Source organism: Coptis chinensis, chromosome 5 (genome assembly GCF_015680905.1).
Source record: "Coptis chinensis isolate HL-2020 chromosome 5, ASM1568090v1, whole genome shotgun sequence".
In the NCBI taxonomy this organism is placed as follows: Eukaryota; Viridiplantae; Streptophyta; class Magnoliopsida; order Ranunculales; family Ranunculaceae; genus Coptis; species Coptis chinensis.
The window spans coordinates 13,994,927-14,137,547 of NC_141460.1; the positions used below are offsets into that span (position 1 = coordinate 13,994,927).

Genomic DNA, 142,621 nt, shown 5'->3' on the forward strand with positions numbered 1-142,621 from the left:
TTTGTGAGATTGCCTATAAGGCGAAGTTTATATATATTGAAGCTACTTGAATAGTAAGGCGTTCCCAATCATACGGAAAGAGATAAGATAAACATTATTTTAAATGCAAAACTATACTTATCGAAACATTCCCACAACATATAATCCAACTATGTTTTGAGGTCAGTTCAATGCATTTGCATCCAGTTTTTGATTTTCTGTTATTATATTTTGAGGTTAGTTCAATGCAGTTACATCCAATTTCCAATTCCCATTATTTATTTTTTGAGATCAGTTCAATGCAGTTGTATCCAGTTTCTGATTTCTTATTAATTATTCTTTTCGATTAGTTCAATACATTTGCATCCAATTTCCAATTTTCTGTTACTTGTTCTTTGAGGTCAGTTGAATACATTTGCATCTAGTTTCTGATTTTCCATTAATTATTCTGTGAGATTAGTTTAATGCATTTGCATCCAATTTTCGATTTCTGGTTTATTATTTGATAAAGTTGCATTTGCATCTAGTTTCCGATTTCCCGTTAATTATTGTTTGAGGTTAGTTCAATGAATTTACATCTAGTTTTTGATTTCCCGTTAATTATTTCTTGAGGTTAGTTCAATGCATTTGCATCTAGTTTATTTTTTGATATTAGTTCAGTGCAGTTGCATCCGGTTTCCGATTTCCCGTTAATTATTTTTTAAGATTAGTTCAACGCATTTGCATCATGTTTCCAATTTATAATTAATTTTTCTTTGAGGTTAGTTCAATGCAGTTGCATTCAGTTTTCGATTTTCCGTTAATTTAATCTTGGGTAATTTTGACTTAACCCCCCACAGATGAGTAGCGGTTTGACTAAACCCCCCATTTTTAAAATCATTTGAGTTTGCCCCCCACTCCGTCAATTTTGTGTGTGTAAATGGCGTTGGTATTTTAGCTATTGACCATTTTACCCTTATGAAATATTGCCCCCCACATTAACACGTTAAACCTAGCTTTGCGAAAACCCCCCAAACGTTGCCATTATTTAATTCTTGCACTCTCTCTCTCTCTCTCTCGTATTTTACATAATGGCCATTTTGCCATTATGAAATAGCCGTTGAGTTTTATATAAATCTCATCACCTCCTCGACCCTTTAGTCTGCAATCAACACAAATCTCATCTCATTTTTATGGTGGCACTTTAATGAGGTTAGCAACACAAATCAACCATCTCAGGTTCTATTATTACACTTAATCTTCTTCCTGACCTTCTTCTTCTTCTGCTTCTTCTTCTTCTTCTTCATTAACTGTTTACTTAAACATTGGGGGGTTTATGCAAATAACATATTGCGTTTGGGGGGTTTACACTAACTAATATTAAACCTCAACCTTAATTTGTTTTGTTCTGTTTTCAGATTGCAATGTCATCATCAAAAGCAATCAACTATGGGTCTTGTTTTGTTTGTGGGGATGCAGGGCACTGGAAGGTTGATTGTCGTTGGCTTGATTATCCCTGTGTTTTAGGATGTCCAGATACTATGAGGGTTCGCTGGAGTGGGCAAGAACACACTAAAGGATTGAGATTCCTCAGATGTAATAGTGCACCAAGATGCAACGGTTACAAATGGATAGATGTACCAACTAAAGCAAAAGGGAAGGTTGTGGAAGTGGAAGTAGAAAGGAATGAAGTGAAGAACAAAGAGAAGTCTAAAGAGGAGGGGAAACTTAAGTTGTGTATTGATGGTGTTATTAAGATGAATATTGAAGGCAATGTGTCTGATGTAACTGAACTTGTGAGGAAATTAGCATTTTAATGTAATGGACATATTCAAGTCTATATTTAATTCTGACATAGTGTTCAAGTCTACATTTAAGTCTGACATGTTAATATGATAAAAAATGCATAACAACAAACATGCCTTAAAATGATCAAAACACAGCACTTAAGTCATTGAAGTCTTACAACAAATCCATAACACAACACTTAAGCATACATAACACTTCTCTAACACTTAATAGAATAACAAATCAAGTACATTTTACATAGCACTTGACTCAGTCCGACACAACAAATCAAGTACATTTTACACAAATCATTAAGTCTTACAAAGAAATCATTGAAGTCTTACACATAACACTTAAGTTAACCTCAGTCTTACAACAAATCCATAACACAACACTTACAAAACCCCATAAAAACATAGCATTAATGTAGTCAAGACTCTGCCTGTGAAGAAGCTTGAGAGGATGTTGTACCCTTCCTGGACCTCTTTCTTGGAGGTGGCATTGGTGGCATTGTAGGTATGTTCAGGGCTGGCCTCAATGGAGCAACACTTTCTTGAGTTTGAATAGGTTCAGACTGGCTAGGTTGTGGACCTTGTGAACTTCCAAATAAAAGTTCAGATAGATGGTCTTGATTAGAAACATTTCCCCCCCTCCTCCTACCCCTAGCACCTCCTCTGCCTCTGCCTCTTCCACCCCCATCCTCACTTGCAGTCCCCTCTTGGCTCCCATCTGTAGCATTTCTCCCCCTACCCCTACTCCTGCTTCTACCACCTCTACTTCCTCTCCCACTTGCAGGCAGTTGACTCCCATCTTCACTTGCAGTCACTTGGCTCTCATCCTCACCACTTGTACCCCTACCCCTACCTCTAACACCTCTGCCTCTACCTCTTGCTGGCAAATCACCTTCAACAACTTCACTCCCATATTCACTTGTGGGCAGTTGGCTCTCATCCTCACCACTTGTACCCCTACCCCTACCACCTCTGCCTCTACCACCTCTGCCTCTACCTCTTGCTGGCAAATCACCTTCAGCAACTTGACTCCCATCTTGTGCATTGATTGGTCTGAGAAGAAAGGGGTTTGGGAGTGGCCTTGTTCTTGGTCTCCCAGGCCTTCCTCTTCCTCTATGAGATTCTCTGGCAGCAGCTGCAATGGCAGTGGCTTCTGCATTGACATTATCTCCCACCTGACCTCCTTGACAACCTCTGGCATTATGCCCATAAACTTGGCACCTTGAACACCTTACTTCGTTAGATTCATCTGCACCTCTTCTTCTATTCACCCTTGGCCTGCCAGGCTGTCTTTGTCTGATTGGTGGATAGATATACTCTTCTTGAGTAGGCTGTTACAAACACACTACTATCAGATAACATACTACAACTATAATACCAAACATGAAATGGAGTGCAACTTTACTTACAATAGGCCATTCATCTTCATGCAAGTAAGGTACAATGTGACCAGCACAAGCTCTTTTGTAAGTTGCTGCAGAGAAATAAGGGCTACAATACCTAAAACAACACAAATGGAGGTATAATGATTCACAGAAAGACAGAAATGATTCACATAAATGACTCACAGAAAGAAGAAGATAGAAATGACCCCTTCACAGAAAGACAGACAAAAATGATTCACAAAAAAGACATAAATGATTCCACAGTATAGCAGAAATTATTCACAAAAATTATTCATAGAAAGACAGGACATAAATGATTTTTAAAATGGGGGGTTTAGTCAAAACGCTATCCAACTTTGGGGGGTTTAGTCAAAACGCTACCAAACTTTGGGGGGTTAAGTCAAAATTCCCTTTAACAGAAAGACAGAAAGACAGGACAGAAAGGATTCACATAAAGACAGAAATGATTCACAGAAAGAGAAATTCAATGATCTTACTCAATCCATTGTTGCCTCCTTGGTTTAATGACAGCTACAACATGAAGGCAAGGAATGCCAGTGACTTGCCATTCATGACAATCACATGTGTGTCTCTTTAAGTCCACATTCCACCATTTTCCAGTAAAGACATTAGTCACTAAAAATGTGCCTTCAATTGCTGAACCACTCACATTCAAATTTCCAATTTTGCTGCTAAGGTCAATAATAATATCCTTAACCCTTGGCACTAAATCATTATCATTCCATAGCTCACATTTCTCTTTCCTGTCATATAATAACTTCATTTGCAAGATCATCACTTGTGAAATCATTTTGACAATGGGTTTGTCCCTAGCCATCAATATATGACTATTCCATGCTTCTGAAAAGTTGTTAGACAAATGATCAGACTTACACACTTCATCAAAGTATGATCTTGCCCACAACCTTGGGTCTTCACCCATCAGATAGTCTTTTGCTCCACTGTCAAGCTTTTCCAGCTCATCCATCAGTTTTGTAAACTCGACTCTCGAATATGTTTTGGCAAGGACTCCAGGCTTCAAGCTCAACTCCTCTGTACTTAGTTTTCATGTTCTTGACCATGTGTGCGAAACAATACCTCCGGGTTACAACCGGGGGAAAATAGGTTGTAAATGCGAACCACAATCCTTTTCTTCTTTTGTCGAGATAATAGTCAACTTCGAGGGGTGCCTATTTAAGTGTGGTGCCATATTCTCTAGAAAATCAGTCCATGTCTCTCAGTATTTTCAGCAATACACAAATAAAAAGCAACAGGAACAATCCATTGTTACCATCCAATGCAATAATAGATAGGCGGACACCTCCATGCTTTCCGCTCAAGAAACAACCATCGAAGTCCTATCATAGGCCTACAAACCTTACACAAAACCATCTAGACTAGCCTTGAATGCAATACACACACAGTCATAAAACTATGGAAATTTTCATGTCTAGAGTGCTTTGCAACACTTCCCTGGGGTTAGCTTGCAAAGTCCCTACACAACTCGTAATTTTGCATAAGAAGTATCATAACAACCATGGATCTTCTCCATTGCCATGTTCTTTGCATGCCAAGCTTGCCAATACTTAATCCTAACCTGATACTTATCCATCATTTCCACCATAACATCATTAGGTGTGTATACCCTATAATGAAGCCTCATTTCTTTCTCAAGTCTGGTTGCTATCCAGACTGCATTTGCCATTAGATTCTTGTCTTCCCTATCAGACTCACATGTATGTGTGTTCACCAACTGCCTACACTTCATTGTATGTTTATTTGGTAACACCCTCACATAAATCATCCAGGGACGACCATCAGCATTTCCATTTCCATTCAATCTTATTACTATCATTTCTTGTGTATTCAAAGAACAAACTTATTACTAATAGCATAAAGTCCGACATAATCCCTACACTCATACCTATCCTTCCAAAGATCTTTATGACCTCCAACTTCAAAGATTTTGGAACCCCAACCACTCCTTCATCAGTTGGTATGTTGTATGTTTTCTCCAAGATCTCATTTATCCTACCAACATCCCTTTCATCTACAACATTATCATTTCCTCTCAAGTTTTCTTCAACCAACTGTTCTTCTTCACTATCACTCTCTACTGCATCAGGTATGTATTCTTCATCTGATGAGAACTCACTATGGTAAGCCTCTTCTGCATCAATTTGATCCACATTTAATCAACCCCCTTCTGTATGTGCTCCACTAGTTTGGGTTTCATCTACATATGAAATTAAAACCAATCTAATTAATATACCATTATCAGTGGTCACATTAGCAGTACCAGCAGCATGGTCATCCACTCCAAAGTTTAGAAAATCCAAGTTGAAGTAGTCATCAACAACTTCATCTAATGAATAAGGGGTAATGAGATATGTAAGAAGAATAAATGAAAAATAAGCTCAGAAGTAAACCCAATAAATGAAGATGTACCTGCAACTTGAGAAGAAGAGGCTTGGGAAGTATAGTTTGCCTTACTTTTCTTTTGACTCTGTTTAGAGTTGCTTTGGAACTTAGAGCTTTCTGGTCTTCCTTCAGTAGACCAACTAGTTTGGGTTTCCACCTCACCCAAATGGTCCCCTCCAAGTGATTCACCACTTAAAGTCTGGGGCTGAGACCCACTACCATCAATATTGTACTCTAAAAGTTTTCTACCCTTACATGAACCACTTGTTAAGTCCACAATCCTATTAACTTCTTCCACAGTTGGCCACTCATCGAGATCAAATTCAATCCCCTTCTTGTATTGTTTCCCTCCTACAATTACAACATCATCGTCACTTACTTCTTCCTCATCGTCACTTACTTCTTCCTCATCAGCACTACTACTCGACAATTCCTCAACCTCAGTAATTTTCACATACAAATTAGTGTATCCACTTCTATCGACTTTTGCATAAACCCACATATACTTCAAATCATCATCGAAACTAGTCGCCTTAGATTTCCTCGGTCATTCCAATTAATCTCCAATATAGGGTTACAGTTCGCAGGTCAACATGTTTTTGATCCACTCAACTAATTCTGCCATGTTTGCCTTCTCGCCATCAACTAACTCTCTCAGATTAGTTCATGCCCACCCATATACACATTACTTAACACCATCCCTAGTAGCTTCTCTCCATTCACCATTAATATGCAATCTAAGAACTCGATACCTTAAAGCAGCCATTTTCTCTGAAACTACAACATACAACAAAATGAGAATTCCCCTTACAAGTAATCAACCTAAACCCTAAAACAAAAGGGTAGAAACACACAACAGAGAGAGAGAGAGAGAGAGAGAGAGAGGAGAGAGAGAGAGACTGTGTGTACAAAAAATGAAACAAAAATGTAATCTCCACATACAGAGATCGAGAGAATCAAGAGAGAGAGAGAGAGAGAGAAGAGAGAGAGAGAGAGAGAGAGAGAGAGAGAGTTAGATTAGGGCAATATTTGGGTGGTTTTCCCAAATGGGTATTACGTTTTAATGTGGCGGGAAACCCAACATAAGGGCAAAATGGCCATTATGTAAAATACGAGAGAGAGAGTGCAAGAATTAAATAATGGCAACGTTTGGGGGGTTTTCGCAAAGCTAGGTTTAACGTGTTAATGTGGGGGGCAATATTTCATAAGGGTAAAATGGTCAATAGCTAAAATACCAACGTCTGTTACACACAAAATTGACGGAGTGGGGGGCAAACTCAAATGATTTTAAAAATGGGGGGTTTAGTCAAACCGCTACTCATCTGTGGGGGGTTAAGTCAAAATTACCCTTTAATCTTTGAGGGCTAGCTCAATGCATTTTGCATCCAGTTTCCGATTTTATGACAATTATTTTTTTATGTTAGTTTGATATATTTGCATCCAAGTTTTGATTTTTCGTTAATTATTTTTTGAGGTTAGTTTAATGCAGTTGTATCCATATTCCAATTTTCTATTAATTACTTTTTAAGATTACTTTAATGCTTGCATTTGCATTCAGTTTCCGATTTTCCGTTAAATATTATTTGAGGTTAGTTCAATGCATTTGCATCTAGTTTTCAGTTCCACATTAATTGTTTTTTGACGTTAGTTTCATTCAGTATTATATTTAAAAAAAATATTTGTCATTATTGCTTTGCCGTTTTTTTTTTTTTTTTTTTTTTTTTTTTTCATTTTATATTATATATTTTATGATGTTATTTTTTGTATAATTGTTTTTAACTATGTTTCGAGGCCGTGTTAAGGATATATTTGAAATAAGTCAGTATTTTATCATAGACACTAAAATTGTATGATTTGTAATAGGGAATTAGTTTATACAAATCACCTATTTTTTAGCAATTTTTTTTTATTTGATCAAATATATAAGAATTGGAACACTAAAAGTGTTTGATTCGTAATATGAAATTACCTTTTACAAATCACATATTTTTTAGCAATTTTTTTTTATTTGATCAAATATATAAGAATTGGAAATATACTCAAACTCTATAAATATAAGAATTAGAAATACACTCAAACTCTCCAAAGATGTTCCATGTATGTGGGATTGTAGGTTATTAGAAAAAACTATCTTTCATATTAGAGTGTCACATAGGAGAGAGAAAAAACTAACTCTCATATTAAAGTGCCACGTAGGAGAGAGAGAAAATCTTCCATTAGAGGTCTCTGCTTTAGTATATAGACAAGGTTTTAGACCCAGCTATATGGCCGGAATCATTTCTAAAATTCACATCCTTTAAATTTTCGTGAGAAATTCAATAAATGATAATTATTAACATAAGTTTTTGGAGTTGATTGAGCAATATTTTCTTATTGGAGTCGTATAAAATTTTCTTGTCAGATGTTGATTGACTTATTAGAGTTAGGGGTACCAACGGGTCGGTTTTGGGTCGGGTTTTAACAGTTTCGGTTTGGGTTTTACTATTTGCGATTCCATCGGTTTTGGTTCTAAACGGTTTTAGTATGAGAATTATAGAACCCAACCCAAAACCATCAAAACCTACGGTTTTTTTTTATCGGTTTCGGTTATAATTCGGGTCTTTATTATTTATTATGATTATTAAACAATTTCAATCATTTAAACACTAAAACTTGTTTTTATTTTTATTTTTTTCTTTTCTTACATGATAATATTTTATGTATAATTAGTGATGTATCGACAATCATATTTACATCAATCTATAAACATATATCAATCATATACGTTAAAACATTTACCATTCATGCATGTGATAATTTCAAGCTTTGATATAGAAATTAAAATAATTAAATATCTAACCCCAAAAATTTGATTTTTTTTTACGTGCATACACATATATTTGTTTCCTCTCGATCGTGTACACGTGCAATCACATATATTTGTTATCTTGATATATTTTACGTACATACACATATATTTGTACACCCGTATTAACTCGCATTATATTTTAAATCGAACATGCGAGTACATGCGTCTTACAATTACATCTCATCACTAATTTTTAACATAAATACTACATATTGGTTTATAATAAGTGCGTGTACCACACTATATCAAGCATGTGTATCATATTTAAATATACATGTGCATAAGTTAATAAATATAAAATGCGGTTCTATCGGTTTCGGTTCTCAACGGTTTTAGTATGAAAATTATAGAACCCAATCCAAAACCATCAAAACCCACGGTTTTTTATCGGTTTCAGTTCTAATTCGGGTCTTTATTATTTATTATGATTATTAAACAATTTCAATCATTTAAACACTAAAACTTGTTTTTATTTTTATTTTTTTCTTTTCTTACATGATAATATTTTATGTATAATTAGTGATGTATCAACAATCATATTTACATCAATCTATGAACATATATCAATCATACACGTTAAAATATTTACTATTCATGCATGTGATAATTTCAAGCTTTAATATATAAATTAAAATAATCAAATATCTAACCCCAAAAATTTGTTTTTTTTTACATGCATACACATATATTTGTACACGTGTATTAACTCGCATTTTATTTTAAATTGAACATACGAGTACATACGTCTTACAATTACATCTCATCACTAATTTTTAACATGAACACTACATATTGGTTTATAATAAGTGTGTGTACCACAATATATCAAGCATGTGTATCCAATTTAAATATACATGTGCATAAGTTAATAAATATAAAATATATTAGTTAGTTCAGAATATACACGTTGACATTATTATTAACATCTATGATACACTTGTTTAACGTATTGTTATAAAATATACATTTAACAACACATTCACTATTATGCTATATATATTTAATAAACTTTTACACATAAAAAACATATTTTATATTATAATGTATTAGTTTGATTATCTTAAATGTAATATAATACTAAATTTTATATATCGAAATCATACTAATTGGTTCCGGTTTCGGTTCGGGTACCCATGGGTTTTTTGCTATTCAGTTCTTTATCGGTTCAGTTCTTAATGACCCGTTTTAAATGAGTCTAACTTTTTAAGACCCATAACCCGAATATTCGGTTTCGATTCCGGGTAATCGGGTATCCATTGGCACCCATAATTAGAGTTTTGTTGCATTAGGAAACTTATTAAGATTAAGAGTTCATGTTGTATTATGAAACTTCTTATGATTACCTAGGAAAGAAATTGTCCATATAAGATGTACTCTGCTTTAATATAAAGAGAGGTGATAGTAGATAGCAAAAACCCAACACGACACTTAGTCGGTGAAACATTGGAGAGAATGGATATGAACGTTGTGGAGCCTAGATCATTCTTCAAATATTCTAAGTCTGTGAAAGAAACAATAATGTCATTTTCAAACTATTAAAAGCTAGCTAAAAATATTTCATTAGAATAGTACTATAAAGAGGGGTGACAACGATTCAATGACTACAAGAGACGTACATGAGAGTTGAGACATTGAGAATTTGAGATAGAAACTCCTGTAGTCCTTTCAGAACTCAGAAGCATCCAATTTTCAGTTCAATTGTGAATATGGGACTAAGGCGCTAAGCACTAATTTTCCCGCTTGAGCCCACACGGCAAATAATCACATTGGATGTTTTTCATTCTTTCTTACTTCTTTTGACACTCATATGATCGACCTGCCTATTCCACTTCTTTAAAACCCATAATCTGTTCTCATATTTCTCCAAGAAATTAGAAAGAGAGAGAAGTGAAAAAAGAGAAAGGAAGAGATTCTTGGAAACTCGTCATGGCACAACACTATGTCTCACTTCTCTTTTTATTCTTCACTTTCACCTTTACTTGCTCAATGGCGGCCAAAATGGTCCCTGCAGTTTTTGTGTTTGGAGACTCATTGGTAGATGTTGGCAACAACAATTATCTTACTCTCTCCATTGCAAAAGCAAATTTTCCCCATAATGGTGTAGATTTTCCTGGTAAAAAAGCAACTGGAAGGTTCAGTAATGGAAGGAATGCAGCAGATTTCTTAGGTGCATAGCTATATTAATCATTACATTTTGCATTATTAACATTTTCATATGGCCAGAGGTCCAGTATAGAGCTATCTAGCTCATCTTTTCTGTTTTTTGTACTTTGTGACTAGTGACTGACTGACTGGCCGGTTACTGCTACTGGAGCGTAGTGTGACCAAAACCCGCCAACACAATCTCTTATACAATTAAGTAGAGAGATTTGTTTTTTTTTTCTCTCTCCATTAAAGTATTAAACAAGTACAGACAATTTAGATAGTTGTGGACATTATATAAAGACATAAATACATTATATACATTCATGTATTTCGAAACAATGAAGGTCATGCATGCTGTTTTTACGTTAAAGAGTTTTTCTTTCATTTCTATTTTTCTGTTTAAATGCAGTTAAGATCGAAATTATTTTTATCTCTGAATGAAAATTACAATATTTTGCAGCTGAGAAACTTGGCTTACCCTCCTCACCCCCTTATCTGTCCCTAACATCTGCTTCCAATAATTCCAATGCGTTCCTTGGTGGTGTAAGCTTCGCTTCTGGTGGAGCTCGAATCTTAGATCCCACTGACAGCCTTTTCGTAAGCAGTTCTTTTTCATTTGCTTTAACAAAGAAAATATTATTGGTTAGGGAGAAAAATTAAATAGAAATACACTAAAAATATATTCAGTCTTGTTTAGTTAGTAGTAACTCTATCTGTTTATATTCCAGAAACAATCCATTCACCTCAGCAAGCAGGTGGAGTACTACGCAACGGTATATGCTAATCTGGTTGAGCAACTAGGAACCGTTGAAGCACAAAAGTACTTCTCTAAGTCACTCTATGCCATTGTCATCGGCGGCAATGATATCCTTAAATACTTTGGAGCATCAGATGTCCAGCCCAAAAGCACTACTCCTCAGGAGTTAGTAGACTCTATGACACTCATGATGACTGGATATTTGAAGGTAATAAAAGGCATCTGATTCACATATATTTTTCCTTCTATGAAACAAAGGCGTTGTCGGATAAGTATTCCTTGAATTTTTACAGTTTAGTGTCTTATCATATTGAAATTTTTAGCATAACATAGGTGTATAGTATTCTCAATGCTTATTAATGATCCTGCACCATTTTTATATTAGAAAGAAGACCCAGTATTTTTTTTATTTTCATTATATTTTTCAGAGGCTCTATAACCTTGGAGCGCGTAAATTTCTCGTGGTGGGCATTCCGGCGGTAGGATGTTGTCCATTTCAGAGAAATCAAAACAAAACAGGGGGTGGTTGCAAAGAGGAATCAAATTACTGGTGTAATAAATACAATGAGGGTGCTAAGTCTATGTTGCAGGCAATGAAAACTGAGTTCAAAGACATTAACTATGCCTTTTCTGACTCTTACAATATCTTGCTCAACTTCATTCAAAAGCCTGCTAATTATGGTACAACTTCTTTTGCTCTGCTTTGTTAAAAAGTTAAAAGAGAGTCATAAACGAAGTCTTTCCTCACTTTTCTGGGTTTCCGTTTAACAGGATTTACTGAAGTGAAAGCGGCTTGTTGTGGACTAGGAAACCTTAATGCTGATGTTCCTTGCAGCCCCATATCACAGTACTGTCCCAAAAGGACAGATCATGTGTTCTGGGATCTCTTCCATCCAACAGAAGCAACTGTTAAAATCTTTATAGATACAATTTTCGACGGTTCTCAACCGTACGTGTCCCCAGTCAATGTGAGACAGCTAGTTGCTCTGTGATCCGAGGGTCCAAAAAAGGATATTCATCACAAACGAAGATTGCTCACAGTTCATCTTAAAGCACGATATATTTAACGACATAGACAAAGCGATTGTCACTTTAAACTGATGATGATGATGATGATATATATATATATATATATATATATATATATATATATATATATATATATATATATATCATCATCATCAGTTTAAAGTGACAATCGCTTTGTCTATGTCGCTGAAGTTACCACATTGTCAAATGGACCATCCTTTGATAGTCTAAAGCCTAAGTAAACCCATAGCCTCATATACAACTCAAGTCAAGCATATAAGTAGTGTCACTGAACCATTTCACATCCAGAAAAGACGTGTCACTTACCAAAACCTTTCTCGTTAATCCTGTATCTCTAGTGTAAATATAGGATTTGTCTCAAACTTGTATACTTAGAATCACCCAATGAACTGCTTCAGTGAATCATATGGCTTTTATAATTTGAATCATATGGCTTTTATAATTTGAATACGTATGTCATTGTACCACAAACTTGTACAGAATTTATAAACACTAGTTGGTATCTACGCTTGAAAGAATCTCCTTCGTCTTCCCACTCTTCTTACTAACATTCCTTGCTCTCAATTTGACATAAACGCCACTAATTTCGACACTAAATGCAGGGAAAGACCAGGGACTAAATCGAAACTTCACATCTGAAATTCTAACTAGCTTGTTCGAAGCAAAAACATGAAGAGCAGTCCACGTACGTTATTATTTATTAATAATGGTTTGAGAAGAGAAACATTGAGCTTGAGATTCTTTGTAGTTCCATGTGAACGGAGTAATCCTAGTTTTAGTTCTAAGTTTAGTTCTGTCTCTAACCACGGTTTTATTAGTGTAACTAATTTTTATCGAATCATCGAGAACATTTTTTTTTTTTTTTTTTAAATTTTTTTTATTTATTTTTTTTTTTTATTTTTTTTGAAGGTTTGAGGATTAGTACTGGTTTCATTTGAGATAGGGAAGGGAGAAATTTGAAGAGTTATATATTGTTGTTGACTTTTTTACTGAACTCAGTGGGGGACTTCTATGAGTTTAAGAGCATTTGCAATGCAGGTGAATAAGAGGGGTTTGTAACTATAGTCACCAGTTTTGTTGGAAAATGGCTGTACAATGTAGAGGTGAAAAACTGGTGATTTTAGTTCCTAGTTGATTTGAAACCTTTCACCGAGATAGTGGCTGACTTGTTAACTTCTGACGGGATGTTGGATTCCGTCTCGTGTGTTTTTTTCGATTTTTTTTTCGGACGGAATGTTTCATTCCATCTCGCGTGTTTTTTCGATTTTTTTTCGGTTTTTTTTAACTTCAGACAAAATACCGGACGAGATGTTAAATTCCATCTGGATCAAAAAGCCTCCAGACGGAATCTAACATCCCATCCGAGATATTTTATTTACTTTTGCATTGCACAGCTTCACCTTGTTTTTCACCAAAACGGTGAAAGGAGGGTGAATAAGTGTTGAGGTTGCGGTGATAAGGGGGGGATTATTTTCACTTGCATTGGGAATGCTCTAAGTGACTATTAAGGACAAATCCGGGGAAAAAGTAACTCTAGCTCATAACTATATATTTTTTTTAATCACAAAGGACCGGATATATGAAAGATCAAGTATACCCCTGTCGTGAAATAATAAACAGTTTGGCCCAACCGAAACAACACGGTGTATATAGTATGAACAATCTTATTCTGGGCATACCTAAACATAATATATGATCAGTAATAACACCTATTGGAGTATGAACAATCATTGTTCACGCCTATTGGAATATGAATATCCCAAGTTAGAGGAACTTTGCGTGTTCAAAAACATACTCTTTGATTGTTTGATTTTAATTATGTCTTGTCTTTTCAACACGCATAATTGCCTTAACCTAAGGCCAAACTAGTGGGATTTAATTGCCCACTATAGTAAACGGGCGTTGTATGATTGATTGCTACGCAATACCAAATTAAAAATAAAATCAACCAACTAGAGCCAAAAATATAGTCACGCTCCTCCAAAAGAAAAAAACATAGCCACGTCCATATAGCAGAGATTAAATACCTCTCCCAGTGGAACATTGCCCCTCTCACTCCTCTCCCTCCAATTTTATTATGAGTGAGACCTCCTAGTTAAGTCTCAAACAGGGCTATTGTTCAAATATGCATACCATAAAAAATCTTTTTGCAAATTCCAACATTCTAAAACAAATTTATACTAATTGAGCATACATTTCTTTACACATCTCTAAAGTGATTACCCAATGTAGCTACTAAAGACAAAACTTCTAATTTGTTATTCATAGTAGTGGGTGTGAGCAGAATATAACGAAGTGTGAGGTATCAGGAGGAAAACAAAGTCCAAACCTGTAAAGAAATCCAAAAATACATCTATATTATACCTTATAATGCCGAAAACAAACCCAAAAAAGATTAACAAAAGGAAATCTCAGCAAGACGCCCACATACCCCAAAACAAGTCCGTATAAACCACAGTTGCGATAAAATCACCAAACAGACAATATAAAAACCCACCCTATTGATGAAATAGAAAAGATAGATCTCACATTCTCTTCTATCACAAGGATTTGTCGCTGACCTGCAAATTTTGAGAGAGTCGTATTTGAGAGACAAAGTTTTTTCTCTTATTTCTTTTAGGGTTTCAAAAAGTTCGTTTTTTTGTTATGTTGGATTTCACGCTTTTTAGATTGGCTGATTAATAATAATAATTATCAAGTAAGATTTTGTTTTCTCCTTTTTAATTTTGTTTTTATTTGTATGTTGTTGGCGGCATGATACTTTTAGCTTGGACATAATCTATACCACCATTTACCATTAGTTCAATTCCTTGTGTCATAATTAACTAATACAATATTATTTGCTTTTGTGCAGCTCATTGCTCCCCAAATTAAAAATATATCCTTTGAGTGATCTGTTTTTATTTATTTACTTGTGTTTTAATAGATCATTATTACAAACACTAGTTTTTCTTTTTAAGACTAGAGTAAGATCTAGCTAATCGGTTCGTTGTTTTGTTTTTGTTTGTTTTCCCGATTGCTTAAGTAGTATTATGTTTCATTTGGATTCTAAACTGCAAGGGATTAACCAAATATTTTACAAAATCCTGTATGTGTTTTCAAAATATATGAAGTATAATTTCATTAACATATAAAGAGACCAATTTGCAAAAAAAGTAGCAAGAACCCAACATAACACACATATAGCCCAACTATATTAATTGAATTACTTATCCAAGGTAAATTACAATACAAGGAATAATACAAAAGTATCAAGAGTTCTTTTGAAGAAAACACCCTCCACCAATTTTCAGCCATCATATCCATGTCGCATTTGGTTAGGAGGATTACATTGGAGTGAGAATGAGCATTTATTGTAGACCTAATCACAAATTGTACATACTGATCACAAATTGTACATACTGAAAGCATAAAAGGAGAATTTGATGTTTAATATTTTAGTGAGAGATGTCGAACACGTTCAAACAAGAGGAAGAGAAATCAAGTTAGATTCAAATAGTTTGGAGAGAGGAGGATTATTTTTTTTTTGGGTTTTTGTTTATACTACTTTAAAATTACAGTACAATAAATCTAATTACTAAAAAAAAAAAATGTGTTAATGGACAAGTCCAATAAACAAACCCAAATTCCAATGGGTTTTAATTGGGCCTTGGTGAGCTTCTAATGGGTCAAATATGAAGACTTTATCTCGAAACAATATTTTGATATTATTTCATGCTAAAATACAGGTTCTGTTGAAATTTTAACGTTGACTGCCGAAACCAGTAAAAACATTAAAATACAATCATTTCATATTTAATAAACACATAATTGACCAAAATGAATTATTTCTACGAGGTTTATATCACAGTCTTGGGTGTTTATCATAATCCATCAATATCTAGATTGGTTCAATTAAATAGTTTGCAAGCATATATAATCAAAATCAGTTTAAGCGAAGATTGAAGCAGTACAAGTCTAGATCGGAACGACATAAGGAAGTTTCCAAATTCATAGGAGGAGTAAACACATGGAAGTCAAGTGTAAGTACGATGTTAATGTTTTTCATCAACTAGGATGTCAATTAGCATATATCATCATGGAGCCGCTAAAAGTCAAATAAGTTATCAAGCTGAAGACGTTCTTTGGAATGACCGCGTTCCAAAATCTCAATTTTAAGGGAGGCTGTTGGAATTACTAAATTGAGATTTAGTACTCGTTGCTAGATTTCAAATTAAGAAAGGTTGTTGGAATTAATAATTTGATATCTATCTAATTTGGTTAAATTAGAATTAGAGGTTTATTAATTATAAATAGGAGTGAGTAACAAGTATGAGTTGGTATTAGGAAACCAAGTTGATATTGTTAATATTATAATTGAGTTGGTAAGTTTCTAATTAGTAGCTTAGTAAGAATTAATAATTGGATAAACTATATGTGTGTGTGTGTGTGTCACTGTCTAGACATTAGCAAGAAGAAATGAGAGAATAACAAGCGAGATGTATTGTAGAAAGTATGAAGTGGTAAGTTTTTTGTTCTATAAGTTTTATATAAGTGGTTGTATTGATTTAATAAAATTAATTTAATTAAAGTTTGTTATCTACGCATATTATTCAATTTTGTGTGTTTGAATCAAAATTTTAGATTTTACAATAATATAATAAAAGAAAATAAGTTTTAATATGCAAACATATATTTTAGTATTACGAAACGATTTCGATATTTTGAGATTGAACAATAGATTACATCAAGTCATCTTTTTCTCTTTCAAAACAACCTTAACAACTTTTGAATTTCTTATAGATTAAGAAGACCATTTTCATTAGAAAACACTTCATAAAATATGGGAATTGGGATAGTTTGACTGATTGCCTCCTGGTCTTCTATTTGTGTCAGAGTTAGCAATTCGTAATGCAACAAAAATTCGATATGGAAAGTATTCGAATAAAATTCGAGTTTCGATAAGAATTCATTTTTTCAATTTGGATTAAAAAAAATGGAAACGACAAAAGTTCAGTTGCGTAAGTAATTCGAGTATAATACGTAGCTAAAAATAAAAACAATACGAGAAATTTTGACAACAAACTCATTAGACTTATAGTGAAAATACGATAAATTCGCAAATTGCTATAGCTAGGAAATCAATGCAGGGGTTAATTATTCGAGAATTAATGATTCTTTGTCAAATTAACAAATGATTCATAGTATCATTGAAAAGTACAACCTTTTTAAATGTTTTCCAAATTAAACGATAAATTCACGAATTCGTCCAATTTATAACTATGATCTGTGCTATGAACTTATGAAGTGCCTACTCATTTGTTGAGGCCCAAAGTTATGCAAATTATCCAATGAATGGTGCGCGAGTTCACCACGTTCCCAAAATAAATTATGGCCCTTCATTTGCCACATAAATAGTCAACGGTCAAATATAAAGAACAAATGGACCAAATGGAAAACTGTGATTTGTCCTATAAACTTTCCAATACCAAATATATCCCTCAACTTTATCAGCATCAGACACTCCAACGAGCAATTCCGTCATTCACCAATACCCAAAACTCAAAATTCTATCATAATCTAGACGAACGAATATGATTTGCCCCCGAACTTGACGAAAACCACCCACGCTAACAAAACTGATGTGTCTAATAAAAAGGACAAATTCGCAACTCCACTTTCCCAATACCAAAACTATCCCTCAGTCTAATCATTTAACAAGGTGCAAATTCGTCATTCCACAAACCGCCTCTCTTTTTCTCTCTATTTTTACTATTGATTTCCATTCCCAATCTCAAACACCTGCGTCACCAATTCAGCCACCCTCTCATTTCATCATCAAAAATCATGGCAACAACAAATCTACTCCGCCGAACAATTACCCGTTACTCAAACTCGCTACGCCACCACCAAATCCGTCTCTATGCATCAGAAACCCCCAATGAAAACCTAAAAACATTCTCAATCTACCGATGGAACCCAGACAACAGCTCAAAACCCCAACTCCAAGACTACCAAGTCGATTTAAAAAACTGTGGGCCAATGGTCTTAGACGCACTAATTAAAATAAAAAACGAAATCGACCCAACACTAACATTCCGTCGTTCATGTCGAGAAGGTATATGTGGGTCGTGTGCAATGAACATAGATGGGTGTAATGGGTTAGCCTGTTTGACTAAAATAGAAACGGATGATATGAAAACGGCGTCGATGATAACACCACTGCCACATATGTTTGTTATTAAAGATTTGGTTGTGGACATGACCCAATTTTATAACCAGTATAAGAGTATTGAACCTTGGTTGAAAAGGAAAACGGAAGGGAGTGAGACTGGTAAGGAGATTTTGCAGAGTAAGAAAGATAGGGCCAAATTGGATGGGATGTATGAGTGTATTTTGTGTGCTTGTTGTACTACTTCTTGTCCTAGTTATTGGTGGAATCCTGAAAAGTATCTTGGACCTGCTGCTCTGCTTCATGCTCACAGGTATTGTTTTTTTTTTTTTTTTATTTGGGATTCTTGAAATTATGTTTTTGTAGAATAGGTTTGTTCTTGTAAATAGTTTTTATGTGATACTTCTATGCAAGTTGGTCCAAACCCAAGTCCTCCTAGTTCCAGTATGCGTGTCAGTGATGTGCGGTATTGGATGTAGCACAGCTTGCCTGAGAGCTGTTTGTGGGACCAAATATGAGTAGATAATGTTTTAGAGGGCATTTAGAATTATTACAAACCTGTTGCAATTAGCGTCTCTTTGTCGCAAGAAGAAATTCGCTTATGGAACGATGCACTTAACCACTTGAAGCATTGTGTATCTTGCGGCACAGGAGATGGGCATACACATCTGTGCAATGCCCAGGTAGCACACTTTTGGCCAAATAGACCAAGAAGTAGTAGTTAACACGTCAATGTAAGCCAGAGCTGAACCCAGGCGTTAAAGTTCCTCTGCATTTGTTCTTAGTTTGATGTTAATACTGCTTAAGTGATGGGTAATGCTTGATTGATCTTTTAATATCAAATATAAACTCAACTAAGGCCTTGAAATGTTGGAATAAGTTATATTTGGGACACTGAGTTTTCTCTGAGTCCCCACGTCTTCAGCAGGTGTAGTAGTAAATATTTTCCTCCAAAATCCTGCCGTGGAATTCATAAGAATAAAAGGGAAAACGTAGCTTCTTATAAATTGTTATCAAGATGAATTGTAATATGAGAATTTGCTCAAATAATGAATTACTAATTCTGTTTTTATTAGAACTTTTTATGGTTTTTCTATTTTCACTATGCGATAATTTTTGGATTACTAGATAGCTGTGATAAGCTAGTTTTAAGAACAAAATATGGATCACAATTTAGAATGGACATAAATAGGAAGTGGGATTAGGTAGTTTGAACACAAATTATTAACACAGTAGTGTCCCTCTTATTTAAGTGCTTTGAAATGTTGTGTCGGACTGTGTTCCCGTGTCAGACACATACCTCGCGTCAAGGACAGATTGTTTACTGTTCATTATTTGTATGTATTGATTATTTTTCCTGCTCTTCTATCATCTTTTTTGTCGTGGCAATATGATAAATTTGTGACGCAACTTTTACGTTGGATGCGACACTAAATTCATTTTAAGAGGGAGACATATTCTCTATTACACGGGTACTTCATATTCTGCGCCGTGTTGGCGTGCCCGACATGGACACACGACTCAGATACGACACCAACACTTCTAGATGAAGAGGTGGATCAGTGGATGATAATGTATCTTAAATAAGCCCAAAGAATTGAAATTCTGTAACTTCTTTTCTATAACCTTCTTGTCATATAGTCTTTTTAATTAAAAAAATGTTAAATTAAATTGAATATTACCTGTGTCCACAAATCTGATTTTTTAGACCATACCATGTCCGACTCTTGGTGTCCAAATCGAATACTCGTACCCGTACCCATGCAACACATGATATTCCCTATTGTGGTTTTGTTACATGTTTTGACGTTGTTCAAAACCAAGTACTTAGAATTGGAAGCATGTAGCAAGATACTAGATTAGTAGTTTAGTTGTTGGAATCAAGAACAGTCTTCCAAGTTCTCAATAGTTTTACTAATGAAGTGCAAATAGGTTGATGTCAGGTTATTCGTTGGTATACTGGCCACGCATGTGGGTATTGGGCCTCATGGTCTTAGACAAGTTCTTCCAATAAATAAAAGGAGCAACAGGGATGATATCAGATTCCAGAGTGGGTATATTAATATTGCCTGGAATCAACTTTGTACTGTATTAATGCGATTGAACATAAAAATGTATACTGCTTGTGTTAGTTGTCCAAAGCGATCAAACACTTATTAGTTGAATGGTATTTTACTTCTTGTCAAATATCTTTTTAAAGTTTCAAAAGCTTTGCCTTGTTAAAAATCATTTAACTCATGAAGTTTCAGATCGCTTTCAACAATTAACAAAAATGTCGTACATTTTTATGTTTAATCATATGCTGTAGGACTTTGATTCTCTGCAAAGTTGTTACACACACTTTGGAACCTGAAATTATTCCTTCTCCTCCTTTTCTCTATTGGTAAAACTTATGCTAATCTAACCTCTAAAATCCCTGCCCCACCAACCTAGTCTCTACTGTCCTTTCTTGTTCTGTGATATCTGCTCACTATAGCTATTTGATTCTAAGGACAATAGAGAATAGGGATGTTCGTATTGGGAGGAGAAAATAAGATTTTTGGTACCTTTATTATAAAATTTATGTAAAGTTGTTACATGGAAAGAGCAATGAGTAGAAAATGGTTTAGAGGGTGTTTAAGAGTATTATAACCCATAAAGGTTGAAATCTATGTATCTTGGACATTTTACATTCCTTATATTCTTAAAAAAATCTGTGTCTGAGTGTTTGACACGCGGACACACTAACACTTGTGTTGGACACACGGACACATTATGCATTTACAATTTCAAACTAGGGTTTCTTTTTAAACCCTAAAAGACTATGAACATAATCTATTAACATAGTTACAACTCCATGATATGCCACTTTCATAGTAATTTATGTGTAAGGAAGCGTTTGGTTAGGTCTTGACTCTTGAGCCCAAAAATTAGTTGTGCAAATAAAGAATAGTTTTAGTTTTCTTTTTAAGTTTTTTAGTTAGATGTGTCCCGATGTCCTACTTCATATAGGCAGCTGTGTTGGATGCAGACACGCATACCCATGTCGATGTGACTTAGGTTGAAGTCAGCCTCTACTTCTCTATGCATGGTCCAAGCTTCGATTGGCTCCTAAAGAATTGAACTGTTTAAGACGCAGGACCTAGGCATACTCCAATGTCAGTCTCTAGGTGTCCTGCTTTTGTCTGCAGAGACAATGAACGGCCAGTTAACACTTATAGGCAAGCTACTCCAGAACTCAAGACCTCCTAAATCCAGCACATCTTTGAGTCATTTGTTGTATTAAAGCTGTTTTTGGGACCAAAAATAAGTAGAGAATGTTTTAGAGGGCATTTAGAATTATTACGAACCCAAAAAAAAGTATTGCAATTAGTGTCTTTGGCTCAAGTAGCGGTTCACATATAAGACAATTTACTCAACCACTTAAAGCATTGTATATCTCAAGGTGCAGGAGGTGGGAATAAACCTTTCTGCTGTGCCTAGGTGGCACACTTTTGGCAAGATAGACCAAGAAGCAGTATTTAATACATTAAAGTAAGCCAGAACTGAACCCAGGACCTCAAATTTTCACTTGTCAGAATGTCAGCTATTTGATAAATGGGATCAAGCCCAGACCCAGGCATTCGGTTGGGTTTAGATAGAAGGGAAGGTTTAGCTTCTCTCTCTCATCCATTTGGTGCTTTTATATTGAAAACTTACAATTTTCTGGTCAACCTATTACCCTATCATGGCCCCTCCCCCTTGTTCGATTCTTTTCTGTATACTCTCTGACAGATACAAGGGCAAGTTTGGCTCTTTCTCATTTTTCATTCTTTATATTGAAACTTTACAATTATATTTATGTCAGCCTTAGCTGGCCTCCCCCTGCTTTTGATTTTCTATCTGTAATCTGCATGACAGTCTTCCACCATCTTTGTCTGTAGACTTGTCTTGTTTTGGAAAGAATGATTTCATGATGTGTAACTATCCTTGTGCTTCCTTTCCGCTCATACCTCAGTGGAATTTATCGATATTCCAGTACTTTTCTGCAGTTCTTTCTCTGAAAAGTGCTCCTTTGTCTCGTGAAACTAAACAAAATCTATATACATCACAATGTAACCTTGCAATTCAGACTATCATCTCTGACATAATGCAAATCTGGATTTAGTGATCTTGAATGACCTTTAGAGCAAATGCGTTTCCTAGCAACAAGTATACTTGGGTCCACTGGCTTGGCTGTGCTCCACCCTTTGGTTTGTATCGCTGGAACCATTATTCTTTTTCCAATACCTTTTATGGTGTCATATATGAACTCTTTTTTGTACCAAGTATACGTGAGTTTCTTAGGTGCTTATCTTGTTTTCTTGAAGTATATGGTTTCTAGCACAGTTGAGCGCAGTTAAATCAAATGTTGGTGCACTGTTCAATCATTTGGCTATATTCCCCAAGACCATGTTGTTGCAATTAAAACTGGTGAATTTACCTTGGAATTAAGGATGCCATTTTCTGTCAACACTGACTATATAATATCTCTATATGTTGAGAATCTTTTATTTCTTTAGACCAGTATGATATTTCTTGTTTTTGGTTTACCGAATTTTATGTTCTTGGAGTTCTCAATGGCTATAAATGTCAAACTGAGTTTATTTTTCCTTTCTCATGACAGTAAAACTGATAAAATAATATTATTCTGGAAGAATAGGTTCTTTTCCCATCACTTATTGCGAATTAAAAATAGAGATGTGCTCTTTTTAGTGTCGTGGTTTTCATAATATTGCATTAACCTATAATGATCTATTAATATACAGTGATTTGACAGTCACCATAGTTATGGTCTTGGATCTCCTCACTGTTATTGTTGTGATTTGCATTTAATTACATCAAGGTATGTACAGTTGTAAAATCTTCTTTTTAATGTTGGTGAGTGCAGGTGGATCAGTGACAGTCGTGATGAGTACACAACAGAGCGTTTGGATGCAATTAACGACGAGTTTAAGTTGTATCGCTGCCACACAATATTGAATTGTGCACGTGCCTGCCCTAAAGGGTTAAATCCTGGTAAGCAGATTCAAGCCATCAAAACTAAAGAAATGATGAGTGCCTGAAAGCTTGAGTCCTGAAGAAGAGGATGACTGGATTTGGTGTGTAGAGTTGGGGCTCTTCTTGCATTTGTGATCTGAGAAAAATGAAAACTAATAATTTGTTACGGGCTTTGGCCTGATTTTACATACTTACTGTATTATGTCATGCGTTTGAAGCTTAACATGTACGGGCTTTGGCCTGATTTTACATACTTATTGTATTATGTCATGCGTTTGAAGCTTAACATGTGAACTTAAATAAAATGTTCATTGTACTGCATTGGATATATCTTTGTTAGTGCACCCTTTTGTCAGGTTGATGTACACTGTTCAAAATGTAATAACTCAGATGGGTTAGTTCTGATATGCTCGGATCTGGAATTGGAATACTTGAGCAGTTTGAAATGCCTGATAATAATGATGCCAATAAGGACAATATCATTTCTTGTTGCGTAATTCAACTGGCAAATATGCCCAAGCCTCGCTTCATACAATATGTTTTTGCCCCTATTGTTTGGTCTTCTCGCATCAGTTCCTAAAGAACACCTATTGTCCTGATTTCCTCACTGTTACTGCTTGTAAGATCTCCCTTTTATGTTGGCGAATGGAGGTGAATCAGTGACACTCAGAGATGAGTACACAAAGGAGCGTTTGGATGCAATAGACCACGAGTGTAAGCTCTATCACTGTCACACGATATTATATTGTGCACATTCCCGCCCTGAAAGGTCTAGTCCTGGAAAGTAGATTAAGGGTTAGTCATGGAATTAGGGCGACTCCCCATTTTCAGAAATATTAGGGATACGACCCCCCATTACCCATCAACATAAAAATGCAGCTTTATTCTGAACCTAAACCAGTAAACCAAGCATCATCATTTCGTGCTTCTTTTTCAGCAGCAGTAATTCTTTGTTAAAGGAAATATTTGCTGAACATAGATACAACTTTTTGGGTTTGGTCAATATAACAGCTGTTGGCAAAACCCTACAACAACTAAAAAGTTGGTATAGCAAAAGCATTATGCCCTTATGAACACTTTTGCAGGTCACCTCCTTCACTGCTCGCTGATTTAGAGCTTGAAGTAAAGAAAGTATCTGCTCCTCAGAAGAGGAGAAACTCAACTAGGGTGGGTTAAAAAGCTACAGACAACCCAACCTTAGCACTCTTCAAGATTGACATCATGTTGACTGCTCCAGAAACGGTGAGAAGAGACTTTGGTCCCCATTTGCATTCACGTTGTATGGCGGCTCTCACCTTACCAAAGTTATCTACACAAGCTTTGACCATAGTGAAGGGATCCAGTTTACGTTGAACACCTACCGTCACGTTGCTCATATGGGTTGATGGGCTTAGAGCAAACTCATAACCCAAAGCTGTATAGGTTGAGCAATTTATTAGGTGGTAGATGGAAGCTGTAAGTGTGACATCCTTGGCATTCCTGATTAAACAGCAAACTAGATTATACTCTGCATATAACATTGACAAAAAGTCTAAAACCTTGCAAAAGTGGGAAAAAAACACTCACAAATTCAAGGAGGTAATGTATCTGGGGCAGAAAGTGCGCAACCCGAACTTGCACTCCGTCAATTTCAAAGTTGCAGTGTTGATGGACACATTAGTTCCTACAGACAAATCATCTTCTCCGAACATACATGAGAAGCCAACAACTGGATTTGCAATCAACCCAATACTTGAGCTGATTCCCACAAATTCAGTCTGGTACTGGAGTTCCATCTGTAACAAAAACACTAGACAATAAATAAAGTTTCTAACAATTGATTTCTACAAGTACAGTGTCAAAGAATGGTCCATTTAAGAGTAATGGTCAACATAATAATGGTGAGATAATATTATCAGCATAGCAGAGTTTATCTAGTTTAAGCATCCACCTTACATATTAACGAAAGAACAGGAGATGTGATTACATGGAGTAAACACAGTAAAGTGGGCGACTGCTACCCTGCCTAGCATGGAGTAAAGTGGCGCGGGAAATGTTTGCCTAGGGAGAGGGTCATGTTGATATTCAAAGTATGTTGATCAAACAATTTTTAAAACTACGCCAAGGAAGGACAATTATATGGCCCACAATTCCAAGAAGGAAGCGTGGAACTATTCTTCAATTTTGAGATTTAGACTGACAGAGTGAAGGATTTGATTTTTAAGAAAAGAGCAAAAAAGTCTGATTTCGGTATTTAGGAGAAAAACAAAATTCTCAACTATGCAATTTTGCGGGGTGAAAATGAAGCTCTAATATGACTGTCATTGTCAATTATAACAGAATCAAGAAAATTTTAAAATATTTTGAAAAGAGTAAGACAACTAGGGTTCTCATAAAAAAACCAAAAGCACAACATTTTGATCCAGAAAGGATAACAGTCTAGGGCCTAAGCCTTATTTAAAACTAAAGAGGAATTAACTAAAAAAATACATAGTTAACATGGCACCTGCACCTCAAAAATTGGCACAAAATAAACTAAAGAAGATGAAAAGAGATAGACGGTTTTGGCGTGGGCATGGGCACCAGGAGATGGCGTCACAATGACGCCACTCCACATACCCTGAAGGCATGAGCGCTACAGAGGCATTTGCACTGGAATTGCTGCTGGAAGACATGGGACACCAAGAGTGATACAGTTGGAGTCCATTTCTCCAAAAGTTAGCATATATATGTATCTAAGCATGCCAAAAAACAAACAAAAAAAGAGTACAAAATTTCCAACAGTAAAGTTCAGCTAAAGATCAACATAACAACAACGTTACTCACTTTGCCGGATTCCCGGTCAGGATAAAAGAAATCAAAAACTGTCTTCATCCCAGGTGCATGTTCAATTTTCATGGATGCAGAAGTCTGGCAAAAACACAACAAAAATATTAACCAACATTTTCAATCATCATAAACATTGCAATTTCAACAACTGATTTACAATTTGATCGAACTTCAGGGTAAAACACAAGTTTCATGATTACATTTGCTTCATTTGTGTTTGTTTATTTGTTCAATCATTCAATTAGTTCGCTCAATCACAATTACTATGTAACAAACGACAGACAAATTGCGAGTAATTAACAAAATGCACACAAAACATCCTCAAGTTTATATATATCTCTGCTAGCCAACTTTAATGGCTGCTTATTGTCCTTTCTAAATAGAAGTTCACCATCATCTTCAATTTATCTGTCTTTTCCTGGTGAATTTTTGCAATAACCAATCTAAAGGATAATCTAGAAAACACTAACTAGATATAACGATTTACTATCTGAAAACATATTGTACGGTGGGGAACGAAGAAAATCTGCTTTTTTTAGCACTACACTAAAGCATGCCATACGAAGGTACACAAATTGAAATAAGCTGAACTCCACAATAACAAACCTATTGCCAGCAGATCTTATGGTTTCCAAGATTACAAACCTATATTTTAACCACCCTCGTAACTCAACAAGCAACTATGGAAGCAGTGAAAAGAAAAGGAACAAAACCTCAAAATCGCACAAGATACAAGATTTAACAATAGAAAATCCAAGCCGCCGTCAGTGTGCAATTCTAACAAGGAACATAAAAAAAAAGTGCTGAAGTTAAAAAATTAATATGGCCTACCTTGGAATCGATACCGGCTTTTACATCACTAATAATCTCGCTCTTCAGGAGGGTTTTAGAGTCAGCCACAAAAGAATCACATATTCTTCTTCCGGAATGTGTGATAGCCTGCAGTATTGATTGATTAAAGTGTGAGAAGTGAAGATTTCCATAACCATTACTTACAGAGAAGTAGTCCAGGAGACTAAATTCGAGAAAATATCAAGGACAAGAATATTCATTCTCTCGATTCAAAAGATGATTACATGCCGTTGTATTTAGCCACTTACAAAGTTACAAGATAATAATGGCTAAATAGAAGCAAACCAACACTCACTCCTACCGACCTACGACTACTCTACCAAATGTGTTATACATGCAACAGAATTGAGCCTTATGATAAACTGGTTGGAAATTTTCATATAGTAGTCATGGAATGTACAATCACGCGGGTGTTGATTCACTAGGTCGCCCCAATGTCACACTGAATACTACTACCTCACAAGTGTCACACTGAAAAGAGCACCAAGCAAACAGGTGAAATAAGTAGTTCATTCAACATTTTAACAAGTCCAATTTCAAATACCCACAAAAAAAGAAATCATGAATTCATCAGAAAAATTGAATGTGCAAAAAGATACCCATTTGGTCATGCAAGATAGTTGTAACTTGTAAGTCTAAATTAGTAACTATTAAATAATGTAATAAATAAGAAGCAAATGGTGATATAACTTACTCCATACGAAACGTGGTTGGAGAAGGTGCAATTTAGGCCAGTATGGAAATCCTTGTATAACAAATCTATGGAAATACGGAATAAACAAATTATTTACATAATAAATTCAAAAGAATTTTCATGGGAAGTAAGTGGACCAATGAACTTACCTCTGACTTCCTTGTCAATATTTGCATAAAGACCTCGAACTTGCACCATGGTTCAGAGCTGACTGAAAACACAATGACCAACTAGCTAGGGCTTATTCAAACAAACGGTAAAGAGTAGTTGTATTTTTTTCAATCTCTACAGAAAAATATGCTATTGGGCCAAGGCCCAGCGTCCGGCAGTGAACAACTCCACTCTTTGGCGCCAAAATCATCACAGAGTACAAATATATAGACCCTACTTCCAGGCGCCATCTCTTGTAATTTAATAACTGATAGTTCATAGACATATAATTATATAAAGCAAGTTGTAGAAATTCATAGACAAGAAAGCAATACAGACTTGATAAAAACAATCATGCCCTCCTAAACCATCAATTACGAAGGCCAAGCTATGTAAAATCTCCTTCAATGGAGGAACCGAAGTATAAGAAACTTTCAACTTTCGCCACTGAAATGGAAATTAAGCAGGTGGGCAAGGCTTCACCTTGGTGATATTAAACTCCATCAACAACTATCTTGTGAGAGGTTATGTTGTTCTACACGCAGCTAAGCATTCCCAAATTAAACAGTTCATGGTCCATCAGGTTAGTGGGAATACGCCTACTGCGCAGCACAAAACAGAGAAGTGATCACTGAGCCTGCCGTAGGTATCTCTCCAGCAGCATTAGTAGGTGATCGCCCTGTGTTTTGAGAACACTATCCTATGTATCTACCGCGACATCAAGTATCTGTATAAGCATGTACTGGAACACTCTCCTTATGTCAGTGTTTTGCCTGAGCTTGCAACAAGGATGGTATTGGACAGTAAACCCTTTGTGAAGTGGTGGCCTTTTAAAGATGAAGATAACGAGTCTTGAGGCTTATTTATTTGTAGAATCACATTCTCATGTTGGTGAACTCAAGGCTCGACGGTACCAGGGAAGAAGGTGAAATGGAATTCACCCCGGCTGTGTCAAGCAAAAAGCAGGCCAAGAGGACTAGTGGGTGGAAGTGTAAGCATATTCTTAAACTTAAACTAATGATCTTGAATAGGAACTCACCAATATCATAACAATAATGAATCAATGATTAAATGTAAATAGACATACCTTAATCCATAGTTTTAGATGAATGGAACATGTAGAACGGCGAAGGAAAACTTGTTTCTCACCCTAAGCCTTTTATTCTGTCCACAATGTACACTAGATTTACTGCTATGCAGAGAGAGAGAGAGAGTATGGCGAAGAAGAAGTAGAAGTAGAGAAAGGGTACAGGGGGAGGTATATAGACAGACAGAAATGAAGTGAATATTAGGGAGGCTTTTGGAGACCACCTCAAGAGTTCACTCACACTCACGGATTTGTTGGAGTTATCCCTCACATGAGGAGAGAAAACAGAGCTGGAGAGAAACGGGCGAATTCGGCGTTGGAAATGTCGAGCCTACCTTTCGGATGAAGCGACTTCGGCTCGAGTTCCAAGAGAATAGGGCGACCAGCTCATAGAGGGCGACCAGCCTCGATCTCCATTACATTGGCCTTGGCGCTCGGCCAGTCTAATTTTCGTGTGGGCTTTGCTTCAAGATTCTCGCGAAATTTGGTTTTTGGAGATAAAACCAAAAATCAAGGTTTTGGAAAACCAACCAAACCAAACAAGTCAGAAGGATTGGAATCCAGACTAAAACAAAGAGAGAGAACCTTTACAGAGATACAACCCTGTAAAGAGATAATAGTGATCTAGTAAGATGAGAGACTGTAAGGAGAGATTGTAATCTTCCTTCCCACTTTATTAAGAACTGGCTCTTGTGGAAGTAGACATCATTGGCCGAACCACGGTAAATCTTTGTGTTGTGGTTTGTTTCTACTGCTTTACATTATTATCTGTTGTTAATAGTTGTTTAGCGAGTTGGGCATGTTAGTATAGGTTGTAGTTGATATTTAGATTTTGTCCGGAGTTGAATTGTGTTCAAATATAAGTTATCTGTGTAGTGGGGGGAATCGATTGGTATTGGTGTAATCCCCAACAAGTGGTATCAGAGCCTTGGTTAGAATAGCCTAGGGTGTTATCCGAATCTTGGTCAGAAGGTGTTTGACGAAATTCCTGAGAGAAGATTTGAGGTTAAATAACTTGTAGATATGGACCATTCCGTGAACACTCGTATGATAAATTTGAATAGGAAGAACTACACCATCTGGAAAGCCAAGATGGAAGACTTGCTATACTGCAAGGACTTGACACTTCCCATTGAGAATGAGGGAGTAAAACCGAAAAAGGCCGATGAAATTTGAGTGGAAAAAGCTTGACAGAAAAGCGATTGGATACATTCGACAGTAGATTGACGACAGTGTCTTTCACCATGTGTCCCAAGAGACTACAGCCTTCAGTCTGTGGAAGAAACTCGAAGACCTATATGAAAGGAAGTCGGGTGGAAACAAAGTGCTAGTCGTTAAGAAGTTTGCGGACCACGGCACAAAAAGAAGGTTCTTCAATGTCTGAGCATCTTAATGAAGTACAGAGTATCATCAATCAGATGCATTTGATGAAGATCGATTTGGGAGACGAAGTTGAGGCTTTGTTTCTATTAGGCTTTCTTCCCGAAAGTTGGGAGACATTAGCAGTTTCTACATGGAGCGACCAAGGATGGAATTGTTACCATGGAGATGGCTACCATGTCTGTTGAATGAAGAGACTAGAAGGAGTGCAAGAAGCGGCTCCTCTCACTCGAGGTCCTTTCACGGAGAAACGGGGAGAGGTCAAAACAGAAAACCATCTCGCTCTAGAGGTGATGACGGAAATAAATCTAGGGGGTGAAGCTAGAACTCCTAAGGCGAGAGGGCAATGTTACTATTGTGCCACCAAAGGCCACTTCGGATATGAGTCGCGAACAACAAGAGGGATGAGAAGAATAACCGTGTACATGAAGACATGGTGCGGAGGGAACGGAAACACAGTGCAGATATACTTCCGCACTAGTCGAGGACCTAGTGGGAATTGTGTCGGATTGTGGTGTGTCTTTGCCTCTTAGTACCTCATGTCGATACTGAGTGGGTGATAGATACATGAGCATCCTATCCGCCACACCGCATTGTGGATTCTTCACTACCTACGGTATGGTGAATATGGTAAAGTGAGGATGGGTAACAGTGGAGTCTCGAAGATTATAGGCATTGGAGATGTTCATGTAGAAACCAATGTCGGCTACACCTTGACACTCAAGGATGTAAGACATGTTCCTGACATACGGTTAAGCCTAATTTCGGCTGGGAAATTAGATGACGATGGCTTTGTAAACTCGTTTGGTAACGGGGTATGGAAACTGAGCAGAGGTTCCATTGTAGCAGCCAGGGGAAAGAAAACTTGCTCTCTTTACAAAACACATGCTAGTTTGTGTAAAGCAGAAGCGAATGCGGCAGAAGAAGAAGCTTCATCTGAACTGTGGCACAAGAGACTGTGTCATGTTTCGACCCCCACCTACGTGGCGAACTTCCATTGGTAGGAATCTCCACTTTATTCGTTTAATCGACAGGGCTAATGCCCAATTTGCAATACCATGGATCAATGTACATGCCCATTAACTCATGTGTCTAAGGCTGAACCTTAACCACATGGCTTGCCACTAATGTACATTGATTTATGTCCAGATTCATTTCTTATCAAAGAGATAATTATCAGTTGAAAGTTATAGTCTATCACAATTACTCAAGCTACAAGATTACTTGAGATACAAGGACTCTCTACTCTACCTATATAAATACCAAACTATTTTTCATTCAGAACTACGTTCTTGAGACTTGATCCCATTGATAATTTGGGTATGTAGGCAACCGCAAGGTCTGATCTCATCATTCTCCCGATCACCATCATTTTTCTAATTACTTTTCTACGTTCTTCGTCTCTTTCATCAACACTTAGTGTTTTGATCATATTTGGTCGAAACATAATTGGCGCCGTTTGCGGTTCTTATACTACACCTTCGATCCGTTCGCGAAAGTTATGGCGCGATACCGAAGAGCTCAAGGTCCCGATGTGATTCTTGACGATCATCACGAACATGATGGTCAAGGACAACTTGGCGGCGGACAAAGATAATACCTTCTAATATTGTCGTTCCACCAATACCAAATTATTCAAATGAGGTTATTGCCTCGACGATTCTCTAGTATCGATCGCGGATAATGTAAGTCATATGTCTCGAGAAGCACTTCTTCAAAAGTTAAAGATTGTCCATAAAACGAATAATTACTACAAAGTCCATCTTAAACGACGCTCCACTCCACTCGCCGATGATGTTGTATCTGTCACACCACAACGTCCCACACGCCAACGGCATAATAGTGTATGGGATCGTTTAAGTGGTGAGGATGAGATTCGCGATATTCGAACGACCATCAACGAGTTAAGAGTAATGGGCTTACGAATTCCCGACCTCCGTAGAAATCTCCACCCACTTGGTCACGCGTTCTCGGTAGGCAAGGTCTCGCTAATAATCGCCCGACCGCACCCCATCCTAAATTATCGGCGGCAGTCCCAGAGGAATTCGAGTGGCGAAATAATAATGATCGCACTCATGATCGGAACTATCAGTTCTACTGTGGTTCTTATTCAAAACCGACGATCACGTTCTACAAAAGTTATGACGAATACTAGAAGAGCTTAAGGTCTCGATGCAATTGCTGACGATCATCGCGAACATGATGTTGTCGTCTAATATTATTTGTTAGTAAGACTCTTATATCAACTGAATAGAGGCATTCTTGCATTGAAAAAATTGTGTTGGCCTTGTTTCATGCTGTTAGACGTCTTCAGCTTCTTTCAAGGAAGGAATAGTCGAAGTTTATACTGATCAAATATCCGCTGCGCAAGTTTTTTCGCAATATCTACGGATCGAGTCGCAGAATGGAAAAGTTACCTTAGCGTTTACAACATTGTCTCTGACACTCATACAATTAAACAGAGACAAACTTTGGTTTCGCTAATGACTGATTTTCTTATTGATGATATTCCTATGTCGAAAGCATTACTCGATGAGGAAAACATAGATCTCTAATTGTCATTACCTCCCGGGGGCGATGACTTGAAATATTTATCGGATATATCAGCTACTTGCTAGATTTACACCGATAGTTCGCATAATAAGTCTGCCTCCGGTCTTGTTTGTGTCATCTTGAAGCTGAATGAAGACATAATTGAGAGGTCTCTACATTGGGGATTTGACACGTCAAATAATATGGCCGAGTCCGAAACTGTCATTTGTGGTATACGCACAACTCTTCAGTTGGGGGCGACTAAGTTACGATTAATTATTCTAAGCTAGTCGTTAGCCAATTTGAATGATAATATGCGGCTCGCAATGATAGAATGGACGTTTATTTAGACTTCGTTCAACGAATTGCATGAAATTTTACATCTATCATTACTATACAGTATCCGCGTTATGATGTAAGGCATCCTGATTCTATCGCATACTTATCCGTGGAAAATCAAGTCGTCACTGTTATGACAACACTAGATTAACCACTTATGCTGTAAGATGATTCCAACGAGCTTGGCACTGATAATGTCTCGGTATCTACCGACGACGATCATGCAGCTGACGATGCTTAGGAATTCCTGATGACTAAAAAACTCTATCACAGCAGCACAAGTCTCAATCATATCCTTCGTTGTTTGGGCAGAACGAACAATTTACTAGGTCTCGAAGGAATTCATTCAGGACTATGTGAACACCACTCTCGGGGGAGAAGTCTCGCTCACATAGCAATGACCCAATGGTATTGGTGGCCATACATGCCAAAGGATGTTAAGCGTTTGTCCGAGAAGTGCGTGCCTTGTCAAACACATGATATATGATATGGGTCAACTTTCCGCGACGAAGCGTCATCCAATCCATAAACCTTGGTCATTTGTGAAATGGGGCCTTGACATTGTTAGTTTATTTCCGGGCCCCGACGGCGGTTTAGTTTAAACAAATTCGCAACAAATTATTTTACTAAATGAGCGGCAAAATTAACAAGTTGAACGAAAAACCGGACAAAAATTTGTTAGTCTGTTTCCAGTTCAATTGTTTCTTTTCTGTTATTATCTTTGCACTTTTCAAGATTTGGTGATCAATACAGTCTTTCTTTCACTTCAGTTATAATGGTATAATTATGTTTCCATCGCAACATTATTATCGCTACAACATAATCTGACGAAGTTACCGCGTTTAGCTTTGTCAGTCTAAGTTGAACGCTGTTACGCTCACTTAGTTCGTTACTATCGCTACGACAAAATCTGACGAAATTACCACATTTAATTTCGTCAGTCTAAGTTGAATGCTTTTATGCTCGCTTAGTCGTTATTATCGTTACGACAAAATCTGACGAAGTTACCGCGTTTAGCTTCGTCAGTCTAAGTTTGAACGCTTTTACGCTCGCTTAGTTCGTTACTATCGCTACGACATAATCTGACGAAGTTACCGCGTTTAGCTTCGTCAGTCTAAGTTGAACGCTGTTACGCTCACTTAGTTCGTTACTATCGCTACGACAAAATCGAGGAAATTACCACGCGTTTAATTTCGATGGAGTCCTAAATTGAACGCTTTTACGCGGGTCGTTATTATCGTTCACGACAAAATCGGACGAAGTTACTTTAGCGTTTAACCGTCGATCTAAGTTTGAACGCTTTTACGCCGCTTTTTAGTTCGTTACTATCGCTACGACATAATCTGACGAAGTTACCGCGTTTAGCTTCGTCAGTCTAAGTTGAACGCTGTTACGCTCACTTAGTTTGTTACTATCGCTACGACAAAATCTGACGAAATTATCACATTTAATTTCGTCGATCTAAGTTGAACGCTTTTACGCCGCTTAGTCGTTATTATCGTTCACGACAAAATCGGCGGTTACCGCGTTTAGCCGTCGATCTAAGTTTGAACGCTTTTTTCCGCTTAGTCGCGTACTATCGCTCGACAAAAAATCGGCGAAATTACTACGTTTAATTTCGTCGGTCTAAGATGAAGCACGCTTTTACGCCGCTTTAGTCAGTACTACTATCGCCCGATAAAATCGGCAAAATTACCACGTTTAATTTAAAATCGGGTCTAAGTTGAACGCTTTTACGCCGGCTTAGTCGTTACTATCGCTCCGACAAAATCGGACGAAATTACCACGCGTTTAATTTGGCGGTCTAAGTTGAATCTTTATTACGCTTCGCTTAGTCGTATTATCGCTACGACAAAATCGACGAACTTACCACATTTAATTTAGATGGATCCTAAATTGAACGATTTTACGCTTGCTTAGTCGGTTACTTGCGCTATGTCAACATCTGATGAAGTTACCCCATTTCGTTTCGTCAGTTCTGCGTCGGAGCATTTTTTCGCTTACTCTAATTTTACCAAGTTAAGTTAGCATTGGGGGTTTTTTTCTCTACATGGGGGCGTCTCGTTCTATTTCATTTCAACTACATAAATCAACAACATTGTCAGTTTTCCACAGGTATGTTATCTGTCACAACAACAACATTCAATAGCAAACGCATACTTTATTTTTATTTATTTTTCATCAAAAGAAGGTTTAGCTCTATGGTATTACATTCACACAATTACCTAATCAATTGCCTGTATCAATTATCTTCACGATTCGCCGATTAAATCTTCGTTTTCTTCTTCGAAATCTACATTCGCTTCGCTTAGCACTTTCGGTTAACTATCTTCCGCATTCATTATTTTTTCTAAGGCATTGTGCCGCTCTTTCTCAACGAAACTTTTCATCAGTTTCATTATTTTTTCTAAGGCATTGGACCGATATTTCTGAGAGACACTTTTCGTCGATTTTTCTAAGCAAAAATTTTCTCTGACTTCTTTATTTATTCTACGGCATTGCGGCGCGATCACCTTGAGCAAAACCTTTCTTCAGCTTCTTTATATTTTCTAAGGCATTGAGATTCTTCCACTCGAAATTTTTCGTCAATATTTTTTGCTCGTAATTCCTCCGTTTCAATCTGCGACAAAACTACAAATCTTTTCATCAGTCTTTCAGACTTAACCAAAGTTTTAAGATAACTGATAAAAAATACTAACATACCTGCTTAATGCTGTCGGCAATCATTGACACCGCTTAAAGTATTTTTCAAGTTCATTCACGGTGAACGACATTTTTTCTTTAGCCATTGCTTTTCGAATAGTCACCCCGACATTCTCTATCATTCTTTCCTTTACAATCCGGTTCTTTTATTTTTCTCGCTCGCGCGCAAGCCCTTTTTTTTCTAAGGCATTAATGTGCTGATCTTTCTACGAGAAATTTTCCGAGCGAAATTTTTTGACAGTTTCATTATTTTTTCTAAGGCATTGAGCCGATTTTTCCGAGCGAATTGAACTTTTTGACAGCTTCATTATTTTTTCTAAAGCATTAAGCCGATCTTTTCGAGCGAAACTTTTCGAGTGAAACTTTCCGACAGCTTCATTATTCTTTATAAGGCGTAGAGAATCATTCTGATAGTTTCATTATTTTTTCTAAGGCATCGAGACAATCTTTCTACACCAATCATTCCAACAGCTTTATTGTTTTTTTTCTAAGGCATTGAGTTCATCTTCCGGAGGTAAACTTTTCTTCAGCTTCTTTCGTTTTTTTTTTTTTTTTTTTTTTTTAAAGCATTGCACTTTTTAATTTCCGCTCGAAACTTTTCTTCCCAAACTCTCATAATTCCGCCGTTTCAACCTGCCACACAACGTTACGAACAACTCTATAGACAGTTACTTTCAATTTGCGTCGCGACCTCCTTTCGTAAAAACATTGCGTTGGATCTGCCGCCACCTTCGTGTACACCAAAAAGAAAATTAAGACTGTCTATCAGTATTTTTTAGAGTTAGACACAGTTAATAAACAATACAGTAACCTACTTTCAGGTTGTCTTGCGGTTTCACTTCGACACTTACTCATTTTTCCATTTCATTATTGTGTGGTTTCGCTTCGACACTTCCTTGTTTTTCCGTTTCATTACTGTGTTTTTCTTGATTAGTACTTGGCCACTTCTTTGAGCGTTTCGATCATTTGTTTTGACTTATGTGTTCTATTTTGCTTCAATCCACTACACATTCTTTGCGGCTTTGAGGTCCGGCTATGTGATAATAATGGTTTTTGTTGCTCCAACTTCACGTTCTCATTCACCATCTGTTCTTCCTGCCAAGTCAACGTTCATATATTAAAGAAAAGCAAAGCAAAGCAAAGACAAAAGATTAAACGCTAGAAGTTCATTAAGTCTAATTTTTCCAAGTTTACGATATTCAATTCAAGATACTCCAAACTAACACCTACACTTTGTTGAATTAATACCTTGTCTATCCTAAGTCCTCTTTCTACTTTTTTATTAAGTTGCTCATTAGCATGCATCTCAACCATAGGCTCAGGCGCTTTGTTACCTAGAAATCACGTTAATTTTATTAAGTAAGCCATTTTTTCCATCGGCAGTCTTGCACTTGTACAATTCCTCCCATTGTATTAAAAAAAAAAAAAAAAAAAGACCTTTTTACATTGGTACTTAACGAATACACTACCACGCCACTAGTGCCTCATTGCTACGGTTTTGCAGCAAGTTCCAATTCTTAATTTCAACTACCTCTTACTTGTTATACATACCTTTTCATTATCTCATGAAATCATCTTCACCACTTTGCAGCGACCAATTCGAACATTGAATTTTCGGATATACCAACGCTAATAATTCTTGCGCACCAAATCTCCTATAAATTCATATTGTAAACGATTATCTTTTTCTACCTTCGTCTCAACATCACTTATATCATATTTTTTCGATCTAGTTTTACATAGCTAGTTGGACTCTTATCTAATCCGAATTCTTATCTAATCCGAATTCTTATCTAATCCAAAATTGGCATACAGTTTTAGTGGCTAAAGTCTTCACCTTCGAATCCAATTCGTATTTAACTTCATTTTCTTCCTATTATTACTAAACTGCCCCTACGTATAATTTTCAACGGTATAATCCAAGTATCGCTATTCCGCTGCCACGCGTCGTCGAATTCAAATTTCGTATTGTTACGTGACGCGTTCGGTACAGTTTTCGCCAATCGAATTTTTTTGCAATTTTATTTTTGTGCATATTTTATTTTTTTCTGTGCCTTTTCGGCCATCTTTTATTTAAATACATTGCGTCCCGTATACGTTAGTATTGACATTATTTCGTTCCCGATAATTCACGATTTTATTATTTTTTTTCTTTTTTCGACAGTCAATTTTCCAATTATTTCTTTTCACACGACACTTCGTTATACATTCCGCTCATTTTTCTTTCTTCTTTGCCATATGAACTTTGTTCGCATGCCAAAGAGGGGGCGGTGTTTCGACCCCCACCTACGTGGCGAACTTCCATTGGTAGGAATCTCCACTTTATTCGTTTAATCGACAGGGCTAATGCCCAATTTGCAATACCATGGATCAATGTACATGCCCATTAACTCATGTGTCTAAGGCTGAACCTTAACCACATGGCTTGCCACTAATGTACATTGATTTATGTCCAGATTCATTTCTTATCAAAGAGATAATTATCAGTTGAAAGTTATAGTCTATCACAATTACTCAAGCTACAAGATTACTTGAGATACAAGGACTCTCTACTCTACCTATATAAATACCAAACTATTTTTCATTCAGAACTACGTTCTTGAGACTTGATCCCATTGATAATTTGGGTACGTAGGCAACCGCAAGGTACAGTCTCATCATTCTCCCGATCACCATCATTTTTCTAATTACTTTTCTACGTTCTTCGTCTCTTTCATCAACACTTAGTGTTTTGATCATATTTGGTCGAAACATGTCACATGGGCATAAAAGGGATGGAAGTTCTTGCTAAGCAAAAGGCCATGCCAGACATTAAAGGTACACATTTAAATACATGTACTCACTGTATGGTAGGAAAGCAACACAGGGTGTCTTTCCAAAGATTCCCGTCTCACGAAAAGGACAACGTCCTTGAGCTAGTGCACCTGGACTTATGTGGTCCTATGAGAGTGAAGTCCCACCGGGAGCCGTGCTACTTCTTGACATTCATTGATGATCGTCCAAGAAAGATATGGGCCTATAGTCCGAAGACCAAGGATGAAGTACTTGGCGTGTTTGAGAAATTCCACGACATGGTGGAAAGAGAGACCGGAAGTTGTTGAAGTGTATTAAGCTCCGGATAATGGGGGTGAGTACATTGGGCCATTTGAAGAGTATTGCCGTGAGTCATGGGATTTGTCATGAGCGGGCCGTTCCCAAGACACCGCAATGTAATGGAATAGCGAGAGAATGAACTGCGTACCATTGTAGAGGGATGAGATGCATGCTATCTCACTCTAAGCTACCTAGAAGCTCTTGGGTAGAAGCAATGCGTCTGTACCGTGCATGTGATCAACTGTCACCGAAGAAAGCCTCCGAATAGTGACTATCCGGAGAGAGTATGGGTCGGCGAGATGTTGATTATGGATACTTGAGGGTATTTGGGTGCGGGGCATTTGTGCATATTCCGAAGGATGAGAGATCCAAGCTTGATGACAAAGCCAAGCGATTGCATTTTTCTCGGGTTATGGAGATGAAAAGTTTGGTTACAAACTCTATGATCCGATTAACAAGAAGATAATCCGAAGTCGAGATGTTGTGTTCTTAGAAGACCAAACCATAGCAAACTTTGAGGAGGGTGAAAGCTACGGGCTTTCACAAATGATCTTGTTGATTCGAAACCGGAAGTTCCTACCGTGGAACGTCGGAAAGGCATTGAGAATCTGAGAGAACCATGAGTTTGAAGCTCATGATGAGAATCCTATTGCTCATGATGGGATAGAACCTATTGGTATAGAAGATGCGGATGAGATGCATGAACCACCACCGAGCAAAGCAAGTGCAACCTCCCGAGGCACCGGAGATGGGGCAAGGAGGTCCGTGACAGGAGGGAGAATAGCTTCAACCGGTATCCACCACATACGTTACATGCTACTATCGGATGGTGGAGAACCTATGTACTATCAAGAGGCACTTGAAGGTACGACAAAAAGAAAAGTGGTTGAAGGCCATGCATGACGAGATGGATTCTTTGCATAAGAATCACACTTATGAAGTTAGTTGAGAAACCCACGAGGAGAAAAGTTCTCAAGAATAAGTGGATATACAAAGTCAAGCATGAGGAGAACAATCCTCACCCAAGGCATAAAGCTCGCCTTGTTGTGAAGGGATTCGGTCAAAGAAAAGGGATTGACTTTGATGAGATTTTCTCTCCTGTAGTAAAGATGACTTCTATCCGGGTGGTATTGGGTATGGCCGCAAGTATGAACCTAGAGGTTGAGCAGCTAGATGTTAAGACAGCTTTTCTTCATGGAGACCTTGAAGAAGATGTCTACATGGACCACCCGAGGGTTTGAGGTCAAAGGCAAGGAGCACCTAGTATGCAAGGCGATAAAGAGCTTTGTATGGGTTGAAGCAAGCACCGAGACGATTGGTACATAAAGTTTGACTCCTTTATGGCAAAGCAAGGATACAAGAAGTCCGCTTCCGATCATTGTGTGTTTGTTCGAGATTTCGGATGGGGATTTCATAGTGCTATTCTTTGTATGTGGATGATATGTTGATAGTTGGCCCAAACATCAACAAGATATCAAAGCGAAGAAAAAGACTTGAGTAAGTCCTTTAAGATGAAAGATTTGGGTCAAGCAAAGCGGATACTTGGGATCACGGATCACTTTCGTGACAAAAAGAGTGGGAAGTTGTGGCTTTCTCAAGAAAGCTACATTAAGAAGGTGTTGAAGAGATTCAACATGGATCAAGCGAAAAGCCGGTCGGTTATCCGCTTGGTGGCCAGTTCGCATGACCAAAGAGATGTGTCCTAAGGGTGAGCATGAGCGAGTCGATGGAAAAGATTCCTTATGCATCCGCATGGGGCGGTTTGATGTATGCCATGGTGTGTACTAGACCGGATATTGCTTTTCGCCGTTGGGGTTGTAAGCGATTTACATCAAATCCGGGTAAAGAACATTGGGAAGGTGTTAAGTGGATATTGAGATATCTCAAAGGCACTTCCAAATCATGTTTGTGCTTTGGTGGAAGTAAGCCCTTACTTGAAGGCTACACCGATCTGGACATGGCGGTGATGTTGACTCGATGAAGTCCACCTCCGGTTATCCGGTTACTTTTGCGGGGAGCGGTTTCTTGGCAATCTAAGTTGCAAAAGTGTGTTGCCCTCTCCACTACTGAAGTTTGTGTATATTGCAGCCACCGAAAGTGTTGCAAAAGAGTTGCTATGGATGAAGAGGTTCTTCACGAACTAGGGCTAAAAGCAGAAACAGTTTGTAGTTCTATGTGACAGTCAGAGCGCCATTCACTTGAGCAAGAATCCGAGTTTTCATTCTAGATCCAAGCACATACACGTGCGTTATCATTGGATTAGAGAAGTACTCGAGGACAAGCATTTGTGTATCAAGAAGATCCATACCGACAAGAACGGGTCGGATATGATGACCAAAGTCTTACCGAAAGGTAAGTTTGATGTTTGTTGTGCTATTGCCGGAATGGCAGCACACTCCTCCTGTTGATTTGGGAATTGCATGGAGGAAGTCCCTCACTGTTCGGGAGGGGGAGATTGTTGGAGTTATCCCTCACATGAGGAGAGAAAATAGAGCTGGAGAGAAACGGGCGAATTCGGCGTTGAAATGTCGAGCGCCAGCCAAGGATGGTCTTGCGACTTCGGCGCTCGAGTTCCATAGAATAGGGCGACCAGCTCATAGAGGCGACCGTGCTCGATCTCCATTACATTGAAGGCCAAGGCAAAGAGGCCTTCCTTCCTTTCCAGTCTAATTTTCGTGGGGCTTTGCTTCTGATACCCTTGAAATTTGGTTTTTGGAGATAAAACCAAAAATCAAGGTTTTGGAAAACCAACCAAACCAAACAAGTCAGAAGGATTGGAATCCAGACTAAAACAAAGAGAGAGAACCTTTACAGAGATACAACCCTGTAAAGAGATAAGAGTGATCTAGTAAGGTGAGAGACTGTAAGGAGAGATTGTAATCTTCCTTCCCACTTTATTAAGAACTGGCTCTTGTGGAAGTAGGCATCATTGGCCGAACCACGGTAAATCTTTGTGTTTTGGTTTGCTTCTACTGCTTTACATTATTATCTGTTGTTAATAGTTGTTTAGCGAGTTGGGCATGTTAGTATAGGTTGTAGTTGATATTTAGATTTTGTCCGGAGTTGAATTGTGTTCAAATACAAGTTATCTGTGTAGTGGGGGGAATCGATTGGTATTGGTGTAATCCCCAACAGGATTAAACCACCCCCTCACCCCACACATACTTTTTATTCTTTATAAAACTAGTATACTGCGTGGCAGTGAAGGGAGTGAGCGGAGCTGCGGAGAGAGAGAGAGAGTTGGGTGATGCGGGGGGAGAGAGATGGGTGAATGAAAAAGGTATTTGGGCGAAAAAAAAATAAAAGAGAAGATGAGGACAGATAGACAGAAACCAACCAAGTTGGTTTTTATCTCGCATAGCCCCCCCTTCTCCCAAAATCATTCGCTCCGCTCACTTGATTATTTTGCTTACGTACAAAAAAAAAATTAAAAAAAAAAAAAATGACACCTTTTATTCTTTATAAAATTATTCTGCTTACGTACAAAAAAAAAAATAATAACAAAAAAAAAAAATGTCACTATTGTTTTTATTATTGGTTTCTCTCAATATATCAATGTCATAACTCTCCTAGCATCACCACTAATATGGAATTTAACATGGTATCAGATAGTCAGGTTCAAATTAAAGTTAAGTGGTATGCTATGAGATGAATCTCTCAAAATCAATATCCAAAAAAAACAACAATCAACAATCAAAATCATTTTTTTTTATTCAATTTTCAGTATTCAATTCAAGTCAAGTTTCAATCTTTCTCACAAAAAAAAGTTCTTCTATCTCGATTCAAATTTCAATCTTTTTCTGGATGGATTTACTGTTCACCGGCATTGTTCACCGGTACTGTTCATCGTACTGTTCATGGTACTGTTCGTTCATAACTACTATTCACCAATACTGTTCATCGCTACTGTTTATAACTACTATTCATCGTTACTGTTCATGGTACTGCTCATCGTCATGTTCAAGGCACTTTTCAAGGTTCCGCAATCTCTCGTCTCATTATTCTCCATGCTTCGAAGTTAGTATTCAAGGTTTCCCAATCTCTCTGTCTCATTATTCTCCATGGTTCGAAAGCCAGGTAATCTCTCTGTCTCTGTATTGATCAAGGTGCAGACGCACTCAAGATTGTCTTCGTACAGGCGTGCACGCCCTCTTCAGTATTCAAAGTACGTCTAGTGGAAGGCGCGCACGCACTCGGTTTCAACCTTTTGCTAGGGCCGCCCGCGCTCTGGGTTGTTCGTCTCTGTATCTCAAGTCCAGTTTTCCGTATTATTCAGCAGTTTCTCCTCGTCTCAACTAATATGATTTGGTAGAATTCCTGATTATTGGTTGGTTGATAAGTTATTTCGTTTGTAAGTGTTTGACTCCCTTTCATGTCATGGTTATGAGTTTTATGGTGTTTCATCGGCTTTCTGTTTTAGCCTTCTTATTGAGGAGTTTCTCATATACTGCTGTCGTTGATGGTTCAGCTTTTCAGGTTTTGATTCCTTTTATGCCTCAGTGGTGACAGGTACTCAGTATTAATCTCTCAGTTGCAGTCACATCATCACTGCCTTATTCAATTTTCATCAATCTCTCAGGTTATAGTCACATCATCACTGTACTATTCAAATTCATCTCTCAGGTTGCAGTCATCAAACAGGTGTTCTATTTCCAGTTTGTGCCTGTGGTACAACTTCAGCATTCAGGTTAGGCCATTGTCTACACCAACAGTTTCATTTTCCAGAACATCTCGTCTCAACAGTTGTTTGAGTTCTTCAACTAAAGACTACGAAAGGGGGAGCTGTATTCTTATCTTTTCTTTCTGCCATTCAAGCTGTAATTTGCATAGTTTGCGGCAATACAGCTTGAGGGGGAGTATTAGAATATGTCTTATATGTAAAGTCTCACGTTTCTATAAGTATGGACATCCATATTCACACCCAAGGTAGGTTAGTATAAATATGTAACTCTGGGTAGAGAACACTCAATCACTCTAACCCTAATCAATCTCTCTCTCTCTCTCTCTCTCAATCAATCTCTATTTTTCTCCATTGTTCTTATTCTTGGTTTCTCTCAATATATCAATGTCACAACTCTCCTAGCATTACCACTAACATGGAATTTAATAATTGTTGAGCTGAAAATTGCAATGGAGGATGGTTTTAGGGATACTTGTTGTATGATGTAAAGGTTTGTATTGAGGGAGGTAAGAGCGTTGAACTTCATGGACAATGATGAGGTCATATTTAGAACATTGAATCATGTTCACATGTTTGAGATGGTTTAGTAGTAGCAGTAAGCGGCAAGGTGCATTACGTGGTGGTGTTACCTATGTTAGAATAGTTGTATGAAATAGCAACTAGAGTAGAACAGAAGAAACAGTAGACGAACAGTGAACAACCAAGGCATCAATAAGACTGCCCTTAAGGAAAGATTTCGCCCCTTCCAGTGGTGCAGAAAGGCTACAATGACGTCTTCTCCTCACAGGATTCAATGGTTACAGAAGGCTGGTTTTGCACTAATCAGACTTCTCTCTAGAACGGCATAACAACTCTCTCTGGCGGCTGACAATAAGAAGAGAAGGAGAAGCTAGGGTTTGGTTTGTGTGAGATCTATTTCTGTAAGTATATGTGATGGTTCACATAGTCCTGGTTATATAGAGAGTCACAGTCAGTTTCTAGAAACAGAATAGGAAACCTAGTGGAAACAGAAATCCGAAACTTGCTCCAAAAGCAAAACAAGTTTAGGCAATATGGGACTATCTTCCAAGCATAAAAGTGGAGAGAACACTCAATGTTCTCCACCTCCACTTTGCTCACTCTTAAATAGATTGAAATACAACAAAGAGATTCCAACAATCCCCCACTATTTCAAAATACTTATAGTCCCCCACTATTTTGAAATAGGATATTACAAAAGAAAAGGTTTACGAAATGCCGTAGAGAAACGAAATTGCAATGCCTAAGATACTGGTGCCTTTCGGGCTTGAACCAGTCATAGGGTAACATGTATTTTCTCACGTGAAAGAGGTAAATTAAAAAATCTTTGAACCAACTTTCCTTGTAGTGAAATAGATGGCATGCACCCACATTGCTTTTTCATTATATGCTAGTTCTGCGGTGTTGCTCTTTTTGGCCCTACGCTGCCTGTGTTCCATGAATGCTCTAGAGTACTTGCCCGAATACTCATAAGAACCGACCCAGTTCTACATTCACATAGGTGTATTTTCATCAGGTGTACATTGCAATTTAAATACACCACCTCGTTATAATATGGGCTATGAAATCCATTAAGAGTTAAAGAACTCATCCTTACTCACTGCAATTCTAGTTATACAATATATATTATAGTACCATCTCGTCATAGGGTGGGACATCTCATAAATAAATAAGACGATAGTACTGCAGAATGACGAAATGACTTGTTTTCCCCTTTGAACCTGCTTCATAAGGTCTCCAATCACATAGGTAGGGTTGTCGTTAGTGTCGCTCTATGTATGGGCATAAGTCTCATCCCCCTCGATGTATAACCACTTGCCTCCAAAAAGTGGTGTGGCCAGACATGTGGCCAAACTAAGTCCAACCTAACATAATCTCTAGCAGCTGCTTGAATAGGTTATATCTCAAACTTATATGTATTATTTTCGCATTGCACATATATCTTTATGTTTTAGCTATTGCAATGAGACAGTTGCAAAACATATACACATCAGGAGGATGTTTAGAGCTAATGAGAAAATTTGTCAAGAGGTTGTTAACCTTCTTAGTATCATCACATGCCTTTTCTAAGGCGATTAACTTAGATGATATCCAAGACACTCAATTTCCACCAAGGGTAAACACATAAACACTATTGGATCCAGTTTATAACACATTATCCTTCCAACAATGATGGGAAATCTACTAAACATAAGTTCATAATCAATGACTCCACTATAGTACTTAGATAATCTGACAATATACATCCAATTAATGTTCCTTATAAGAACAATGGGTTATCAACTCAGATTGCCATAAATGTAGGCAATGTCATGTCTCACATATATAATCCATCAAGTATAATAGTCTACCAATGATATTGACATATTTAGTATGAGAAAACACAAGTAGATTATTTTTCATAAGATGGATATCTGCCACAAGAAGTGTTGACACAGTCTTACTAACGTAATACCCATACTTTTTAATGAAAATATTTATACTAAGTGCTAAAACAACATAATGAGACCAATATGAGTTATAAGTCTTATATTCACCAGTCATTCAATTTTGTAGTGCCCAAAATTCCCCTATACCATTCGCCCGGTCTGGTTTAAGGTACGCTGTGAGCTTCAACCATATTCAAACGGCAATATCTTGACAACTAAATATAGCAGTTATAGAAATTAGTTTAACAACATAATGAACTATATATCATTTCCAATGACAGTCAATTATGTGTTTCAAATAGGAATTTATCTGTCTCATACACATTCTCAATGCTAACACTCATGATATTAAATTATCTAAACAAAGAGAGATTAACAAATATGTCTTGCTTTACTCTAAAGAAAGTACACATCTTTATCAACAACGGTACTTTGACATCCATACGACACCAATATGGTGTTGAATTGCTCATGCCATTTATAGGCGCTTGAATAAACTCAAACAAAGATTTAACTAAATTGTATACATTAAACTCATCGCCTGGTACTACTTGGTATTGTAGTTCCTCACAACTACTCAATTAGAGTCTTTAGGATTATGAAGAAGAAATTCTAGTTACATGAGCAAGGTTCTAAAATAGTATAAATCTTTTCTCTAAGTGAAACCCCTTGGCTATTATTATTAGCCTTGTATTTTGCAATACAACTATCACGTTTTAGTTTTCTCTTGAAGATCCAATTCAACCTATAGATCCCCCAATAGGTAGATTAACTACCTCCCTTTAATGATTTGTGTAAATCAAAAGTCCAGTTTAGAGGAGTTATAACCTTAAAAAATGTCACCTTCTCATAGACAGACAACTTCCTTATAGGTTAATGAATCGTCCTCAAGAAACATATAAACGTCATCACCATGAATGACGGATATACTCACTAATAGTCTTCCAAATTTCTTGTTCATAAATTATAGGATTATCTTATGTGAGACAATCCACACACTTGTACATCACCTTGGCTATTTATTCATAGTCATAGAAAGATAATATCTATTAAGACAATCTACAAGTGTTACATCTCATTGTCTAAAATAGTCACTGGAGGATATTGTCTAAGAAGACAATCCATAACCTTACATCTCCTTGACTAAAATAGGTTTAGGAGGATATTGATTGTTTCTCATATTGTTTCCTCTCGTAGACAACGATGCTCATTACTTAATAATATATGACATGGTTAAGCTTCATGCCAATGTTAAAAAATGCATTTATGCCAAACATGGTTAATATCATATCATAGGTTTAGAAAAAGTAAACTTTAATTGTACCCTTCACAACAAAAGATATACGATATTAAGCAAATCTAGCCACTGAATATGCAAAACAACTGAGGACTCCACCTCCTATTCTTACATGAGCTCAAGTAAGATAGAATACCCTATCAACAAGACCTCAAGTATTACCACAACATCTAATGGCTCAACTAACCCATTATTGTCTTCAACTATAAAATATTTACCAATAAATTATCATCAAGTTCAAAGTAAATCCACGATGATTAATATCCAAATAAGCTAGCATGCTACAAAACCTTAACGTACATATGCTATATTAGATATAAGCTACAATAGTTACTTCATCTAACATGTATTTTCACAACATTACAATTATAACAATCGTCTAACAATACGTACACTCAATAGAGATAAACAATTATGCATTGAATACATTATAATTACTACCCAAGATTTGAGTGTAGTTGATATTAACTATCTTAAGGTCTCTCTTAGACCATCTACATACATCTACATGTACAAAGAAAATTAATATCAAACTACTTCTAGTCAAACCAATTAATATCTTAGTGATAAACACGTATAATATGTTGACTAGGCTATTAAAGAAGTTTAAGCTTAGGGATTTCCTTCCTAAGAATAAAAACTAACATGCAACTCAAAACAAGAATATCATCATATAATCAAACCAAAAGAATTGCAAAGAGTGAAAGAATATGATACCTAACCGATTGAAAAACTGGATTACCATACTTTTCTCTTTCTAGAAAAACAGTTCAAAAGAACGTAACACTGAACCAGCTCAGGACGAATTAGGGTATCAAGCCTTATACCACTGGAAAGCTCTTTGTATCAGCTATCCAACACAAGAAGTGGATTGCAAAACCGAGCTCTAAGCTGAAGTTATAGTAGTTTCCGTAATGAGTGATGCAGCTGTCAAAAAGACGAACTTTAACGTTTTTCTTGATAGAAATCTCATATTTGACTCACACAAACGTAGGAGAAAGGTCTACAACCATATAGGGTTTGATAAATCACAAAAGATCAATAAATATTTAATTTTTAATTGGTTTCCCTAACAAAAACGAAATTATTAGAAAATTTCTAAAGTCATAACCTAATAACACAAACAATAATTCAAAGTAAAAGACTTATCTTTTGATTGTCGTATTAAGCACTCTCTTTTGTTCTACTACGAAAATCTTTCATTAAGATTGTTAGAATAGTTGTATGAAACAACAACTAGAGTAGAACAGAAGGAACAGCAGACGAACAGTGAACAACCAAGGCACCAATAAGACTGTTCTTAAGGAAAGATTCCGCCCCTTTCACTGGTGCAGAAATGCTACAATGACGTCTTCTCCTCATAGGATTCAAACGGTTACAGAAGGCTGGTTTTGCACTAATCAGACTTCTCTCTAGAACGGTGTAATAACTCTCTCTGAAGGCTGACAGTAAGAAGAGAAGGAGAAGCTAGGGTTTGGTTTGTGCGAGATCTGTTTCTGTAAGTATATGTGACGTGGTTCACACAGTCCTGGTTATATAGAGAGTCACAGTCGGTTTCCAGAAACAGAATAGGAAACCTATTGGAAACAGAAATTCGAAACTTGCTCCAAAAGCAAAACAAGTTTAGGCAATATGGGACTATCTTCCAAGCATAAAAGTGGAGAGAACACTCAATGTTCTCTACCTCCACTTTGCTCACTCTTAAATAGATTGAAATACAGGAAAGATATTCCAACAACCTATTCCACTAGGAACCGCGGATTTTTTGCTACACCATATTCATGCATTTACGATCCATCCATGTGATGGTATTGATGTTGAAAGTAAACCTAATTCGTTACTTCCATTTACGTAAATCAATGTAGAAGAGTATTGATCGATATAATTTCATAATAAAGTCATTCAGTCTGAATGCGTGCTATGCTGATACTTGGACAGTTGATTGCTATTGTAATGCCAAGGACGATGATGGGGAGAGGATGGTGGACTGTGATATCTGCGAGGTGTGGCAACACACAAGGTGTATTTATATTGGAGAGATGGAAACCATGCCGCTGTTGTTTCCTATGTTGTAGCTGCATGCAGCTCTTCCCTTACGGCACCATCAACTGAGTATGCCTTGGACATGAAGTATAGCGTCACATGATGTATATCCATTGCCTTGAGTTTTCTGTCGCTTCTGTGGTGTTGCATATCGAACACTAGCAGCTGTTGGAGGTAGATATTCATTGTACGTATACGCCCTACGACAACAAGCTAGGTGAGACCAGATAATCATGAGTTTTCGTTTTTCTGTTTTCCTTTTTTGCTGTTCTCTGGGAAACCTATTCTTAAATTTTTTTGTTAAGGGTACACTTTTGTTAATTCATGTTTGACACGATATAAGAAAAACCACATATAATATGTCAAAAGTAGATACAGATCATTTCAGCATTCTGTGTCGGGACACAAATGATATATTCAGTTGTTGACGTTAATTAGTATATATTCTGAATGGAGGATAAGATAGTATGTTTATTTTCCACTGTTGAAAAGAATTTTGTAGAGACTCATGGTTGGCTGGTTGCAAACTTGCAACTGCGGAATGCATTCATGATACTGCGTTGGATATATCTTTGTCGATAGGTTAATTATGTTCTGCCCAGAAGATATAGATTATGGGATTAGAATTCCTGGGCATGTAATCATTACGAAAAACGATTAAAAAGAGTATCGAACTTTACAAGTTTTGATAATATGAGGACTAAACTTTTTTTTTCGGTCAAATTGGAGACCAAACTTTTTAATTTTTGCAATGTAGGGACTATTTACACATGTAGTCTAAATTGCTCACACGGTATTTCATAATTCACAAGTTACATATATTGTTATACACTTTTTTATCAAAGTATATCCATGCTACAACTTTATGACCATAGAAATTAATTCCAATTGTAAAACACCGTATGAGAAATTTAGATGTCATATTACACATGTCCCCACATTGTAAAAATTGAAAAGTTTGGTCCCAATGTGACCGGAAAAAAAAATTTAGTTCTCATATTTTCAAAACTTGTTAAGTTCAATACCCTTTTTTGTCTTTTTTCGTAATCATTATTGATATCCGAAATTCTGAGTTGCCTGATAATGATGCCAAGGACAATGGTTGACACATGGTTGGCTAATTCAACTTGCAAATGTGCCTAGCAGCCTAGGCCTCTTTTTTGTAAGTGGCCTCATCACTTTGCCGTGTATTGATATCGTTGCTTGTTTCATTGCTTGTTTTAGTTTTTTGGTCTGGTATATCCGTAAAAGTCGGTATTCTGAGCCTTGGTTCAGTTGATTGGGATTAGGGAAGATAAGAGAGTACAATGTATCCGCATTCTGAAAATTGGAGGTGTGAAAACTGATACCAGGTCCAACATCTGACAACTTTCTTTACCTGGATGGCTGGGTCGTTTTTCATTTTTCATTTTTCATTTTTCCTTTGGCTTGATAATCAAGTTCATTATATTAGAAACATTTCATGTAAACTTACAAATTTACAATTAATTCAAATGATCCCAATAAAATAAAATAACAGTTAATAATCAACAATTAATGACAAATTAAAAGTTTATGATTAAATGCGATTGTTAGAAATTTTGATAACATCTTCTTAATAACGAGATGGTTACTTAGTGAGGAACCATGAATGCAGAAACAGAACCGTACCATTCAGTGCCTACTCTTTTGATGAGAAGATTTCAGACACCATGAAGATAAATATGAGGGAGTTCCTCTCCAGTCCAAGTTTACAACTGGTAAGGACAGAGAGGACTCTTCAGTCGTAATCTCCGTTTGTCGTCGGTATGGTATCTGAATTCCTCTCTGTGAAAATGGAGTGATTAAGGCAGGTATGTTACATCACAAATTCACAATCATCAATTACTTGTTACTCCTTGCTTCTACTATTTATATAGTCAATGTTCTTAACACACATTTTTCTCCTTAACACTAAAATCCACAAGATAGTCTGCCGATTAGGCAGGTCACGGCTAACCCCACCCTGCGGTCATTAAAATGAAAAATAAGATTAAAAAACTAATAATAAGTATCAAGCAATAGTTAATTTTTGTATCTACTGCGTAGTTCAAAGGACAACTGCGCATAGAAGGCCTGTTCTCGTATAAGAAGTTAAGGTGACCAAAGTGGGCTCATACCCAATTTTGTTTGTCAACTTGTGAGTAATATGGCGTAGCCTTGTTAGTGGACAAGCACCAAATGACCAATAACCAACTTGGAATTCAAGGTTCCACACTTCCACCCCACGTTTGGCAGTCGTGTGAATCGTGATAGATACTATGTGGAATGCTTGACGTACATGTTATTAGTGGCCTGATACATTCTTTAATACCCAAAAAGAAAATGTTAGTGATTATTTTAGGACATCTAATTATACTGATTTATCTTGAGGAACAAAGACATGTAAAATTAGAGATTTTGAATGATCATTAAAACTAGATCATAAAGTCATGCACCTGAAAAACTTAAAAGATGCAAGGAAAGATTAGTGTTATTTTTACGTATAGACAGGGGCAGACCCAGTGTTTGAGGAGGGGTATTCACTAGTCTTATACTCTTATCAATATTTAACTTTATATTACTAGCTAGAAGCCGGTAGTTTCTATGCAAGAAGGAGAACACAAACACAAGGAGTACTTAGTTAATGATCATCAGTCTCCACCATAGCATAAAACATATACTAGTTTAGTCTAAGAATAAGGCAGGAAAAGTCGAAAGAGTTAATTAAGTAATCACATTAATTACTACAAATACATCCGTAAAAAATGAAGAAATTTCATAGTCTTGTTTCCGGTTTTATGCCTACACAAGATTTCAAACTCAAACGTACATTAATCAATGGAAGCTTAGCTCGACAAATAGGACATGTTGTGCTGTGCCAGAAGACTTCACCCACTTAGATATACGTTCTCTGTGAAACATGTGTTGGCATTGTGGGAGAATCCACTTCTCTTTTGTGAGAACATCCAAAAAAAATTCTGCATTCGATCAGATGGTTTGTTTGTTTGTTTTTTTTTTTTTTTTTTTTTTGGCACTAAAGAAAATTTTTGGTTGTTGAATTTCTGACTTGAATACCCTCTTCGAAACTCTTGGGTTCGTCCCTGCGTATAGATATGTATACATCCTCTAAGAGCTGCAAGCCAAGTAATTCACTCCGAGTTGTTCTGGGTTTGGGACCTCTGGGTAGCGTTCTGGTCACGAAAACACATTAAAAGTAACGCTAACAAATTGTGCATGATATGATACATTAATTTTGTCAATAATTATTCAGAATTCCTTTTCGAGTAGTATTTTCACTATTTTGGTGGTGTAAACATGTACCAAGTTCTGGCCTCAACCTCAGCTTAAAAGTACTTTGGTTTGTAAAGAAAACAAGCACTACCAGTTGGTCATTCGTTTTTATCCTTCTTGGTAATTCAAGGTTTTTAGCTGGATCAATCCCGATTGTCCAAAGCTGACCTTTTCTTTATGCACCATTTTTTCCAAAATTGTTTCTCATTGTAATTTTATATGCATGTCCAGCGAGCTCTTTTTTCTTTAAAATGACAAAAACCAGTTTGTTACAATCAGACTCTTTGCCAACAGTATGCACTTGATAACACGAGAACCAAAATGTAAATTCCAATTCAACCAAGAAAGAACGTACATGGAAGAGCTTCATGGAAAACGTGAAAGAATTGGATATTTATATATTCACGTTCTAAATCTTAAACCAAGTGATAGGATCATAGGATTCTCTAATCTAATTCTCTTTCTCCTCTTTGAAAAATTAGTTAAGTTAGGCATCAATTAGTCCAACATTCTTCGATTTAAAAAAAAAATCAATTTTGTTAATTAGTTGAGACGACAGTATTCAAATTGCTTCGTTCATCAGACGTTGAGTGGTTGATTTGTTAATAGTTGTTGAACTTCTTTTCCGTAGTTAGAGACTTTGAGGGACTTATTAACTTGTTCCATGGTCTAGACTTAACGTCAATGACATTGACCGATAATGTTTCAAAACCCAAACATTGTTCAAAGTGCATACAGAAGCGCTATTCATCTCAAAGGGTACTGCTATTTTGTGGCAGTAGTCCTATATGGGAAATATTTGCATTTGGGTAAATGCCCGATTCCGCCATGATAAATACACATTGTGTTCCAAGTGGCCATGTCATATTATTTTGACATTTTCAATGGGTTTTATATTTTTTAACCCTTTCTCTAAAAACAATAAAACTTCTCTTTCCTCCTACAACACTCTCTCTCCTTTCAAATTGTTGTCCCCTCATGATTTCCATGATTTGATGTGTACAAGAATAGCAATGGCACGATTTTATAGAGATCGACCACAGTGAGATGAGCGATTGAAATTACCTTAACTTTTGAAATTAATAATTGCATTTTCGTCTGATTCATTTTAGATATATGGTCGAGATTGGTTTTTGATTAGGCGACCCCTTTTGGTTATTGCAATTTAAATTTTTTGAATGTTTGAACATAAATAATACGATAATCATTCATCAAAAACATAAATAAATTAATATCAACAAGAAACAAAACAGATTGCGAAAGAAAGAAATAGTCATTCTTGTTCATTCTTTAATGATCATTTTTCAAAAGAAAACAGAACATTGAAAAGCAGAAAACAGAAAGAAAGAACATTAGTCACCCTCTTCATTGCCCTCATCCTTGTCATCTACACGGCAAACGTGAAAATACGTACCATCCCAATTTCGTGCATGATTTTTTAAGGGAACCACGATTTCTTTTATGCATTTTGTCCAGTGACATACGATAGTGAAGAGGGTGACTAATGTTCTTTCTTTCTGTTTTCTGCTTTTCAATGTTTTTGTTTTCTTTTGAAGAATGAACAAGAATGACCATTTCTTTCTTTATGTTTTGTTCCTTGTTGATATTTTTTTTTTGTTTTTAATGAATGATTATCATACTATTTCTGTTCAAACATTCAAGTTTTTCAAATTACAATAACCAAAAGGGGTCGTATAACCAAAAACCAATCTCAACCATGTATCTAAAATGAATCAGACGAAAATACAATTATTAATTTCAAAAGTTAAGATAATCTCAATCGCTTATCTCACTGTGGTCGATCTCTATAAAATCGTGCGGTTGCTATCCTTTACACATCAAATCATGGGAATCACGAGGGGACAACAATTTCAAATAAGAGAGTGTTGCAGGAGGAGAGAGAAATTTTATTATTTTTAGAGTAAGGAAAATAGTCAAAAACTCATTGAAAAGATCAAAATAAAATGCGTGGCCCGTTGGAACACAATGTGTATTTATCATGCCCGAATTAGGCATTTACCCGCATTTTTACTGTCTAAATACGATAATTGATTAAGACTCATTATAAGCACAAATTTTATTACTTATCATAAGCATGGGAAAAAGCGTGAGACAAATGAGACAAAATCGATTGTCATTCACTCATTTGTATGAGAAGTTAATTAAGCGCGTCCCACTTATTAATTCATAGTGATCGATACACCTTTATGCATGAAAAAAGATACTGATATGGGTATGTCAAGGCTTTTCAAGGCTTGTTAGCTGTTATTCGAGGCATGATGCAGTGGACTGATTATGCATGGCAGCTATGTAGTATTCTTTTGATACATATTTAATTTGAAACTGTGACCAGGCTATGACCAGAAAAACAGAATGGTTGAAAATACTCGTTAAGCAACATAAGAAGATTGTGAGTGAAAACACAAGACTCTTGGACCATATTCTTCTAGATCTTTGGGGCTAACAATTTGAAAACAGATTCTTTTCCGTTAAGTTCTAGGAAAAAGAGAGAAATCAAAGATTAAAAGTTAATTAAAAGTCAAATGAGTTAGTAATTTGACACATGGAATGGAAATACACCAAATTTAGTGGTTTTATATATATATATATATAAGATGTTCTCCCTTGGTTATCAAGTACAGCTAGCTACCCATATTTTATTTGAGGGTTGGTGCTTTTGTTTAAATAGCCCTCTCTGTCTCTCATTCATTCTGCAGGTTCGAATAATTGTACGTACAAGAAGCATGCCAAACCATGGGGTGCAGTTGCATGTGAGAGAGCAAGTTCCGAACATCTCTAGAGCATCAGTGTTATTGTTTTTGCTGATTGCCAAGTGCGCGTTTGGGGGAGTTCAATTGCAGATACAAGACCAACATGTATTAACTCCTCCATTCATCTTCTATTCCTCTTCCATTTATGTTGTTCCATGAATATATATGCTCATACGTTGCCGACTTCGTGCGCTAGTATATATCTTCATCAGCATGTTAGGTTTGAGTGGTACGTGAATATTGTTTCTGAATTTCATCCAACATGAACTATACTTAATTAATTGGTTTCAGTTTTCCAAATTCAGTTACTATTTGAGATTATCATGCATGTAACCTCAGGGTATCTATAAATTGGTAAAAATCACATGTTAGTAATGTTACTGCTGAAATCCATATGGGCCCAAATAGTTAACAGATTTTCAAAATATCTTTCAAAAATGATTTACTCCTCGCCAGAAGCTAGATTAACCAAAACTTTAGAATTTCCCGTGATTTATTCAAATACATATATACCTAGCTAGCTAACAAGCATCTGCAATTCTGCATGCCCTCAAGACATCCCAGAGGGAACGATGTTTATTAGCGAGTCAGGAGTCACACGATATTTGGTACAAATTGTGCTCAAAGAGACACGAAAACAACAAGGATATGTCGGCTGACTCTCGAAAACTCCTAATATTAATTACAAAAAATCCTAAGACATATTAAATAAATTTTTAATCAAGAGCTTCTATCTCTTCTCCTCATGGAGAGAGCTGCAAGTTAGAATCCCACCAAGTGTGGATTTTTTACTTGTGTAATTATGTGATGGGCATCAGTGAGTTTTCGGACTAGAGACGTGGTGTTGCTACGATGGGTGGACCGAGAAGCGAAAGCAAATCTTCATAGACAAGGTGGAGACAGTTGGGCCTACTCAAAATAGAGGCGGTTGGGTTTATTCAAAATGGCGCCTCGGTGAGAGCCTTTCAGATTAGGTTTCTTTCGAGGTTGATGTGCTAGGGTCTTTCAATGTAACCAATGTGGGTTTGTCTTAACTCTCTATATTTTTCAAAAAAAAAAAACTTTTAATCAAAACGCTTGAGGTTTCAAGAGTCAAGACTCGTGAGTTTAAATAAATAGCCTAACCAATAGACTGACTCCTGAAAACTGACTTTCTGACTTATTACAATTGATTTGAATCGAGATGCACGACCGTACCAATTTAGAGAGTATGAACAGGGAGTCAGAGCTAGTAGAAATGTTCATGGAATTTCTTCTGCTGACAATCTATGCAAAGAGGTTGTTGGATTTTTACCTGAATTTACGAGGACTTCTCTACCACTCCACATATGCAAATGTATTGGTGGGGAGGACTTGGCGATGGGGAGCGGTTGGTTTCATTGTCAATTAGGTGGACTTTTGTTGGGTTGGTTAACTAAAGACTGAGTCAAAGCACACAATTGTGACTTGTGAGGGCCCTATGACACTATGATCTAATCCTGCATAAAACTGATAAAAGTTCACATAGCGGAATTGTTGGTACTTTGGTCAGCTAACCAGCTTATTGGTGTACAAATTGGCATACCTTATGAAGTTTTTGTTGAATTTTGAACACAGTTCAAAACTTCAAATGACACAGTGAAGGACATTCCAAAATACATGGGTAGTTCTTTTTGAAATTATAGACTTTATTACTACATCATAGAATTTAAGATGAATTTGAGATTTCCATATAAATGATGGAATAATTTTATATCAAAAATACGTTCCTTTGCTCCAAGAAGTTGTCCTTAATGCAATTTAGTTTTAACATTAATATCTGTATATATTTTGAAGGTGGTGATGGACAATGGCCTGGTCCAAGTAACACTATCGAAGCCGGAGGGAATAGTCACGGGAATAAGATACAATGGGATCAACAATTTGCTCGAAATGCAAAATCCTGAAGATGAAAGAGGGTACGTGCTCTTGGTCCTTTTGGCTTTTTAATATGTAAGTTGCGGCCTACAATGGTGGATACAAATTTGGAGAATTAATTAAGTAGTGGTATGATTTTATTTTCTAGATACTGGGATATCTCTTGGAACGAGCCAGGAATGCCCGGAAAGTTTGATATGTAAGCTGTTGTTACGTTGTTGATGCTTCTTCTTCTTTTTTATTTGTTGCTACTGATATGATAACGCAAAAGCTAGTGGAATATGATATTGATAGAAGTTATTTTGGTTTCGATCATGCAGAATAAAAGGGAGGAAATTTAGAATTATAATGCAAAATGAAAGTCAGGCGGAGGTTTCTTTCACAAGAACATGGAGTCCCTCGCAACAAGGCTCTCTCGTTCCCCTGAATATTGACAAAAGGTTAACTTTTGTTTCCTACGCATATTAGGGTAAACTCAATTAACTTAAAAGCCATATTATATATTAATATATACTAGTAGGGCCTGGACCTGAACTCAACCCGACCCAAACCAGAATAGGCCGGGTTCAGGTTGATTTTCATATCGGTTTTTAAATTCGAGTTGGATTTGAATTCGGGTCTGTTGGGTTTGCATACAAGTTTTCGGCTTTTTAAAATTTTTAGTGTTATCCGATCTGGTCTATTGGGTTCGGGTTGAACTTTTCGGTTTGGTTTAAGTTTGGATTCGTGTTCGAATATGGTAAAACTATTCGGATTCGGGTTTGACCATATCCAATCCGTTCCTGCCCTATATTACTATTATTACTATATATTAGCTATGAGCACGTGGATACCCACATATATTTTTTTTGTTTTTTCTCTTCTGATTTTTTTTTAGTGGGACCCATAGGAGTTTAAAAAAAGAGAAATATAAAAGTGTCAGACACCGTGACTGCTAAACGGCTTGCTCGGGCTGAGACACACACACACACACACACACACACACACACACACACACACACACACACATATATATATATATATATATATATATTAGTATTTGCCTGTGATATACGACACAAATACACGCGCCTTCGGCATCTCCCGACACGCATCCGCCCTCCGTACGGTACATATATGTGCGCCGGCTTGGCTACCGACACACATCCGCCCCGGATGGCATCAGATATCGCGCCTTTGGATCCATCCACTTCTACTCATGTTTTCAGAGCCCAACGGTCCATGAAAGTTCAGCCCAAAAACAGTTCATGCCTTTTTTTGTGTGGGGTGGGTGAGGTGAGAATTTTTTTTAAACTCACCCCAAAAAACTTATTAACTCACCCCAGAAAAACAATCTAGTGGCTATGGTGAGAGGGTGACACGACCAAATATCACCTTATGAGATGGAATTTGTCGTCCCACTCCTCCCTTCTTTGTTATATAATATAATATAATATATAGTTACATTCTTATGCGCATATTATAGTCACATTTTCGACATACAAATGAATTAAGGACTGATTTTTTGTAGAAATGATTTCCATACCATGAAAATCATTCTTACAAAAAATTATAATATTTAGATATGTCTAACCATGTAAAAATTAGTGTTCATTTTTGAACTTTTCATCTAACGGTTCAATTTTTTTTTTAGCGTGTTCTCTATGGCGGGAAGATCATATTTACAAAAATTCAACCCTTAATTCACTGTTAAATCTACAATTTTGTTTGGATTTCATATAATCTTAATATATATATATAGAGGGATAGAACCACATTCATTTTAGCCACATTCTAACTACTTTGTAAATGAATCCATACTACATAAATATAATAACCTTACGAAAAATCGAAAATAAATAGTCCCAATTTTTTTTGCAGATTCATAATGCTTCAAGGTTCTCATGGTTTCTACTCGTACTCTATATATGAGCATTTGGAAGGATGGCCAGATTTTGACCTTGGTGTAACCAGGCTCACTTTCAAGCTTAGGAAAGACATGTAAGACTTAAACTTCAATACTTCATATACTGATAAGAAAACAAAAAATCATATAGCAGTATTATGACATATTGGCATAGTACATAATTGGGTCAAATCAGCTCAAATTGAAATCAACATTTAAACCTCTACCGAACATATAATTTGATGTGATTGTTGGTGTTTGAAATGCAAGGTTTCGATACATGGCCGTGGATGAGAGGCGACAAAGACGCATGCCATTGCCAGATGATCGTATGTCAAGAAGAAGCCAAATCCTAGCATACCCTGAAGCAGTCCGTATTGTAAAACCAACTGAAACACAATTCCAAGGGGAGGTAATTAATTAGAGTGATCCAGGTGTCCTCCCCAGGCCACATTTATTATCTTTGACATCAATAGTTCTATCTCATAATTAATCAAAAATTTTATTTCGCATTTTGACTGTCGTGATGGACATTGACTTGTGCAGGTGGATGACAAGTATCAATATTCGAGCGATAGTGAAGACATCAAGGTTCATGGGTGGACGAGCACCAAGCCGCTGGTAGGCTTTTGGCACATCACGCCGAGCTATGAATTCCGATCAGGAGGGCCTTTTAAGCAGGAACTCACCTCTCATGTTGGTCCTACAACTCTCACTGTAAGTATATTTCCAAATCTCCTACAATCCCATACACTAAAAAATCCACTAGTGTTCAATCAAACATACCAAATTACCAAGCTTGTGTGAAAAATAGAAAATATCCATGTTGCCCGTCTAGAATGCAACACCGAGAAACTGAATTAAACAAAAGCCACCCCACTTTTTATATCCAAGTCCAACGTTGGTCATATATAGTAGTAGATTCTAGAAAGCTAGAAAAGGGCTAGCCCGACCTTTGATTGGACTCAATAATCTCAAAATAGCCCAACTATTACTAGACTTTGGTCAATTACCCAGTTGGGCTTTCTTTGGCAATTCTGAATAACAGGCTTTCTATGTTCAGGTGTTTATCAGTCCCCATTACATGGGACAAGAAGGCATCCCAAAATTCAGAAATGGAGAAGCTTGGAAAAAAGTTTTCGGCCCAGTTTTCGTATACCTTAATTCGGGTCCTCCAGGAACAAAGAGGAAAACACTTTGGAAGGATGCAGATAACCAGGTTGATTTTACCATAATTTGGTTGATTTTTGTCAACATGAAGTGGCCTTAGCCCATCTTGATTTTAACTTAGTTCAGCTATGTAACGGTGACATTTTTTGTTTGTAGATGAGGCGTGAAGTGCAAAATTGGCCATATAGTTTTCCACTTTCAAATGATTTTCCTAAGTCTGAACAAAGAGGTTTGGTCTATGGAAGATTACTCGTCCGAGACAGGTTTTTCTCTCTTCACATACACTGTGCTCACATGCAAAATTTGATATGTTCTTTCTTTTCAAAATTCGTCTCGAATAAGAGAACAAAAAAAGAGCATTTCATATAATCTTAATATGGAATTTTGCTATGGATGGTTTCTTTAGGTACATCAACAAATTAGATATGCCTGCAGGCTCAGCTCATGTTGGGCTCGCTTTACCAGGAGAAGTTGGATCTTGGCAGACCGAAGGCAAGGTTGTGTACTGCAACTTAAGTACTCGTACTCCTTATATGTGCATGAGTATTAGATTATTCATTGACCAAGTTTTTTCAAAGTTAATTATAATTAAATAGAATATACATAACTTTATATTGAATTACAGGGTTACCAGTTCTGGACTAAGTCCGACACCAATGGGCTTTTCACCGTTAAGAATATACGACCTGGAATCTACAATCTCTACGCATCTGTCCCTGGTTTCATAGGGGACTACAAGTATGATAAAATTATCACAATCAGACCAGGTAATGTTCAAGCAAAAATAACTTGGGTCACAAGAAATATGAATGAACTACCATATCAAGAGGCAATATAGTGCATTGGACATGGCAAATGAAAATTAAAGCCGCAAGGCAATTTCACGCTAACAAATTCATATGCCCTGCCTGTTGTATGCTAAAATTGTAGTTTAAAAGCGTTACAGCATATAATGGAGGTAGTCAATTAACATTTCCGAATTCTGAAACAGGAGACAATATTGACTTGGGTGATTTAATTTATACACCACCTAGAACTGGTCCAACTCTGTGGGAGATTGGATATCCTGATCGTACAGCTATCGAATTTTTCATCCCTGAACCTAATCCTCATTTTGTGAATCCACTCTACTTGCAGCACGACAGGTGACTTCTTGTTGCCATATACATAAGAGAACAAATAAACTACTTTATAAGCTTTTGTTAAAGGTTAACATCTAATCTTCCTGAACTTGGACTTTGGACAGGTTTAGACAATATGGATTGTGGGAGGAGTATAGCAGGTTATACCCTAATGAAGATCTTACTTACACGATTAACGCTAGTGATTATCGGAAAGATTGGTTCTTTGCACAAGTTACACGGTGGGGATTTGTTTGTTCTTTGCATTCAAGGCATTATAGATTCATGTTCATGAACTTATGCTAATTGCAACCATTACTCAAATTGCAGGATAACAGAAGACAATTCCTATGACGCTACTACCTGGAAGATAAGATTTAATATTCACAATGTAGGCCAAAACGCTACTTACACGTTAAGATTGGCGCTTGCTTCTGCCGCATTTGCCGAGTTGCAAGTAAGTACCTAGTAGTTAGCTAGTGTGTCTTCACTTTTGTAAATCGCTACCCACTTTCCCAGTATACATTTCCGAGACCTTCTACCTGGGCGCAAAATTTGTTAATAGGTATCGTCTTTTAAAATTACAAATAAATCTTAATAAAAACTTCGAAAATCCGTTTTAAAAGAACAAAAAAAAAATGCTATGAAGCGTATGGGTGGTTATAGATAAAGAATGTGAGTGGAAAAAATACATGTGACTTCATTTTTATTTGTTCAACTTATACTAATCAAATGCCACTATCTGGATGAAGGTAAGGTTCAACGATTTGAATATGAACCGCCCTCACTTCACAACAGGGTTAATAGGAAGGGATAATGCGATTGCTAGACACGGTATTCATGGGATGTATTGGCTGTTTAACGTTGATGTAAAGAGTGATTGGCTCGTTGAAGGGGGAAATGTCATTTTTCTCACACAAGCGAGGAATTCAGGCCCTTTCGTAGGGGTCATGTATGATTACATCCGTTTTGAAGGGTCCCCTGCTTCCAGTTAGTTTGGATGAGAAAAACTAAATTCTTTACGGCCATATTCAATATTCTTTGTTTTTCTATGGGCCATATATTTGTACAAGCAATTATTTTTTGCAAATTTTGCATTTATAATTTTTTAGTAGTTCAGTACTTTTTTAGGTAAAGTTGTAGTTCAGTACTCAAACATTGTAAAGTGATTCAAATTATCCAATTCATATACTGATTCTTCACTAATAAAATCATTGATACTTCTCAACATCCCCATTCACTCTCACTTTCTACATGTTTCTCATTTTCTCTATCTCCTATGATCATATCAGTTTAGCAATCTGCTTCCTCGATGTAATTTATCTGTAACAACCTTGGACAAAAACTTATATGAGTTTAGATGATCAATGCAATTGTTATGATTGGTAATTTATTTTGGCTTGAATAATATGTTAAATGATTCTATAAATGACGCTGATTCTTATAATCGAACATGGGTCTAGTATGATTCTCCAATATGGTTATGTATTACATTTAAGATTATTTCTGTGGAAGATTTACAATATTGGATACTTGGTTAGGTTCTCCATATTACCAACAAAGTTCGTAATGTGAATACAGCATATATAAAAGTTCCTGGGAACAGAGAAACAAATTCAACTACAAAGAAGCTAATCAAACAAGAACATACTAGTTTTCTTTCATGTGAAGTGATGATTAAACCACAGGTAGTAGCTTTTGTATTGGTTTTGGTGGTCTTTAATCAGGTAACAAACGCTGTTGTTGAAGCAAGGACGACTCAACCCTTCATCCTCAAGTCTCAAGACTTTGAACCACCCCCTTATGTCACTGTATCAGGTGAAGAAAACCAAACCAACTTACATCCTGTATTGAACTTGTTTTAAACAATCAAAACACCCTTTGCATGCTGTTTTCCTAGTTGCATTTGATAAGTCCACTGATTTCGTGTTGATGCTTGTAAATTTCTGTCTTCTACAAATATTGTAGGTTGCAACAACAACTGTGATGGAGCCTGTTGTTTTTGTGATATTAAGAAGCATCCACCACTTTGTGTCAAATGCTGCCAGGAAGAGCGTTGACTGGCAACAGGAAAGTATGTATGAAGCGTCTCCAGTTTTATAATTTCATTTTAAGAACTTCTCCAAACTAATTTTGACGTCTTAAGGTACATGAATTTGGGAAGAAAAAGTAACTAGTGATGTTTAATGCTGTGCAAAATATGTGGGACCTTTCATTAAGGAAAGTGTTCAAGGTTCAGTATTATTAGGCAACTAACCATCGTTCCATGCACTTACATGGCCATCTTCTCAACAAAGAAAGAAGGATGCAGCACTACATACTGTTTATAATAGAATAAAAGCGCGACAAAATGATAACCGCACAACAATAATAAGAAACAGAGTTGTTGTCCTGCATGCAGGTCAAGGTGTGTCTAAAGCCATGTTGGCTTTCAACCTCTCGCTGAAGAAACTGGATCGTATCAGAGGCAGATTACTGTAAATTTGTGTTTCCGGCCATGTATACATGCATCGTGATCGATCATCTCTAGTTAATTTTAACATTTGAATTCGAAGTAGCTGATTATGTATGATAGTCAGACATTTAACAATGACACGTACGTTTTTACTTCTGCAGTCCAAACTCCAAACAGGCTCTCAATAACCGACCTCGCCATTCACTCTCGATCTTTGAATTAAACATTTTCGGATAGCGGATTTGAAAGATATTTGCACATATACTGTGCTATCAATATCCGTTACAGCGGTCGATTAATCGCGTATTGCTTATAAACCATTAGTTTTTACCGATTTTTTTAACTTTTCTCCCGAACCAATTTAACCACCGAATTTATCGATTAATTGGGCACAAAGACTAATTTCTCACTAAACTGAGAAAAAAAATTATTGAAAATATCGGTTCTCTACCCAAAAAAATACGGTAAATTAATGAATTTATTTATTTTTCCTTCTTTAACGAAAGTTAAATATACAAATTATTGTATTATGATATAGGATTACTAGCCCCTCTTTCTTACCATAATTTCTTCTTTTGTGCTAAGATTTTTATTTTCAAATTAGAATTATTATTTATTATAATTTTGAAGTATTTAGTATTTTCTATTTAGAGATTAATTAGTTTTAGAAGTGTAGGTTAGATATAGAAATTAAAGTTTTTTGATTATCAAGTATGACTTATCTATATAAGGAGGTCATTGTAGTTTAGTAGGGGAATTGAATTGTCAATTATCAAACTATCGAATCTCCAAAACCTAATATATTTTTATCTTTTAACTTCTACAATTCTTTTATATCGGTTCTCTACCCAAAAAAATACGGTAAATTAATGAATTTATTTATTTTTCCTTCTTTAACGAAAGTTAAATATACAAATTATTGTATTATGATATAGGATTACTAGCCCCTCTTTCTTACCATAATTTCTTCTTTTGTGCTAAGATTTTTATTTTCAAATTAGAATTATTATTTATTATAATTTTGAAGTATTTAGTATTTTCTATTTAGAGATTAATTAGTTTTAGAAGTGTAGGTTAGATATAGAAATTAAAGTTTTTTGATTATCAAGTATGACTTATCTATATAAGGAGGTCATTGTAGTTTAGTAGGGGAATTGAATTGTCAATTATCAAACTATCGAATCTCCAAAACCTAATATATTTTTATCTTTTAACTTCTACAATTCTTTTATTCAATATTTTTCCTCCTTAAATCAATTCCCTTTTGAAGATATCCGCATCTTTTATTCTAAATCTCGTTTATTCCGCATCATATTATATCTCTAATATATATTATTGCTTATCTCTTCTTCTATTCCTTTAAATATTTAATTTAATTTTTGTGTTTGATATTAATTGAGTTAGTTAGATGTGATTATGAGAATTTGATATTTTTTTGTTGTATCTCGCATCGCTATTTAAAAATATTTGATATAATTATACTATTATATATTTTGAAAATATCAAATATATACATCAATTGATTAAATCATTGATTAATTACTGATTAACCGATTAATCGGCATATCGCTCTTGGACTGATTAGTTATAAAAACCAATTTTAACTGTTTAGCACATATATAACTAACTTGTGTGGTAGACTGGTACTTACTTTTTGAGCTTTGAGTCAAGACTTGAAATTATTTGGAGGTAACAACTAACAACAATAAGTCAATAATTATGAAATCAGATGCCATGGATTGGACCTCGGGCTGTGTGATCTTAGCCCACAACCTCCATACAGCGTATTAATGCAACCTTGTTGTAACAAATTGTATGTACAAACCCAGGATTTCGGTCCAAGTTCAATGGCTTTTTGAATGACTTTACACCTTTAAATCGTCTGACCTCTATATCTCAATTCTCTCCCATAGTCCTATCAAGTATTTTGATTACGCGCGTACTCCAATTTTGGGTTGTGAATATTAATAAGGGCCCACTGAAACAATCAATGGTTTTCGGCTTTTCGCCCACATGAATTTACTACTTACTTATATGCATCAACTGGATTGATGGTCTGATGCCATCCTTACCCCTTAAATAGAGAGTTAATTCACCCTTAATTCTATTCCATTGTATTTGATTTATGAGGGCCACTAAAACTTAGCACTATCTGCTTTAACAGTTCCCTATCGTTTTCACTAAACTGAGTCTGACCACAAGGTGTTACAAAGTACATGGTGAGAGTATCTTTTGAAAGGGATTGTGGGGGAGACTTGCTTATAAATTTGTATATATATGGAAGAGTTATCTGGAAAATCTTATCTAGAGTTGGCTTTTTATAATCCTCCTATTCATGGAAAGAAGCAAGGAAGTGATACTAGTACTAGTTAGTGCATGTTGAACTCATGTTGAATAGCCAGCCAAATACATTTCCCATGCCTGCCATTTATTACAAAAGTATGCATGATAAGTTGATAACCATTTGAAGATTTGATTGAATAAATAAAACTTTAAAGCTGGCACTTCCCAATTCCGATAGAAGCCAAGAAAATATATAATGAAGGAAAAGACACAAATCAAGAAAGAAGTTGTTTAAACTATTTAACTGCTGGGTGTACAGGATTAAGATTCTTTCTATTTGAATGCAAAGTTTACAGAATATAACGGACACAGTGATCCTCTGAAGAGGGAGAGAAAGAGAGAAAATGGCTTCTTGGAACTCCACTCCACTTGAAGTTGCTTACCAAGTATTGGGTTGGATTGCATTTCTCTCATGGTCATTCAGTTTCTACCCACAAGTCATCTTAAACTACAGAAGAAAAAGGTACACTTCTTTCGAACTTGAAACTTTATCATTGCATGTTTTATGTTTTCATTAGAGTTTCTCATTGGGTAATGTTTGTTTTCTTTAATGTAGTGTTGTGGGATTGAATTTCGACTTCTTGGTTCTGAACTTGACAAAGCACTCCTCTTATCTTATCTACAATGTGTCTCTCTTCTTTAGTCCTGTTGTTCAGAAGCAGTATCGACACAAGTATGGAGATAAGGAGGTTTGTTTGATAGGATTTATATTATAGGCATGTGTTTTGTTTTGTTTTGCAAATTATTATTTGAGTTGATCTGTTTTATGTGTGTGTGTGTAAACTCTGCTGTGAGGTCATGAAAATTGACGTCGAAGCTTATAAGTATCTTGATTTTACATATAATATAATCTCGAACTTGAGCAATGGAACGTTCTGCATTGCAAATCGTGGTTTTGTGATACTGAGAGACCCCGAGGTGGGGGGCAATTGGGTAACGTACAAATATTCCTGTTTGTCTCTTTTGTACGTGTACATGAGCTTTTGGCAATTCTTGCATTGTTCGTATTTGGGTTTAAGTTCACGTTCATAATAGTTAAGTAACTCGCCTGTTTTTGTTCTGTTCTTTGCAACAATTGTGAAACTGGAAGACTTGGATCATTCTTTGGTCACTACAGCAAACTACAGCAACCATTGTGCTAGATACATGGTGGGATCTTTTGAGTTTGAAGTACACATTGTAGAGATTTAAATGGATGAGTTTGTGTAGTGGAAACCATGTGTAGGAGAACACGTCGCCTCTTAAGCAGATAGTTCTGAGTGGGAGATATATATATATATAGGTATCCCAGACTTATAAAATTACATTAGGAGTGTATAAGTACTTGAGTTTTTTATGAACTTCAAAGTGTAGGTTAATGGGTGTTACTGTATAATGTGTCTCCAAAACTCTGAAGTCTGAACCATAAACGTATCATACGAACTTCAAGCATCATGACCAGTGGTCTTTGTACTTTTGCAGTTGTTACTGTATAACGTGTCTCCAAAACTCTGAAGTCCAAACCATAAACGTATAATAAGAACTTCAAGCATCATGACTACTTTTGCAGTTAATCTGTGAGTTAGGGAAAACAAAAGCCACTGTCTATAGCTTATATAAGGACTCCCCAATGATAGACTAAAGAGAATAAGAGTACACTAGAATGTACTTGCTTGGTTTTAAGTTGCTCTGTCATGAAAGTAATCTGTTTCTCTTCAGTCGAAGCCACTATTGGACAATCGTCGTCCTTGTGCTTCATAAATTAATATGACCATGAGTAGTATATAGGACATCAGAGGAGATTTCATAAGTATTATAAATAATGTTAAAAAAAGTGCTCCTGTTAGAAATAAGGATGTTAGCTTGAATAATATTTTCTAGTAAATCTTTAAAACTTTCCATTAGGCCACTTGTGCATTAATCAGGTTGTGAGAAACGTGAACAATTGGCTTACAAAATAAAAACTGTTTCAGTAGTAGCGTGAATTCTACCATGGATATAGGACATCTTACGAGATAATGCCATCTGCAACTTTTTATTTTTTATTTTTTATGCTTTCCTATAACTCATTGTGATCATGGACTTGATTAATGTGCAGATGATCCCGGTTGCTGCTAATGATGTAGCCTTTTCAACACATGCTGTTCTTTTAACTGCATTTACCTTGTTCCAAGTTATTATATACGAAGTAAGCGAGTCTGTCTGCAGCAAAGTAATGACCTTACATTTTGTGGACAAGTGGACAACAGAGTCTTATCTTACATTGTATGTGTTTAATTGTTCCCTACAGCGTGGAAATCAAAAAGTGTCAAAGATCTGTACAGCGATCACTGTGGGTGTTTGGCTTTCTGCTATAGTTTGTGTATTTGTAGCTATCCCAAAACATTCATGGCTCTGGATAATCACTGTCTTCAGGTAAGTTTTATTGTTTGCATTTTCTTTTGGTTTCACTACAATGAATTTGTTTGAGCTTTATACAACACATTTGAGACTTGAGAGGGTGCATGTCTGTACATGTTGGTGAATAGAGATTATCCAGCATAATTGGAGGGACTTCCTCATATGAGGGTTTATATTCAAATGCAGCTTTATCTTAGAATAGTTAATTCTTCCAGATCGATTTTATTTCAGGTTCCTTAGTCCTTTCCAGTATACATCATTGTGGGTTTTCCCTTCGAAGCGAGTTGTGATATGTGGTTAGAGTTTGTTGCGAAACTTCTTGACTAGGTACATACCCTTTCCCTGTGGCTTGTGCTGAGTGCTGACCTAAATAATAGCTCCTATAGGCTATATCTAGTTCATGTTTCCCACTGGTGTTGAGTTCTGTGAAATTATTGGCAGGCCTATAGGAGATACTGGGGTTGTATTAGGCCTGGAATACTTCTTCTATTGCAATTGTGGATGTGTGGTATGATCATTGTCTAATTTAAATCTTGTTCATCGATCCAAAAATAAATAGTTTCATTAGAGGATGTGAGGAGCCTTACCACTAAGCAAAGCCATCTGAATAAAAAACATGCTTGGAAAACACTAATTTCTAACTCCAAGTTTCTAGACTTTCCAGTTAATTAAAGATTTGATTTGTTCGTACGAAAATGATTTACTGTACAGCCAGGAACCATCCTCCATGACTCAATGACTGTAGATATAAGTAAAACATAATCATATATTTTCCTTGATCAGTATTTTTATCTAGTGAGACGAGGAGTAATACTTTAAGGAATACATCTAGAATTTGTCTTAAAGCTTTATAGAGGTTTCATGATCTTAGTTGATTCTTAACCTTCATGTTTTTTCCCTGACACAGCACAATTCAAGTCATTATGACAGTGATCAAGTACATTCCTCAGGTTGGATTCACATCCTTTTGTACTTGCATATGTTCTGTAATGTGTACTATAATTTTTTTTTTTGGTTATTATTACTTATCTTACATACTTCATACTTCCTGCATAGTTTTTGTTTATATACCTCGTCTGTCAGAGTGAAGACTTATAGCAGGCCAAATAGGTGAACTGATCTGTAAAGCCTTCAAAGCTTTGCGTTCTTTTTGTTATTTCTTTTGGACTAAAGAGTATTATTGCATTGTCTTACTTCAGTTTGAGATGGCTAAGAGTATTACTAAGTAGTACTTTGAAATATGAAAAACAGTAGTCGTTCTTGATGTAACTGATCAACATAGGAAGTCAGGTATACCCTTTATTTTGTATGATTGTGAAGTTTATCTGTATTACTAGGTAAGTGAAATTGTATAAAAAGCAAAGAAAAAACTGCACAAGATTAGGATAGCTCATAGCTAATCCATTTGACAAACGTCAACTAAATCTCAAATAGCGGCCATATGGAACCTCCCATTTATATAACCATAGGGGTTTCTCTTTAAGTACAAGAGTTTCATCTTCTTCTAAGTCAGCACCATGTTCGGAAGCCAAATTGCTTCCCTCGAAATATGTGACAAGTGGAGTGAGTATAATTTAGATGTACATCTCTTCCACCTGTTGTGCAACTGCCAGGGAATACTACCAGTTTTGAAGGCTGTCACTGCAGCAGCAGAGTCAGATTCTACCCAAAGATTCATCCAACTCTTGCTAACTGCAAGCTCAACACTCTCTAAGATAGCCCAGCATTCAGCTGTATAGCTGTCTGCAACACCAGTACCCTTGCTAAGAACTAGTATAAACTCTTCATTCTGGTCCTATAAAAAGCTCCTAATTAAGCCAACTTGCCCGGGGTTGCCGCTCGATGTGCCATCCGTATTAATTTTGATCTGAGACCAGAATTCATGAATTCATAGTCACAGTCCTAAGCCAGCTTGGAAGTTTATCTGTACAAAGTATGATACTATAGCATGAATTCATCTACTCTTGGGAATAAATCACCTTATCACAGTCCTCCACTGATCTTGGTAAAATTACTCGAACACAATTGGTTTCAATGGTTTGAACCAAACATGGCTCATTGTTAGTCAAGTACCAAAAACTCGTGTGCTAGCTAAATCATAAACAACATATGACTGAAATGAAGCCGCTTAAAGTATTAAGCAACAGAAGCAAAATGGATGTTAGTATTTTTATTATGCAGCTACCAAACTAGCTAGTAAACTTAAGTACTCTCAGACCTCTATTTTTCCTTCAGTATTGTATGTGTTTAGTATCAGTTCGTAGTTCAATTAAACAAGTTATTTTCTTCTTGCTCCTTGCGATTTTCAATTTATACCAAGCATGGTCTAGACCTCCTGTACTTTTCCATGAATTCCTAGATCTTACGAATTCCTCTGCAGTACTTGATTGACAATTTTTTTGCTGATTTAAATTGAAAATTTTCCGTCACTAAATAATTCGCATCTCTTGTGGATAAAAAAGAAGAATAGTTTGGATTTTGGATTGATCTAAATAAAATGCTTAAATTGTATAGAGAAGCAATTCTAATATTGTCCTGAATGGAGTTCCTTGTAGCTATGACTTTTAATTTTCTGAGAGTGGTAATGAACATCTTAAGGTATCTTAAAATACCCTTTCCTAAAATTTATGCTACTATTTCTAGCCGGGGTAAGTAAGAGTGTTTCATCACGTTAACTGCCAGTATAATATATACATCTTTTGTCATGATCAACTCCTGAACTTGCGGCAACATAAAATGTTTAGGACAAAGTTATCTCAATATAGACATTGATGGTGATATCATATCAAAGAAATCACAACTCAGATAATGAAATTCCTAATACTCTCAGAGAGGATTTGTTATCTTGAAACTTCTTTGAATGGATGTTATTCTCTTTTTCCCACCATTATCTGTTGTATTAATGCAGTACATATTAACTTAGGTTGTCATGAACTTCCGGCGAAAAAGCACACAGGGATGGAGCATTGGCAACATCTTACTTGACTTACTTGGAGGCATGACAAACTATGGACAGATGGCAATGCAGTCTATAGATCAGGGTTTGTTATTATCTCTTCTCTTAACAAAGGGTTGTACCGTTAAGAGTTCTTCTGACATTCATGATATGAATCCTAATTTTGTGCAGGCTCTTGGGTGAACTTCTATGGGAACATTGGAAAAACCCTGCTTTCCTTGGTATGTTTTGATGTCATATTTTTGCGCACGTCTGGTAAAACAGCTATTTTTATCTCATCAGCAAGTCTCTAGTCATTGAGTGTTGATCGTATAACTTTTATCATGCCTTATTCTTGGGTACCCTTTATTCTTTCTATCATCTACACTTTATAAATGGTTGAACGACTTCGTGATATACATATTGTTGGCCCTGATAAACACACACACTTTCACATTTTACCTTTAGTAATAGGCAATGATCAAGTTTTTATGTGTTGCTTTATACAATGTCAATAAAAGTACCTAATATGGCTCATTGAGGAAGGTGTATGACCATGATCGGGCAACCATTAAACTGAAATAGGACTGGAAAAATATCAACGAGAGGGAGTTATAGATTAGCTTGAGCTGAAAACGTAATTGCATGAGAATGTATGTCCGTTCACCGGTCCCTGCCTATATATGCTTCAAAACACTTTATGTTGCAGAAAAACGCACATCGGTTGCCCAAAATGCATTGAGTCAATTTTGAGAATTGTCGTTAACAACATTTGATGCTTTCTAGTATTGCCATATAAGTTGAGTTGTGAACAAAGATGTTCTGTTCCTATGATCCTGTCGATAAAAATGTATGAACTTCCAGTGGTAGGCATTCTACACATATAACGTTTGGAGAAGGAGGCATGACCGAGGACCTAATAGTTAGGATTTTCTTTTTATATCCAAGGATTTTCTGCTAATTATGCAATCTTTTTTGCAGGCATCTATTTTCTTCGACCTTCTTTTCATATTCCAACATTATGTGCTATATCCTTCCAATTCCAAGAACACAAAGATTGCCTCAAAAGTTGATGCAGGTACTCAACCTTCTCAATCCGAAAATGTTTGAAATTTGTCCTGGTTTAGCATTCTTCTCCAGGATAAGCTAGGTTCTACGTAATGTTAAAATTGTAAGCAAGTAAATTGTAATAATGACTGAGTGTTTCACTATATTCATGTTGTTACATAGTTGGATACATTTTGAGCAGTTTTTTCATATCGTAATTCAAGAAAGTAATGGTTAAAACCAGATTTAGCCCTTAGCACTCCAGATTTAGCCACCTTTATTACGACGGTGGTTATTAGTTTGAGAAAGGGCTGAGCTTTCAACCTTGAGCCTTGTATGATCTGGAATTATGAGAAAAACGACTGTTTGAGGAAATGGTCGTTATATAGAGCTCAAAGTGAAAAAAGATTGTTTTGCATCTACTGGGATTTTCAACATATTCCCATGTCAAGTGAGCCAGTGAAGCAGTGGCTAACTATCAAGATTAAATAAAAGTCCTCAAGATGGTTGATTCTGTTTTTAACTTCACACAGCCCTTCCCTTTGTACCAGCTGGTCTTTTTAGAGGTAGGGAGCTGGGGGACAAGATAGTAGGGAATGTGAAGACTTAAATTTGAGAGACATTAAAAGAGAAGCTATGTATTCTTGTGATAGTGTTACTGACACATTGACACTTCCGCACTCTTTGAATTGTGAATTGTGTTACTCTGCATTAAAATTCTAACCAACTCCCAACTTTCCCATGAAGTTCACCACACCTTCACCGTTTCCATATTTAGTTGAACAGCAACTGCTCTTCTTTAACACCCAACCTAACATTTTTCGCTGGTCAGTAAAGAAGCAGACAAGTTATTAATAGAAATAGTACACATGATAGATGGCGATTCTAGAGGACACGTTTAATGCTGTGTGTTTAAAACTAATGCCTCAGTGCCTCACTTTCCTTGTTTTCTTAACCCTTTGATCACTTAAGTGTAAGAGCATTGTGGCAGTGAAGTATTTGTTGTATTTGCATCTTGGTTCATAGATATTTCAGCGGTGGAACACCTACCAACACATACAAAGACATTGATGATCTTAGAATTAGTCATCCTATACAGGCCAATAAGTTACTACACTTCCTAAAGTACAAAATGCGGCATAAGGGAGAATTCACAACAAACTCTTTGCACAATTGCACTGAACGTACATTTGGTTAATAAAAGGTGTACGTATAGCAAGTAAGTCTTGTGTAAAATGAGTAGAATGTTTTTTGGATCGAAAAATTAATCTAAAGATGTTTGAAAAGAAATTCTGTTCTCCATTTGCAAGGTGTACACTTTACTGCCAAGCAATATACAATGATTCTCATCGAGATCATCTTCTTCGTAAACCTAATGTGATCTATGATCTATATCATGCGCCTAATAAACAATATAATGGGGTAGAAGAAATTGTGTCCAACACTCTAACAGCTCTGTACTCTGTTATATTTCTCACAGAAGAGTAGAAGTCATTAAATTTACTTTTGTTGTTAGGTAATCCTAATGCTTTTATGTCAAATATATGTGGCTGGACACAAGTGTGTGGAAATAAATCTCCCAACTTAATGCATGATGGTACACATTCATCCATTTGTTGACTTTGGAGAACAAGGAAAGAGGGGAGAAAAATTCAAATGGACGGCAAATGAGTCCTGATTCACAAGGTCCCACCCTGTTTAAAGACATGTATATAAATAAAGATCATAGCAACCCTCATAAGTTCCATACCATGGCGTCCAAGACATCCTTCTCATCCAAAATTACTCTCACCACCATAGCCATTCTACTCATCTTTCCATGTTCTTCATCTACTCCTACAGTTCCTCCAAACACAGCCAACTCAAGGCCACCTCATTTCTCAAAAATGTATGCATTTGGAGACTCATACACTGATACCGGTAACACTAAATCAAACCTTCCCTATGGCATGACATTCTTTCACCACCCTTCAAACCGCCTATCAGATGGACGCCTTGTTATAGACTTTGTTGCCGAAACTCTTTCACTTCCCTACTTACCACCATACCTTGATCAAAAGAATCATAACACAACACATGGCGTCAATTTTGCTGTTTCTGGAGCCACAGCTATAGATCATGATTTCTATGTTAAAAACAATATTACACTTGCTGGTTTTACACCTCAGTCTATAAAGAATGAACTTGTGTGGTTCAGCAACTTCATGGAGATCAATGGTTGTGGAGGGAGGAATAGGAAGATGTTGAGTGATAAGTGTAGAGCACTAACTGATGATGCATTGTTTTGGGTTGGTCAGATTGGTGCGAATGACTACTTGTATGCCCTTGGTTCTTCCGTGTCCAGTGCCACGGTTCAAGATCTCTCTGTCAAGAGTGTTACTGGGGTTTTACAGGTACTTAAAAGTTTAGTGCAACTTGCAAAGCTTTTTAACTTAACTTCTGCCTTATAATGGTAGAATATTTTTGGAAGAATTGCTACTTTATTTATTAAGAAGATTCATTTTCTTCTCCTTGTAGGCATTACTGAAGATGGGTGCAAAATACATTGTAGTCCAAGGCTTGCCAATGACAGGATGCTTGTCCCTGACCTTGACTATAGCTCCCACCAATGATAGAGACGAGTTTGGTTGTGTTGCGAGCTCAAACAAACAAAGCTACAGTCATAATCTCCTTCTACAATCCGTGCTGCAAGATCTCAGAAAGCAATATCCTCATGCTGTTATCTCTTACGCCGATCACTGGAATGCCTACCGAGCAATCATGAAGAACCAACAAGGATATGGTTTCAAGGAGTCCTTCAAGGCTTGCTGCGGATCAAATATCGGACCCTACAATTTTGAAGCCTTTGCATTTTGTGGTTCACCTAGGGCATCCCAGCCTTGTCCTAATCCTTCCCAATTTATGATTTGGGATGGTGTCCACCTGACTGAATCTATGTACAAGGCAGTCGCCGACTTGTTTCTCCACCGTGGATACCTAAATCCGTCTTTTGACGCCTTGCTAAGAAGCAAAATGAGTGTAGATTGAGAAGGCATTGTTGCACATACCTCAGTTTAGTACTTAGAACTGATATAGTCTCTCTAGTGTCAGGCGGCAACTTTATATTGTTGAGTTAGTTGTGCTAGTCGTTTGGACATGTTGGATCTTAAAATGAAGCTGCTGGTTTTGATGTAAACTGCAAAACAGGGAAAGATGGTCTATGTGTCACAGTACATAACAAATAAGGAAGCATTCACAAAGCTATCCTATCCACATTGGGGATCACTTGGGCAGCATGTTCTAGATACCATGAAAGAAGCTATCCAGGGATCGAGTAGACAAATTTTTAAATATTTCAAGTCAGAAGGGGTCTAAGTTTCTAATCTGTTTTAAATTAAGTTCCCAGTAAGATTTTCCACCACTTAACATGCCCCTTGGCATTTGAAGATAGAAAAATCCATCAATCTGCTGCGACTGGAACCACTCCTTGAACAAAGTATCACAAGATAACAAATTAATCCTGAATTTTTGAACTCACAGCCCAAACAGGCATACACAATATAGAACTAAAGCATCAAAAAACATCACGCACATGGTAAATAATGAACCAAACTTGAATAAAACTTTCCTCCCAATTCTTCATGCCCAGAGTACACCATCACTCTTACGTGGTCTACGTTCAACATTTCAGAAACCATTGATAACACTTTTCTACGAGTTATACATTTAGAAATGATGTGTACCAGGTTCTTATGGGCAGGACAAGACATGAGCAACAAAATGTGCCAAGCTAACTATAATATTCAAGTGTCCCAAGAAATTGAAAAACATGGGAGGCCCATCACTAATCTAACTGACTGGAACATATCAGTGGTATGTGGTCTGGTATACAACATAGCAGCAAGGGAAGACAATATATGGGTTGTGAGGGAGTGATATTCACAGCCAGGAATATCAAGCACGTTCTCAGCATGGTGGAAATACCACACCGACCTCTAACTTACTTTGCTGACCTATGTCACTAGATCGCATCCACAAACTATGAGATCGCTCTAGAACAGTTCGTATTATTACACAGATCGTTCTATACAGGGCCGGCTCAACCCCCAGCAAAATAGGCAGCTGCTTAGGGCCCCGCAGCCTAAGGGGCCCCAATATAATTCAGCCCAATACTTTCTTTTCAGCCTACAATCGTTTTTCTGGCCCTTATTTAAGGGTTAGATAACGTACATTGGAATCTATGAAATAACGTTAGATAACCATTTGTTTCCCTCGCTTTCTCCAACGTTTCTCTTGCGTTCTCTGACCAAAAAAATTCCTCGCATCCATTGGCATTTGAACTTTGCCTAGGGCCCCTGATTGTCTTGAGCCGCCCCTGGTTCTATATCATGGCTCATCATACCTTCTAGAAGCGATCATGTATAAAACTACACATATGTAAATTACTGCCGCAAGCTACTGACCACAGCCGCAAGCTACTAACTCATGCTATTAATCCCCATCATTACAGCAGACCTATTAGCACAGTTCTCACACGACTCAGCAATCTCCACCCTACATTTGTACTGATCCTTACACATGTTGGGTGAAGATTCACTTTCATTGCCTATAAATACTCCCCATATGAACTACGCCAGACTTGATTCTTCTCTCCTTCTAGAATCGAGAGCAAGATACATAGGCAGTTCGCTCATTAACAAACTAGGTCTTTCCTAAATTCAATCCCATTCTCCTTCCTCCCTTGTATGTAAAGGAAGACTAAAACACACCTTTACATTGGCGCCGTCTGTGGGGAGGTACGTTACTTAATAACAAGAAGCAAGAACGAAGCAGAGAGCAGAATATCAACAATGGCAGAAAACTAACCTAAAGACTCTTGGGGCAGTGAGATTTTTTCTGCAAAGCGAAGCAACAAAATGGCGATTCAATGATAGCCAGCGTGGTTTTTGTATAACCGCCCCTCCAGTTTCCAAAGCGTTATGATTACATTCTAGCCCTAGCCGCACACGACTTCCAACAAGCTGTCTTGTCTTTTCAAATCCCAAAAAAATGGGGCGGCACGTTTTCTCTGCAACTGCTCAGATTTGCTCATGTGCAATACACGTGCCAAATGTTATTACACATCCGATCACCAGATAGCACGAATCGATCTTCATAGTTCGCTGGGTATTTCCACTTCCACCAGTTTGTCTCTTTGTGCATGCTCCACACGCGCTACTGTGTTCTCTCAGCAGATCGCTTCACTGAGCGGCACAACCTACTGAGAGTGGGGTTGTGTGAGGGAGTGATATTCTCCGCTAGGAATATCAAGCACGTGCTCAGCATGGTGGAAATACCATACCGACCTTTGACTTACTTTGTCGACCTATGTCACTAGATCGCATCCACAAACTACAAGATCGCTCTAAAACAGTTTGTATCATTGCACATATCGTTCTATATCATGACTCATCATACCTTCTAGAAGCGATCATGTATAAAACTACACGTATGCAAATCACTGCCGCCAGCTACTGACCACAGCTGCAAGCTACTAACCCCCATCATTACAGCAGACCTACTAGCACAGTTCTCACACGACTCAACAATTTCCACCCTATATTTGTATTGATTCTTATACGTGTTGGGTGAAGATTCACTTTCATCGCCTATAGATACTCCCCATATGAACTACGCCAGACTTGATTCTTCTCTCTTCCCAGAATCGAAAGTAAAATACGTAGGCAGTTCGCTCATCAACGAACTCGGTCATTCCCAAATTCAATCCTTACATGGGTCAATTTGATCTGGAAAGAAAAACAGTTCGGGTCTACGGAATTCCGACAGGGATGCTACTGGGCATATATGGAGGAAAATTCTAGAATGAAGAGAGCATGCAATAAGTATGATTAAACTGTGTACTAAAGATAGATGGCTCCAAGACAATCTTCTGGCGTGACCCTTGGATGCAGGACAAACCTTTAAAGAGCACAATCCCTCCTCGTCTCAGGCAAACGTCAGGCCTGAAGACTAACGATAAAGGTAGCAGGCTCATAACTAATAGTTGTGAACTTAGATGACAAAGGCAGCAGGCCTTTATAAAGGAACAGTCACTGAAACCTAAGTGTAACATCCAAGAACTTTGAAAGCAATACTAGCACCCACTATGTATTGGATTTGGCAAGAAAGAAACAATACACAAAATGCTAGAACAAAGAAAGTCAATCGTTCAACAGTTCAAGCACAGAACATGAGCAGAACAGGGCAACATGCACACTTCCAAAATAACACATGATCTGTAATTGGGAACCCCCAGACCCAAGTGAACCCACCAAGGTTCCGCATGAATATGAGCTGACCATTCTTATGAGAAAAGTTGCTGATGTCAGCAGCCGAAGTCAGCAAATATATATGGTAAAATCTCCCACCAAACAAAAGGACAAAAAGAGGTATGGTCATCAAAGTCATATGTAATTACTTTGCAAAAAAACATACTACTCCTGGTAATGCACTTTAATGACTTGTTCACTCTCTTCAAAAACAGCTTTCTCAAATGCAAACAAGAGGTGAAGTGAACTAGTGAAGAAGCCCCGTTGAAAAAACAGAGTGTGTTTATTGGTTTTATTAGAGAGTGAAATGGAGTTTGAAGCTTGTGAAGAATGTTCTAAAACATGTTTGTTGATACATGGCAACAAAAACCCATTACCCATTGTTTCTTCTTTCTTCAAAATCATGGTTGGTGACAACTTTTCAGCTTCCCTGGTATAAAAATCTCTCCTTTTCTTGTCAATTTTGTTGGGCTGTTGCTTCATTATCCTTATTGTTGATGTTTACATCTTTCTGCATGGTTTGATTTTGTTCAAAGTCATGCTTGTTTGCTTTACTTTACCCCTTTTGTTCACTCTACTTATATATGTTTACATGCATTTTACATTTTGAAACAAATGTGGCTTAAGTTTTGGTTTAGTTTTTACCTCATTGTGAGTTTTCTGACTAGGGGGTTCTGCCTTTGTGTACTATCTTTCTGTTGGATACCACAAAAAGTTATATTCTTTACTTGAATTCTATGTTTCTAACCTACATCATAAAGTGTGAGGATATTCTTGGTGAAGACCACCTTATCATGAATGTAGTCCAATTTATCATAGGCTTCATTTCGGTCCTTGTTATTCTTAACATTGTAATAGTATATGCCGTGAAAGATTTGACGTATGTTAGGATTAAATTTAAAGTAGGATTTGAGAACTTTATGTTGTTTTTGAGCTCAGTTAATGCTATCGTCGAGTATAAAAGCTGATTAAGAGAGAGGCACATTATTGTGTAGGTCCTATATATGTAGATTCGCTGTTTTACTGATTTTTCTGATTGCATAATTTTTAACTCGTTGGTGAATGAGCGTAATTTTTTCTGATTGCATGATTTTTTCAACTCATTTGTGTTTTTGTGCTTTTGGTTGATCCAATACGGCTAGTCGACGAATGAGCTTAATATCGTAGTTTTCAATTTTATCCATTGGCATTCATTACTGTCTTTAGTACCACATATCCCTTTCATTTGTTAATTGAGTGAAGAATTCTGTATTATGTGGCTCATTATTCTACCTGATCGATTTTACTTGTTGAGACATAAGCGGTGTTGTAGTCTAATTCTTCAGTTTTCTTATCTTCTCAACTGCCTGTTCATTGTTTTGACAAAATTGTAGGCCGTACCTCCTAGGTTTGTTCCGACAATCAAGTCTCTGGTTGATCAAAAAGTTGATCTTGAAGATTCAAAGGGACAACGTTGGGAGGTACATGTTTGTTGGCTGGGTGGCCGCCTTGTCTTCCAACAAGGATGGCGTCAATTCGCATCAGATCATTCTCTAGAGATTGGAGACTTTCTGGTTTTCAATTATTTCATAGGATCACATTTTGTGGTTCAGATTTACTGCAAAAGTGGTTGTGAGAAGTTTACCCAACAAAGTGGTGTCTGCATGGGAAGAAATTCTAGTACTGAAATGTCATTTGGCCATCAGAATTCAGATGATAAAAGTTCAACTCCAGAAGAATTCCCACCCCTGATAGTTGAAAAGGGTACAATTAATGAACAGGGTTCCTGCTCTTCTGTTCATTCTGGTTCCAACATTGATGTGCTTCAAAGTAATCACAAAGTCTTATCAGATGTTGAGAAAATTCTCATGTCCACAGAAGAAACAAATCCTTGTGATCATAGCACTGTAATGAATGAACCTGTGTTGTCTAATGACTGCAATAATGAAGTGCCATTTTACATGATTGAGAGAGAGTTGATAGACGTAGAAGAGGCAAACAGAAGCTGTCTTTTTGACTTATCTAACTTTGAAAGGGTTGCAGATAGATCAGTTGTTGACAAAATGGATGAAGGGCCACTGATTTTGGAAAAGGAAAGTTCTCCTAAATCTAAACCTGTACAATCACAAACCAGACAGGAAACACATTATATTGAAGAACAGTGCAACATAATTGAAAGTGTATCGATGGACAGAGAAAGAGCATATAGAGGATCTGCTCTTGATATGTCTGACTTTGAAGTGGCGGGGAGAAGATGCCATGCTCAAGTTACAGACAGAGTACCGTTCTTCAAAGTCTCCAAGGAAAGGTCTCCTCCTGATGCTAATCCTGTACAGCTACAAACCAGACTGGGAATACATCATATTGAAGAACAGTTCAAAATCACCAAGAGCGAATCAATGGACAGAGAAAGAGCATGTAGAGGTTCTGCCCTTAATATTTCCGAATTCGAAGTTCCGTTGGGAAGGTGCCATGCTCAAGTTACAGAGAGAGTACCGTTATTCAAAGTCTCCGAGGAAAGTTCTCCCCCTTTTGTTGCTAAACCTGTACAGCTACAAACCAGACTGGGAATACATCATATTGAAGAACAGTCCAAAATAACGGAAAGCGAATCAATGGAGAGACAAAGAGCTTGTAGAGGATCTGCCCTTAATATTTCCGAATTTGAAGTTCCATTGAGAATGTGCCATGCTCAAGTTACAGAGAGAGTACCGTTATTCAAAGTCTCCGAGGAAAGTTCTCCCCCATTTGATGCCAAACCTGTACAGCTACTAACCAGACTGGGAATACATCATAATGGAGAACAGTGCAAAATAACCGAAAGCGAATCAATGGAGAGAGAAAGAGCATGTAGAGGATCTGCCCTTAATGTTTCCGACTTCGAAGTGCCCGAGAGAAGATGCCATACTCAAGTTACAGATAGAGTACCGCTCTTCGAAGTCTCCAAGGGGAGTTGTACCTCCCAGCAACCCGAGAGAGCACATGATTCTACGAAGGAAGTACCAATATTGAAAGATAAAGGTAGTATGACCTACTTGCGATCCCAAACCACAATTACTACAGAATGGACTGGAAATCCTATGGGGAATGCGGAGACATATGGAACCTTGAGAAGATTTCATCTTCCTGAAAACAGGACTTCTATGTTCTCAGGTTGGAAACTTCCTTAATTTCGTGCCGTCTTTTCTGACCTATCTGTTTCTTGAATGTAGTGTGATTATTAATATCTTAATTCAATAATTACTTGGTGATTCATTATAGGAAAGGATTCGACATCCGAAATGAAGCATAATGTCTTTGCCAGAACCAGTGGAAATACTACAAAGGCTGTCAAAGATATGCCAGGGTGTGGCAATGATCAATCCATGAAAGCAAGAAATTGTCTACCTGGTTTGTTTGTCTTTGTTCTTACTTCCTTCAATATATTTCTATGTCTTTCATAATGGTGCCCATCATCATTTTTTGTGTTTTTGTTTTCTTGATACATCTGCACCAAACTATTAAAACAAATATATTTTTTGAAAATAACAGTGGAAAAGCGGAAGAGAGTTAAAGAAGAATATTCTGGAAAGGTTGATGAAAATCAAGGTCAGTTTTTTATTCAAGTGTATTATTATTTGTTTGTGATTTCTCGATATATCTGCACCAGATCTATTATTCATCTCTATTTGGAAAAATAACAGGGAAAAAGCTGAAGGCGATTAAAGAAGAGCTTATGGAGAGCGTTGAAGAACAGCGAGGTAAGTTATTTTGTTATTTTCTCCTTTTTTCTTTTGTTGGAGGGCAGAACATCTTTGATCTTTCTATGCTATACTAACCAGTTTTCCAATATTGATAGTGGTATAATTAGATTTTTTTTTAAAGAATTAATAGAAAGATTGGGGGATTTTGAGAAGGAAGAATATGAAGAAGAAAGTGCTAAACTCACTTTTTTTTGTGACGGACAGGCATTAGAATTTCGGGCCCCTAATCCCAAAAGACCTCCTAACGGTCGGTCAATAATAGGTTATCCTGGGTTTAGGTGTTCAGTTTTTACAGATGGATTACAATGAATTAAATAGAAGATGGGTGGACTTGGGAGGTTGTTCTCAAGGTCATGGGTTCGATTCCACCTTCACCGGGTTATAAAAGGATTTAATGGGGTTAGGAAATAAAAGTTCTGGCTATCTAAAGGAAGAAAAAGAAATGGAGTTATGTACAGTAGTAAGAAAAGCAGTTTATATTATCATAGTACTTCAAAAGAAAAATCTTAAAGTTATGACACTCTATAATAGGAATCTAGGAATTGAAAGAGTACTCGTATCTGTCTTCATACCTGTAGTGTATGAACATGAAGCTTATTCATCTGCTTCATATTTTTTTCATGTTATGTATGGGTAACAGTAGACATCAAAAGCCAAGTCAAATAAGTCCCACTCTAGCATCCTACTTATGTTCATATGATGAAACCTTTTGTAGTCCATCAAGTATGTACTTTTAGTCGAGTTCACCATTCCCATTGACACTCCCCAGAACATATACTGCTTAGAACCTTTGCCAACAACACTGACTTTCAGTTTCATCAATGCTTACAAATTTGGCAACATGTTCTAGGCTTACAAATTTGGCAACACTGAAATTGTCGGTGATGAAATGGGTTAGCACATTTCAAAAGTGAGTTAACTATCTTCTTTTTTACGGTAAGCATAGTTGTGTGTGTTTGTGTACATGTGCATGAAATTCGTGTAGATATTATTGTCTTTCCTAGCTAGGGCATGAGCCACTTTGTCACAACTTCTGTTAGCAAAAACTACTGTAAGAAAATAAAAATATGCTATGTTACGTTAACACGCCATATTTCACAAATATCCGTGTCGGATACGTATCCACGCGTCTGTGTCGAACACGAGACACGACACACAACACACACACATTGTATGTGATATACCTGAATTTTGGTATTTCATTGTGTCGGACAATTTGTATTCGTGTCGGATACAGATACACTTTCCCATGTTAATGTAACTTAGAAAATATGTTAGCAATACCTTCTGCATCTTTAAGCATAGTCTGAGATATCCAACCAAAGTTATACATGGATCAACTTCAAAAAGCTGTGGGCCCTTGGACATCTATTTGAGTTAGAACTTTCCCATGGGGTGTTAATGCCCACTGGATGGCACATTTGGTGCCTCTACATTCACCTTCTGCATCTCTTTTGCGAGCCTTGTGTGTACCTGTGGCTAAGAAGGTTTCGTTGTCAAATGTGTACTGAAGGTAGAGAAAGGGCCTCTCCACCTATCACCAATCAGTTTTAAGTTGGATGCTCATAATGTTTAACATGGTATTAGAGAAGCTATTGTGGTTGGTCCAAATGGGATCGTTGCTCATGCAGTCACTTGGTCGTTATGGCTTGATCGAAATCGCAGAATTTTTGATGACCAGTCTAGGGATGTTCAGCAGCTCATGGTTAAATGCAAGTTACTTATGTCGGATTGGGTGTCGTACTTACAACACTATTATTGGAAGATCTTGTATTTAGATGGGATGCCGTGGTGGAGGCTTAGCTTTTGTATGCTTGTAATTTTGTAGTGTGAATCTCTCACACTACGTCACTATTATTAATAGAATATTGTTTTGCTGATAGAAAATAAATAAAAATGGGATCGTTTACTGCATGCCCGCCCAAGTGTTCTCCACTTGTTAGGCCCAAGTAATGACACAAATGAGGTGGCGTGTTGAGATGTTTGTTATAGTCTCACCTAGGATATGTGAAGCCTTGCAGTATAGTTTAAATGTTCTTGAGCTTCTCCACTTATCACCAATTGGTTTTAAGTTGGATGCTCATAATATATAACAGGTGGCATAATAGTAAGGACAGTGAAGTCTAAGAAAGGTGGAATTCATTGTCTAGTGTTGGTAGTGGCACTACAATGGGTGGATATGGTTAGAGTCTCAAAAAGTAAGGATGAATACAACAACCAATGAATCGTAAAAGTTAACAATATGAAATGGTTATAGAGAAGCTGAATTATGTAAGAGAGAGAGAGTTTTTTTTTTTTTTTTTTTTTTTTTGAACAGTAAAATGAGAACTTATATTAATATAGAAAAACTATTACACGAAGGATGAAATATCCTACAAATACAAAAAAAACAAAAAGAGAGAGATAGTGGATGTTTTCTTTTCTTTTTTTTTGATTGGCAAACCTGTTTTAAATGAGATCAGTAACTCTTTGATGCTGGCGGGGTTCGAGCCCCAGACTTGTGGTATCATCACCAAAAGATTTTACCGACTTTGCTAGTCGGCACTTCTTTCTATTGTTTATATTATTTGACTTATTAATTAATCATATTTGGTCATTTAAGTTGATTTTATGGCTTCGTTTCTCTTATTTGCCATGGTGATGATACCAAAACTTATTTATATTGCTTTCCGTATCCCCCTCCCCAAAGGGTTCACTGGTTGTTAGCTTATATAAGTTAATATATTATTTTTTGGGGTGTACTTGGTTTAAATATTTTTTGTGCTAATTGTTGAATTAAAGACCTATCGTATGAACTCTATTCTCATATTCACAGGTCCTAAATGAATATCTTGTTGCCATAAGGAACAAGTAATGCGTGTGCCTGTGCTCCCTTCTATATATAGCTTTCTCTGATCTGTTTGTCTCTCTTTCTCAGTTAAACCATGCTTAAAGGGGAAAAAGCCGGTAGTTAAGGTTGAGCTTGAGGAGGAGGTGTATCCTAGTAAAAAGGTTCAAGGACAAGCTAACAAGGTGGTGAAATTGGAAAGCGTAGACTCCATTTTTCCCTCGCCTCTCTGCTGCTCAGTATATGCAGTTAGTCAGTTCTTTCTGGTGAGTTCTTTCAATTCGTTGTTAGGCTTCTTTCATTCTCGTATTTTTCTCATTCGGGGCTACTGAAATTTAAGTAAACAAGTACTCAATTACGGTTTGAATATGCATGGGATGGATATATCATAATATCCGGCAATTCTTTTATCTTTTGGAGCAAACGAAGTTACAAATGCATGGAGCACTGTTTTCGTCTAGAATATTCTCATTGTTTTTAGTAAAAGTGGCCAGATTTATTGAATTGAATCATGAACTTCACCAAATTGTATGATGATTATCAGAAAAGGACGAGTAAATATCTCAAATGTTTCCAACCGTTGATTCTTTCTAGTTGCAGTCTTTCACCAATCCGTTTGTCTTTCCTTTGACATTTTCTCACCTTTCTGGTACACTTGAACAGGAGTTTCCAGGAAGCCTGTCAGAATATTTTTGGAGGGGGAAACACAAAATGGAAAGAAAAATAGTTTTGCTTCGTGATCGAGACAGGAGAATGTGGCCTGTACTCTATCATCTTAGATTTGGCCATGGTGAAATAGCGTCGGGATGGAGAGCTGTATTCCAGGCGAACCGCATTCAAGAAGGAGACCGGTGTGACTTTGAAATTGAAGATGAGTCAGAAAGCATATTTCATATACGCATTGTCAGGAAGTAGAGCACACAATATGTGCGATATTGCTTTTTTGGTTATGACTAGTTACCTAGATTTGTAAGAATAACTTATTTTTAGGTTATGACTAGTTACCTAGATTTGTAAGAATAACTTATTTGTCTATGTATTTTTCTTCTTCCACAAAGTATGATGCTAGTTTAAGAGACTTGGAATCAATTTAGGGAATCACTGTGAACTATTATGTGGTTTATAATTGTATCAAATTAATGCATATCGATTAGAGTTAATGACTCTGCACACTGCCAGTTATGTGTGCCACTAATCACCTCTACTATATATAGAATCTAAATATCTGATGCGAGACCAAATAAATTGCACTCTAAAATATTCCACTGTCTAGATCAGAGCAATAATTCTGAAGAATTCACATAAGGAGGTCCATCAACATGAATCTTTAGAATGCTGGTGCACAGTGCACTGGTGCAGCCAGACGCACAGAATAGTGTGGGTACCGAACCAGTAACCAGCAACCTTGGGGCTCGTGTCTTCACCTAGTGTCAGGATGCACGTGCACAACCTCACTCTCCTCAGGTGTAACTCACGTGTTGGTAACTGTTTCTTTCAGTTGGAATCTTCTGTTGGCAACTTTTACAGTGGTTGTCACTCTCGTTTCTATCCAATCTCCAAACCTGGCCGGCTTTAAGCTGAAAACACTTTCCTTGGATGATGCATAACAACGTTCAGTTTCTTTTGGGTATATTTTCTTCCTTTTCTTCTGGACTTTCATAATGTTTATCAAAAGTTTTAGTCTTTGTAGCTCAATTAGCTTATTTCTTGCTTTGGGAGTCTTTCATTTTTCTTTAAAAACTTTCTTTGGTAAATTTTAATGATACTTGTCTTTTCCCATTATGTAAAGAGAGGGAGGTCGACTAAAAAGTAGGATTGGACATATTAGTTATAAATTTCTTATGCATATAACTATAGCATTGTAGCCTTCACATTAGCAAAATGCTAAAAAAAAAAACTGCTGTTGTGACCTGTTAGGCTGAATTGGGAAATATGGGGCATGAAGAAATTGAGCCCGTTAATTTTGAAAATGCGGTCGAAAGGAAAGATTTTAAAGTAGTTTACTGATAAGGAGGTTTTCATTGTTTGTAATCCAATGTATTGTAGTTGTTGTGTATTGAGAGCAATGAGTTCAATGCCAGAAATCTGTTTCTTGTGTTGTTGTGTTGGGTATCCGATTGAGGAGTCAAAGAGAGGAAGTTTGGGTAAATGTTCTCGAATGCTCAAACTACTGCGAAGTGAGGTGGAAGTCAAATGGTTATGGAGGCTGAGAAGAAAATGAACCAGCTACAAGCGGAGCATGTTTATGTGAATGGGCATCAGTTAAGTCGAGAGGAACTCAGTTTATTGCAAGGCTGTGCAAATCCTCCACCAAAGCTAAAACCAGGGTGCTACTGGTATGATAAAGATTCTGGTCTTTGGGGAAAGGTGTCGGATCCATAAGAAGGATTTTCTCCTGTTTCTTGTTGTAGTTACTGCTATGGGACCTGATAATATTTTACTTAACATTGTCAGGAAGGACAGAAGTTCTCACAAGTTCATTACTGCCCACCTTAATGTTGGGGGTCTTATCATGCAAAATGCTAGTAAGGAAAACACAAAGGGTTATGTAAATAATGTTAGGAACCACAACCCAAATATACATACTCTTTACCAATTACCAACAACAGTACAAACCTTTCTATCAAATGTACTTGTACCAAGTACGAAAATGTCAATCCGAGCCTAGTGAAGATTCATTATGTCCTTAAGACAGATTTTCCCCCTTACGGTGCTTCAAGGTTGGATGGGAAAAACGTGTGCACAACATGTCAACTACGAGTGTTTGACTGAACTTGGATAGGCTTTAACTTATTCTTGGAAGTTGGAAGACAACGGATTATGCCATTTTACAGTATTTTGGTAATGAAAATATTCTTTCAAGTTTTCTTTGGTGTTGTTTTTACTGTGGTGCATTACTTTCTTTGCTGTAAGATAGGGGGCAGCAAAATTATGTTTGGTAGTTTTGATCCCATTAAGAGTGAGTTGATTTCCTGTTGTTGTGTCTCTAAGCTTTGTTCCACTGTGTGACTTCTCTTTGAAAAGGTTCTTACTGTATTTAACTAATATGTACCAGCCTCGGTATTGCTTTGGTAAAGATAACAGGTGATACACTGTACAATAAACATTCTTTTCATGGTTTATTTTGCTTTTACGTAAATGGAATGGTACTAGTTCACTTCTGTTGTATTTTTCATCTTGCATCTTATGCAGATGGGTTCTTTGCTGCTTTCTTCTTCTCTTCAAACATTTCCCAAACGGTTTCGCTTCGGACAAGGATCAACTCCAAACCTACCGTTAGTCCGACAATTCTTTCCCTCCAATAACTCATCTTCCCCATTTCCATCAAAATCAATCACTCTAACAACCAAAAACTGTAAAGGGTTGTTATGCAACTCATCTATGGCTGAAGAATCAGTTGAGAAACTGAAGCCGGGTGTGCAGATATATGAAAGCGAGGAAGATCTCTCAGTTTCTCTAGCAAAATACACTGCTGATTTGTCGCAGAAATTCGTGAAAGAGAGGGGAGCTTTCACTGTGGTTTTATCTGGTGGTTCTCTCATCAAATCTCTCAGGTCCAATCTCAAGATCTTAATTCTTGTTCTTTGAATTCTATTTTGTTTGTTCTTGTAAAAATTATTGGATAGCTGGTTTATTAGTTATCATTTTTCAATTTTTGTAATTGGAATCTCAGGAAAATGGTTGAATCTCCATACCTTGATTCAGTTGATTGGGGGCAGTGGCATGTCTTTTGGGTTGATGAGAGAGTTGTTCGGAAGGATCATATTGATAGTAACTATAATCTCGCGTATGATGGATTTCTGTCGAAGGTAATGAATATGTTTTAAAGCTTAGGAACTGCTTCCATGGTTTTTAAATTATTTAATGCATTTACTATTCAATGTTAGTGTAACTATATGTTTTATCTGCTAGTTATTATCATTATGAACAGAAAGGAGGAGCCGTATGAGTGAAAATCTCATGTAAGGAAAAAATTCTTTACGTGATTTTTTTTTTTTTTTTTTTAGGATAAGATAGATTGCTTATATCTTTTGTTGAATACGGGAAGAAGAAAGAAAGACGAATGTTGGAGAAGAAGAGAGAAAATCAGTACTTCCTTAATTGATTTTGGCCCCTCACATACGTATGTATAAAAATAATAGGGTTAAGCACATATTGGATTGATTAATGTTTTTGACGTTCTTCACGACATTAGGTTAGAGAGTGGGAGGAAGAGATCCTTTCTGTTATCAGGGATTTTGAAAGGTGGGGCAAACTCTCGGTGTTGATGAGTTCCTGTCTTCCTGAGTGCACATTACAGGTGTTGTTGGGTCACACGGAGTAATGGAGATTTTGAAATAAATTCTGTTATTGTTTATGATATTGAATAGAAGAAGAAAAAAGAAAGACGAGAAGATGGAGAAGAAGAGAGAAAACAGAATACGGCCTTGGTTGATTTCGGCCCTGTCACACATATATAAAATAAAGGTTTGATGTCCTCGGCAAATGTCCCATAAATTAAAGAAATCTTACCTGCAGTAAGTTTTTTCTCCTATCAAATCAACCATGTCAAAAGGTTATGACTTTCTGGGCCTCCTAGCATTATATCAAATATTTTTGTTGGAAGGCAAGGAAGAAGGTGAGGCGGATTCAAACACCTTGCAGGCTGTGATGCTAGTAGCGGGTCCTGTGGCACAGGTGGGGGAATGGGGATGACGTAAATTTGGTAAGAAGGTTGAGTGAGGTGGGCAAATAACTACTTGTCTATAGTCGTGACTCGAATGACCAATTGACATGATAGCGAAGGAGAAGTGGGGGGGCAGAGGAGGGTAGGTTGGGTCAGACGTGGTTGGTTTAATTGGACAGATGTGTTTGGGAGGAGACAGGCTGAAACATCTCTCTTGTGATCCGGAGGAGATGGGCGAACGATCTCAAGATATGTTGGGCATTTGGGCAGTGTGTTATCACCTCTATCACAAGCCAAAGAAAGTGGGCTCCGCAGGTAAGAAGGAGTCCAGCGTTTGGGGGGAGAGGGGAGTGGAAGGAAGGGGACCGTTGGGGTCTTTGTGTTGGTGGTAGAGTGGTTGCCACCACCATGGGGATGTTTGCTCTGTTTCTGCCTTTTCTTTTCAGTTTTTCTGCTTTGGAGGGGGTGTGTTGGGTTTGGGGTGTTTGCCTCTTTGGTACTTGTGTTACAGCTTTGGCTGCTATCTTGGTGTTGATGTAATCTCCTAATTATACCAATGATTAAATTTTATCCTTAAAAAAGGAAAATTAAAAGAAGGATTCAATCAAGGTCTGTTGTTTTTGCGGGGGTGAGGCAAACCTTCAATGAAGCTCTCATTGCATACTGGATTGCATGTCGGATGATGCAACACTGATGTCCAATAATACAGAAGCAAAGTTTATCAGTAAATGGTACCATTCTAGAGAGGTTGATCTTCAGTCTTGTACCATCAACCAACAAAATTCTATGTAATCACAGCGTTAACTAACAAACATGAACATTTAACCATTTCTCATTCAAATTTTTATGGGGAATTCGCCTGAAACTGTTACCTTCTTATGAATTCTTGGTTTCTTTGCGTTGTGAGCATTAATTAAACTTGTTAATTCGTATTCGGCTCTATTGACAGGATCAAAAAACGTGTGTCCAGAGTTTTGGTGTTGCAGAACTCAAGTGAAATTCGTAGAATGGGTCTTTATGGTTTCGTTTTATACTTTATTCTATACATAAGCGTTTTTTGGGCTGAACTTCGTTCTCAATCTGTTTTGCCTTGAAGTTCAAAATTCCCACCCAAGTACCCAACCTTCTTAAACTGTGTATTCAACTGTAACTGTGTTTATTAAAACCATTCATTCTATTTTTGTTCTTATTAATAGTATGTTTCACCTTTACAGGTCCCAGTTCCTCCTGGTCATGTCTATGCTATGAATGATGCACTCCCTGCTGAGGGTGCTGCTGATGATTATGAAACTCGTCTAAAGCAATTGGTTAAAACAAAGGTGTTAGACTTTAAACCAGCTAGTGAGTTCCCAAGATTTGATCTGATTTTGTTGGGGATGGGTCCAGATGGTCATGTGGCATCTCTTTTCCCTGGTCATAATCTTCTCAATGAGAATCAACGGTGGGTTACATTTGTTAAGGATTCACCTAAACCTCCTCCAGAGAGAATAACTTTTACTTTCCCGGTGATCAACTCGGCCTCAAATATTGCAGTGGTGGCTGCTGGAGCTGGTAAATCTGATGTAGTCCGTAGAGCTCTGGGGAGCAAGACAACTTCTGATTTGCTGCCTGTTGAAATGGTTTCACCTGAAGATGGGGAAGCAACTTGGTTTTTGGACAAACATGCGGCTTCAAAGCTGTAGCATACCCACTAAAAGTCACAGATAAAAGAAATAGTGCTGCGGTATCTTGGTTAACAATTATAACTCTCTGACTGTCTCTACTTGAAATATTTGGTTTAGCCCAAGTCATGTTTTTTTTTTTTTTTTTGGTTAAACCACATTATATATATATAAATATGCACTAAAGTGCGTCAGGCATCTGAATATTACATGTTATAAGTTCCTCCTGCAATAGTCCTAGTAACCAAGTGGGTGCTTCCATCTCCCAAAAACAGTCTCTGAGATGATGAGCACTAGTCGCTAACAGATGGGCGACCTTATTACATGATCTATCTACATGTGTTACACTTAGGGAATCAAAAGAGGAGATGTAGTACTGTGCATCTATAATTATATTAGCGGCTATCCTCCCGATGTTAGTAGCCTGGTGATTCCAAAAGTCAGCAACTGTTTTGCAATCCGTTTCAATGATAATCTTGTTGTAGCCTAAAAACATACCCATTGGATGGCGATTTGAGCCCTTGGCTCTCTCCCTCCTCGGCGTTTCTTCCACATGCTCTCTGTACCTTTGCTAAGAAAATTCCATTGTCATCTCGCATAACATAACCAATACCAACAGGTTTAATTTCCGAATAAAAAGCTATATCCATATTAATCTTGACAAAGGATGATGGTGGAGCAAGCCAAGTTTTGGTTATAGGTAAATGGGTGGACGGTTGTGCTGGTTGTGTTAGCTTTTTATGATGTTTCCCTAGGTGTTGAGAAGTGAGGTGGTTTGCTGTCTTGGCTATATCAATAGGTAAAGAAATAGTTTTTCCCGTGAAAATGTGGGCACATCTTTCTTTCCAAATGGTCCAGTAGGTATACAGGCATGTTAATTTCCACTCCTCTACCTCCACCCCAAGTCATGCTTGACAATTTTGTAATAATGCTTTTTTTTTTAATAAAGAAAATGAAGTTGGATGCGCTTAAAGTTCTGCAGCTGAAAAGTCTATATGTATGATGAGTTTTATCCCCGTCTGCAACTGATTTTTCATTTTAATTTCTCTGTCAAAAACTATTGGCAGGGAAGAAATTTGTAGCGGTTGAATTTTTGCACCCTACTTGTTCATATTTAATTCCTAACGCACGTTTATCAAACTATTAGTTGCATAAATAGACTACTTCTCAAGTTCTCAATGTCTTTTAAGTTAATTGCTATGTAGTTGCAGGAAGTGCACCTACTAAGGGGCCATTTGTTTTTGCCTCTTATAAGACATTGATGTCTTATAACCTCTTATAAGATGTGGCCCAGTGATTTTTGACATTTTTTTTTTTGTTTTTCCTTTATAAAGGCATTCTACTAGAAATGTCTTATAAGAGGCATGATTTCTGTAAGTACCAAAATTGGATCTACTACAATTTTGTAAGTCTTGTAAGTTGGAAAAAGACACAAACGCCCTAAACACACTACCCTTTGCCCTCGTTCTCTTCTGCCTTCTCTAAAAACTCATTTCTTCCCAACCCAAGCCGCAACACCCATTGCCTCAATTTCTGCTCCACCGTACGCGCGCTGGTGCTGCTCCACCGTGCGCTCACTGCTGCTGCTCCACCGTGCGCTCGCTGCTGCTGCTGCTGCCACCAATCACGAGCTCATTTCTATTGTTGCTGCCACCGTAAGTATCTCTAGATCACCACTTGTTTTCTTTTCGTGGTGTTAAGATTAATTTCAACAATCCTATCGAGGTAGTGAATGATAAGATTGGGTTTTGGTTAATTTCTATCAGCTATCTTAATATATGATAAGATTCATTTCTGTCTGTGAAGATCATTTTGCACACGGTAGTGAAGAACACTTCAGCTGTTACCTTAATATATGTCAGCCCTCAGTGGTTCGGTTAAAGCTTAAACTTCATAGTGACGTTGGAAAGCACTGGTTTTCATCTGAAAATGAAATCAGCCCACAATTATCATTTTGCTTTTGTAGATGGCTGGATTTGACAAATAGAAATATATTTTGTTGCTAGTTTCTTGATCCTATTATGATATTTGAAATAGTATGAGTTTATCCACTTCATTTATATCCACTTCAGTGAAGTTGGGTTTTGGTTCTTTTTGGAAATGGTAATTTGGGTATTGTTTATTTGATGTGTATTGAAGATAAATAATTGTTGGCTTGCCTTGAATGTGTCCTGTAAGTTTCCGCAATTGTTGGCTTGCATTGGTGTACTCATTTTCCTGCATTCTGTTATCCAGTCATAGACATTTTTTTAACAGGGAGAAACAACAATATTTTGGTATCCAGTCATAGCCTGCAACATTTTACTGATATAAACAGACAATAGCTTTGTAGCTTCAGCATCATTTTAACTTGAGAAGTCCCTGATGAACTGCTTGTTTATCCTAAGTGCCTTTACTCTTGTGGATGTGTAATTGCTTAGAGAGAAGATTCTTAAAAGTGGAGTCTGCTCATTGTGCAAGCAAACACATTGCCAAGTGTCTTGTCAACATAAGCTGCCACCAATGTGTCTTTTGTACTCCTCAGCATACTGAGAAGCTCCTGCAACCTAATATTTGCTAGTCATCCTCACTCAAGTGACAAGGCTGGAGCCAGCATGCCGGTCTGCTAGAGCTATTTGTTCATGGAAATGTCAGTGACTAGATTGTGAAACGCGGGCAGCCTCAGATTTCTTAACAAATTGTTTATTAAAGTAGGCACATGCCGGCATTAAGATTTTAATTTATAGTGGCATATATAAATTTTAGGGAAGACAATAGGTTGGACTTGTACGTAAGATCCAAGTTGGTATAATATTCCAGTTGGATTTACGATTTGTATCAATATATTCCTAATATAATATGCTGAATAATTTAATTGGATTGATATGTAAATCCAGTACATAATGAAAATGCCTGATAAGTTGATTTGTGTAGTAATGGTGTTGAATTTTTTTAGCAAGCCGTGATTAATAAATTAACCTTTTTTGGATTCAAATTTATAAGGCAGTCTAAATTTGGTTTCTACTTTCTATAGATACAAGTATAGTGTAAAAGAGGTGTTGGGCTGGCTGGGACGAGCTTAACAAAAATACCAACATGAGCCCTATTCCGGTGGCTCGGTTATGCTTATAAACTAATGCTTATAAATAAGCAGTTATTTCGTTTATGCATTATTATTTAGATTTTCTAAGTGCTGAAATAATCTAATGAACTGTTTTTCTTTTTTGTTTTTTTTTAAGGTACTTGCTTGTTTACATTAGAACATATATATCATGGCTAATAATGTCGACAATAATGACCGAGGGCAATAATCGGGTAGTAATCTTGAGAGTAGCGCGGCCAAGGTTCACCATGTATTTACCAATGTCCCTGGATTAGCTCAAGCTTTCCTAGACTTGTGTTTGGAAGAAGTTACGAAAGAGGTTACCAAGGTTCATCCCTAAAACCTATTAGTTTGGAAAACGCGTAAAGGGATACCTTGAATGATAAGTTTAAGTTAAACCTTGAGCAAAAGGCTTTCAAAAATAGGTGGGATGCGCAGAAAAAGAAGTATGTGGCTTGGAGGAATTGTGTTGGCAAGAGTGGTGGAGGAATCAATTTTGCACTTGGGAGTATTAATTGGCCAGAAGAAGTTTGGGCTGATGTTCTTCAGGCAAGTGCTATTATATTGCATAATTTGTTTTGTAGTAATTCAAATTTGTTTTTATTTTTATGTTAATTATGTTATTGAATTATTTTGTTTGGTCCAAATTAATATAGAGGAACCCGACTGCAATAATCTATAAGAAGAAGCCTCTGAGTAATGCAGAAGAGTTGTACAAGTTGTTTGAGGGCACTTTGGCGACGGGGGATGCTGCTTATGCTACTGGGGAGGTTGGGTTGCCAGATGATCATGTAGTGATTGATGACGATGATTCAAATATGGTGAATGATGATACCATTCCAATTCCAGACCCAGATGTGGAGGTAACTGATTCTTATTGGGATAATGTACACATCAATATACTCCTCTGTTAGCGACAACCTAGCACCCCCACTTTGAACAAGGTGGAACTAGTAGTGTTGCTAGTGATGGTTCAAAAAAGAGAGAAAGAAGGTAGTTGATGAAGAGGAATCGATGGTGTGCAAGAGTTAATTGGTGTAGTGAAGAATCTAGTGACACATATGGAGCTTGAAAGGATTGAAGTGAAGAAGAACATGGAGTCCTATTCTATGTCTATATGCATGGGTATTCAATTATCTAAAAGAAAATGAGCGGATGACTATGGATGTGTATATGGGTGCAATGGTGAAACTTGCTGCAAATAAGGAGTTTAGGAAAGCCTTAGTTGAATTGGAGGATATGGAGGATAAGAAGATTTTTCTCACGCGGGATTGGTTAGCATGGGGGTTTAACTTGGTGGGGATGTTTTAAAACATACTTTCGGCCTACTTTTTTTATTATGTTGTAATGTGATACTTAATTAGCTATGCATATGACAATGCATTATCATTTAAGTGGTTATGAAATCTACTTTTTTTATTATGTTGTAATGTGATATTTAATTAGTTATGCATATGACAATGCATTATCATTTAAGTGGTTATGAAATTAGACGTGAATTGGTACTATGTAATGGTATGCAAAGCAGGGTTATATTTGTCAAATAACCATCTATAAGATGTTGTATGTTTGTTTTTTCTTTTTCTGCAAGTGCTTATAAGAGGAACTTAAAATAAAAAACAAACCAGTTTATAAGACCCACTTATAAGACCCTCTTATAAGACCATGTCTTATAAGACCCTCTTATAACTTAAACCAAAAAAACAAATAGGCCCTAACATAATCACATGTATTCGGTTGGAAATTTTGACAAATTGGGCTGCTCACACTCACCTAACATAATCATTTCGTCACTTTTCATTGGAAAATTCGACATGTGTTGTTGGTAAGATTAGTAGGACTCATAAGCCCGCCAACATATACTCGGCCCAAGCCCGACTCGATAATGAAGAACATTTGGCCCATTCTTCAGTTGAAAAGCACGTGCTAGGTAGGACCCACTGGAGTGAATCTCACGTGTGGAACAGTAAAGCCCCAACACAACATTCCAAAATTCTGTCTACACACTTTTTGAAGTTGAGAGTTTGTCCAAGTTGTGAACTAAAGTACAAATCCCACTCATCCAACCTGTCCCAAAAACAAAAAAGTGTACCTCATTATATATAGATTCCTCTCACAACTCCACACACCAAACTTTTACCCATCCCCAAAACTAAAACAAAAAAAATCGAACCCAGATCCAACCCAAAATGAGAATTTAACGACACTCAAAAAAAATATGAAGGGTCTATTACGAAAAATGATTCCCATACCACAAACCCATTCAATCCCAGACGAGGAGGAAGAGGGAGAATACTCATTTGCAACTGAATATGTGGGCCCACCAGTGAATTACGAGCTACTACCAAAAGCAGTTCCAATTGACATGAAAAAAATCCCCACCGCAACAATATCTTCTTCTGGTAACACTAATTTATTAACTGTAGTTCAACCAATAGAGAAACGTCAAATTATTGATTTACCCTCACCCAAGTCAGTTATTACTAGTGGAGTGGAGGGAGATGATGGTAATTGTAGGTTATTATTAAGTGGGATTAGTAGTTCTAGTTCATTAGGTTTTTCTAATAGTTTACATGACCAGTCTTGTGAATTTTCAGAAGTTATTGATAGTTCCGGCGCGTTAGAAGAATTAGAATCTAGTAGAGTTAGTTCTAGCTCTGAAAGATTAGGATTAGGATTAGGATTAGGATTAGGATTAGGATTAGGGGTATGTAATAATACTAGTATTGGTGACGAACAGTCTTGTGAGATTGGAAGGCTTGTTGATAATTTGGATTGTTTAGAAGAGTGTAAAGAGAGTTTGGACTATGGGGTTACTACGCAAGATTGGGGTTCGGACGAGTTGGCATTGGGGTTTTGTAAGGTTGAGGATTTTGGTAATGTATCTGAACGACATTTTAAGAAGACTGCGATTGTGACTTTCCGTGATGTGGAATCAAGAAGTGTGGGTCATGAGGATGTTAGTAGTGTTGTTGATGAGGAGAGTGTGAGTGAAGGGAAGGAAGTTGAAGTGAAAGGAAAGAAGGGGTCGTGTTATAGGTGCTTAAAGGGGAGTAGGTTTACGGATAAGGAAGTTTGCATTGTTTGTAATGCAAAGTATTGTAGTTCTTGTGTTTTGAGAGCAATGGGTTCAATGCCGGAAGGAAGGAAATGTGTTCCTTGTATTGGGTATCCTATTGATGAGTCAAAGAGAGGAAGTTTGGGTAAATGTTCTCGAATGCTGAAACGGTTGCTTAGTGAGTTGGAAATTGGGCAGATAATGGAAGCGGAGAAGTTATGCGAAGCGAATCAGTTGCAGGCGGAGAATATTTATGTTAATGGTCTTCAATTATGTCAAGACGAGTTGAATTTACTGCAAGGCTGTGCGAACCCTCCATCAAAGTTAAAACCAGGACGATACTGGTATGATAAAGTATCTGGTCTTTGGGGAAAGGTGAATGCAAGATCCATAGTGATTGTTTTTTGTTTAATTTTTTAGTGTTACTGTATAGTCACGGTGCCTGATAATTGTAGCTAAAATTTTCAGGAAGGACAGAAGCCCTACAAAGTTGTTAGTGCCCACCTGAATGTTGGTGGTCCTATCTTGCCCAATGCTAGTAATGGAAACACACAGGTTTTTGTAAACAACAGGGAAATTACAAAGGTGGAGCTACGGATGCTTCAGGTTTTGTGTCTCCACACAGTTGGTTTTCCTTAAAATGTTCATACAGTGTACTTTTAAAATTCACTTGAACAATTTATCTATTTTTACTACAGTTGGCTGGTGTCCAGTGTGCTGGGAACCCTCACTTTTGGGTGAATGAAGACGGATCATATCAGGAAGAAGGACAGAAGAATATAAAAGGGAATCTGTGGAGCAAGGTATGCTCTGCATGAGGAAGTGGATCCTTTTATCTGCTTCTGCTTTCTTCACCAGACGTATTTATGTTTTCTTTGTGTTGTTCAGGCTGGAATGAAGTTGGTTTGTTCAGTTTTGTCGCTGCCATATCCTTCTAAGGTTGCAAATGCTAATGGAGACGAGGTGAATGATGTGCTTGGTAGAGCTCTCCCTGACTACCTTGACAAGCGAACACTTCAGAAGATTTTGTTGGTTGGATACAAGGGCTCTGGGACCAGTACTATATTTAAACAGGTATTACCTAGTATGAGCAAACCCTTTAGCTTTACAGCTTTACTCATTTCTCTCGATTTTCCAGCTATTAATTTAAAAATAATATCAAATAGTGTCCCTTCTAAATGCTATTTAAGAGTGTTTTTTCTTTTTTCAGTTGTATCCTTTTTCTTTTCCTTAGGTAGTTTGTATACCTTATGACCTTATCCTTATTTTTTTTTCATCGTTCAACTTGTGATCATTCTTCTCTTTTATGAAATGCCTGGATCGTCTTGGGAGGAAGAAACACACTGGAATTCTGAGACACTTCACTGAAATAATTTTTTTTTCTAGCTCTACTTCTTAAGTCTTAGGAGGAATGTATTGCTAATCCATAGAACTAATGAATAATACTAGTATCGCTACTCAAGTTTTGCTACACTAGAGAAGTTTGTACTGCATGAATTTCTGCTAACTTAAAGAAGCTGATTCAGTAAGTCACACGCTTATTTCAGGCGAAGATTTTGTATAAAGCTATCCCTTTCTCAAATGACGAGCGTGAGAATATCAAGTTGGTGATTCAGACTAATGTATATCATTATCTGGGTATACTCCTTGAGGGGCGTGAACGTTTTGAAGATGAAAGTTTAAGTCAAATGAAGCAAAGGCAACTTCTCGATGAATCTGGTGCTATTGGTATGATTTCTACTAGCATGTCGGTTATAATTTTAGTTTCGTCCTCTCTATGTGTGTGGGTATGTATTTGTGTGTCCTTTAAACAGATCGAACATTGTAAAGGATAACCTGCAAGGTTCGCCAGTTAAGTTTGCTGGCTGTTATTACACCAGGGCAATTCTAGGTTAATATCTGTACATTTTAATTTATATTTTAAGACCTAAGAACTTTCAGGTCAGTTTAAACGACCATTACTGTCAGTTACAAATCTTTTTTGGTGCACGTGCCTCCACCATTAGTGAGACAGTGAGACCAAAAGGCCTATAGTGGTTTTATAACTTCAAATGGTGTTCTATTATAAGTACCCTACTGTTATAATGGAGAAACAAATAACTTTCATATTTTTGATAGGCATGGTTATAAGCTTATAATTGATAATAGCAACAGTTGTAAATTTCAAAACGTACATATGGTTCCCTAAACACCTATTCGGCTATTCATAAAAGGAAGAAAACAAAAAACAGAAAGAGGATGGAATCATGAATATAGAAATAACAAGGATAAAAGGATGTTAAAAAGTGATACTTGAAACTTCGTATTTTTTCTCTTTATCCAAAGTTTTCCGATCGAAAAAAAAGAAAAAAAATGTTACCTAAGGTTGATTATTGCACACTCTGTTATAACATTGGGTTGCTAAAACTTAAGGACCTACATTTATAGAATCTTTTGTGAAACTTAAAAAAAAGCTTGTACCTGGGATTCTGTGAAATTGATGAAGTATTATTTTTTTATAGATTTAAAAAAAACAAAAAAAACATCATCAATTTCAGCGGTACTAATTGGTGAATATAATCTACTAATTAAAGCGCCTAATGTCTTACATGTATTAAGTGTATTAGAGCTTCCTTAAACAAAACTTATATGTAAATTAGATAAACTTTTGGAGGGGCATTGTGGATGAATGGAACGAGTTTGTCCTAGGTATCACCTATACACCTGACACGGCGAGTTTATTTCCATTTGGAAAGACATTTTGGTAGGAAAAGTAACACTGAAATAGCAATTTAGTGACATATTTGTGTTGGCCACGAACAAAAAAGCATTGATGTAGGGGGAACAAAAAGTGGGTTGGAAGGTGACCATAAATAGAGGTTTAATGGATTGAGAAATTGATTCCTATGAGTCACTTTTTCTACAATTTATCAAGAGGGAAAAATGTCTGAGGAGGCAGATAGAAGGAATTGAGTGTCAAACAATAAAGAAGAGTTCTCGGTGTGGTCTTTCTACCATGTTTTGGCTAGAGAGTATGCTTTGCACAATCTAGAAGGCGGAGGGATATCATAAATCTCCTTACAAGAAAATATGGATGGATTTGATTATCTTTAAAGTGGCTTTCTTTTGTTGGCTTCTGTCTTGGAGAGTTAAAGTCATTGACTTATGGAGCTCCACTATGTTTTCGCACTTTGCAAAGTGAGGAGAATGTGGATCATCTCCTACTTACTTGTGCCTTTTTGAAGGATATTTGGTAAATTTTCTTCTAATATCAAAGAAGCACTATGTAAAACTTGTACCGCTACGCTTTCTAACAAGACTTTATGGATTGTGGAATGCTGCCTTAGAGCTATTGTTTGAAACTTGTGGAAGGAGAGGAACACATGGATATATGAGCAACTAAAAAAAGACATTCACAAAGTAGTGAAAGGGATAAATGAGGAGTTAAATAATTGGGTATGTGCTAATCATGTTTCAAAGGGTTGACCTATAAAGACTTAATTTATGATTGGGATACCCTTGTACTATAAAAGGGCTTGTAACCGAGTAAAGGGGATTTTCTTGAGCATTGCGTAGCTCCTTGCTATGTAGCCTATTACTTTTAATACTATAATATCATATTCATGAATTGAATTGAATTGAATTTTGGCGAAAGAAAATTGTTGATTAGATAAGTTCATTCGTTTGTGCTTATTGTTTACGAACAAGGTGGTACAGATCTATGGGTTGTGGTGCAATCCAGGTTTCTAATGTTGTGACAGACCATGTCGAAACCCACATTCAATGAAATCCCTGTGTCTGTAATTTTAAGGTTTTTTGTTGTGTTTTTTGGAAAACGTTTTGGGGTTAAGGCAGACCCTAGCTGTATTGCCTGTATTCAGTAGACCAATGCGTGAAGCTTACTGCTTAGGATCCTCCTTAAGAGTATGATCAGTGTTGTAGAAATCGGTAAAAACCGCGAGTTGACTCTAGAGTTAACTCGAACCGCATAGAAAGTGAGTCGACTCGTTGGCAAAACCGGAAATTGTCAAAACTGCATTAAATGGCATGCAGTTTGTCTAAAAGTCGGAAATCTTGATTTTAAACTTAAACCTTAAGGTTTGTATGTGATAATTTAAATGGAGAGAGAGATCTGGAGGCTGCCTCTTCTAGATCTAAATGAGTAGATAGGGTTTAGTTAAATATATGGGTTAAACAATGAAAGGTGCAAATAAACATTAACTGGAAGACCCAAATTCTAAATTTACCCGTGAGTCGGTAGGGTTTTCTTGCTTAACTTTCGGTCTTCTACTAAAAAACTGTGCGGCCCCTAGTCAACTCCCATATTCATTATACTACTTGAAAATGAAAAAAAGGAATAAAAAAGCATGCCCTTTATTCTCTTTGCCCTTATAGAAATCTTCACTTAGCAGTTAGTCATTTTCAACTCATGCAAGGCAAAGAGAAAGTTTCTGGTTCTCTTCTTTCCCTCTTCTAAACGTCTACAATATACAACCAAACTTAGTTATAGGTTTCTAAGCTTGCATAGGTTTCTAATCATACATATATTATTTGAAGTCTAAAATACTTAGAGAAAAAATCTTACAATTTATGATCCAGCTTAAGATTTAATCTAACTCTTAAACTCTACGGTTTAAGGTACGATTTATGATACTACAACATTGAGTGTGATGATTAGAGAGGTTCAGTTACAATGAAAGTAGCTTTCCCTCATGGAGGTTCATTTGACTTGCCACCTAATCCACACACACCAGATTATGAGTAGATTATGAGTGATAAAATACGTATACATCAATTTAACCCCAATGGTTTGCTTTTTTTCCCAATTCATATTACATCACCATGCGGCTGAAGAGTTGTCATACGGCAAGTCTTTTGCTGCATTAATTTAAATATGTATTCTTAATGGCGATATCGTAAATAATGTAATGTATTTCACTTGCAACCACGATAAGTCTCTAGCCACATGGTGGGCAAAAATGACCAACACTCGGAAGTCACTCACCTGGTCATATTTGAGGATGAAGTAAGGGGTGAGTGGAGGTTTTTGAGAGATGAGTGGACCGTTAGGGACTTAGAGGTGTCTCCAAAAATGGTCCACTTTATTTGACTTATGAATGAACCATTTGGGATGCTCTTAGGGTAATTATAGGTTACTATTGAGTGGAATTAGTACTTCTAGTTCATTAGGATTTTTAGTAGTTTGCATGATCAGTCTTGTGATTTTCCTGAAGTTATTGATACTTCTAGTGCCTTGGTTATTCTGAATGATCTTGAATGTTTGCACGAATTGTCTAGTCAGAGTTAGTAGTAGCGAGTTAGTAGTAGCTCTGAAAGATTAGGATTAGAATTAGAATTATGGTTAGGTACTTCTAGCAATAATATTGATCAATCTCGTGTGATCAGTAGATTGGATTGTTTAGAGGAGTGTAAAGAAAGCTTGGATTATTAAAAGAGGGGACTCCTCAAAATTGGGTGGGGGTGTCGATTAGGGGTGGAATTTGAGCCGAGTAGCTTGGGCTCGGCTCGGGCTTGGTTTGTTTAAGCTCGGCTCAAGCTCGTTCATTTAACTAAATGAGCCAAGCTTGAGCCTATATTATAGCTCGCTTAATAAATGAGTAGGATGAAGCTCGGTTCGATAAGCTCAAATACCATCATCACAGTGTAAAATAGCCGAGCTACTTGGGCTTGGCTCGGGCTCTTTCATATAATATATGAGCCAAGTTTGAGCCTATATTAAAGCTTGTTTAAATAAACGAGCTGAGCCTATATTAAAGCTTGTTTAAATAAACGAGCTGAGCCTAGTGAAGCTCGGCTCGATTAGCTCGAATTCCACCCCTATAGTGTCGATTGAGTCGGGATTGAGCTCGAAAGCATTGCCATAGGAGGAATTTTCATGGAAGCTTGAGGATTGCGGTAATGTATCCGAACGACATGTTAAAAAAACTGTGGTTGTGACTTTACATGATATTGAATCGAGAAGTATTGGTCACGAGGAATTTAGTCTTGTAGAGGAGAAAAGTATGAGTGAAGGGAAGGAAGTTGAACTGAAAGGAAAGAAGTTGTGTTACTGGTGCTCAAAAGGAAATAGGTTTACTGCCAAGGAAGTTTGCATTCTTTGCAATGCAAAGCGTTGAGATGTTTAGTATGGTCTCGCATGAATGTTTAAAGCCTCACAATATAGTTTAAATGATCTTGGGCCTCTCCACTCTTCACCAATTGGTTTTGAGTTGGATGCTCCAATGTTTAAGAGTCAAATACAATAATAGCCTTGGCCCCAGAAGGCCCGTTTTCTTCACGTAACGCAGGTATGTTGCCCAAGAGTTTGGCTCAATTAACGCCTTGTGTGAGGGGGGTGTGTTGATATGTTTATTATATTCCCACATGGGATGTTTAAAGCATTACAATATAGTTTAATTGTACCCGGGCTTCTCCACTCATCACCAATTGGTTGAGTTGGATGCTCCAATGTTTAGGACAAAGTGTTGCAGTTATTGTGTTCTGAGAGCAATGGGTTCAATGCCAGATGGAACGAAATGTGTTCCTTGTATTATTAGAGTAGAATGGTCATTCAACTTATGTACTAGCAAAGGCATATAAAGTCCTGCATCAGTAAGGAAATTTCCATGTGGCATATGTGCCATAAATTGTTGGTGCTGTATTTTTCTTTAGCCCTAGAAAATGATTACTTTTCCAGCATATGTACTGTGGAGCTTTTTTTTTCCGCTAAGTCAGCAGTTTTAGTTTTATAAATGAAAAGAGTGGGGAGAGAGAGTATACAAACAGACTGTGTAGTCTAGGGAAGTGCTTTATTTAGTTGCTTTTCCGAGTGTTCAAAAACTCAAATTATTGCCAAGCTAACTTGACACTACAAGAGTGATCTTAGTCAGTAGAACTATAGTAGTTAGTATCAGCCTATCAGGTAATTCCCACCTTCTAAGGACTTCAACTAACTCAACTGTCGGTGTACTAGCTTTATGCCTAGCTGCTCCATCTGCTACCATGTTGTTGCTTCTGTTTTGATTTGCCTTTTTCCTTGCTGCTTTAATTTTTCTAAACCTCTCACATTCCAAAAAGTAATCTTCATCGGGTTGAAGATTATGCCGTACCTTGTGAGGAACCACTTTCTTGTGTTTGCTTTTAATTGTTTTGAGCATCTCTTGTAATGTTGAAGATCTTTCTCCTTCAACTTGAGGTGTCCATTTCTTACTAATTTGTTGTGCTTCACTTATGATTTGTACTCGAGATTTAGTTTCATAAACCACTGTCACTCCAAATCCACTTGAATCTGCTTCCCTTCCCTCTTGGATAGTCAACACTTTAACAAATGGAGTTGGGGTTAACCATATTCTGTGGAGAAGAACACCGTTGTTTTTTTTTGTTACATAGCTAAAGATGGTTTTAAGGACCAGAAACATCAAATGTTATATATTTTCTGCTTAATACTTGTGCTTATCGATAAGGACAACTTATTTGCTTCTTATCATGTGAAGCACGTCATTATATGCATGATATCTAGCAAATCATTTTTTTTTCTCATTTTTAATTAGATATTTTCCCTAGCAGAGATTATTGAGCAAGAGTTTATTTTACTGATGCATTGCTTATGTTATGGAACAATGAGAGTCTAAAAGCAAAATCTTGTAAACAACAGGGGTTCCAGGCGAAGGAGACAGTAAAACTATCTACTCCATTAGCCCAAGGCTGAAATCATTCTCTGATTGGCTTCTCAAAGTCATGTTATCAGGCAATTTGGAAGCCATTTTCCCAGCAGCTACTCGTGAATATGCACCATTAGTTGAGGAATTGTGGAAGAATGCTGCCATTAAGGCCACATTTGATCGAAGAACTGAGCTACAAATGCTTCCTGGAATTGCAAGTTACTTCTTAGAGCGGGTAATATTCCACTAGATGATACCCACACACACACACACACACACACTCTCTCTCTGTTTTAGCTTCTTAAAGAAGGGATTTTTTTTCCCTTTGATCTTTAAAGTAATAATTTATTAATAAGCACTGATCAAAGAGTTGGCATCCCACAACATGCATGAGAGAGGGACTCATACTTTAAGAGGGAAAACTTACAAAAAGATACAGCCATAGAATAAATAAAAAAAAATAGCAGAATGTGCTCCTCACTTGGCATTAGTGGCTTGATGAACCGCACCCTCGGTGGATGCCCGCCCAGTTGAAAAGTCACTCATGAAATTGATGCATTTTTTTCACCAGAACTTGGGTAATGTCACAGAAGCAAAATTGTCCTTTTCCAGCTTATCCATATTTTGGGTACAATCCTTGAAAATACCCAAATTATCATTCGGTAGTTTCCATATGAGCCAGCAGGCAACCTAGGGCATAGCTTCCTAAAGCACTGTGTTTGTGCTTGGTGAAGATGGAAAGACCTCCTGCATGTTGCTTGTTTTGGACTTTTGGTTATAGTCATCGTTGAAATTACCTAGTTTTCTTTCAGTGATTATGGCCCAAGGACAAAGCCCAATAATAATTTCGCCCCAAGTCCACCTTGATTTTTAATTTCGAATTTAAGGAAAACCGGGCAGATGTCATCACACGTCATCGTTTTTTACTTATAATTTCGGCTCAAGGACAAACCGAGCTGACGTCATCATATGTAAATTCAAATTTACATATGAAAATGTAAATTTACATAGTATTTTACATATGAAAATTTAAATTTGCATTGCTGACGTCAGCCCGTGTTATTGGTCTTAAGGCGAAATTAAAATTCAAGTGGACTTTTGGTGAATTTTTTTGGAAAATTGGGCTGTCGGCCCAGTTACTTTGTTTTTTCTTTCACCATAGTTGGTTGTTTGAGGGCCTCTATTTTCTTTTCAAGTGGATCTTTTTGTCCTCTACATGGTTTTTAAGGATCGTTTGCAAATCATCCAAAGCCCATATATAGAGATCACGCAACTTTCCTACATCGAGACATCCATTTCTAGGGTTCATATACAAACCCAAGTCACCAAGTATTGCATATGTGGAGTATGATGCGTACACAGGAAACAGCTGAGTTACCATAAAAAAATAAACACTCATCTTTCAGGTTTGTACACAACTTATTCAAGGACCCTAGATAGTGATTACAGACCGTACCAGCAATAAGACGTTAAGACAAGGTCAACTGGCATCTACCATTGAGTTTTTGGTTGATTTATGGTCAATATGATGTGCTATCATAGACAAGTACTGTATCCTGCCTATATCTTACATGATATATGTCCATAGTCGCTCCATTACATGCTTCATATAAGGGCATTTAGAGCTTTCGTAATCATCATTTGAACAAAAAAACCGCTTACCATAATCTTAAGAAGTTTTCAAAAGATTTGAATTTAAAAGAACTGAAAAAATTTGCAAATAAAAAATAAGAAAAGAAATAACGCATCAATGGCTAACAAGTACCAACTATAGTAAATTTTTAGTATTCAATATTAATGTGGTACTGCAAAGACCGCTGTGATCACCTAAAGTGAGTTATTATACCTGCATGCTATTGTGTTACCATTCTAAACACCTTGGTTGCTATTAAATTCAACCATCATCTAGTAGTCCCTAGCTTCTGCCACATTTATATTCTTGGCCGTGTGGAGAGAAGTTGCATTGCTTACTGAATCACTTTAAAGCTATCTAGGGCAAGGATCCCTGATTTAGAAGAATTTTGACAGTATTGATTAAATTGTTAAATCCCATTGGCATTTTCAAAATCTAGAATATAGTTGGACCCTTTTAGTTTGAATTTGGCATTATCCCTATTCCTGTCTTGAGTTGTGACTCTGAAACAGTTATAGAGTGAGGTGACGACGAGCCTTCTAGGGGCGCACGTGGAATTATGGATCTAGTGTTGATGTATTTTGTAATTTTCCTTTTCACATCTTCATTATTTGAAATTTGGTCGGTTTGTTACTGCAAGTTGTCTGGAAGCTTAAATGTGTTCTCTCTGCAGGTTGCTGATATATCAAGGACGGACTACGAGCCATCCAATTCGGACATCTTATTTGCTGAGGGTATCACTTCATCCAATGGCCTCTCATGCGTTGACTTCTCTTTCCCACAGTCGACAAATGATGGCATCATTGATGCCGCTGATCAGAATGAGTCATTTCTTAGGTTGGTGCGCATATTCTACTGAAGTCAAATTCCTATGCTGCTAGAATTCACTCGAATAGAACTCACAAAAAGAAAACGTTCACCTTGATAGTAATTAGGTTGTCATGGTATCCCCATCCTTCCCTTAATCCCATGTGAATGGGGTGGGCCACATCATTTCTCGTTTCCCAAACTTTTCTGTTACAAGCCATCTTACCCATAGCGGTTAAGTATTCAGTAATCGAGTCTCATTAAAAATGAATAAATGAAAGGAAAAAAAAAGGGTGAGGGACGTGAGCTTGTGCATGCATTGAGAATGTTAATTGAACAAGTTAGGTTAAGTCTTGTGGTTAGTACAAACATGTAAACTTATCTACTATTCTACTGTGTGCAAGCATGTGTGGGAGTAGTAAGTGCGTCTAATGGACTTCGTGGAAAAGAGTTTACCCTAGTCGCCATGCAAAGTGAGGTACCACCAGAAGATATCTGAGACCCTTGATGAATCTATCTGGATACCTTTTTTTTTTTTTCCAATAATACAAAATAGTCCAGCGGTTCTGGATAATGGTTGGGTACTTTGGTGCTATATTCATCCTCTAAGGACAAGTTTTTCGGTCACTAACAAGCCATTTTTGGCTTTCCAAACCTTGATTTGCTTCATATGATTGGTACAGCTCAGTGCCTAGCTGAAACTACTGCTCTGTGTCAGAAAATGGAGAAGATTAGAGGAGTCACTAATTTATGAGAACTGAATCTATATGCCAGGGGCGAGTGGATGACATTTTTATTTTCTTCTTCATTTTTTTGGCCGATAAAACAATATTTTTTATTCCAAGTTACATGGACACCATTTTCTAAAAATAATCGGATTCCGATACGTGTCCACTTATCTGTGTCGGATATGACAGATGCACATATTGTTTGTATATACCTCAGTTTTTTGTATTTCGCCGTGCTGGACACTTCGTATCCGTGTCAGACAAGGATAAACTTACCCATTTTTTTGCTAAGTCAGCAGGATTAATTATATATAAATAAAAGAGAGGGAGGAGACTACAAGAGTGATCTTAGTCAGTGAATCTATAATAGCTAGTATCATGCAATTCCCATCTTCTGACAGTGAGGACTTCCTTCTACTATTTCAGCTGTCGTGGTTGGTGCAGTAGCTGCATCTACTGCAATGTTGTTACAGCTTTGCTCTGCCTTTGTTCCATCTAGGACCCCTTCCTACTGCTTTGTTTAAGATTGCGTCGTAACTGGTGCTCTGGAAGCACCAACAACCACTTTCTTCTTTTAGCTTTTAATTGATCTGAGCATCTCTTGTAGTGTTCGAGATTTTACACCTTCAACTTGATCTGCCCATTTCTTACTTGTATGTTGTGCTTTATTTATGACTTGTACTTGAGATTGAGTTTCATATACCGCTTCCACTCCATCTCCATTTGAATCTGCTTCCCTTTCCTGTTCTTGGGTGATCAGCACTTCAAAGTTGTTAACAACTGTCATAGGAGTACTAGGACTTCTGGTAGGAGTATTGTTAACATTGTCTTGAATAAGGATAACCGTAACCGTGTCAATGTAACTTAGATTTTATTAAAAAAGTGTCATAGAAAATGTCACACTAGAATCCATATTTCAGTCATACTACATCACTTTGATTTGTCCTAGTATGTGTTGAACCGTCATAGGAGTACTAGAACTTCTGGTAGGAGTATTGTTAACATTGTCTTGAATAAGGATAAACATATCCGTGTCAATGTAACTTACATTTTATTAAAAAAGTGTCTTAGAAAATGTCACACTAGAATCCATATTTCAATCATACTACATCACTTTGACTTGTCCTAGTATGTGTTGATTTTGAATATCCTTGACATCTGATTGCTTTGTCCTTGCAGGTACCAACTCATCAGAGTACATGCTAGAGGTCTCGGAGAAAGTTGCAAGTGGCTAGAGATGTTTGAAGATGTGCGTGCTGTTATCTTCTGTGTTTCCTTGAGTGATTATGATGAACTCTGTGATAATGGAAATGGTGCTGGGACAAACAAAATGTTGGCGAGTAGGACTCTGTTTGAGAACATCATCACCCATCCCATCTTTGAACAGATGGACTTTCTCCTTATACTAAACAAATTTGATCTGTTTGAGAAAAAGATTGAACAGATCCCACTCAATCAATGTGAATGGTTTAATGACTTCAATCCTTTGACGAGCCGTTATCGCTCCAACAAGAGTGCTAACAGTACATCGCTGGCACAGCAAGCCTTTCACTACATTGCTGTCAAGTTCAAGAGACATTTCTCTTCTATCACTGGACGTAAGCTTTATGTATCACTGGTGAATGGATTGGAGCACGGAACTGTTGATGAAGCTCTAAGATATGCAAGGGAGATTCTGAAATGGGATGAAGAGAGAGCCTACTTCAGCTCCAGCGAATTCTCTATCTACAGCACTGAGGCAAGCACCTCTGTCTGATGTCTAATGTAATGCTTGTAAATATATCATTTTTTGTTGTTTATTTTTTCTGTGTACTTGAAAGCATCGTGTTAACCTGTTTCATCAACTTTGTTTCTTTTTCTTGTACACGTGTAAAGTATACGAAAAGAATTGATTACTATCGATTTTTATGCAAGGATCTAACTTCTTGGTGTTGATCTATTTCGTGTACTGCCATTCTTCATCCCATGCTAGGTACAGAGCCAGCTCCACCTTTGGTAATCTTCTAACCCAAATGCACATAATACTTCAATCATCATTTATCCTTTCTGTGACTTTTTGAAAGTCATAAAAAGTTTGCGTAGATGGTTTTTTCTTTGTCTGTTGAAGTTTGACATTTCTTTGTCATACAAATGTTATCAACGGAACGATGTGCGTTAGTAATACATTTTGATGTACTAGGGACCCAGACAACCTCCAGTCCGCTTCTTGGGATAAAGAAGACAAATAAATTAACGTATTTAAAATGAAATGAAGAAGCAAAAAACTCTCATTTAGTTCTAAGGAAAAAAAACAGTATTCTTAAGCCCAGTCATGCAACATGGTGGAACTGTAGAAGTAATCTTGCGTTCTGTGTTTCGTGTACCACATTCTCTATGCTCTTAAATCCTAATATAAGTAACAATGCAAACCGATGAAGTGCTCAATGTGAAAGCCTACGAGAGTGCTTTCCCTTCAATATGGTTCTTTGGTTTGAGCTCCGACCAGTAAATCTCTCACTTCTGTTACCGATGGAGTCAAAGTTCAGAGCCAAGGGAACCATTTGTTTTCCTCCTTCTAGTATTCGAAGGACCTAGGAAGTCAAAATTGAAATAACAATATTAGAAGGGGTGTGCCAATGTCGGACGATAATTCTTGAAGACAAGTGAATTGAGAACAAATATTAGATTGACAACTAAAACATTACTGAAAGGGGCAAGGTAATAGACCTTAGACATGGGAGGTCTAGAGGCAGGTTCTCTACGGAGACATAAAAAGGCAGCACTTGCCATGGCTTGTAGTTGGTGTGAGCAGCACTGTAGTTCGTCTGGGTCCAAGCATGGATCCACTAATTTAAGGTTAATTACCTGGGTTTGGCCTTGTTGTTCTAGTTCCAATAGAAGGTGGTTCCATTCAGCTGGGAACTGCCGCTTATTATGGAGGGCTATAGCAGCTGTCTTTCTTCCAGTGATCAGCTCTTTAAGCACCAGTCCAAATGCATAAATATCAGCTTTTTCCGTAATATTTTCATCCTCCATATTCTCCGGCGGAAGATACCTGCATGCGTGATTGTTTTATTATAGGGACCCTTTATTATATCCTTACTGTAAACTGGTAAGTAGTAGTACTGTTCAAAATCAAATCTTTCATCTATATTAGTTTCTAGGATTTTTATAATCAATTTGATTGCAGAGGGGGATCGTGGGGATTGGATTAGCAGAGAAGTAATTGATAAGATTGGTGGAAAAATCTTACCTTAAAGCTCTGCCATTACGTTGCTCTGCTCGTAGATCGTGTTCAGATTGCCACTTAGTGACTCCAAAATCTCCAACCTAAGAGATACACCAAATGATTATCGAGGTCATACCCTATAATCAAGTTGTGTTAGAGGATTATGCTTTTCTAGTTCCATAGAGCTATTATGAAACACTGTCAACAGATGTGACTTTCTTCTCACAACTTCTAATGCCAAAACAGATGTGAGAATATGTACCTGCGGTTCAAAATCATGTGTGAGGAGAATATTGTTAGGTCGCACGTCTCTATGTACAATGCATCCCACCCTACAATCTTCATGAAGATATCGTAAACCTCGTGCTGTGCCAATTGCTATCTTTACCCGTGAGTCCCAATCTAAAGTGTTTCTCCTCCTTCCTAGAAGACACATACAGTTATAAGCTGCATACAGACATGATACGCTGGACAAATACTATGCACATTTACACAATACGAGTTGATGAGATTACCGTACAAGTGGAAGTCTAGTGAGCCATTGCACACGTACTCGTATACGAGTAATCTCTTTTCACCTTCTACACAGAATCCAATCAGCATCACGACATTCCTGTGCTGCGCACAGCTCAAAATGCCCACCTCCCTGCAGAACTCAGCATCCCCTAAAGAGCCTGCTACATTCAAGTGTTTCACTGCCACAACTTGGCCATCTCTCAGTACTCCTCGATGAACAGATCCTAAACCGCTTTCTGCCAAGCTATTTGCCTTCGAAAATCTGTCTGTGGCCTCCTCAAGTTCTCTGTAGTCAAACCATCTTGGTGGTTTTCCAAATACTGGGGCCCTATTTTGACACAGTGAGCATAAAGGGGGAGGAGCTGGAGAACTTCTGTTTAAAGACACTACATCTCTTACATTAGAGTTGAAAACATGGTCCATCTGATTGGTTCGGTGTAACCATACTGGTTGGATCTTCACTTGTTGATCGATTTGAACAAACTTTTCAAGTAGGGTTCTAGATGTGGCATCTGGACTGACTTTATTTACTTTGTCAATGTGGTTTTGAGGAATCCAATAGACATTCCCTTGGATGCATTTCCGTGATGATGTTGGTTTTACGATGAGATGACCCCCTCCTACATCTGAGTCAAATGATTTAAACGAGTCATTGGAATTTCCTTCCTCGTGTATTGGTTTTGCCTTTTCTTTTTTGTGTCCCTCAAAGAGTGGGTTCTGTTCGCACACAAAGAATGGAGATGACTCAGCATCAGAACTTGATATGGAGGTGTCTTCAGTGGTAGTTCTTGTGAAAGGAGTTTTTACATCTTCAGGGCTACTAACAGGGGTCGAATGCTTGATCGTGCTATCTAAAGAATCTTCGATGTTGAATTCCCATATTGAAGGAGAAGATAAAGGTTGGAGATCGTTTGAGCTTCCCAGGTTTACTCTTAGAACTTTAGCTTGTGAACGTTTCATGACCACAATGTTGCAGTGGAGTTCCTCCAAGCAATGCTTCTCCTCCTCCTTCAATTGTCTGTGAAATACAAGAGAAGCAACATGATTGAACAATTCTATTCGACTTGGAAACTAGTTATATTACGGCTTATTCACCATCAAAGAACTTTGAGGCAACGCAAATTAAGATGTTTTAGACTTCGGCTCTCAACTTATCAAGTAACCTCTGTAGGTAACCCAAAAACTGCAGTGAGCTGAAATTTTACTTTATTACGAAAGAAAAAGAGGAAAAGTGTTACACTGTATATCATTACATGAAGAGATGGTTGAGGAAGTGGAAGGGCGAGAATGCCGAATCCAGGTTGGAAGTAGTTATTGAGCAAGTTACTGCTCTGAGTGTATTCAGTTTCGGAAATGGGATTTGGTAAATATGTCGTCCATTTCTTGTATTAGTGCAGCTTAAACATCACTAACTTGGATACAAAACGTATCGGGGAAATGGGATTCTAGGGACTCATGGAAACTTGACTAATAAATAAACTCAGGATGCTTGACATAATTATATATATTATGACTAAAATTATCGTAAATTTTGTCCAGAAAACCAAAAGTTTATGCCAATTTAGTTTCACTGATATTCGTATTTTACATTATGTTTAGAAGTCCTGAAATAAGCTGTGCAGGACTAGTGGTGATAAGCATATTGAGGAGATCATATTCAGAACGAAACAGTGGAATCTAAAGGATGTGGAAACTTTCCTAGAACCCCAGCAATAGGTTATTGTATGGGTCGCTTCGAAACATTATGTAAATCGAAATATTTATTATTTTGTATGTATATATTCTAGGAAAGAGCTTGTTGTTTATGTTATTTGCTGCGTTGTTTGTGCCTGCGGAAGTCATTTTATTCCATCCCAATCACTATAATGACGTGAAAACACTAGTTACACTACAAAGATCTAACTATAAGTTGTGGATCTCATCATTTCCTAGTATGAGATTTATGAAACAAAAAGGAAACTTGTTTATGTACTTGTCCAATACAACCCAGTTGGCTCCAGCTTTCTTAGATTCAGCTGCGACCACGCCAGCTGGTGATCCTGACACCACCTTAATCCTGACCCCAACCTACAAGCACCAATACCCTTCTTTCATCAGTATCTTAAACATAATCGAACCTGGCTGTCAGTAGAACTCATTTTGATCTCTTATAATTATGAAGATGTAACTCTCAGAAATAAATCAAATAATACATGTGTAGTTATGTTTGCTAAACTATGCACCTTTTAAAACCAAGATAATAATCTATCTCTAAGAAAATTGCAATCGAAAGCGTCAAATTACTATGGAACACCAACCAAGAGAATACGAAAATAGTGACCAAAGTTCCAATAGTCCTTTGTGCAGATAATCCAACCTCGTTTTGTGGACATTGTAAACATATAGTGTTAACGCCAAACAAGAGGGGAGCAATTGCAGTGGCAGAAGGAGCCTTTTAACTTTTAAGTATCAACAACGACCTAATTAAGTTTCAGATCAGATCAACTCGAGCATTAATCTATGTAATTCACATCTGACATCATTCTCAAGACCTCTTATCGAGAATGAAATACGTCCAATAATTCAAAATCACTGACACTTCACTGAAGAGGTTGGAATCCCAATATAGATATTCATTGACTTGAAAACAGTTAAAAAAAAAGCACATATTCTCATTGGTCCAATCATTCTTGGTAAAGTGTAAATAACCTGTGAGGAGTAAAAATGTACCTGGTTTTGGTCATGAAACTGAAGCACCATCTGAGAACAAGATTCAGAAATTTGATATATTTGGTCAGGAGGGGATCTCTCCCTGTGTTTGCTCGCGCAATCTGCACCAAATTTAGGAAAGTTCCATCGTCTCCTACCTATTATAATTTAGATTATATCCCATACATTACAAAGCAAAGTAGAACATAGAATCAGTAATTGTCCTATTACTAAATATACCTTACCTGATTTGCCATCGTCGGATAATACAGCGAGCAATGTTATGCAATCGCCTGGGCGAACGATATGAGTGAGAGCCCAAGCTAATGCCGTTTTCGACATCTCTTTCTTCTCTGCTCTGACTGCGACGACAACCTTATCTCTGGTGGTGCGTTCGGCATATTGGCTTCCATTAGGAATTCTTTCAGCGGTATGGCCCGAAGTTGATCGTATTTCGGGTACCATTGGATTTGTTAGAGGTAGTGGTCACCTGAAAAAGTATAGAAGTTCAATGAAATATACTCTGAAGTCTAACTACTTGTTTGAAACGTTATGCAAAGGGGCATGAAGCCATGTTCTACTCCAGTTATGGAGGTCTTAATTGACCTTGATAATATCAGTGTGTCATATTATATTAGGCTAAATTTCAAGTAGACTAATATGTCCCTGAAATTGAATAGGGGGACCAAAACTCTACTATAGCTTTTAACTGCTGCATTATAGAATTTGTTCATACACATGATATCATTTTTTGGGTGTAGTATCATTTTTTGGGTGTAGTATCATTTGAAAGTAGGATATCCTTTGAAGGCATATAACATCTTTTTACAGCCTTGTCCTGATTTCCTTTTTTTCCTCATCAATTTCCTAGTATAATGTGCCCTGTGCTGAGAACATGCCTTGAGAGGAGGTAGTTACTACTTACTACCCTATTAATGTGGAACCCCATCAGTCCATCACCCCGTAGATCTGTAACTCCTAAAAAAAACGAAATGATTGTGCAAATAAATGACTACAACTGCTAAAATCAAATAAACAGCGATCCATGGACCATGAGGGAAAAGACTTCGGTCCTCAGCGCTTAAGACCGAAGTGCGTCCAAAGCGCACACATTAGAGTTTTTTTATTTTTTTAAAAAATTTAATGAAGACTTTTTTGGTGAAGTTGTTGAGGACCGAAGCTTTTCCCGACCATGAGATTCACATATTAAAAAGAGCGTTGCTGCGAGAAGTTTTATGTACGTATATGTGAAGAGAACGCTGTTACAGTAAGAGCCCTGAAACATGTATAAGTGATTAAGTTCTACCAAAGAATCGATCTCCTTGATATTGGGTCATTAAATATGGTTGATACTTTATGAAATGCGCGGAGTATCAGGAATCGCAGCCTGAGAAGCTATTTCTATAGTTGCGTCTAAATGTTTATTTGAACTCACTCTATTTGTGTGAGATAGGATGTGGTCTGAAATAGAAAAAAAAAAACATTGATATCAATTATAAAATATAATAGGATGATGAACACGAATTCTCCAGTTATCCAATTTGGATAGCCCGGCATTTGTCATGTCTTCAACTTTTTTTTTGGATAGAAATCTTTAACTTCAACTAAACATGCAGTTGATGGTAGATTAACTGTTGGCTGTGGGGGTGCTTTAGTCAGTCTAGAAGAGAACGTCTATTCAACTAATGATCAATGTGTCGAATTCTCAATAATAGAACTTGCTTTTCATAACGTTTAGATGCATGACAATAATACAAGAGATGACCTGTTTTGGTGGGTACTGTTTGGTCGGCCCTGTCTTTAGCTACTATCACATTCCACCATTAATATATACACATGCCAAACCTACATAACATATTGTTTAATCATGACGTTTCAACTTTTCGTTGGCGCCATGGAAGCTCACAGAATCACATAATATCTTCACATTATAATCATCCAATCAAACAAAGTATGAGACAGCATAATTCAAAGAATGAAAAGGAAAAGTGTGCCTATTGAATGCACAAGTTTTGTTCCGGTTAAATGCCGTGTTAAACAATCCCCAGTCTCCAAAACTATAAAATAGATCCATTTCATTATTAAAAATACAAGTAACTGCGCGCAAGTTATTGCTCTGCAGATATAATAGCAAGCACTTTTCATCTCTAGTAAACATAGTGGCGGTAAATTAATGATTTTGTGTGACAATGGAGTATAGTTTAGACTTTACAGTATGGTTACCCATGCTAGTGAAACTGGGAAAGGATAAGATAAAATGAGAGATGATGTTCACCCATGTGCATGTTCGACGTTTCAACTTTTTGTTGGCGTCTTGGAAACTCACATAATCACATAATTAATATCTTAACATCATAATCATCCAATCAAACAAAGTAGGAGACAACATAATTCAAGGAATAATGAAAAGGAAAAGTGTGCCACCTGAATGCACAAGTTTTGTTGATAAATCGTTTAAATGCCGTGTTAAACAATCCCCAGTCTCCAAAACTAAGGAAAATAGATCCATTTCGTTATTAAAAATACAGATATCCCTAATCAAGTTATTGTTATGCAAATATAATAGCAAGCACTTTTCATTTCTAGTAACCATAGTGGCGGTCAATGATTTCTTGTGACAATGAAGTATAGTTTAGACTTTAGATTATGCTTACCCATTCTAGTGAAACTGTGAAAGGATAAGAGGAAATGAGAGATGATGTTCCCCAGGGGCGGATCTATTTTGTTATTAAAATAGATCTATTTCGTTATTAAAAATAGGCTTAAATACAGAAATATGCAACGTACTTAGGTCCTATTAACATTTGTATCAACATAAATTTTTTTTCCACAAACGTATCAATGTACTATACCCGATTTCACAAAAATAGTAATCTTGTTAGCATCCGTCAATTAAGTGATGATGTGTCCGTTTTTTTTTTCAATTTCGTTTTATTTGTATTTTCCACTCGGTATACCACCTCAGCCGAAACTGAGCCATATAACCCATTTTAATCATCTCTTTCACCCATTTTCAAACCCATTTACATATAGACCCATTTACCAAAAAAAAATTCTTATACCATTTCTTTTTCACATGTTGATAGAGTGAAAGGTGAAGAGTGAAAGAGGGAAGCACTTCATGAAGGGAGTTTTTTTATTCATGTAAGCGAGGGTATGAAATATATTTAGCTGATAGTGCCTCTATTGCGTATCCTGAGTCAGGGAAGGAAGGCTATCATCCCTTGTTTGGTTAATGCAAGTCGTTTCTGTCAGTAGAGCAAGTTTCAGCATCAGCAACAGTTTCTTCAGTTGTTGATTCTGAGTCTAATCGCTTTAGCTTCTTCTCTTTAGCTGATCTTTACTCCATTTGTTTATCCCACTCCTTGATAGTGTAGTGTATAGTCAAGTTCTCCTCTGTTGGACATCCTGTGTTCTAAATCACTTGGCTACTCTCTTTCAGATCCTGTCAAAACACTAGTTTGCTTCCCCAATAGCCTCTAATACAAGGTTGTGCCAAACCCAAACGGAACCTGATAGATTCAATTCCGTAACGTCAACTCGCTGGTGCGCTACTACTGCTTCAAAGCCTACTTTCTCTCCTTCACCATATGAAGCTAATGCTAATGCATCATACCATTCTTCCAGGCAATCTGCTGGTAAAGAGTAAAAGATCATCAATTGATTTTATCTGTGATCCCATCATAATTACAACATTGTGCCATAAAAAAGATGCTTCAGTGATCATGATCGTGATCTTAAATTGGACCATTAAATTTGCTCTGAAAAGAAACTTCTTTAACTATAACAACTTTATTGTTTGCCATGTGTAGCATGACTATCAATGGTTGGGTATTCATGATATTAGTTGGGTTCAATGCCACTCTATCAACATGTGAAAAAGAAACAATATAAGAATTTTGTTTGGTAAATGGGTGAAAAAGATGATGAAAACGGGTTATATGGGTCAGTTTCAACTGAGGTGGTAGAAATGCTGAGGTGGTATGCCGAGTGGAAAATACAAATAAAACGAAATTGAAAAAAATGGACACATCATCACTTAACTGACGGATGCTAACAGATTGCTATTTTTGTGAAATCGGGAATAGTACATTGATACGTTTGTAAAAACAAATTATATGTTTATACAAGTGTTAATAGGACGCTTTTAGGGGAGACTGGGAGTGAGATAACTTAAGTTTGGTTTTTCTGATCCAGTGCTCTTTTCATTACCTAGAATAGGAAAAAAACCATCTCAACCAACATTCTTATCCTAAACCTCCTTCTTTTTCTTTCTACTATTGGTAAAATCCTCCACTGATTACAGTGAGAGTTCTTTAGTGAAAGCAATCTTCATTTCCACTATTTGGTAAAATCCTCCATTGTTAACAGTGTGAGTTCATTAGTGGAAGCAAACATCTTCCTCCTGTCCACTAAAACAGCTAAGAGAGATGGCTTCTACTTCATCCTCTCCTGTCATGTCCTGGAGCTCTTTGTTCCAAAATGGTGGTGCTGCTGATACAAATGTCCAACTTGAATGGTTTGAGGCTGAAGAGATAGATGGAATCACAGAAATTCCAGACTCCATAGTTGAAGAAGGTAAGAACATATGGAAAGACCATCTTGTTGGGTTCTTTATAGATAGAAGACTCCCGTTTCCCTTGGTAAAAAGACATTTGGATTCAGCATGGAAAACAAAAGCCTCTTACATTATATCCACAGACAAACAACTGTTTTATTTCAAGTTCTCCAATGACGAAGATAGGAGTATGGTTCTCGATAGTGGACCAATTTTCATAGCAGGGAGAATCTTCATTGTAATGCCATGGTCTGAAGAAGTAGAATCACAAAGGGAAAACATTTCATCTCTTCCCATTTGGGTAAAGCTTACAAACATCCCTAAGCAACTTTGGTCGAAGAAAGGTCTAAGCTTTATTGCTAGCAGATTAGGAAAGCCACATTGCTGTGATGCGGCTACTCTCAAGATGCAAAGACTTGACTTTGCAAGGGTCTGTGTAGTAGTCTCGAGCACCTCAAAGTATCCTAAAAGTCTAAACTTTAAACTGAGAAATGGTAAAGAGTTGAAGATTGGAGTGGAGTATACTTGGATACCCCCCACATGTTCTCACTGTGTAAAGTTTGGACATAACACTAATAAATGTCCACACAAACCAGTGAATGCAAGACCTCAAATTCAAGCCACAATCACTGCTATTCCCCCAGTGTTGACAAGCAATGAGATCCCAGTCAATGTAACCAGACAAGAGGTGACTCCACCACAGACTTGTAATGCTACCAGTAACGCACCTGAAGCGATTGAGAATATGAACCCTGCGACCACAATCATTGGAACCATACAAGTGAATCAGCCGCAAGCTAGTAATACCACTAGTAATACCCCTCAAGTCGTCCAGAACAGTCACCCTGCAGCTGCTGTTGAATGTAGTAATAGATTTGGTAGCCTTGAAACAATTTCAGAGATTTTGCCAGATACTACTGCTGAAGAGACAACACCACCTACAGAAAACGAGATACCTTTCTGTAGAGAACATGGTATGTACCAACTTTTGGTTGAAGAAGGCAATGATGTGGAGGACGACATCTCGGAAGGAGAAGCAGAGATTTTTGGGGACCAAATCCAAAAAACTAGCATTAGTAACCCAACTGATGCTACTTTGAAACCAACACAACCCCCAAAAAGCAAAAACAACAAGAAGTATTCACCTCCAATAGCTCATTACAAGAAGAAGTATGTCTCACAGAGCCAAAAGGGGAAGGACACCCCACCTAGCACTGAGCGGATTGTCAGAGGGAAGCCCAATGGACGGGGCAGGGGTAATCAATAACCTGTCTTCATCTATCTATGACGAACTTTTGTGTGTGGAACATTAGAGGTCTTAATAACCCTACAAAAGCAAAGGAAGTTAGGTTGTTTAGAGAAGCTAATAAGATTAGTCTCATGGGCTTACTTGAAACTAAAGTTAAGCAGGATAAATATGATTTTTTGAGCAAGTTATGCTGGCCTTCGTGGAAATCTATACATAACTATAGAAGCAACATCTCTGGTAGAATATGGGTTGCTTGGGATGACAGTGTTGTTAATATTGAAAAGTTTCATGAAACTTCACAGTTGATGCACTGTAAGGTTTTTTTCCTTCATAATCTTAGCAGCCTCATATTAACTGTGATTTATGCAAGCAATGAACCTGATGACAGAGCCCTTTTGTGGCATGATCTTTGTTCTTTGAGCAGAAACATTAAATCCCCATGGTGTGTGTTAGGGGATTTCAATAATGTCTTATACTCTTTTGAGAGAATAGGCTGTGAACCAGTGCACCCCAAAGAAACTGAACCCTTTGCTGCATGCCTCACCTCTACTGGTCTATATGATATTAAAGCTACAGATTGTTTCTACACTTGGACAAACTATAGTGATGCTTCTTCTAGGAGATGGTCCAAGATAGATAGATGCCTTATAAACTGTGAATGGAGTTCCTCGTTTCCCAATTCACAAGCTGAGTTTCTCACCCAAGGCCCATCAGATCACTCACCCATTCTTCTATCCATCCTTGATCTTTGAGAGAAGCAAACCACCACCCTAGATTCTCAGTAATTCATGGTCCTTACACCCAGAGTTTGAACCAATCCTTCTAAGCTGTTGGAGCACACCTCTGCAAGGTAATCCTAGTTTCATTCTTTCAAAGAAACTCAAGATCTTAAAAGGTTCACTAAAAGGCTGGGCAAAGGTACATTTCTCTGATTTCAAAAGGAAGAAAGAAGCGATTTAACCCGAACTCAATCTGTTCAACTACAACCGCAAAGTAAACCACTGGATCCAACACTATGTGCTTTAGAAGCGAGAGCTAGGGCACAACCGAGCTTACTCATTGAGATGGAAGCAATGGACCTTGCACAAAAACCGATTGTGATTGGATGCTAATGGGTGGCAGATGCAATGAATACTTTTACAACTCTATAAAGGAGAAGAAGGGTCGGAGTTCAATCCGGCACATCACCGATGATCAAGAAAATAGGATTGAAGGACAACAACCGGTTTAGAGGCCTTTATCGATTCTATACCGAGTTGCTAGGATCTCCCTCAACCGCTTATTGTGCGGCTGAATTAATAGAAGGGATTGAAGTCGAAATGTCATAGACTATGTCACCGCTGAAGAAATTACAAAGGAAATTAGTGGAGCTGAAATCCGAAATGCTATGTTTTCCATAGAAGACAACAAAGCTCCGGGGTTGATGGTTTTAATGCTTTCTTCTATAAGAAGTCTTGGGCTATAGTTGGTGCCGATGTGATTAAAGCGTGAATTTCATGTTCACTACAAAGCATATACATAAAGGTACCAATTCTACCATCTTGTGCCTTATTCCTAAGAAACCTAATGCCTCAAAAATAGGGGACTTTAGACCAATTTCATGCTGTAATGTCATTTATAAATGTGTGGCTAAGATTCTTACTTGCGAATGAGCTCCTTTTATTTCATCTTTGGTTTCCTTGAATCAATCTGCTTTCATCCCCGGAAGAGCAATACAAGACAACCTCCTTCTAGCTCATGAGCTCATTCGAGGGTATAAATGAAGTCATGGTACAAAAATGATGTGCTATTAAGGTGGATCTCACAAAGGCTTATGACTGCATTAGTTGGCAAGCACTTGAACTTATGCTCAACAAGTTCAAATTTCCTAGCTTGTTTGTGGATTGGCTCAAGATGTGTTATATGACTCCCACTTTTTCAGTTCTTGTCAATGGCACCCCTTATGGCTATTTTGAAGGAAAAAGAGGGTTGAGACAGGGTGACCCAATATCACCCTACCTCTTTGCTCTAGTCATGGAGGTGCTAGGCGGTCTTTTGCAAAAGAGTGCACACTCTAGAGGCATTAAATTCCACTCGAAAATGCAGAAACTCTCTATAGTACATCTCGCCCGGCGATGATGTAATGGTTTTCTCAAAAGGTGAGGTGGACTCTATTCGGCTATCAAAGATGTTCTCTCCTCGTTTACTAGTGCTACAGGACTGGATATAAATGTTAGTAAAACCACATTGCTAGCAGGGAGCATGAGTGATGCAGGAGGCAAAGCACTGGCAGACTTACTTGGTGTTGCAATCATAAAGCCTCCCATAAAGTATTTGGGGCTCCCATTGACCTCTACAAGGCTTGGAATTAGGGAATGTCTACCCTTGGTGGAGAAGTTAACTTCCAGAATTTCTAACTGGAAGAACAGGACACTCTCTTATGCAGGGAGACTCCAATTGGTACAATCAGTACTATCATCTTTTCACACATATTGGGCACAATCCTTCATACTCCCCAAAACTGTGTTGAAACATGTCTCTAGAGTTTGCAACAAATTCCTATGGGCTGGTCCAACTCTTAGAAGGAAGACGATCATGCTTTGCGCAGTGAAATCCTTAGACTCAACAAAGATGAAGGAGGCCTTGGTATCATTGATGCCAAAGTTTGGAATAGAGTTGCATCTTGTGGACTCATATACAGTGGGCGAAGTAAGGAAGACTCTCTATGGGTCAAATGGACTTGGATGCATCGATAAAAGAAAAACATTTTTGGACCATGAGAATGCCTGGCGATTGTTCTTGGGCATGGCGAAAAATCTTAAAGTATAGGACATATGCTTTAAAGTTCGTCGGTCCTCATTGCAAATGGCTTAAAATACATCCTTCTGGCATGACCCATGGTGCTCAGAAATTCCGCTTCTGTCAAATGCTCAAGCAAGATTGCATTTTGCAGTAAATGACACAACAAAGGTTGCAGATTTCATTGTCAATGGTCGATGGTCCAATATCATCACCGATTTACCTCAATGTGAGCTCAAATCTATGATAATAGGAACTCCTATTAATTCTTTGCTACCAAATGATCAGTTAGTGTGGACTGTTACAAGCAATGGAAAATACATTGTCAACTCTGCCTATGCAGCTCTTAAGGCTATTCGAAGGAAGGTAAAGTGGTTCAGAGTTGTTTGGGGTAAGCTCGTCATTCCCAAACACTCCTTCACTACTTGGCAACTTTTTGCAGGTGCGCTTCCTACTCAAGATAAACTGATGCAGAGAAATATCTTGAATCACTCGAGTTGTTGTTTATGTGACAAGAATGCCGAGAAAATTTCACATCACTTGTTTTTCGATTGTTCTTTCTCAAAACAAGTGTGGTCATATGTAAAATCTCTACTTGGTTGGGGATCGATGGTTAAAACTTCGTGGTCGAATGGTATGATATCTTTAGAAGGTGTAGGGGTGCCTCTAAAGAAGGTGAAATTGCAAAAGCCTTGATATGTGCAACGGTCTACTGGATTTGGCAAGAAAGAAATGCTAGGAGGTTTAGAAATCAGAGTACTACGCCTCAATTACTCTACTGGAGAATGGTCAAGACTATGAAGTCAGATTTGCAATGTGCAGTCAAGGACGAACCGATAGTATTGGTACAAGAGAGTTTATGCACGAGAATAGGTTTGCAAGTGAACTACGCCCCCAACGCGTTCATTGAATGCTCATGGATCAAACCGAGAAGATGAAGTTATGTTGAATCCAGATGGATCGATCCACGCCAGCCAGTTGTGGGTATGGAGGTGTCCTACGGAATAGAGAAGGAGCTGTTCTTGGTGCTTACACAGGAGCTCACTCAATAGATCGATCACGCTTTCAAGAGCTATTGGTCATTGAGAAAGGACTTGAGTGTGCACTTCTTATGAACCTTAAGAAAGTGAGAGTAGCTACTTGATTCGCATGCAGCAATGCAGATCATTCAAGGTAAGGAAACCATTCCGTGGTATTGCCTAAACCTTCACGATCCATTACCCTCCTCATCACCGACCGAGAAATTCAAGATACAACACACATACAGGGAATGTAACAAGCCAGCAGACTACTTGTCAAAACTATGTAATATCAATTATGTAGTTTTTATGTTTATCAATCACCCTCTTGATGCCCAACTATCAGAAATGATAGATGATGATGCAAGAGGCACCATGTACCAAAGGTTTCAAAGTTAATACAGGTTGGGGTCTGCCTAACCCCGTAACCAATTCGAAAAAAAAAAAAAAAAAAAAGTGTTAATAGGACCTAAGTACGTTGCATATTTCTGTATTTAAGCCTTAAAAATACAGATACCCCTAAGCAAGTTATTGCACTGCAGATATAATAGCAAACACTTTTCATCTTTAGTAACCATAGTGGCGGTAAATGATTTCTTGTGACAATGAAGTATAGTTTAGACTTTACATTATGGTTACCATTGAACTGCACATATAATAGCAATCACTTTTCATCTTTAGTAACCATAGTGGCGGTAAATGATTTCTTGTGACAATGGAGTATAGTTTAGACTTTACATTATGGTTACCATTGAACTGCACATATAATAGCAAGCACTTTTCATCTTTAGTAACCATAGTGGCGGTAAATGATTTCTTGTGACAATGGAGTATAGTTTAGACTTTACATTATGGTTACCCATGCTAGTGAAACTGTCTAAGGATAAGAGGAAATGAGAGAAGATGTTCACCAGGGGCGGATCTATGAGTTGGCTAACCCGACCTGTTGCCCCTTCCTAAAAAATCATCCTAAAAAAAAAAGAAAATGTATGAGACAACATAATTCAAGGAATGAAAAGGAAAAGCGTGCCACCTGAATGCACAAGTTTTGTTTGTTAAACAATCCCCAGTCTCCAAAACTAATGAAAATAAATCCATTTCGTCATTAAAAATACAAATACCCCTAAACAAGTTATTGCTTTGTAGATATAATAGCAAGCACTTTTCATCTCTAGTAACTTAGTGGCAGTAAATGATTTTTTGTGACAATGGAGTATAGTTTAGACTTTACATTATGGTTACCCATGCTAGTGAAACTGTGAAAGGATGAGAGGAAATGAGAGATGATGTTCACCCATGTGCATGTGGGTAGTACCAACTACCCATTTGCCCGTGCCTACCGGCCCAGATGAACGTAAGGCGCCTTCAACACTAACACAAATAGATAAACTTGACGCGCCTGTGGCACTATCCGTTAGAGCACTAATGTACCACAGATTATTTAATCTAAAAGATCTGTTAAAACTTTCATCACTCTTCAAAATTTATAATTCTGTCATAAGCAATTTTCCAAGTCCATTACATAATTTAACTTGAAATAATAAACAAATCATTTTACAAAAATGTAAACATAAATTTAACAATCACGAGTAACATAGAAAAATTGATGAACACAATATGTCAATTACATACCAAAATGACGTAGCGGAAGCGATATAAATTGTTCATTGGAACATAAAAGAGAACAATTAAAACATAAGTTTATTGATAATATTGAAGAGTTGATTACAATTTTCGTCTATAAAGCTCTTTATATAGAGAACTTCATCAAATCATCTTAGAAATCTACTAAAACACTAAGAAACACTTTCCTAATCTATATATATCATAATAATAACCTTCTAAGACTACTAGAACTCATAAATTAGACCTCTAGACACTTCTAAATTAGGCTTAAATAATAAAAACGAAAATAACTTGTTTTAGTATACTTGGATTTACTAAAAACAATTAGACAATAAACATAGGCTCTATGTTCTACATCATTCTCCCCTTTTTTAAAATAACTCGCCCTCGAGTTATGCATAGGAACGACAATTCCTTGATTGGAGCAAGGCGAAGTACGTAGACACAATAACTTGATTATTCCATTTTTTTCTTTTGACAATCTGACACAAAATTCTTGAGGCAAGTACGGACATCAATCAATTTTTCACAAAACTTCAAGTATGGGTCTTCACAAATAAATTTCTTTGGAAATTGTGATATACCATATTCTCATCCTCTTTAACAATTAACTCGTCCTCGAGCTCTTGCTCAAGATTAGAAACATCAACAACTTCTTTAGTAACAAGTGACATTGTTATCTCATGCAAATCAACATCATCTCCTAAAACTTTAGCAACATTAACTTTATCTTGAATATTTTTCTTCTCCTCAAAACAAATATATATTACTTGTTCTTTCTCAACAATTTGATAGGATATTGGAACAATTGTAAACACTTGAGTTTCATCTTTCTGGGGAGTAGAAAGCACAATACAATCTTCAAGAGTGGATGTAGAAATTACCTTTTCACATAGTGGTGGAGATGGAGATGACTTCTTAGTAACATAAGCTCGACTTTCAGAAATCACTCTTTTACTCATGTTAGAAAGCCATTGTCTTTGTTTCTCTTGTTATTTCCTTTCTTTTTCTTGTTACAATCTACGATGATTCTCTTCTTTTTCTCGTTGCAAACGACGATAATTCTCTTCAGCAAGTTGTTGAGCATACATCTGTTCTTCAGCAACTTTTTTTTGCGTAAAGTTATTGTCGTCTAATATTCTCTTGGTGACGAAATTCAGAATCTTGAAGTGCTTGAGAATATTTTTTATGAGCAGTTTGTAAGCGAGACAACTTGTAAGAACAATAAAGATAGTCTTTTTCATGCCATAAACGATCATAGTAATCATGGTGAGGAGATTAATAATACTCAAAATCAATATCTCAAAAATCGTTTTGTAGCTCACATATTTTTGTTTCGATAGCACAAATTCGAGCATGAAGTTGTTATGGATTTAACTGAGAAATTTTCATATATATATATATTGGTGGCCAAGGGTGGTGTGACATGAACGTTAATATTGGCGATATATTATGCCAGATTATGTATACCCATGATGGTTGCAATGAGAGTGAAATAAATGTAGATTTTTAAGGATTACGTTTGGGAAATCTAACTTTATTTTGCAGGCGGGTAGGACTTATTGACTTTTTATGCAGAGAAGTTGTCCTACCCTAACACGTAAGCGGTTATAGGTAAGATTTTAATTAAATTAATTTACGAGATAATGGGATTGAAATCTTACTTGGGAAGAAACTACACGCCGTTTTGGAAAACGGAACTATCTTGTCTTCCAATTTGAAATGGTTGATAATATTATATTTATTTATTTGGAAGATTGAATGTAGTAGTGTATAACCAGCAAATTCAATTTGCTGACCTATGTTTGCTTTGTTTTGTAACGTGGGTGTGTTCTTGGAAACATAGATGATAGAATGCAGTGGATGACAACGTTTGATTTGGATTCACTTTTAGAGCCTTACTGGTTTAAGTTTTATGAAGTGGAAAGTTTTGATTTGAAACAGATATAATAGAGTTGGTTAGTATTTTTTTATTTGTGAATTAAGAGTTGTTCTTTCGGTTTTAATTTGATCTCATTTTCCTATATCGTGTTTAGTAATGGGTTATTAGGGTTTTGTTTCATCCTAGGTTTTCAGAAGATGGAATAGGGTGTGGATAATTCCCTATTTTTAATTTTCTGAAAATTCGGGGTGTGATAGTGACAATGGTGGTGGTTGGGTTGAAAGGGATGCAAAACTTATGGCATGGTACCCATATTTTTCTTTGCAGGACGGCATGACCACAATCCGTATGGTTCTCCTTACACCCATAATATCTAATTTGAGCAATGTATGAGTTATTGCAATTTGAGGCCGGCATGTCCTCTTGCCAATCAAGCGGAAGAATGTTGGCTTGTTTGTTGTTTGTAATTTAACATTGATGTACTGTCAGTTAGAAGGAGTTCAATGTGAGACAGAGCTGAGAGTTGGAATCTCTAATTATATATCATGCAAGATTCAGCTGTACTAGAGAATAAACATTAATGTGGTTGTTTCTTACTTTCTTACTTCCATGAGCAAGAGATGGTGCGGAAGTACCTAAGCAATGACCATTACGTGTTAGTGAAACAACTCTTGAAAGGAAAGTAGTATGAGTACACCCTGACATTTATTTATTCATGTTTTCATTGTTCTTACCATGTACTAGGTTTGTTGTGCCCTAAAAACTATAGAGCACACCAATTCTATACAATGGAAGCAAACAACCAATGATAAACGCTGTAGAAGCAACAACCTACAACTACGGTGTATGAAATCAACTAAATAACTCTTAAACAAGTAGTAAACAATGTAAACTACTTCCCAAAATAATAAAGCAATCAACCAAATAAGAGAGACGAAGATTTATGTGGTTTGGCTTGCACCTAATCCACAACTAAAGAGAAACTCTAATTGAAAGAGAATCAAATAGTGATACACACTCACCTTGGTTCAATAGAACCCTCCAAATTCCCATTTCTTATGGCCTCACAAATCTCTCATACAACAAACAACCAATTGTGAGACAACTACCAATGAGTTTGTGCATGAACAAAGCTCTCAAGAGAGGCACCAAATCTCAAACCTTAGCAACTAATTTTGTCTCACTATCCAATTTCTAAACCCTAAATTGGTTTATATAGTGTAGCTAAAATTTCGGCGAGATATGAAATTTTGGTACATTTTGGCATATGGCTGCCAAAATATCAATACCAAGATGCCATCCCAACAAGTCTCCACCTCGTCGGGAATTTCTCAAATTCGAGCCAACCAACTAATGCGCTATACCTAACCAGCCAACAATGCGCTACACCCAACCAACCAAACAACATCAAAGAGAGAACCAACCAATCCAACCATCAATGTCCCTAAAGACCCAACAATATTAATGACTGCACCATGAAGTGGTTGCCTACGTACCCAGTCAAGGGATCAAACCTTTGTAGTTCTTCCATACCCCCCCCTAAAAAGGGTCAATCAACAACCATGCCCATATTAATGCCTGAAATGGCATGAGTCCCTCAAGGGATCACCAACAAACTTCAACACAATGGGGGGTCAAACTACCAAATACCATCTCCACTTCCAAGCTTAGAGAAGTTCCAATACCATCTCTCAGATTATGAGATATTTCATTTTTTTCTCTAGGATTTGGAGATGTTCCAATACCCCAAAACCTTGTCTAGTTCCTAACAACAACAAGTGGCTTCGCAACTTTAATGTACTCATGGGCTTGAGTATCTTCAACGACAATGGTGGCTTCTTTACTTTCACTAGCTGCATACCCATCTAATTTTTCATCACAATGAGTGGCATCAATCTCCACCTATTTAGATATCTTTTCCACATTCGAATCCAAATGCCTAAATGAAACGATATTTCATTCATTTCCAGAGCTATGACTAATTTTCCCCCTATTAGCATTTCCAACAACTGAACAGGGAGAATGATCTCCACCTGCACCAACCACACTTCAATTTAGGAAGTACAAGCTCTCTCGTCGTGTGCCTCTCATTACCACACATGCACCAGCAACAACCTTTAAAGTTCCGTCAGAAAAAACAATTTTCAGCCCACAAGACTTTAAAGTACACAATGAGATGAGATTCTTCTTCAAATCAGGAACATGCCTGACATCAACCAAATTTCAAACTGTTCCATCTTCTAATTTCAACTGAATTGTTCCAACTCCACCAATTTTGCAAACATGGTCATTGCCTAATAAAACATCACCATCTAACTCCTAGAAGTTAGCAAACCAATCCCTATTGGGACACATATGGTAGGAGCAACCCAAATCCAAAATCTACTCTGGCGTGGAGCAACCAATAGAAGATGTAATTGATAATGACAAATTTTCAACCACAATCTCATTTTTACAACAATATGCACAATTCAACTTTTTCTTTGATCAATTTGGGGCATTTATTTTTCCAATGTCCCCAACAATGACAATATGCACATTCATTCTTCACAATAGCTCTTTGACTACTTCTCGACTTTTGCCGAGAACCAACAAATTGATCAAAGAAAATCCAAAATCTACTCTGGCGTGGAGCAACCAATAGAAGATGTAATTGATAATGACAAATTTTCAACCACAATCTCATTTTGGAGCAACCCAAATCCAAAATCTACTCTGGCGTGGAGCAACCAATAGAAGATGTAATTGATAATGACAAATTTTCAACCACAATCTCATTTTTACAACAATATGCACAATTCAACTTTTTCTTTGATCAATTTGGGGCATTTATTTTTCCAATGTCCCCAACAATGACAATATGCACATTCATTCTTCACAATAGCTCTTTGACTACTTCTCGACTTTTGCCGAGAACCAACAAAACTACCAGTATTCAAATAGAGCCGGTCCTCTACGATTTTTCCAATGTACTTGTCTTCTAATGTCTTGAACATATCCTTCATAATTTTTTTTGAAATGACATAGTACTTCCATTAATTTGAGAGATAATACCGGACAACATCACAAGCTTTTGTGTTCAACATCTCCCAAATGTCTACTTTCATATCTCTTAGCTTATTGCCAAGAGCATCATCCAAACCATTTACGGTCAACAAATCAACAACCTCATTTTTCCACATATCGAAGTCGATATTACCATCAAAACTTTTGACACCAACCACCACAATAGGAGTCTCAACACTAGAATTTGACACATTTATCATAGTCTCAATTTCCATAACACCACTAATACCAACAACCAAATAAACACCCTTTTGGAAATTTCTTCAAACATTACCAATGCGAAAACAACCAATGAAACCAAAATATTTGATTTCAACCAAACTTCTAGCACAAACAACCACCAACTAAGCCAATTAAGGTAGAACCTTTAGCTCTGATACCAATTTGTTGTGCCCTAAAAACTATGGAGCACACCAATTCTATGCAACAGAAGCGAACAACCAATGATAAACGCGGTAGAAGCAACAACCCATAACTACGGTGTATGAAATTAATTAAATAGCTTCTAAACAAGTAGTAAACAATGTAAACTACTCACAAAAATAGCAAACCAATCAACCAAATAAGAAAGACAAAGATTTACATAGTTTGGCTTGCGCCTAATCCACAACCAAACAGAAGCTCTAATTGAAAGAGAATTAAATAGTGTTACACACTTACCTTGGTTTAATAGAACCCCAAAATTCTCTTTTCTTATGGCCTCACAAATCTCTCATACAACAAACAACCAATTGTGTAGAAAACTACCAATGAGTTTGGGCATGAACAAAGCTCTCAAGAGAGACACCAAATCCCAAACCCTAGCAACCAATTTTGTCTCATTTTCCAATTTCTAAACCGTAACTTAATTTGTTTATATATATAGTGTAGCTCGGTTCATTTTGGCATATGGCTGCCAAAATATCGATACCAAGATGCCATCCCAACAAGGTTGTCATTAGCTTGTAGGAATTGTGACTTCGGGCTATATGTACTCATATTTTTTCATCCCTCGGCCACCACCCTTGTTGAGTTGTATCTTTGTTTTTGTACCTCTCTCTAATGATAATACTGTTAGGGAGGAATGTAAGCTTCTAGCTTTGGTTTAATGTATAGGTGAGGTTCTGTCTTAACCCAAGCTTAACTTAAAAAAATAAAAATAAAAAAAATAAATAATAATAATAATAATAATAATAATAATAATAATAATAATAATAATAAATAAAATAAAATAAAATAAAATTATACAACATTTGAATGATATTTTATCAAAAACATCTATTACATGGAATGCGCATCTATTAATTATAACTAGCAGTGTAAAAAAAACCCACAGCTTGTCCCGCCCGACTTGGCCCATGGGATAAAAAAGGCCTCAAATATAATTTAAGCCCTCCTGAATTTGAGTCCAGCCCTAATGTTTTGAGGAAGGGATAAGGGCTTAGGTTTTGAAGCATGAGGGCGACCCTCATCTTGACCCGTTAAGGAGCTTAGTTCTAGTATCTTGATAAAGCGTAGAAATGTAACTTTGGGTGTGTTTGTTAAATTTTAACTCATGGAAAGGAAAGGAAATAAAATGGGTGGTCCACTATGGAATGGAATGGAAAGGAAATAATTTTAAATGGTATGTGTTTGGTAAACTGGGGAAAGGAAAGTAAAAACTGGGGAAAGGAATAATCATGTTTGTTTGCAAAAGCTATGGAAAGGAATAATTGTATTGTTGGGTCATGGGAGTATTAGTAGTAAGCCCTATCTATCTATTTCCTTTCCTTTCCTTTCCACAAAATTTTTAGGGGTTAGCTAAGGACACAAAACCTTTTCTATTTCTATGATTTTGTTTCCATATGGAAAAGCCCATTTCCTTTCCATGGATAAACAAACGCCTTAAAAACTATGGAAAAGGTGGACCACTCTTATTTTCCTTTCCTTTCCATAGCGTTTCCATCATAACAAACACACCCTTTATGTAAATATATACTATAATGGTTGATACTAATTCAACAATAACAATAGAAACAATACTCCTATTCTCTATTCTCTTTAAATGGTTGTGGTGTGGACAAGGCTTGCCTTTGAAACCGGCCTTCAAGCCCTGTCTTCAGTTCTCTTTAAATGGTTGTGGTGTGGACAAGGGTTAAACAATTTTAGTACTGGCCCTCATTAGGCCCATCCCTCGCTGCGTAAGGGGCCGACGCTCAAGTCACAAGGGTTTAAATGACATTCCAAACGCTTTTTATCGAGACATCTTAAAATAGGCCATTCCATTCATATTCATTCTAAAATCGGCAAACAAATTGAAAGTTTAACAAAAAGTTGATTCATTTGACACATTTCTCAGAGTAGCACTGTTTCATTTAGGGCCGTGGTATTGACACCCCATAAATGGGACTAGCACCCCTTTAACCAATTTAAAGGTACTAGCACCTCCATTAAATACACAAAAAATACTAACGGCAAGCAGCTGCCGCGGGATCGCAAAATCTACGGTATCGGTTTGCCGCGAGATCCTATATCCCACAGAAGGTGGTTGTCGTGGGTTCATTTTATTTATTTATTTTAATAGCCACCGTAAAAAAAGTTAGTTGCCGCGAGATGATTTTGTTTAATAAAATGGAGTCTTTGCTTGTGTTAATTATCAAAACTCTTCTTCATTAATTTGATCACAAAATTTTCTTATAGCATATGAAAATATTTGTCGTGAGATAGCAAAATTATGACTCTATTGTATATTTTTTTGTCATGGTTTTGATGTTGTTCTTGGAGTGTATAAAGAAACTTTAAAGAAGAAAATGAGGTATCCATATGTCGTGTGTTAAATATGCAAAATTTGAAGTGAAAAAAAAACAAAAAACACAAAAAAAATATGCTGCGGCAACTGCCTGCAGTGGTATAACACCCCGGCTTTTTCTTTTGTTTTCCTAGTATAAAAATTAATAATAATAATAATAAATAATAATAATAATGAAAATAGATAAAATGGATAGATGATAACTATCAGTTAAGGATAAAAGTTACGTGAGTAATAGATAAGAGTTTTTTTTTTTTTTTTTTGAAACATTTATGAGGTTTTGGCTGACCCCAACCTGTATTGATCAAACTCTTTGGTACAACTTACCTATAGCATCTTCCTCAACTATAACATTAAGCTCATACATAAGAGGAGGGATACTTACAACCGTTACTCCGTGATTTATAGTTCCATCCCAAGTTGTATTAGACTTAGCCATCAAATCTGCCGCTCGTTTCGTTCCCCTATACACATGAGACACACTAACCGACTCACACCGGGTTCATTAGCCTCCGGATGCCTTCCATCAGATCTAGACAGTACCAAGGGCTTATCTCCTTTTTGTTTATAACTTGACTGCCCTTAGTGAATCGGATTCTACCCGAATCTTTTACAATTAACACCTAGAGCGCCGGAAGACCCGCCTCAATTCCTTTTAGCTCTTGGGTTATCACCGATCTTAAGTTCACTTGGCCCATGTATAAGAGAATAGGAGTCCCCTCATGGTTCCTCAAGATACCACCATAGCCGCTTTCTTCATTCACCGAACCATCCGAATTCACCTTTGACGAACCCAAAGGTGGTTTTGTCCATCAACTTGCTTCGACCACTCGCTGCCTTATAGTGATCTCAATCCCAAGTCTCGCAATCAGATTCCTTTGTCGCCGGAGAAGAGTCATCGATGAACTTGATTATTCGCTGCAAGTAGGTTTTCATCCTCTCCATAATGTAGCTGCTTATCGACTCTGCAGAGTGTGCTCGTCCCCTCAAACCTCCCCGCTATTCCTCTCATTCCAAATCCCGCATACACGTTGCACAAATCATCACCCTTATTATCTCACTTGATATCAAGTTCGCTCTTGTCGAACGCAATGTAAACCGCCACTCTGTAGTAGATTCTCGCACCACTCCCAAATTTCTCTTTTACCACAGCCCAAATCTTTTTGTGAACGCACAATTGAAGTAGAGATGCTTCAATTTTCTCGAAGTTTGTCGTCACACAAGCAACACTCGAGTGAGATAGGATTTTTCTATGAATCACCCGATCTTGAGTAGCCGGACATCCCGCAAATAGTTGCCGTGATGAAAGAATGTTTCGCACATTATATTTGCCCCACACCGGTTTATACCAACCCACCTTTTCTCTCATCTTCTTGATTGACATGTAAGTGACTTAGTGGAGAACCTACCTGAACTTGTAGCAGTCCACACGACCAAATCCCGCGCCCATATATGACATTGATGGGAGTCAATAAGATTTTGATTTCAGCTCACCGTCCGGGCAAGTTGAGTACCTTTTCGTTCCAAGTGCCGTTAAATAATCAGCTCACCGACTTTTGCATCATCCGTTTCATGGATGATATTTCTAGCTTGTGCATTGTGGATTAGCAACATCGAGGCAATCCAAGGATCGTGCCATAAACTTGTACCTTCTCCGTCACAATCATCAAGCATCTAATGTATTTCCGAAAGCAATCTTTACGTGTTTCAAGATACTTCTCCACACCCACGAGCAATCCGGACGGAATCTTCATAGTCCGAAATGTTTCGTCGAATGTGGTATGCCCAAGTCCACTTAGTCCACGAGTATCATCCTTAGTAGCAACCTTGAAGACCAACCCACAGTATGCTGCTTTGTTCCATACCCTAGGATCAATAATACTCAGCCCACCTTCCTCTTTCTGCAACCTCAAAGTTGCATGACTTGCTTTATGCATCTTCTCTGGCGCACCAAACCTCCGGACCACGTAAATTGTTACGAGTTTTGCTACCTTGTCCAAGACACCAACGGGAATAATAAAAGTCTTAGCCCAATATATATGAAACGAGGACAGGGTAGACTGTATCAGCTGTAATCTTCCCGCGTAAGATAAAGACCTGTTCTTCCAGTTGGACATTCTCATAGTGATTTTTTCGATCAGAGGCAAGCAATCCTTGGTGCTGATTCTTGCAGAAGTGAGCGGCAGCCCCAGATATTTTATGGGAGGAGTGACCAGCTGTACCCCCAACAAGCCCGCAAGAGCAAGCCCATCATCATATGTCATACTACCAGTGAGTATGGACGTCTTCAGAGTATTTATCTGTAGTCCTGTAAGAGAAGAGAACTCATTGATTGCCGACTTGACAGCCAATATAGATCCGGCTTCCCTTTACGTAAAAGTAGCACATCATCGCGAAGAAAACTCAAATGAGTTATTGCAAGTCTCTTACATCCGAATGAGGTTTGATGCTTTTCAATCGAAGCCCTTTTTCCAGCCAGACCTCCTAATATTTCCATTACCGAACAAACAAATCACGGAGACAGAGGATCACCTTGCCTTAGCCCTCGTTTCCGCCCGGAAGTATCCATCACGGAGCACCATTGACAAGGACGTAATAACTTGGAGGGAGAAGCACATAACTAGCCAACCAATAAACTTTTCGGGGAATCAATCGTTTGAGCACCACCTTGTAGTGCTTCCCAGCCTAATCGTGTCATAAGCTTTTGGATATCAACTTTGATAGTACATCTCTCAAGGGCCCATGCTTTCACATTTGTATCCTCCGAGCAATTCATGAGCCAATAGCAGATTGTCCCAGATGCATCTTCCAGAACGAAAAGCCGACCGATTAAGTGCTATCAACTGCTCCATATAAGGCTTCATCCTATTATCGAGGACCTTTGCAATGCATTTATACGTAATATTGCAAAGATGCAATCGGGCTAAATTCATCAACCTATGATACAATAGGCTTTTAGGAACCGGACATAGAAATGTTGCATTAGTGCCTTTATGAATATTGTTTTGATGAACACTTCCTTAATCGCTCTTAGGAAATCTTCTCCCACTATATCCCATGATTCTTTGAAGAAAAACGCCAGATAGCCATCGTGCCCCGGGATTTAAAATCCTCCATATCAAATAAAGCTCGAGTAATTTCCCCATTTGTTACCTCTTCGACAAATTTTTCTGCTTGTACCGAATCCACCACCCCTAACTCGATATGTCCTCTAATAACAACCTTAACTTCGTCGTCGAGCCTCAACTCCCATGAGATCCCGAAAAGAAACCGATGAAAGCATTAGACACTTGTGCTACACCTTCATGTTTAACCCGCTCAAATCAAAAGCAGATCCACACAAAGTTACGGTTCCTTCTTTCTTTTTATTGCTTGATAGAAAAATGCATTTCCTTTATCCCCGTAATCTAGCCAATCATTTTCAGCTTTGGCCTTAAGTTCCATATACTCCATATCAATCGGTTTACACAGAGAGAGTTCTAGCTTTTCTTTCCTTTTCGCATAACCGGAGATCCGTGGGGGACCTTTGTAGCTCATTCTCAGAACCGTGAAGCTCAAATCTTTGCTGCCTCGGTTTTATATGAATATCGGACATATGCACTCTTGCCCAACCTCGCAGGTTTGGACTTAAGAATCTTCAATTTTTGACCGGTTTATATAGACAACCGCCCGACACCTCTATATCCCAAACTTGTCGCACCAACTCTTTTGAAACCGTCATGGAGGGCCCCATGAGTTGCAAAACCGAAAGGAACTCTCCCTTTTTCAAAGCATCGACCAAACACTATCATGGGAGAGTGATCCGAAATTCCTTTAAGGAAGGAATTCAGCCGAGGCATGTACAAACAACGGCGACCGGAGGATGTTGGTAAGAACCCCGTCGATCTTAGACCATTTCCTATTTACTCCTACTCCATAGTTAGTCCACGTAAAATAACACCACGATGCTTTCGGATCCATCAACCCTCAGATCAACTAAACAAATCCTAAAAGGAATTGTTTCTCGCGGATGAACCCGCTCCCCTATCCTCTCATGAGAAAAGAGCACATTATTAAAATCTCCCTGCACACACCAAGGTCTGTAAAGCTATCGCGTGAAGTCGCCGCCAAATCCCCGCCACGCACCTAATCTCTCCTCGGCTATTATTACCGCATAGATGAGCGTGGGCCAGAAACTTGCTAAGGTAGGATGAATAGTCACCCCCGCAGTGTACAAACCGAAATGACTCATGAATCTTACTCACGCCCACAAAATTTGGGTTCCAAAGAATCCATATTCTACCCCCAGATTGCTATTATAATTACTCTCAAAATGCCAATTCGGGGCACATATATCGCTAATATTTTTCCTCTTCCCTCCTTAACTTTCGTTTCCGAAGCACCAACAAGCAAAGATTATTCTTCCGAATGAATTTATTAACTTCCTTAGCTTTTTTATTTCGTTTAGACCCCGATATTCCATGTACCGATCTTAATCATTTTACTTAATGTTTATTCTTCACCGACCCCTTTGGTCTCCCTTTTTCTTCCTCTCACCTACTTGATCATACTTACCCCCGAGCTATACTTCCATCCTCTTTGTTTTCCTCCCTTGTTTCTGCTCTTTTTTCTCGAGCCCTTGTTTTACCTTTCACCACATATTCCTTAACCGCTCATGATCTCGTGAAGAATTCGGACAGATTTCCTTCGAAATATCGCCCTCAATCTCTTTCACACCGGGTCGCCAACACCGAAACGATTTTGTTCCTTCAAAAACCTGTTCCTTTTGGCTAATTTCCAGGTTTTTCTGATGGAGCTGATCAAGACCAGCTGGAGACTCTTAATGGATCACTAGTTCTAGTCCACTCTGGTTTGGAGCCATACTATCCCTTCTAAAAACGTCGGCCACAGCCTACTTGGTCGGGTCGCTTGCATAGAATTTCCTGTTCCTTCCTTTGAAATTGTGCCATAGTTTACTATGCTCAATCCATTTCCCTCGCTGTTCTCCTGCCCTTCATCCTCACATTCTGCATAGTTAGAGCCCCCATCGGTAGTATCCTCCCCGCTCTTGAACTTCCTCATGTATTTTCCCAGCATGCGGTTTTTACAGGGCTTAACACGCCAAACTTGTTTTGGCCGAGAGGGACAGCTTGAAAGCTTATGCCCAAACATATGACACCTAGAGCATTGATATATGCTTGGAGAACACTACTTAGAGATTTGAACTCTCTAAGTTTGATGTAAAAGCACTCAAAGTACCTTACTCACGATCTTCGTTGAGTAGAGTTAGAATAAGGATTCGAACTACCTAAAGTATAAAACAACTACAAATTGGATGTTACAATAAGGGAACTAAGGAGTAAGGTTATAATACTAGGTTTCTTCCTAACAAACATTAAAGCAAAACATTTAAGTTTGAAATCATGCACTTAAACAAAATACAAATTACTAAAAGAAGGTGGAGAGTTAATCCTCCTCATGTGAAACTATCATTAGTTGTTTATTTGAAAAGGGTTTTGATTCTTCCTAGACTCATAGACAAGTCCCTAATGGAAAAATAGAATTGATCCCTAGCATGCATGGTTCACTTAAGAGCTCATACATGCTAGCAAGTGAAACCAAACAATGACTTATCTCTAAGCTCATTGTTTGATTCCTAACTAGACACTACACCAACTATCATTTTGGGATAGGATGTAGTGTTAGTTGTTCATCCTAAAAACCTACCAAACTCACAACCAATGTTTTTCCCTCACATGAGTTGGATTAACTCCCCAAAAGGGAAGTTAGCTCATGATCCTTGGGACAAGGACTTATGAACTAATAAAAACTCAAAAGAGAAAGAGAGAGAGAGAGAGAGAGAGAGAGAGAGAGAGAGAGAGAGAGAGAGAGAGAGAGAGAGAGAGAGAGAGAGAGAGAAGAAAATCCACAACCAAACTCACTTCTATTATTTCTTAGAAGAACAAGTGTTCCTCCATTAAAACTATTACAAGCTTTTCAATAAAATCAAAAACTTCCTTCTCATTTTCACTAAGGAACTAAAATAATGTCATGTGAGGAAAATAAGTCAAGGGAGTAATTGGAGTGTCCCCACATTTGTCTAATTTCTTCTCCATTTGAGAGAAATCTCATTTCCTCCCACGTGAATTATCAAACCACATTGATTCATTTTTATCTACCACATTAAAACAAAGTGACACCTTGCCTTTTTTCCACTATTAACACCTAATCTAATTTATTACATGCAAGGTGTCAACTTTGCACCAATAATTTGTTATCTTTGTCTTGACATGCTCCATGATTGATGACTCATCCAATCTTGTGGCCCCAAGATAGTGGGTCCATGTGTGCCCAATGGCGATCCGGTATTTTGGGCGGTTTTACAACTTCCCGCCTATCGTGTAGAGTTCATCGCCTATTGTTGTCCGAGCAGCTCTCTTGTCGCGATTCGAGTCCCGGTTCGAGAGGTAGGAGCTTTGGAAGTTTGATGCTTCTACGTGGATTTGGGAGAATTCATATATATCGCCGTTCCTCGTGCTTTATTGCAGTTTAACCAATATTTCCATGTTTACCTGAAATACCGCAAAAGTATGAAAACATATTTATTTCATGATTATTAAACACATAATGAACCAAATTTATATGTCTCAATGGGGTTTCATAATACACTTTTTAAGTGCTTATCACACTACCCCCAAACAACACTTTGCTTGTCCTCAAGCAAAGAAGAGACACTAAAATAGATAAGTGGCCAAAAATGTGTAGTCCTAAACTAATTCTCGTTTCGCAGAGTGCGATTGCATTGACCATATGCAACAAGGCCTTAAACCACTAGGAATTCCCTAGTGGACGAGTTATAGCCTCGTGAGAGTTTTCCAGAAAAGATACTCACAAACTTCATTTATACTACAACGACTTCGGATGTAAAACTTGTTTCCTAAATTAATCTCAGATATCCACACATCTCTTTAGCAGGGAACGAGGATTTATTTCTTTGAAACTCAAGTTAATATGTATTCAATAATTAAAACATCTACATATGATTATTCATGCAGTGAACTTTTCATTGAAATATACTAGCGTGGCTGTTTTTCGATCCTTGGAGAGCATACCTAAATGGGTTCTCACGGTATGTGTTGAAACACATATTCACTCAAAATTTTTCCACTCAGGTTTTGTTAACTCCAGCAGCGGTGGGCACACGCGTTTCCTTACATCTCAATGACAAATCGAGGAGCCGATGTCGATCAATCACGCCTCTACTACTTATTATCACACCACCCTACTCCTAATTGAGCTAGAGGTCTTTATTAGGTATTGTGGGCTTAGGTGATAGTGTACAAGAAAATGGAAATGGATAATCAAAATTTACTTGAGTATGAGAGAATAGGGTCTTCATATATTTACACTAGAGAAATCCTTGTTTCCTTTCCTTCTTCTAACTGAGTTTTTCCAACCTTGTTCTTAAGCCTCTGGATACTAAAGATTTTTTTTTTTTTTTTTAAAGCTTAAGAACATGATTCTATTTTCCTTTTCCTCAAGCAAGTAAACTGACTTATATTTGGGACAAGTCTTTCTCTTTATTCTTTCCACATTTCATCCTATTTCTCATACTCATCACTTAGGTAGGTTCTTTTATTTGGTTTAATAAATGGGTAAGGAATTTTTGGTGAAAGTGAAAGGTTTGATGAACGGTTCGATTGGAGTGACTAGCGGTAAAATTTGTAACATGTAAGAATTTTTAGCTATGTCGATCCAAAGAAGGCCTAAATTCTCTTTAGGGTTCGGTGGTGATCAAGTAAGTAGATCGTAATTTCCTCTAATCGAAAAACTACTCCTCCGTGTCATCACACACAAATCACTCATATCAAGGCTTTTGGTTAGATTCTCACGGGGTTTATAGTTTAAGTAACTAACCGTTGTTTCCGAAACTTACCGCTATGTACAATCAATGATACTCGATTACATGAATATTCATGAAAAGATGTATAAACTATTATGCGTCGTTATTATCTAAAGTTTCTTAAAACAAATCCTAATTCGGATACTAATGTGAGATTTCTAGACAATTTTCATCATTGAAAAGGAAACAAGACTTTGTCACCGAAAGTACAATTATTAATATGAAAATAAAACTATATATAAGCTACAAGATGCCTAATTTTTGCTACAGGTTTAAAAGCACCCCCAAACGTAATGATGCTTAGTCCTCGAAGGATCAATAATTAAAGAGAGAAAGTACCGAAACCGTGGAGCAAAATTA

General features: G+C 37.2%; 12 protein-coding genes and 2 long non-coding RNA genes across 27 annotated transcripts; 11 read left to right on the forward strand and 3 right to left on the reverse strand.

Annotated features, from left to right (window-relative positions):
• Positions 1–3,635: 3,635 nt before the first annotated feature.
• Positions 3,636–4,130, reverse strand: LOC147496790 (uncharacterized). The gene has a single exon (XM_086562665.1). It carries the CDS (start codon positions 4,128–4,130, stop codon positions 3,636–3,638), a length of 495 nt encoding a protein of 164 aa, XP_086418791.1.
• A 6,125-nt stretch (positions 4,131–10,255) lies between these two features.
• On the forward strand, positions 10,256–12,338 carry LOC147496791 (GDSL esterase/lipase At5g55050-like). The gene is made up of 5 exons (XM_086559670.1): positions 10,256–10,578; positions 11,017–11,153; positions 11,285–11,521; positions 11,742–11,994; positions 12,085–12,338. The coding sequence occupies exons 1-5, from the start codon at positions 10,338–10,340 to the stop codon at positions 12,303–12,305; spliced, it is 1,089 nt and encodes a 362-aa protein (XP_086415796.1). The 5' UTR covers positions 10,256–10,337; the 3' UTR covers positions 12,306–12,338.
• A 5,389-nt stretch (positions 12,339–17,727) lies between these two features.
• On the forward strand, positions 17,728–23,838 carry LOC147496792 (succinate dehydrogenase [ubiquinone] iron-sulfur subunit 1, mitochondrial-like). Its single transcript, XM_086559673.1, has 2 exons — positions 17,728–18,827; positions 23,403–23,838. Exons 1-2 carry the CDS (start codon positions 18,190–18,192, stop codon positions 23,575–23,577), a joined length of 813 nt encoding a protein of 270 aa, XP_086415799.1. The 5' UTR covers positions 17,728–18,189; the 3' UTR covers positions 23,578–23,838.
• Positions 23,839–24,374: 536 nt separating this feature from the next.
• LOC147496793 (mitochondrial outer membrane protein porin of 36 kDa-like) lies at positions 24,375–29,299 on the reverse strand. 2 transcript variants are annotated; one of them, XM_086559672.1, is made up of 7 exons: positions 29,104–29,299; positions 28,016–28,077; positions 27,867–27,931; positions 27,152–27,259; positions 26,318–26,401; positions 25,079–25,287; positions 24,375–24,991 (listed from the first exon to the last, which is right to left on the reverse strand). In XM_086559672.1, the coding sequence occupies exons 2-7, from the start codon at positions 28,062–28,064 to the stop codon at positions 24,685–24,687; spliced, it is 822 nt and encodes a 273-aa protein (XP_086415798.1). In that variant the 5' UTR covers positions 28,065–28,077; positions 29,104–29,299; the 3' UTR covers positions 24,375–24,684. The 2 variants fall into 2 exon arrangements, with proteins under 2 accessions (XP_086415798.1, XP_086415797.1); XM_086559671.1 differs by having other exon boundaries at positions 28,016–28,267; positions 29,104–29,195.
• A 26,237-nt stretch (positions 29,300–55,536) lies between these two features.
• LOC147496794 (uncharacterized) lies at positions 55,537–62,982 on the forward strand. 4 transcript variants are annotated; one of them, XM_086559674.1, is made up of 15 exons: positions 55,537–55,785; positions 57,496–57,617; positions 57,725–57,775; positions 57,897–58,016; positions 59,437–59,556; positions 59,732–59,873; positions 60,008–60,178; positions 60,525–60,680; positions 60,788–60,894; positions 61,038–61,128; positions 61,257–61,398; positions 61,623–61,776; positions 61,878–61,994; positions 62,083–62,209; positions 62,505–62,982. In XM_086559674.1, exons 1-15 carry the CDS (start codon positions 55,654–55,656, stop codon positions 62,745–62,747), a joined length of 1,995 nt encoding a protein of 664 aa, XP_086415800.1. In that variant the 5' UTR covers positions 55,537–55,653; the 3' UTR covers positions 62,748–62,982. The 4 variants fall into 4 exon arrangements, with proteins under 4 accessions (XP_086415800.1, XP_086415801.1, XP_086415802.1 ...); XM_086559675.1 differs by having other exon boundaries at positions 55,623–55,909; XM_086559676.1 differs by lacking the exon at positions 55,537–55,785 and adding an exon at positions 57,148–57,322.
• A 453-nt stretch (positions 62,983–63,435) lies between these two features.
• LOC147496795 (uncharacterized) lies at positions 63,436–64,273 on the forward strand. Its single transcript, XR_015194903.1, has 3 exons — positions 63,436–63,570; positions 63,721–63,826; positions 64,154–64,273. It is a non-coding gene; the product is annotated as an uncharacterized LOC147496795 (long non-coding RNA).
• A 2,523-nt stretch (positions 64,274–66,796) lies between these two features.
• Positions 66,797–73,101, forward strand: LOC147496796 (cystinosin homolog). Its single transcript, XM_086559679.1, has 8 exons — positions 66,797–67,013; positions 67,107–67,239; positions 68,628–68,717; positions 68,820–68,944; positions 69,837–69,879; positions 71,853–71,970; positions 72,057–72,106; positions 72,846–73,101. The coding sequence occupies exons 1-8, from the start codon at positions 66,895–66,897 to the stop codon at positions 72,972–72,974; spliced, it is 807 nt and encodes a 268-aa protein (XP_086415805.1). The 5' UTR covers positions 66,797–66,894; the 3' UTR covers positions 72,975–73,101.
• A 1,542-nt stretch (positions 73,102–74,643) lies between these two features.
• On the forward strand, positions 74,644–76,270 carry LOC147496797 (GDSL esterase/lipase At3g48460-like). The gene is made up of 2 exons (XM_086559678.1): positions 74,644–75,304; positions 75,429–76,270. The coding sequence occupies exons 1-2, from the start codon at positions 74,663–74,665 to the stop codon at positions 75,936–75,938; spliced, it is 1,152 nt and encodes a 383-aa protein (XP_086415804.1). The 5' UTR covers positions 74,644–74,662; the 3' UTR covers positions 75,939–76,270.
• A 3,111-nt stretch (positions 76,271–79,381) lies between these two features.
• LOC147496798 (uncharacterized) lies at positions 79,382–86,826 on the forward strand. 2 transcript variants are annotated; one of them, XM_086559681.1, is made up of 8 exons: positions 79,382–79,631; positions 80,572–82,330; positions 82,439–82,567; positions 82,709–82,765; positions 82,861–82,917; positions 85,838–86,013; positions 86,411–86,693; positions 86,738–86,826. In XM_086559681.1, the coding sequence occupies exons 1-7, from the start codon at positions 79,506–79,508 to the stop codon at positions 86,660–86,662; spliced, it is 2,556 nt and encodes an 851-aa protein (XP_086415807.1). In that variant the 5' UTR covers positions 79,382–79,505; the 3' UTR covers positions 86,663–86,693; positions 86,738–86,826. The 2 variants fall into 2 exon arrangements, with proteins under 2 accessions (XP_086415807.1, XP_086415806.1); XM_086559680.1 differs by having other exon boundaries at positions 86,411–86,826.
• A 250-nt stretch (positions 86,827–87,076) lies between these two features.
• Positions 87,077–93,047, forward strand: LOC147496799 (putative 6-phosphogluconolactonase 4, chloroplastic). 7 transcript variants are annotated; one of them, XR_015194906.1, is made up of 6 exons: positions 87,113–87,374; positions 88,803–88,831; positions 88,940–89,301; positions 89,421–89,556; positions 91,628–92,199; positions 92,980–93,047. XR_015194906.1 is itself a non-coding variant. In XM_086559683.1 (5 exons), exons 3-5 carry the CDS (start codon positions 88,940–88,942, stop codon positions 92,093–92,095), a joined length of 966 nt encoding a protein of 321 aa, XP_086415809.1. In that variant the 5' UTR covers positions 87,244–87,374; positions 88,803–88,831; the 3' UTR covers positions 92,096–92,278. The 7 variants fall into 7 exon arrangements, 4 of the variants coding, with proteins under 4 accessions (XP_086415811.1, XP_086415809.1, XP_086415810.1 ...); XR_015194907.1 differs by lacking the exon at positions 88,803–88,831 and having other exon boundaries at positions 87,086–87,374; XM_086559683.1 differs by lacking the exon at positions 92,980–93,047 and having other exon boundaries at positions 87,244–87,374; positions 91,628–92,278.
• A 393-nt stretch (positions 93,048–93,440) lies between these two features.
• Positions 93,441–96,575, forward strand: LOC147496800 (uncharacterized). Its single transcript, XR_015194908.1, has 3 exons — positions 93,441–93,729; positions 95,293–95,705; positions 95,813–96,575. It is a non-coding gene; the product is annotated as an uncharacterized LOC147496800 (long non-coding RNA).
• A 633-nt stretch (positions 96,576–97,208) lies between these two features.
• Positions 97,209–110,959, forward strand: LOC147496801 (extra-large guanine nucleotide-binding protein 1-like). The gene is made up of 8 exons (XM_086559686.1): positions 97,209–98,589; positions 98,683–98,820; positions 98,913–99,017; positions 99,103–99,288; positions 99,762–99,942; positions 105,848–106,089; positions 108,161–108,324; positions 110,202–110,959. Exons 1-8 carry the CDS (start codon positions 97,375–97,377, stop codon positions 110,776–110,778), a joined length of 2,808 nt encoding a protein of 935 aa, XP_086415812.1. The 5' UTR covers positions 97,209–97,374; the 3' UTR covers positions 110,779–110,959.
• A 292-nt stretch (positions 110,960–111,251) lies between these two features.
• LOC147496802 (inactive protein kinase SELMODRAFT_444075-like) lies at positions 111,252–116,037 on the reverse strand. 3 transcript variants are annotated; one of them, XM_086559688.1, is made up of 8 exons: positions 115,680–116,037; positions 115,456–115,556; positions 114,719–114,813; positions 112,746–113,764; positions 112,493–112,653; positions 112,255–112,331; positions 111,729–112,056; positions 111,252–111,592 (listed from the first exon to the last, which is right to left on the reverse strand). In XM_086559688.1, exons 1-8 carry the CDS (start codon positions 115,897–115,899, stop codon positions 111,443–111,445), a joined length of 2,151 nt encoding a protein of 716 aa, XP_086415814.1. In that variant the 5' UTR covers positions 115,900–116,037; the 3' UTR covers positions 111,252–111,442. The 3 variants fall into 3 exon arrangements, with proteins under 3 accessions (XP_086415814.1, XP_086415813.1, XP_086415815.1); XM_086559687.1 differs by having other exon boundaries at positions 115,456–115,592; positions 115,680–116,036; XM_086559689.1 differs by having other exon boundaries at positions 115,456–115,592; positions 115,675–115,812.
• A 5,239-nt stretch (positions 116,038–121,276) lies between these two features.
• On the forward strand, positions 121,277–121,993 carry LOC147496803 (uncharacterized). The gene has a single exon (XM_086562666.1). The coding sequence runs from the start codon at positions 121,277–121,279 to the stop codon at positions 121,991–121,993; it is 717 nt and encodes a 238-aa protein (XP_086418792.1).
• The last annotated feature ends 20,628 nt before the right edge of the window (positions 121,994–142,621 follow it).

Excerpts from the sequence above, each read along its gene's own strand:
- LOC147496790 (XM_086562665.1), bottom strand. The coding sequence starts at position 4,130 with ATGGATGAGCTGGAAAAGCTTGACAGTGGAGCAAAAGACTATCTGATG.
- LOC147496791 (XM_086559670.1), top strand. The coding sequence starts at position 10,338 with ATGGCACAACACTATGTCTCACTTCTCTTTTTATTCTTCACTTTCACC. Across the intron at positions 10,579-11,016 it reads GAATGCAGCAGATTTCTTAG|CTGAGAAACTTGGCTTACCC; the intron begins GTGCATAGCTAT and ends AATATTTTGCAG. Across the intron at positions 11,154-11,284 it reads ATCCCACTGACAGCCTTTTC|AAACAATCCATTCACCTCAG; the intron begins GTAAGCAGTTCT and ends TTTATATTCCAG.
- LOC147496792 (XM_086559673.1), top strand. The coding sequence starts at position 18,190 with ATGGCAACAACAAATCTACTCCGCCGAACAATTACCCGTTACTCAAAC. Across the intron at positions 18,828-23,402 it reads GCTCTGCTTCATGCTCACAG|GTGGATCAGTGACAGTCGTG; the intron begins GTATTGTTTTTT and ends TGGTGAGTGCAG.
- LOC147496793 (XM_086559672.1), bottom strand. The coding sequence starts at position 28,064 with ATGGTGCAAGTTCGAGGTCTTTATGCAAATATTGACAAGGAAGTCAGA. Across the intron at positions 27,932-28,015 it reads TATTGACAAGGAAGTCAGAG|ATTTGTTATACAAGGATTTC; the intron begins GTAAGTTCATTG and ends GTATTTCCATAG. Across the intron at positions 24,992-25,078 it reads TACATTACCTCCTTGAATTT|GAATGCCAAGGATGTCACAC; the intron begins GTGAGTGTTTTT and ends CTGTTTAATCAG.
- LOC147496794 (XM_086559674.1), top strand. The coding sequence starts at position 55,654 with ATGCCAAACCATGGGGTGCAGTTGCATGTGAGAGAGCAAGTTCCGAAC. Across the intron at positions 59,557-59,731 it reads TTCAAGCTTAGGAAAGACAT|GTTTCGATACATGGCCGTGG; the intron begins GTAAGACTTAAA and ends TTGAAATGCAAG. Across the intron at positions 60,895-61,037 it reads AGATTACTCGTCCGAGACAG|GTACATCAACAAATTAGATA; the intron begins GTTTTTCTCTCT and ends TGGTTTCTTTAG.
- LOC147496796 (XM_086559679.1), top strand. The coding sequence starts at position 66,895 with ATGGCTTCTTGGAACTCCACTCCACTTGAAGTTGCTTACCAAGTATTG. Across the intron at positions 67,014-67,106 it reads TTAAACTACAGAAGAAAAAG|TGTTGTGGGATTGAATTTCG; the intron begins GTACACTTCTTT and ends TCTTTAATGTAG. Across the intron at positions 72,107-72,845 it reads GAAAAACCCTGCTTTCCTTG|GCATCTATTTTCTTCGACCT; the intron begins GTATGTTTTGAT and ends TCTTTTTTGCAG.
- LOC147496797 (XM_086559678.1), top strand. The coding sequence starts at position 74,663 with ATGGCGTCCAAGACATCCTTCTCATCCAAAATTACTCTCACCACCATA. Across the intron at positions 75,305-75,428 it reads GTGTTACTGGGGTTTTACAG|GCATTACTGAAGATGGGTGC; the intron begins GTACTTAAAAGT and ends TTCTCCTTGTAG.
- LOC147496798 (XM_086559680.1), top strand. The coding sequence starts at position 79,506 with ATGGAGTTTGAAGCTTGTGAAGAATGTTCTAAAACATGTTTGTTGATA. Across the intron at positions 82,766-82,860 it reads AAAGGTTGATGAAAATCAAG|GGAAAAAGCTGAAGGCGATT; the intron begins GTCAGTTTTTTA and ends GAAAAATAACAG. Across the intron at positions 86,014-86,410 it reads CAGTTAGTCAGTTCTTTCTG|GAGTTTCCAGGAAGCCTGTC; the intron begins GTGAGTTCTTTC and ends ACACTTGAACAG.
- LOC147496799 (XM_086559682.1), top strand. The coding sequence starts at position 88,934 with ATGCAGATGGGTTCTTTGCTGCTTTCTTCTTCTCTTCAAACATTTCCC. Across the intron at positions 89,302-89,420 it reads TCTCTCATCAAATCTCTCAG|GAAAATGGTTGAATCTCCAT; the intron begins GTCCAATCTCAA and ends TTGGAATCTCAG. Across the intron at positions 89,557-91,627 it reads ATGATGGATTTCTGTCGAAG|GTCCCAGTTCCTCCTGGTCA; the intron begins GTAATGAATATG and ends TCACCTTTACAG.
- LOC147496801 (XM_086559686.1), top strand. The coding sequence starts at position 97,375 with ATGAAGGGTCTATTACGAAAAATGATTCCCATACCACAAACCCATTCA. Across the intron at positions 99,018-99,102 it reads AAGGGAATCTGTGGAGCAAG|GCTGGAATGAAGTTGGTTTG; the intron begins GTATGCTCTGCA and ends TGTGTTGTTCAG. Across the intron at positions 108,325-110,201 it reads CAGAATGAGTCATTTCTTAG|GTACCAACTCATCAGAGTAC; the intron begins GTTGGTGCGCAT and ends TTGTCCTTGCAG.
- LOC147496802 (XM_086559687.1), bottom strand. The coding sequence starts at position 115,899 with ATGGTACCCGAAATACGATCAACTTCGGGCCATACCGCTGAAAGAATT. Across the intron at positions 114,814-115,455 it reads AGTTTCATGACCAAAACCAG|GTTGGGGTCAGGATTAAGGT; the intron begins GTACATTTTTAC and ends TGGTGCTTGTAG. Across the intron at positions 112,654-112,745 it reads ACTAGACTTCCACTTGTACG|GAAGGAGGAGAAACACTTTA; the intron begins GTAATCTCATCA and ends TGTGTCTTCTAG.
- LOC147496803 (XM_086562666.1), top strand. The coding sequence starts at position 121,277 with ATGACGAACTTTTGTGTGTGGAACATTAGAGGTCTTAATAACCCTACA.